Source organism: Peromyscus californicus, unplaced genomic scaffold (genome assembly GCF_007827085.1).
Source record: "Peromyscus californicus insignis strain IS unplaced genomic scaffold, ASM782708v3 Scaffold_19__1_contigs__length_69161282, whole genome shotgun sequence".
Lineage (NCBI taxonomy): Eukaryota > Metazoa > Chordata > Mammalia > Rodentia > Cricetidae > Peromyscus > Peromyscus californicus.
This window is the reverse complement of record NW_026294491.1, coordinates 49,160,087-49,281,982: the sequence shown is the minus strand read 5'-3', so window position 1 is coordinate 49,281,982 and position 121,896 is coordinate 49,160,087. Positions and strand designations below refer to the sequence as shown.

Genomic DNA, 121,896 nt, shown 5'->3' with positions numbered 1-121,896 from the left:
CATCGCAGACTTCAGGTCGCTTATTCAGGTGCCACTTATGTACCACTCTAGAGGCAGCGGGACCTGGGAGGATGTAGCCAATGACTGAGGCAGACTAAAGTCTCTTGCAATAGCCAACTTTATTCAACGCATCAGACAATTTATGCTCTGAGGGTTAAGGAGAGTCACCTGAGTAAAGTGTACAGTCACATGGTTTTTTCCATAGAGGCATATAAAGGCTAGTTTAAAGATTTAATTGAATAACATCAGCAAGCAATAATGAGTAATCTGAAGTAAACCCACTTCTAACCGATAAACCTAGGAGGAGCACAGAAACACGTTCCAAGAACAATTCTGTTTTGAAGAAGCTGAGGTCACAAGACCTTGGTCTGGTTTTGTTTTTGTTTTTGTCTGTTTGTTTTCTCACAAGCAGTTAGAATTCTCCTCATGTGACTCCATTCTTGGACTGTGTTCAGATGGCCTGCTCTATGGATTTTGGATTTACATAGCCAGCCCGTCTCCCACAAATCCCTGAGCTAAGCCAATTCTGCTTGTTCCCACTCTCTCTCGTCTACATTGCCTGCCGCCTATCTATGTTCTCTATCATCTAGTAACTTATCTTCTTCATGTTCTTCCTCATTCTTTTCACCTATCTCCGTGTCTTTATCCTACTAGTTCCGTTTCTTTGTTGGTCCCTAATACAGCACCCTTCTTCACTCCTCTTCACCCTTCACACCTAGATACCAGAGCTTGAAAGTTCATCTTTATTATCATTTCATAAATTTATACTCCTCTCTTATAGTAACAGACTTGATGGAGTTTCATCATCTCTTACATTGACTGTAGCACAGCAGCTTGGTAGAACTAAATCCATGATTCAAGCTTCCCTACACGCAACCAAGAATTCATATTACTCTAAAGGGAACTTTCTAAAATGCAAGGCCTGCTTAAAACATATGTTTCTCATTATCTACAATGTGGAGGTTGAGTTTCTTAGTTGTATACATAGATCCATTTGCAATCTAGTCTTGAACTGGCAAATTCTAATTGACTAAAGTCATACTGATTTTGTCCAGTACCAAATGTGGTATTTCAGGAGTTTGTGCTGTTGTGTATGCTATTGCCTTGATGGGATGTTTATTCACTCTCTGATATGTCTGCTAAACCATTCTTTGCAACCTTTAAAACATTTCTCAATGTTTCCTACACCTAACCCCAATAGATATGTTTCATATTTTTAATTTAAACGTTTTAAGCAAAGACTCGGATATATAAGTTGAAATCCAGTTTCTATCATAGAAAGATTAATTATAGAAAGATCTAATTATAGAAAAACTAGAGATCAGAAAATTTTACAAAATTTGGTCGTCACAAACCATAAGAATGACAATGTCAATCATTTGTCTATCAATTTTTAAACTACTCCACATGCTACAGGTATGATTATATATGAGATTCTGTAGCTCAGTGGTTCTCAACCTTCCTAATGCTGGACCCTTTCATAAAATTCTTCATGTTGTGGTGACTTCCAACCATAAAATAATTTTGTTGCTACTTCATAACTTTGTTTGCTACTGTTATGAATCATAACGTAAATATTTATGTTTCCTGATGGTCTTAGGAGACCCCTGGGAAAGGGACCTACAAGTTGAGAACGACTGCTTTAGCTTCATATATTCTGATAAGGTTTTAGAAAACTGTGTGATCTATAAATCATTAGCATGCAGGAATTGAATACAGAAGGTTACAATTTGAATTCAAATTTAAGGTAACAAGTTCCACAAAAATGAAGCAAACAAAAGTACATTATAAAAAGAACAGATGTTTGCATCAGGAGAGGAACCCTATTGTTAGGAAAAAGAGCAACATATGCTACCAAATATATAAATAAATCAAAAACATCTTTTGTTAAAATCATTGAGTGTACTATGGATAATTTTAAATATCATGAGTTAAAATCAGTTTTTAAAAAATCATTTCTACTTATAAACTGACATTATAAGGTATACATCCCAGTTTTTTTCATCTTAATGCACACAAGTACCAATTTTGAGAATTGATAATTAAAAATATTTGGAGGCATTAAATTATTTTAACATGTATGAACTATAAATAAATCATTTCGTTTTTAGCCAGAAGAAAAATCTTAAGGAGACTACCAAGCATTGCCTGTCCATACAGAAATGCTTGTTCCATTAGAAGTGTATGAACAGCATCCCCTAAGAGCTCATCACTGTAGAAACATGGAAATGTGAATGTCACAATTCATATCACCATACTGTGTGCAATCTAATTTTAGGATGGTAAGTTGGGAAGTTGCCTGCACATTTTTAAATAAAAAAAACCCAGGTATTAACATTTTAGTGGCATTTTCTTCTTGGCATGTTTTTTTTCTCTCTCTCTCTCCAGTGAAATAGATGTGCTATGTTTGAAATGTACCTTATATATTGATGTGAAAAAATTCTTGAGTATGAAAGGAAATCTAGACATAAGTATAATTTTTCATGAATTGGCTCTTGTGCAAAATTCTCTGGCTCCCCACTGAGTTATATATAAATGAGCAAACTGGCTCCTAGAACCAAATGGGCCTCACAATCATATGTGCCAAGGACCTTTTAAACACAATCAAGCCCCTTTCTCGAGGAAAAGAAGAAGCTTTATAGGGCTGTGATGAGCAATTTAAGGGGGAATAGCTGTGAGATAAAAGAGCTAATATAATATTGGAAAGAAAAGGCTGGCATGCTTATAGTCCCTCAGTCTCACATCAGTCTTCACCCTAGATCACTCTAAATCCTTTTGACAGAAGATTAAGTATAAGGGAAACCAGGAGCACGGAGAACTAAATACTATATAAACACATTATGAATCAAGACAGACATGTGCAAAGTCACCAGACAGCAAAGCTTCAGTGTAACCTGCCTGAAGGAATTAAAATAGCTAAAGAAAGAATTTGTCATTCAAAAGGAGGATTATCTTTGAGACAAAAATGACAGAAATACAAACTTTAATGCTTATTTCGACTTAGTCTAGTGTTTTCAGTTGCCACAAAAGTAATGCCTTTCAAAAATTTGACTTCAATGCTTCGCTTCCTAAGAATATGAAAGTGTCAGCATCCAAATATACTATCAACAGTTAATTTGGACATATAACTCTATACAGTCAATTTGGAGACCGAGCTGAACTTCACTGTGACCTAAATGTAATTTTAGGTGCAAACCATATACATGCATGTTTCAGTTTTCTTGGTGCAGTTATCAGGGCTCAAGGCAGAGCTAAGATCTTGCTCAATTCTGTGAGACCTTTTTAGGTTGCAGACCCCTCCCCCAGGGGCTTTTAGTCAGCCTACTTCCACTCTGCAGGTGCAGGCCCAGAAGACTTCTCTGTCCCATTTCTTGATTTTGAAGAGATCAGATCCTTTCTTCTATTTCCTACCTTATATCCTAATGACATAACCTCTTCTTCTAGCTTGTTCATCTTTCCTCTTCATTAATACAATGTCTTTTGCTCTTTCTATTAATTCTTATATCAGTATTCTTTTGAATTTTGTCTTCTAGTTTATGTCGGTTAATCAGAATCTTACCTTGGTTTTCCAAAAGTACTTCATAAAAGGATGGTGACCACATACTTATACCCGCTGGGCCCCAAACACACTCAACTGCTCAGCTCAAGAAGGAAGCAAACTTTGAGCACTTTGGGGAGCAAAAATAATTGTCTTTACTCGTCTTCCAATTTAGGCCACGAGAATTTTCAGTAAGACCTACTTCAGCAGAAGTTGCATTCTCTTGGCACCTTGTGTTAGGAAATCTCAGTTGTCAATCTGCTGAAGTATACAATCACTTGGGAGACAGGCACACACATCCCCATCTACCTACCTCCATTTTAATTTAAACAGAATTACATCAATTTTCCTCCCCGACTCCCTTTCCGCTTGTCTTGAGCTGTAAAGAATCTCCCACTTTGGCTAGCCATAGTGATACATTTTTATGAAAATATCTCTTGCATTCAAAGAAATTGAACTTTGGGGGCGGGGGACTGACCTGATAGCCAACCTAGTAAAATATACCTTGAGATCACTTAAGATTTAACCTGCTGTCCTACTATGTAATCAGTCTGTTTAAGTTTAACCTGCCTTTAAAGAGAACAATGTACAAACCAACCTTATTTGTCTTGTCTTTCCCATGCAATTAGCTTCACAACCAGAGGCTAATGTACAGCATTAATATTAAACTATGTACTCTTCCATGCTGCTGACTCAGAACAAGGTATGTGTATTTGTGTGTTATAGTAATTGTTGTGGGATAATCTTTTTGTACACTGTGAAGATGTGTCTTTGCCAAGATGCCTTCTGACTGGTTTAATAAAAGAGCTGACTGGCCAGTCGCTAGGCAAGAGGTGTAGGCAGGACAGCCAGAGGACGCTGGGAGGAAGAAGGGTGGAGTCTCAGGAGTTTCCAGAGATACAGAGAGAGGGAAGATGAAAATGCTGTGTTGAAAAAAGGTACAGCCAGCCGGGCAGTGGTGGCGCACGCCTTTAATCCCAGCACTCAGGAGGCAGAGGCAGGCAGATCTCTGTGAGTTTGAGGCCAGCCTGGGCTACAGAGTGAGTTCCAGGAAAGGTGTAAAGCTACACAGAGAAACCCTGTCTCAAAAAAAAAAAAAAAAGAAAAAAAAAGAATAAGAAAAAAGGTACAGCCATGTGGCAAAGATATAAGAAATATGGGCTAATTTAAAATGTAAGAGTTAGCCAGTAACCAGCCTGAGCTATCAGCTGATCATTTATAATTAGTAATAAGTCTCTGGATGGTTATTTGGGATCAGCTGATGAGACATGGAGAAACTCCACCTACACACAATCATTTGCTGAAAATAACCACCAGATTGGAAGCAACCTTATACAACAAATATCCATAAAAATTGGATTTAGAACATCAGACAAATGCATGAGTGCTGAAGGAGATTATATTCCCCAGTCTATGGTGCTGTTTGGACGGTGGGAGAACATATAGCAGGTGAAAATTAGGCCACTGAGAGCATGTCTTCTGAGGGGACTCAGTTCTCTTCCTCTTTCTTTGCTTCTCAGTCACGATGAGGTAAAGTTCTTCTCTACTATGCCTTCTTATATAATATACTGTGACAGGAGACAAAGCAACAGGATCAGGTAACTATAGGTTGAAACCTCTGAAACTATGAACCAGAACAAGACTTTCCCTTTATAAACTGATTACCCCAAGTACTTTTTCTTTGTAATAGGAAACTGATTGATGCAAGAGGACTTAAGGAACCTATTTAGAGAATTTGAAAATGAACACAAGACTGAGATATACAGAAAGCTGTTGTCTGATTTAGGCCTGAACAAATATACCGACTGTGGATTGGGAACTGAATCCAATAGAAATATGCAAAAAAGGGGTGGGGGTAGTTTATTCGATGGTAGAACTAGGGAAATGCAGCTTCAGTGGGCATTGTTAGAGTCCTGGAGAAGTCCCACAAAAGACCACCATCTATGCAATCAGCAAGAGCATTCTTTATTCCAGCATGTGGAATGGTCGACCATTCCACACAAAGGCAAAACGACGATGACCCGGAGAGGAGCTTGCAGGCTCCTTAAGCACACCAAGGGGAGGTCCTAAGGCAGTTAGGTCATTTTATCTACAATTGGCTTAAGTAAGTGGTGATCATATTAGTATGTTCTAATTGGCTAGGGCTGGCAGGAGCTGGTTAAGGCTACAGCTTTTCCGTTTTAAGGCTGGCCTGGACAAGTCCCAGGCTTTGTCCTTATTTGGTTATCTGCTGACTGTGACTCAGGCCTGGCCTGGCCTGGTACTGCATCTTGTCAGGGGTGTTGGAGATTGATTGTTCTTTGTTTGTGGCTCTCTCAGAAACGGCTTGTTCAATCTCAGGAAACTGAAATTGAGGCCTGATCTCTGTCAGAAAACTGAGTAGCCTATTCTGGCATCTGCTTAGTCCTTTCAGGCATCATCTTGTGCTCACAAAATTTGATTATTTGTTTCCAGAAGAGGATTTGGGCTATGTGAAGAGAATGGGCATGACTGGTCCTGAATTGTTTTAGATATCTCTTCTAACCAGGAGGCCTACTAGGAAAGAGTTAAAGAACTTGGCTGAAGAAAAAAAGGCTCACATATGACCTGCAGCTGATGGAGAAATTCTAAGTGCCTCTGCTTGCTTTAAGGAAAATACAAGAGATCTCCACACATGTGTACGTATTTCCACCAGACAGCCAAGCTCTACACGGAAGCCAGTTTGCAAAGATACCAGTTTACATAAAACTCATTCTCTCTTAATTTCTTCTTCTTTCTCTTCTGATAGGTAGCACCACCCACCCCTTAACTTCTAAAGACTTCCAGCCAGAAGCAAGTCTGGGGTGAGTAATAGTATCACCATGTAATAAACTGTAGAGATGGTGACCTTCATTCATAAACTTTGTTTGGACTGCATCCTAGGTGTCTTAGTGTCCTTTGCTAGTGCAGTGATAAAATAACTTGACAAATGCAACTTAAGTGTGGAAGAGATTATTGGGCTCACAATTCAAGGTTGCCGTCCATCATTGTGGGGAAAGATAGTAGAAAATTGAAGGGGCTAATCACATCCACAGTCAAGAACAGACAGCAATAAATTCATGCATGTATGCTAAGTGCTCAGCTAAGCTCAGGTCTTGTCCAGGAACATGAAATAGTACCATCCACACCTCAGTTAACCCAGTAAGAAAATCATATGCCCACTGGCCAACCTAGTCTAGACAGTTCTTCATTGAGACTCTCTTCCCGTTGGTTCTGCATTGTATCAAATCTACAGTCAAAAGTAAACATCACACCAGGATTTATTTATTTTCTTTAAATATGCACTAATACACCATGGGACCCAGGCAATCCATCCCAGGATTTCCCTCTGCTTCACTGAAAGTTTATGACAATGTCTGTTTTGTTCGCTTGGGAACATTATAAGCACCGACAATTATCATTATCAGTATGTTTATAGACTCGGATATCTTGTGTGAAACCATCATGGAAATTCACAGGTATGCTCCGATGAAAACATCACGTGGTGGTAACTCAGTGCCCAGGCAAACAATGACGTGGCCTGGTCACCAGCAAATTAATCAAGTCACTTGGGCAGCTAGCATTCTTTTATTCTGAGTCATTCCTGCACCATGACGAGCTGTGCATGGATACTGGGAACAGAACCTCTCTTTGGGAAGTCGTGGAAGCCCCTAAACCTCACTTGGACCTTCAGAGAGGCACAGGGTCCAGCATCTTCCCACCAACCCGGTCCAGCCGAACGCAGCGGGCGCGTGGGCGGGCAGCGTGGTGACGTCACCGCCCGTCGGGTGCGCCCCGCCCCGGGTTCGGATGGTCGCCAGGGGACGCTCGCGGGTCGGGTCTCCCTGGCAACCCGCCGCTCCGCCCCTCCACCCCTTTAACCTTTAGGCTGCGCGGTTCCGGGTCCCTCTCCGTCCCTGTCCCTTCCCTCCCCTCCCCTTTGGGCCTGTCGGGACCGGAAGCGAAGATGGCGGCGGCCGCGGCCGAGCTGGTGATCGGCTGGTGCATCTTCGGCCTCTTGCTCCTGGTAGGGGAGGCGCTCCGAGTTCTCCCGGGGTGCGGAGGTGGGAGGTGGAGGAGGGCGGGCCAGCGCCGGCCTTGCCAGCCGGGAGACCTTCCTCGCCTGTCCTGCCGCTCTCTGCTGGGTCCGCGAGGATCCCCCAGAGGAAGGTGGGGGAGGCGCTGACGCCCGAGGTCTTCTTCCCAACTTCAGCCTCTAGCTCTTGTCTGAGGACGTGGCTGGAGGGTCGGTTTGGGGACGAGCGACCCTCGGGGTGGAGAAAGGCGTGATGGCTTTGATCGCAGTCCGCGCCGCCTCTGTGCCAGCCTCCTGGGCGCTGGCTGGCCTGGTCACTTGCTTGTTTTTCTAAATGCCCCATTTCCCCCGTGTGCTCCAGCCCTTGGCGTGGTAAGCCCCCAGACTTCCTCAGGCTCATTGTGCCTTGATTCTGCCTTGATGACGTGAGTGTCACGTTCTAGGTGTCACATTCCACCTAGAACAGTGTTGAGCAGGTGTGTGGCCAGGCGGCAGCCCTCCTGTCAGCCAGTGTTAGGGTGTACTACTACCTGTCTGACCTCAGGTGCCTTCTTTCCAACCATCTCACCTCTGATTGTCCAGTGCACAAAACCCAACTGTCATGGCCCAGAATACTCTGGTTATTGCTCTGCTACCCAAAGGCAACAGACACAGCTTGTTTAGTTTGCTTTGGACCTTTCACGTTGTCAGACCCTTCCCCTACTCTTCAAGGACTTCTGTCCTGTGGTTACTCAGTGTTTGCATTTTTGAAACTCGTATGATGTAGTTTGTCAGATGCCCTAGACTGACACTTGTGTAGTATGTTCCGCTAGTAAAGTGTTTCACGAAGAACCACACACACAACAGCACTTGCGCAGCATGTTCAGAGATCCTAAATTGAATCCTCAGTACAAATCCCATTGCTCTGGGCCATTCTCGGGGGGGGGGGGGTGGTGGTGGTGGCGGGGATTGGAAACCCCAAAGGTTAGTGGTGTGCTCTCCAGAGCCACCCAGTCCTGTACTTGGAGAATTCACCGGCTTTTCCAGTCCATTTATTTAGAAGAAGGTAAACATGTAACCAGTATGAAAGTATAGTGCGACTTTTCTGATTAATGAAAAAACATTTAAATCATGGTAGATTTATAGACAAAGGGAATAAGAATATGGCTTTTATAAAAGGCTGGTAAGTGGGAAACATGGATTTTAAATATTGAAGGACAAAACACGGTTTGTAAGTGGAATAGGACTTGAGAGGGGACATTGTTGGAAGAAAGTGCAGGTGGAAGTAGACTTTGGAAAGTCAATGAAATTGCATCAGGAACAACGCGAGAATGACAGAAGAATGCGTGCATGAGGTGCAGAAACGGTGATTTATTAAACATTAATGTCAGTTTGTTCAGTGCTTGCCTTATTAGAATGGATCTGTGTTCGTGTCTGCTTTTCATGCAGTTGTGAAGTAAGTTAGATTGGAATGTATGAACAAAATCTAGTCTGAGCGATGTGTAGGCAGAAGTAGAGGACTATTTTTGATAGCTGGAGATGTTCTTTGTGACTGCACCAAAAGTCAGCAAGTGCCAGCTTCTTCAGGTTCTGTGGCAACGTGCAACCTAAAACAGTGGACGTTGTCTTCGCTTACATTCAAGGCCATTAGTCCAACTTGTACTTTGAGTGAATCTTTTACCCACTCCTGTGTTTTTTTGTTTGTTTGTTTTGTTTTTGTTTTTTAGTGTGATCTTTATTTGCTACTCAGAAGCTACCAAGTGAGGAGCATCTTCAAAACATGAATACATTGCATTATGTAATATGAGATGTTACATTTATTAAATCAACACAGAACTTGTCAGAAATGTCCTGAGAAGTTCTAAGTATTGACAAGTTGTCAAACTCACAGTACGGTATACAAGTTTTGCAAAATTCTCATTGTCACTTGAAAGCTTGAGATTTTAAATTAAATTTTACTTACTCATTTGTGTGGTGTATATGTGCTGGTCTGAGGGGACAGCGCAGGAGTGTGTGTGTGTGTGTGTGTGTGTGTGTGTGTGTGTGTGTGTGTAGTGAAGAATGCAGCCTCCAGGGCAGTTTGGTTCCATTGTCTTGTTTCATAGTAATACACCATCAGTTTAACCTGCAATGGTTTATAAATCATGCATCGAATGTCAGAACTGGTTTTTAAAATGGCAAATGATATATTATTGTGAGAGTAGTTTTCGGTTTTTGAATCTCCAGAAAAACAGGGTCTGGAGACTTCACACTTGAGAATGAATGCCAATCGTATAAAAAGGATCAAGTAATGAGTGTTCCCTTTTTATGATCTTCCACAAACAAAATGGACTTCAGTTTCTTGTGCCACATGCAGAGGAATTACGTTTGGTCCCTTGTGCTCTTAATCTGTTAACGCTGCTGAATGTAAGCACTTCCACTGAGCTCCCCATGTCCTCAGTAATTTGGCCTACCCTACCATTCAATTGCTCTTCCCATTAGCACAAAGGCAAACTCCATATCTGTAAAGCAAATTTACCTGTGTTCCTTAAGGTGTGGGCATCACTCTACGGCTCTGTTACCACTGCGCAATCCGTGGGTCCACCTCATTGAAGTCGTTTGCCATTGAATACGCTCCCTGGAAACATCTCTGCTTCTTAGTCTGACAAAACTCTTAAGTATTCTCATTCCTTCCCATACCCCGTTGGTTCCCAACCTTGGCCACTCGTTAAAACCATCTAGGGAGTTTTTAAAATCCCAATGCCCAGAACAATTAAATCCAAATTGGGAAGAATTGGAGAACTATTTAAAACTCTTTCCTCAGTTTTGATAATAGCTTTTTAAAAGAAAATAAAACGCTCTGAGGTGTTTCTTTATGTGCCATTAACTTCAGTGCTATTTGTTAAGCAGTTACTATGGCTGTGCAGTATGCTACACAATAGCTCATTTAATCTTGAAAACCCATTAGAAGTTCTTATTCTCGTCTTATAGGTCAGGAGAATTAGTTCACTTGATGATACACTTACTATTGTCATCTGTCATAACCTAAAGAAAAAATGGGGGTTCTCTTAAAATAGTGGAAGTCAAAACCCCTTGCTCGGCGATTCTGCCTGGCAGCTCTTCTGTGACTTGTCTCTCTGAGGTTAGTATATGTTTCCTGTGTGCTTCTAGTCAGTTTCAGCGTGTTAGAACCGCAAGTGTTTCTTTCCTGAAGTCTGTGTAGAATGTACTGAGCCCTGAGTTAAGTGTTGTTAAGTGTAGAAAGATAAGACCCAGCTTCCAGTGAGTTCCAAACAAACTTGAGGAATGTTTACAAGAATTCTGAATTCACTTTAAAACACTCATTACATGTTAATATAGCATTTTATGGAAAGTAACTTTCTGAAAACAAAAAAAAATTTAACCAGAATTTGAGCTTAGGTCATTTTTGTTGTGGTTGTATTTGTTTGTTTACTTACTTATTATGTTTTTGTCGTAACATCTAGCTTCTTTTCACTTATTTTTTTTCCTTCTTTCTGTAAATGACAGTGTTGAAATGACAGCAATACGAATGCCATGCAACTTTGATGGATTTCAAATGCATTGGGCCAAGTGAGAAACTAGGCCCTAAAGATGAGCTGTTACATGAGTACACAATGGCGTTTGAGAACTGATGGAGACTGTAGGGACAGATCACGGGTAGTGGTGGGTAGGGCGGAGGATGCAGAGTGGGGTTATCTACGACAAATCACAATGTTCGGTTGTAGTGGAACCATTCTTGGTATCTTAATTGTGGTAGAACTTGGATACCATAGAACTAGTTAGGTGGTACAAAATAAGTTTTTAATCTCAGCACTCCAACAGATCTTGTTTAGAACAATGGTTCTTACTGCTGACTTATAAATTGGTTGACTTGATATGGCTTAGGAGATGCATACAGGTATTTAAAAACTATGTAGATAACTCTACCTCCCAGTCAGGGCTGAGGACACTGACTTAGTATGCGTCAGCAACCTTCTATTACAGAGTAGAATATAGGAGCTCCCAGTGCAGTACCTGACCACTACTGCCATGATTGTGTCCATTAACATGGAGACGTTCAGAGCCCACCTCTAATTATGAACCTCTGGGAGGTAGGCCAGCACCCCCCCTCAGCAAGCCCCCTGTATGATCTCAATGCTGCCTAATGATGTAGAATCCCTGGACCTATGTGTGCTCTTTGCTAGCTCCTAGAGAGGTCCTAAGAGTGCCACTCAGCTAGAGATGTCAGCCTCATTACCTCTGGGCACAGTCTTCACGGGAAAACTTGTTAGGCACATGTGTAGCTAGAGTTTTCCTGCCTGGCCCACAGTCAGGACAAATCTCTCTCACCTGCCAGTCCCACAGCCGCTCAGACCCGACCAAGTAAATACAGAGACTTATATTGGTTACAAACTGTATGGCCATGGCAGGCTTCTTGCTAACTGTTCTTACAGCTTAAATTAATCCATTTCCATTAATCTATACCTTGCCACATGGCTCGTGGCTTACCGGCATCTTCACATGCTGTTTCTCATCATGGCGGCTGGCAGTGTCTCTCTGACTCAGCCTTCCACTTCCCAGCTTTATTCTCCTCCTTGTCCCGCCTACACTTCCTGCCTAGCCAATGGCCAATCAGTGTTTTATTTATTGACTAATTAGCAACACATTTGCCATACAGAACATCCCACAGCACACATGAATCCATTCTCATTATTGACTTTTCTTAAATGCCCTTTAAAGTTTGAATTATAGCTTTTGTGTGGTGATTAGCAGTTAACCTCTAGGTGGATGGCATCTGTGGGCTGTCATTTCTGGTACATTTCCTTTAGATTGAAGAGATATATTGGGGCATGACATTGTGTGTAACTATTAATAATGTCTGGTGAGGATGTATGCAGTTGTGCACTGTTATTCATAAGGTGTGTAGACTTAAGTAAAATTGTACTGCATTTTCATTCATAAGTAGGCCTTAACGTCCTATCTTGTGCAGGCTAATAAAAGTTTTCCTTACACATGTAAAAGAACGTTTGGCCAAATAAACTTCAAATATGTGCTGATGTTAGTGTTAAAGGATGTATATGGTAACAATAGGCATTTCTTTTTGCTGTGTTTCAGGCTATTTTGGCGTTTTGCTGGATCTACGTCCGCAAATACCAGAGTCGGCGGGAAAGTGAAGTTGTCTCCACTGTGACGGCCATTTTTTCACTGGCAGTTGCACTCATCACGTCAGCACTTCTGCCAGTGGATATATTTTTGGTTTCTTACATGAAAAATCAAAATGGTACATTTAAGGTAAGTATCGTGCTCTCTGATTATTTTTTTTCCTTGTGGGTACTTAGTTGTTTCATTTAGCAAACCAGTGTCTTTTTTTTTCCCCTTTCTCTCTCTTTCTCTCTGTCTCTCTGTCTCCCCACCCCCTGTGTGCCTAGGCATGTAGAATCCAGAGTGTGTGTGTGTGTGTGTGTGTGTGTGTGTGTGTGTGTGTGTGTGTGTGCCTTTGCATAGACATGTAGAGTCCAGAGTGGACATCAGACATCTTCCTCTGTCCCTGAACCCGAAGCACAGTGGTTAGGTTAGGCTGGTCTCACAGGCCTTCCAGCATCCCATCTCTGCCCCCACCTGCCCAGTGCTGAGGATATAGGCATGGGTGGCCATGTGTGGCTTGCATGTGGGTGCTGAGGATCTAAACTTAGTTTCTGCTGCTTCCACAGCTAAGTAGCATTCGTTACCACTGAACGATCCCTCCAGTCCTGTTTTCTTGTGTGGGAATAGATAAGTATAGAAATGAATTGTCGAGGATGAGAACACAAAAGTGGTAGACTAGATGCAGAAAACCACGTTCTATGAGAATCATCAGTTCAACAACCCACTCAGTATCGGAAATCATTTTTTTATGTGAAAATATTTCATTAAAATTGGTTTTATTTTAGTGCTTATAATTCCTTTGCAGCATATTTGATTTTATTGACATTAATGCCACGAAGAAATGATTTAGGAGGTCTTTCAGTAGTGGTAGAATGCATTTGCTTCCTAGAATCTTACAGGACAGAGAATAGTTTGCTGTGCTGGCTGCTAGACTTGGCTGAGGAAATTTGGCCAAGTTACTTAGCTAACTTTTCTCTACTTTCGGTTCCTCATTTTAAAAAGGAAGCGCGTGAATGAGAGGAAGTTCTTTTTCAGTTACGCAAATTTCTTTTGTTTCTTACTAGCTTAATTAAGCCTCTGTGAAGTGGGTATTGTATGTCAGTGTCTGGCACATGGTACTTGAATAAAGCAGTAATTTTGAATTTCAGTAATTCGCAATGCTTTAATAACTCTGATTTTGGTCTAAATGACTTCAATAATTGATAACATTTTTTGTAGCTATGTTTGGAGGTATTCTGACTGTTGCAGAGACTAAAATTCCTTTTTCTCCTGTAAGGCAGACTCCCAGTTAGTATTAATGAAGTCTTAGTGCGTGCCAAAAGTAGTTTTGTGAAGAGGAATGTTGGCATTTGCTGCGTTGTGTCTATATATTAAGTGTTTACATACATTGCCTTCCTTTGACCTCCCAAGCAACCCTGTGAGGTAGTAGATTATCTGTGGCTTTATGGGCAAAAAAGCCTGAAAATATAGAAGAATTTGAAGCCCCCAAAGGTCTTCTTCATTTATTTTGTTTTTATGGAGGGAAGTGCCCCTTTAAGAAATATACTTCTCAGTAGTGTAGAAAATAGTCTCTTACTGTCTTCATTTATTTTCATTTAATTTACATTTTGTGTTTTGCACTGAGACATTTTAGGAGGAAATTACTATTTTCAGTGGTTTCATTAGATTTTCTGGGTTTTTTTTTAATTGTTTGTCAAGAAGTAAATACCTTTAATAATTTTGGATACAGATAATTAATTTATCTGAGCATTATGAAGTCATTTTCTCTGATGTCATTTTATTATTAAATTACATGAAAGTGTCTAATTTCTTGTGATTGGGGTTGGGTACACAGCTGTGTTTCTTAGATAAATGATTCTGACATTGTAAGAATGTGGGAGTGTTTTTATTTTTAAGTAGTATAGTGAAATCCAGGAAGTAGATAATTATAAACTTCTGGGATGTTTTTCTCCTTACAATCTGGGAAATTAATGCATATGTGTATGTATATGCAAAACTATTCTGATATAGTATAAGCAGTGTAATTATCCCTCGTATAATTACTGTTTGAACTGAGATTGGTTTTAGTTTTTAATTTAGAAGATTTATTTATACATTATAGGGAACTGTTTTCATCTTGGAATTTCTAAAGTAAATATTTCTATGAGCATATAAACTTTGTTTTATTTTGTTGATTTTTGGTACCCATGCCTAAATGAGTAGTCTTTTTCTGGATCGCAGTTATTTTCGTTTTTAAAAATTTAGTCTGGATTCATTAATTTTTTTTCTTTTCTTGGTGCAGTGGTGATATTTTATCTGTGTACCCCCAGTAAACTTTATCTGAGGATCAGAGGAAAAAGCCAGCCACTATAGTAAACATAGAGGTCAGGCATTGGTAGCACACGCCTTTAATCCTATCACTTGGAGGGCAGAGATCTGTCTGGATCTCTGTGAGTTCAAGGCCACACTGGGAACAGAGCCAGGCATGGTGGCACATGCCTTAAATTCTAATGCTAGTTAACCATAGAGGTCTGGAGGTCTGTACAGACAAACAGGAAGTGACACAGCTGGGCAGGGAGAGGAAGTGATGTAGCTGGACAGGAGACCAAATGAGATAGCAGAATAGAAAGGCATATAGGCATGGGTATACAGGAAGTAGGTTGCTTTAGAGACTGAGGTGTTGGTGAGGTGAGGTTAGCTTGTGGCTTTTCCTATTTCCCTGATTTCTCAGGTTTTCACCCCTATATCTGGCTCCAGGTTTTTATTTAACCAAACTGTTTAGTACTTTGTCCTACGCAGTGCTAGGGATTGGACTCAGGGTTTAGTACGAGCAGGCAGGTGCTTCACCAGCGAGCTGCTTTCCTAGCCTTTGTGTTAGTTTAACTGGGGAGAGTTTATTATACCTAGAACAATAGTTTAAGTGTTTTCCTTCTGGTTGGGGATGTGGTTCAGTAGCAGAACACTTGCCAAGCATATCTGTGACCTTGGACTCTGGTTTCCTTATCTTATTGTCTCTAATTTGTTTGTATTTATATAACAATATGTATAAATAAAAAGCAAAATATAATTTATATTTATAAAGCTCCTATAATGTAAATAATGTGGTAGTATCTTTTTCTTGGTACGCTTTTATTTGATTTTAAATTTTATTATTATTGTTATCATCATCATCTCAGTGTGTAACCCTGGCTGGCCAGAAGATCTCCATCCTCCCGTTTGGGTCTCTTGAGCACAGGGATTACAGACAGACATCATCATCCTTATCACCCCCAGCCCCACGCTTGTTGTCGAGTGCACGCCTGCACTGTGTCTTTTATTTCTGGAATTTTGTTTTCACTGGACGCCTCATATTTGCTACTCACAAAAGTAAAAACTGAAAAGATGGACAAAAGTTGTTCCTAACTCAGTCTTTTCTCCAAGTTCTTGGTGAGTTCTGTTTGATGCTTAGTGAAAGTCAAGTCCAAGTATGGACCGGTTATTTCTGTAGACTTTATGCTGCCATTGTAAGTTGTCATGTTGAGTAAAGGTGAGCTGCTGGCTTCAAATTTCCTAGTTGTTTTCCACACTGGACGATACAATATCCTAGTATGCATTTTTGTTCCTTCACGAATATGTCCTGTATACAGTAGCTTTTGCCATTCCCACCTCATATATTCTGAATCTTCCAAACTCACGGGTTCGCTTTCAGAGTTTAATTATTTGTGGTGATTGCTAGCTCTGTTTAAGTACGGGTGCTGCTTCTCCCTGGGTGGGAGTCCACACTGTTTTCCCTGGTTCTGTCTAGTAACCTGGGATTCTCATCATTCTAAGCCAGGTGTGTGCAGTAATGCCGGAATTGTTTCTGTTGACTTTTTTTTTTTTCAAATGTGATAATATGAATGAGTTTAGCATAATAATTTGTTTCTAGCTTTAATGAAACAGCTTTGCAGGTAAAAGTTTTGTGGTATAGGTCTAACAGTCCTATTAAACACTCAGTTAGCCTTTATCCTTGGATAAAGATATACATAAAGTATACTGATAAGAGTTATAATTCGACACCAATGTGAACAATGTTGTTTTTATAACACGTGTGGATTTTAAAAAGGATCTAAGCTGCAGCCTCAGAATGTTTGGGGTTTTGGCACTTGCCATGTCTTCCCTCCCCTCCTATCCAGTCACCTCACAGCTCATTGTTTTCATGTGTCGGGTTTAACTCTACTCTTGTTCCTATTTTAATATTATTTTATAATGACATCCTGGAGCTTGTTTTCTCCCTGGAACCTTAAGAGTCAGTTCAGTGTGGGCGGCGAGGTGAGGAAGTTGGGCTAGAGAAGCTGATAGTGTTTCAGGAACTTTGGTTTACAGCAGTGGTTCTCAACCTGTGGGTTGCGACCCCTTTGGCAAACCTCTGTCTCCAGAAATACTTACATTATGATTCATAACAGTAGCAAAATTACAGTTATGAAGTAGAAACAAAAATAATGTTAAGGTAGGGGGTCACCGCAACATGAGGAACTGTATTAAAGGGTCACAGTGTTCGAAAGGTTGAGAACCACTGCTTTATAGGGAAGTGGAATTGCTGCTTTCACTGTAGTGGTTATGTGCTCATCTCTGTGTGTTTAGTGAAAGGTATTGGAGTTGTGTATGTTATGAATCAGAGAGGCAAGGTTTTTTGAGACAAGAAAGGATAGCGTTGCAAGTGTAATTTCCTGAAGAAGGGAAGGGGCTAGAACTCTCCATCCGAATGTGATGGAGGAAATCGGGATCCCCTCTAAGGGTTCTTGGTTTCACTAATACGAGAATTTAAGAATAGACTCAAATGGAAACTCAGGGATAATTTTATTAGCATTTAAAAGAAAAACTCCAAGTCTGACCAGCTGTAAACTTCAGCTGCTGCACTGAAGGTTAAAAGCCATGCCATTTAAGCTGGCATGGAGGGCAGACACATGGAGATGGGGGGACGGGGATTAAAAAAAATGTTGGGGGAACCCAAAGTCATAGGGAAAGCATGCTTAGAGACAAGAAGGAAATAAGTCACTCTAACTTGGAAAAGCAGGCTGACTTACAGAATATACGGCTGTGGCCTTGTAAGCTCCACTAGGAAAATACAGTATTCCAACAAGAACTCAAGATTCTGCCTATATCTTTAGTATGGCGTACAGTGAGCCCACTGTCTTTGGGATGGTCCCCTGCCTAACTAGAATGTTAGCTCTCCATCTAGGCCACAGACCCTATTCTCTTGACCAGAAGGAGTTTTTCCTTAGTGGGGTTTTATTGCTACTCTAACAAAAGGCTTGACAATAAAGTAGCATGGACACCTTGAAGGAAGATAGGCCTAAAATTTGAGTACAAATAGAGGTCAGTTTTAGATCTGTTAATAAGTTGAGTCAGTGTCTATATTTTAGATTCAAACTTTGAGACTTACCTCTAAGTGACTTTTTCCCCATGGTTGGTGTTATACCCTGGGTAATCATTGTTGAAGGTTCTCCTACACTAGATGTCTGTGGCACCATCCTCCCCTCCCCCTCCCCCAGCTTCTGGTGGCTCAGGACATTGCCAGATGCCAAGAGAGAAAGAAATCGCTCCTGACTTAGAATCACTTTCCCAAGGTGAGGTAATTATATGAGAGTGGGGAGGCTTGGGTTGGAGCTCAAGTGGGACAGAGAGGTTCCAAAGTCATTTTGAAGAGTAGCAAAGGAAATGTATGGACATACCAACTGTGCCTTTCATCTGTGGAATCCATAACCTTTCTGAAATATCCCAGTTTGTTAGTCTCTAGTCCGGCTTCTTGATTGTTGCCCATCCCTCTGGCTTTTAGTAACTGAAGTCCCCACTAGTTTCTACACTGGAAGACAAGACTTTATAAAACATATCAAGGGCATAGCAGTTCTCAAAGTGTGCTAGAAGGAAGGCTGTTAAAGTCAGCTCTCCTGACAATACATCAGGTACTTGGGAGGTTGAGAAGTGTATAAAGCAAATACACTAATAGCCCTTGAGCTCTGTTGTCTATTTTATATACTATATTTGTAGCTTTAAAATAATGACAATTAGACTGGTCTATTGTCTTAAAAATTGGTTAGACAGAAGAGCCCTCTAAATTAAAAGATGTTCAATTTCAATGAATATTGGCCTTTGAATTACTTGTACACTTTCTCTTCTTAATTTATGTTTTGAAATTGGAATTTCAGTATATTTTGTGGAATTTCCAGGTTTTAACTTGAAGTGGTTTTCAGGGAGGACAGCACTTCTCCCTCGGATTGTCTGGGAAACGTGTTGGGGCTTTGTAAATGTGTAACAAATAAAAAAGAGAGAAATACAGCTATCCTCTAGTTCACTGATTTGATCATCTTAATTGAAAATTCTGTTTATTCTTCTTTGATGTATAAGGAGTCACCAGGGAGGCCTGTCTCTGGGGAGCTGACACTCCGATTGTGTCCATTCTCATCTGGGTACTGAGGACAGTGGGACAAACCTGTTCTCCTTGTCATAGATGTCTCCGTGGTAGGCAGTGGGCCTGTTTACAGTTTCAGCCTCTCTGTGTTTGGATGCCTTCCTTTTTTAAAGATAGAAGTTAAGTGCATTTAAGCTGTTGCTTCTAGCTTGTTCTGTTTCCTTACTCTAAAGTACTCTATGGCATTTTTTTCTTAAATAGCCTTCCTTTTTAGTATCTACATGATATTTTAAGGTAAGAACTTACGATAATACATTTTCTCATCTTTCCCCTGGACAATGATGTCTCCAGCTTTTTTTTTAAACACACTACACTGAATATTTTTTGGTAAAGAGCTCTTAATCAAAATCAAAGGTGCAGACTGGAGTTTACTGGGATATAGGTTCATCTATATCTCAACTTTCTTTCTTATGTCTTGCTCTAAGGCAAGCAGAATAGTCTTGTCAGTAGATAAACTCGGTATCAACTAGGTGTAAGCAGTTCATGGGGTGCTAGAATATTCTGACTGCTGAACACCTTAAGACTGGGTTCCTAGGTCCGAGGAGAAATTGAAACTTCCTACCCAGCTCCTGGCTGGGAAAATGAGGCCCAATTTGGGCTTCTTGGTTGCCAAAGAACTCAGTAAGACTCCTGAAGTCATCCAGTCATTTGTTGGACAGTACTATTTGAATACTTTATGTGCTGTTTTGTGTCTTGATTTGTCAGATTATTTTTATGTTGGATTTAACTCAGAATGTGTAGGTCATAGCTCATCTTGCTCTTAGTATTTAAGAGATGGTTTTTCCACCACAGTTTTGAACTACCTGATAGTATCAGAGTGTTAAGTTGTGGAAAGTGGTGGAAGGCTCCTATTGTAATAACATTGTGATGTTTCATCTGTATAGTAATTCAGAAATTTCTTACTGTTGATCCCCTTCATTTTTTTTTCTTGCCATTTGTCTCTTGTCAAATGACTTAATTTAGAATGTCTTCTTTCCATTATACCTGAGTTCTGTCTCAACGGGGTACCGGTTTTATTCTATGCAAATGATGAGTTTGAATTATGTTTTCTAAGCTAAGCAGTTTAAATAGCAGCCATGAAGGATGACTGCAAAGGAGTTTCAATTAGCTTTTAGGTATTTTTTTAAAAGGTGTGGTACATTGGTATCAGTGACTGGGCTGGCTAGCTTTTGTCAGCTTGACACAAGCTAGGGTCACCTGGGAAGAGGGGCCCTCAGCTGAGAAATTGCCTCCATCAGATTGCCCTGCAGGCAAGTCCAGAGATCATTTTCTTATTGATTGAGGTGGGGCCAGGGGGGGGGGGCAGCCCTTGTGGGCAGTGTTACTCCTGAGTAGGTAGTCCCGGGGTATATAAGGAAGCAAGCTGAGTGAGGCATGAGAGCAAGCCCGTTAGCCTTGTTCCTCCATGGTCTCAGCTTCAGTTCCTGCCTGGAGTTCCTGCCCTGACTCCCTTTATGATGGACTGTAACCCGTGAAGGGAAATAAACCCTTTTCTCCTCTGGTTTACGACAAGTGTTTCAGCCCAGCAACCAAAACTGAAACACAACAGTTAGCTTGTGTCGGAAACAGTTGAAGGGAGAATGGGCTGATTTTAGTCACGTTTCAGTGGGTTAGTCACGGACTTGGACAGACATCCTGGTGTGGGCAAATGCAGCAGAGAGAATGCAAGCACTCCTTTCTTTCTTAATCTGGGGCAGGGCTCCCAGCCCATGGGATGGTGCTGTCTTCTTTCAAGGTGTCTTACTCCCTCCTTAATTCTCTCTGGAAACACTGTCACAACATACCTCAGCAATCTGTAAGTTCTAAGACCCAATTCTAAATATAGCCAAGTTGGTAAGGAAGACTACCATGATGCCCAGATCTTCCTACAGCACAGACCAGAGCTGTTATTCTGCACGAGTTCCTCACTCTTTTCTGTTGCTCTTAGGACAAAATGCAAAATACTTCCACTGACCCACAGGGCCCTCCAAGGTTAGCCCTTCCTTTCCCTGCATTTACTTGTGCTAACTTTCCACAGCTCTGGTGAGTCTGTCTTGAGCTGCTTGTGGGGTTTTTCTTTACCCCAAGCCTGCTCTATATATTCTGTTCTCTTTTCCCTCCCTGTATCTTCTTTCCAGTTTTCCAAGACTGTCCTTTCTTCCTTGAGTCACCTTTTAGGACAGTTTTGGGAAATCACTCCTGATTGTCTGGTTTTCCCCCACAACTCTGTTGCCATCTCAGATTTATGTATTGACGCGTATTTGTTCATTTGCTCTCATTTCTTGTAGAGACCGTACTTTATTTGAGCCAATGACAGACCCCGGAGATGATACTCAGGCATACCAAATCTTAACTTTGCGTGTTAGACAAAATTGTTGTCAAAGGCAATACACTTACTGTTTCCTTTTACCCTAGGAGTGGGCTAATGCCAATGTCAGCGTGCAGATCGAGGACACCGTCCTGTATGGCTACTATAGTAAGTACCGTTCAGTGTCGTTTTTCTCTTCCACCAGCCGATCAAATTTAGAGTCAGACTACATGAAGACTTAGTTTGATATCAGTTATGAGAGTATAGCGTTGAACACGAGGAATAAATAATGTGCGTTTGTTCTTAATATTCTAAGACATTTTAAATCTACTCTGCGTTTATTAATTTCACTTGTAACTCCTCTTCAGCGTCATTTCATCAAGTTACTTCAAATCTCCTGTGTTGTGTTAAATTAGCCATATTTCACGTGTGCTCTGTGTTTGATACTTGTGTTTTCTAGCATTCCTTCACAAGCCTTGAGGGTAGTGAAGTGCACTCTGGGAGTCTCTTTTTCTACTCTGTGGAGCTCCTCTAATCCAGGGGCCATGGCTGCTTGGCCTCTTTCTGTCTCTTCCTCTTCTCGTCCTGGTATTAGACTGGAAAAGGTATAAATAGCCGCCTAAGTGCTTTCTTTTATTTGAATAGTTCCAGAGTCAGGCTTTCATAAAAAGATTTAAATATATATTCCAGAAAGGGATGAAGGGATGCCGTTTTTTAAAATCAGTAAATCAAGATGTCAAATAAGATTTTAATAGGACATTATATTGGAAACTGAAGGAATAGTTAAGAAAATTTTACTGCATGGACTTATTTGCATGTGTGTGTGTGTGCTTAGGCACATGAGTGCTACTGTGTGCATGTCAGGTCGGAAAATAACTAGTGGGATTTGGTTCACTCCTCCCATCATAGGAATCCTGGGTATTGAACTATTGAACGCAGGTCGACGGAGTTGGGGCCACACCCCTTTACTCACAGAACTATCTTGCTGGTCCTAAGCCAATGATTTTTTTTTTTCAAGAGGCTTACTTGATTTTAATTTAGCAGTTTTGGTTCTAACCTATGTCTTTTCTCCTGCTCCATAAGAACCATGAAATCCCTTTGGTTTAGATTTTTAAAGTCTTTATATATAATGTATTTATTTATTTATTTCTATTTTTTTTATTTACTTGTTTATTTTTAGTTTTAAAGCTTTTTGAACATTTCACAAGCGTTTAAGAGGAAAACATGGGGCAGGTTAGGGGAAAATCCCAGCAGCTGCCGGGAGAGAGGAAGAAATAGTTGTGCCTTTTAAGAAATGATAAAGCCCCCCCCCCCCCCCCCCCCCCCCCCCCCCCCCAGGAATAGAGGTGTGCTGCTAGCCAGCTGAGCAAAGAGCCCGCAGCCCCAGTGCATGGTTTAATACTTCTGGTTAATCCATTAAGTGTAGACTATAAAATATAAATAGTTCCGTGTGAAGTTTTGAGATGACACGAAGGACCTCGTTAAACATTCTGTGAAGGGACTGGGTCTGCCTCCTGTTACAGTAGTCACCACCCCGTAGATCATGTGACAAGATAACCAAAGTTGCTAGTCAAGTCTGACTCGAGGAACCATATCTTATCATCGAACTTGGAGGCTGCTGCAATGACCTTTTGCTGCCAAGGTCACAAGACACTTGTCAACCAGGTTATTGCTTTAGGCAGACGTGTAACTTTGATTCCATCTACCTGCAGAGAAGGATTTTAGCATTTTTCTGAATCTTTCCGAGGATATTATCTGTGTTCTGTAGGATAAATTGTCCTGGTCTCCTTTTAAATGCAGAGGAAAAAAGCTAATTGTTACTGTGATGATATGGCGCTTGGGAAGCCTTGGCGGGCTGGAGTGAGGTGCACCGTGGCAGGCATGCAGATGCAGTGGTGGGTGGCATAGCACATTGGAAAGTCACACCCCAGACACAGCATCCATGTGGAAAGGGTTTATATATATATATATATATATGGAGAGAGAGAGAGAGAGAGAGAGAGAGAGAGAGGAAGAAACAGAAAGGGAGGGAAAGAGGGGAAGAGAAGATGTGCACACCTCATGGTAGGGAAGGGAAGAAGGGTGGGGGAGAGGAAGAAGAAGGGACGGATTTTTCCTTAAAAGAGGATTTATATCAGGGCACAGGGCAGGTCCCCAAGGGGCAGGCCAGAATGCCAAGTGTTACTAAGAGTGGGATGCCTTAGGTGTTGAGGGCTGAATTCCCAGCAGAAGATGGGGTGTGCTGAAAAATCAATTGTCTTGGTGACTGAAGTTCTGCATCAGATTGCTTGTTGGATTGCCAGATCTTAAGTTCAATCCCTAGTGTGTATACACACGAGCGCGCACACACACACACACACACACACACACTGTTAGGACAGATGAGTCAGTCATTTGCGAAAACAATTTTGAATGACAGTGTGGATAATGGTGATGATTGTTGTCTTCTCTCTTGTGACTGTGGCTAGCCTTGACTCAGTTTGGCTCTAACTATGAGCATGACAGGATTGTGCAGCATCTAATGTAGTTACTGTCCCCAAGCCCAGCTGTTTCTTCTGAAATTTTAGGTCCAGTGGAATTGCCTATTAGATTTGCTTATGGATCTTAAGATTCAAAACTCCAAGGCATGGTTTAGTCATAGCCCTTGTTAGAGTTTGCTGTTCAGAATCTCATCTCTGTTGGTGTGTCAACACATTTTTATTGTTAGCCTTGCTAGACATTGAAGACTGTCACACTTAGGATCTCAGTGAATTTTCCTGACCACCTCTTTTCCACATTACTTTTGTACTGTGTTACAAATGAAGAAATTGGTGTTAGTAGTCATCATGTTGGTGAGTGGCAATGCCCAAAATGGATGTTACAACCTTAGCTTGGGCTGTTTGCTCTTAAGGGAACTAGGTACTTCTTAGTAATGGTTCTGGGAGTATGACCTATGGGAATAATTAGTAGTATTAAAACCCTAGCACAACTTCAAGATCATCTGGGACCTTTTAAATAATTTAGAATTGTTCCAGAGAGATTCTGATTTAGTGTGAATGTCTTAGAGTTTCTGTTTTGAGGAGACACCATGACCACAGCAACTCTTTTAAAGGAAAACATTTAATTGGGGCTGGCTTACAGTTCAGAGGTTTAGTCTGTTATGTTCATGGTGGGAAGTATGGTAGCCTGTAAGAAGACATGGTGCTGGAGAAGGAGCTGAGAGCTCTACATCTGGAACCACTGGCAACAGAAAAGACTGCCACACTGGCCAGGTTTGACCATCTGAGACCTTAAAGCTCTTTCTCAGTGACACACTTCCTCCAACAATACCATATCTACTCTAATAAGGCCATACTTCCTAATAGTGCCACTCCCTATGAGCAAGCATTTAAACACATGAATCTATGGGGGCCATTCCTATTCAGACTACCACAGGGTGTGGTAGACAGCTTGGTAATCCATTAGTAAAAAGTAATGATTCTCACTTAGCACTCAGGTTGAGAAACCATGGTATAAGTGAGTGGCTCTTCATGTGACATCTTGTGTGCTTGTGTGGAGAGAGATTTGGAGGCTGCACACAATAATACTGAATTACTGAGATCTAGTTTACCTTCACTTGTCTTGGAGTTTTCAACACACACACACACACACAAATCTACTTGCAAATTATTTGACAGCCATTTTTCCTAGACTACTGTGTTGATATATGTTCTCTAAGCCGAGCCCAGCTTTTAGGCTCGAACCAGTTCTTCTGCCTTAGCCTGTGGATGAGCTGGACTACAGCTACACACAACTGTGCCCAGTGTCTATTCCCATGTCTGATAATCTGCCTAATGTACTCGAGCCTGGATAACCATTGTTTATCTCTCAATTGTTTTCTCAAATTTAAAAAGGGGTGGGTGGGATTAAAATTTTGGATAGCGAAGTTCACAATCACAGTAGCACACATAGTGCTGAGCTGTTGTGAGATGTGAGTGTCTTTTACCGTCCTTTACAGAGCATTGAAGGATCCATCCTCAAAGGCGGGTATTTAACAGGCATTTACTGCTTCCAGGGGGAGACTGAGGTCTCCACCCTTGTCTCTCTCTGAAGGATACAGTGGTTATAATATAGTTTGGACTCACTGTTGTCATCCCTTCTAAAAGCCAGGGTTATCCACCATTGTTCTGCATCATGCCTCAATTCCAGTGTAAGCACAACAGAAAGGCAAATAGCATCCAAGTGTCGGGATAACCAGTGCCCATGCCGCAGGAGAAATGGTCCCTGTGGGGACATTGACGAACTTTCATGTCTAGAAACCACATTCTTACAGATCTTCTCTTAAGTTAATGGAATTGTGTTTTTCTTTTTCATAGATAGTTTCTACAAGTAGGGCTGACTACAGGTGGATAGTCAGTAACAGGATAGCTCCCAGCACTGACTGGTTCCTACCACTCACTTCCTCTGATGACTGAGGCTGTCTACAAAGATGTCTCCTAGAACATGATGGAGACAGAAGGGAACCCTGCTGGTCCCTGCCCCTTTGCTCTCTAGTCCCAGGGTCTTTAATCCAGAAGCTCCACCTAGGGGTGTTTTCTTACCCAAGAAACTTGAAGGATTCTTTTACCCCCTTCTTGATGTTTACATATTTTCTTCATTGTTTTCATACTTCTTTGCAGTAGAACGGACTGCTGTTACGGGACACTTTCATTTTCAGTTCTGCTTGATTTTTCTGTTAGGTCTGGTATGGAGTCCCCCTTGTCCCTGTCTTAGTCCCTGTTCTATTGCTATGAAGAGACACCATGACCAAGGCAACTCTTATAACAGAAAGCATTTTACTGGGGACTTGCATACAGTTTCAGAGGGTTAATCCGTGATCATCATGGTGGGTAGTATGGCTGCATGCAGGCAGGCGCTAGAGCAGTAGCTGAGGACTTTATATCCTTATCCACAGGCAGAGAGAGAGAGGGAGAGAGAGACAGACAGACAGAGAGACAGAGAGAGACAGAGGCACACCCACTGACCCTGGGGCCTGGCTTAGGGTTTTGAAACCTCAAAGCCCACCCCTACTGACACATCTCCTCCAACAAGGCCACACCTCCTAATCTTTTTTTTTTTTTTTCAACTGGTGACTAAGTGTTCAGATATATAAGCCTATGTGGGCCATTCTTATTCAAACTACTGCAGTCCCTCAGGTCTCAGTCTTTCTCTAACTCAATTGTTCCAGTGTTTCAAATTGACTGGAATCTTTATCTTTCCACCTTTTCTCACTGTAGCTTTTTGTACTGTTCCCTTTATTCTCATGGTTGCTTTAACCATACTTGAAAATCGACTATGACAAAGCCAATCATTTTACTACCTACCTTTGTAGAATTTCATTTAAATGAATTTCCCTTGCTTGGGGGTGTGTGTGTGTGTGTGTGTGTGTGTGTGTGTGTGTGTGTGTGTGTGTGTGTGTGTGTGTATTTATTTATTTTTATTTTTTTATTTTTTTCCAAGCTGTTTGTTTCAGGTTTTGGACACCTGTAAAGGTTGTAGAAGTGAGGAATACCCAAATCCTAAATGGGAATTTATAGAATGATTTTTTATTCTGTTCATCTGTCATTTTCCTCTTGGTGACCTCCAAATACTTTCTCCTTGGCACTGGTTAGTTCAAGTGACAGTGTTCTGTTGATTTTTACTGTTATATTAATATGCTATAGTTTATTAACCATGTTAACGGTGACCACAGGGTTGTTCTTAGTTTCAGTTTACTGAAACACATCTTCCAAAAAGATCTATGTATTCATTAAATAATTTGGTCAAATTGTTTTGCATTCTATGGATGCTCTTATGGTGTAAACAATTCCAGATTATTAGCAAGTCTGTAGTGAAAATAGGAGTATGAAAATGTCCACATATGTAGGTAAGTTATCAAAATGTACTCATATGTATAAGTTATCAAAATGTACACATATGTATAAGTTATCAAAATATATACATATGTAGGTAAGTTATCAAAATGTTCACATATGTAGGTGAGTCATGGAACTAAGGGAAGATAAAGTAGACCAGGAAGCTTTCAACTTCTGTTTCATTATGTTTCAAACATAATAATTTGTTTCTAGCTTTAATGGAACAACTTTGCAGGTTTTGTGATATAGATGTAACAGTTCTATTAAACACTCATTTAGCCTTTATCCTTGGATAAAGATATACATAAAGTATACTGATAAAAGCTTTAATTCGACACTAATGTGAACAATGTTGTTTTTACAGCAGGTGTGGATTTTAAAAAGGATCTAAGCTGCAGCCTCAGAATGTTTGGTGTTTTGGCACTTGCCATGTCTTCCCTCCCCTCCTGTCCAGTCACCTCACAGCTCATTGTTTTCATATGTCCGGTTTAACTCTACTCTTGTTCCTATTTTAATATTATTTTATAATGACATCCTGGAGCTCGTTTTCTCCCTGGAACCTTGAGAGTCAGTTCAGTGTGGGCGATAAAGTGAGGAAGTTGGGCTAGAGAAGCTGATAGTGTTTCAGGAACTTTGGTTTACAGCAGTGGTTCTCAACCTGTGGATTGCTACCCCTGTGGCCCATAATGCTCTCTGCTTCTTCATATCTGTGCCCTTTGTTGCCCATTCCTCTTGTGCGCTGGGCCTAGTAATTTGCTTTTAACAAAGAAAATGAAGCAAACAATGTGGAGTATCACCTCTGAGGTGGGGCTTTAAGAGAGGGGGTTTTTCCTTGCTTGTGCGCCCTGGCTCTTTTCTCTTGCTTGCTTTGATTAAACATGTTGCCTTGCAGTCTCCTGCCTTGTAGAGTGGCTCACATAATAAGGGAATGAAGCAGCTTCCAGCCACAGCCAATAAGGAATAGAACAGACTAGACAACATTGAGTGAGCTCAGAGGCAGATCCACCCTTAATTGAGCCTTGCAATAAGTGCTAGTTGGCCAGTTGTAGCCGTGGGAGAAATTCTGAGTGAGACCACTTGGTTAGACCTCGCTCGTATTTGTGGCCCATAGGATTGATGACAGTACATGTTCTTCATTTACTTTCTGTATTTTTTCGGTTGATCCTGTTTTTTCCTGGATCTCATTGTGTAGTCCAGGCTTGCTTTAGAGTCAGAAGCCTATGTGTTGGAATTACAGATGTGTACCATTGTGCTGGGTTCCACATGCCCTTTTCAGCCACAAAGTTTATGCATTGCCATCAGTATCTAGTATTTTCATCAGTATTTGTTGCTGTGATGAAATATGTATATAAAAACCTTGCAGGATGACTTCAGCTCAGGCTTCAGAGGCCTCCGTCCAGGGTCGAATTGACTGCTGTGGGCTTGAAGTCAGGCAGAACACCATGATGGCGGGAGTGCAGTGCAGCCACTCACCCCACGCTGGCTTGGATGCAGATGAATAACAGGAATGGCCCAGGACTAAACATACCCTCTTCAAGACATGCATCCTCCAGTGGGGGCCACTCTCAAAGTCTCACCTCCTCCTGACAGTCCCCTCAGATTTAAAATAACCATCGGGTTACACTATTAATTAGGGCAGAGCCTCCATGATCGGCTTCTGGAAATTCCTCATGGACATACCCAGAAGTGTGCTTTACATCTCAATAGCTATAGAATAGGATGCAGATATTTGTGAATAAATATTTTACTCTGTAACCTAGGGCAGCCCATTGAGTTTTCCACTTGTAAATGGAAGAAGAGACTATTTGTATTATCACATAAGTGAGTCCAGGATAGGGTTTTGGCCATGGTCAGGTAAGAAGATTAGCAGATCACTCCCCCCCCCCAAAGAAAAATAGAAAATTGGACTAAAGTTGAGTAAAACCCCACTACTGAAGTACTTTGGATGTAAGTGTAATGTCAGTAACAGTTGGGAGACTTTAAGAATTGCTGCAGACAGTATTGGAGTTGTATTTTGTCCTTGGCTATTAGCCCCCCCCCCCCCCCCCCCCCCCCCCCCCCCGTCTGCCCTGCCCTTGATCCCCTGGTTGATTACTGGTGATCTGCCAGGCAGGCCAGGCCACAAAGACAGGCAGCTCTAGAAGGTGCCCCATTCAACTGCTGGGTACTCATTTTGAGTAGTACTTTCCAGTCTTTGGCTCATCATTGAATTGCTCAAACATGAAGACAGACACAAGAAAGACAGGCTTAGACAGGAACAAAACAAAACAAGAACCAAACAGTTGAATGAAGACACTGAGTGGGAACTAGATTTGACAGATTTAACACAGACAGTGATGGATCAAAGAAACAAAACAGAAACAGCATCCTTTTAGGCAAAGCAGTACCCCAGGGTGAGCGCTACCCAAAACATACCTCAAATGATAGTGTGTCTGTCAAATGTCGGTTTCGATGCAGTTGTAAAGAGTTCAGAGGACCTTCCATGGTAACAAGTACACAGTTCATCAAACAGTATTTCTAAATGTTAAATTTAGGTGGCCAACTTCAAAGAAGCCACGGTGAACTGCTTCAGAGCATAAGAAATTTAAAGCATTAGAGGGAAGTGAGACAAATGAAAATTTTTCTATAAGGAGCTAGAAACGATTTTTAAAAAAACCGAATAGAAATTCTGAGGTTGAGGAGTTACAACAGAGAAAGGAAACCTCTGTTAGAAGGTCCCATTGGTAGGTTTGACATGGCAGTAGAAAAGCCTCAGTGAACTTGAGGACAGATGACCTAATCTGAAGATCCAAGGAAAGGGAAGGTTGAAGAGAAATCAATAGAGCTTCAAAGTACTGTGTTATGACAGACTGTTCCAAAGGAAAGGAGAAAGGAGAAGGAAAAAACTGTAAGAAGAAATTATAACCATAACCCGGCCCACACATTTAAGAGCCTCAGTGCAGCTCATATAGGAAGAATAGAGAACCATTGAAATGTCATTCGAAAATGTAGCACAAAGGTGAGAAAAATCTTGAAAGTTGGGAAATTCCTGGGAACATTTGTGTGATTCATAGCTAGTTCCCAATGTGAAACTGGGCAGCAGAAGGCACTAGATTTCAGTAGTCCAGGTCCTGAAAGAAAATGTACCGCCGAATTAAGAATCCTGTAAGCACCAACATTACCCTTCAAGAAGTGAAGACGAAGTAGACATTCTAAGGCAAACCTTGAGAGAATTTATTGCTAGCAGGCCTTCCTCACAAAAGAAAGTGAAGGAGGCCCTTCAGGTGACAAGGATCGACACTAGACTGTAGGCCGAATTCACACACGCATCCACACACACGTCACCAGAAAGCATTGGTAAGGTAAATGTCTGGTAGTTCATATGAAGATAAGTTTCTCTTTTCATCTTTATGAAAGGTGCCATGCTGTATAAAACAGCAATTATAACACTGCAGTGTTGGATGTCCTTCATAGATAGATAAGTAGGTAGGCAGGCCGGCCAACTACTTAATGGTAATAGTGCAAAGTAAAAGAGGAAAAAATGGAACTGTACAAGAGACTAGCTGTTTTAAACAACTATATTGCCCTGGGACTCTTCGTTGGAATTAAATTATGATAAATTGAGGGAATGTGTGCAATTCCTATAGCAACCACCAAGAGCATCCTTCTAAAAATATACAGTGAGATAAATCAGAAATCAAGATGCTCCACTAGGAAACAGTTCTTTAATACAAACTAAGGGAGTAAAGGAGGGAGGCTGGGGCTCGGAGGCAGGGAGAGAAAGGCAGGAGTAATGGTGAGATGCAAATGGAAAATGTCAACTCATCTTTATCAAATCATTTTAAATGTAAATGAAGAAAGTACTCCATCCACATTAGCCATTGATTGGCATAGAGGATTTAAAAAATCACTTCTGAACAGTTTACTCTCAGAGAGCTTCTACTCAGGGGCACAAAGAATAGGAAAATCAAAGACTGGGAAAAGATGCCATACAAACAGTAATTATAGCAGTTGGAATAAGTATTAATATCAGACAAGATGAACTTTAAGATGAGTATTACCTGAGATGAAGAAGGGGTTTTCATAGTGGTTAAACAGCTAATACACTAAAAGATATAGTAAGAAAAATAATTATTATTGATATATTATTAATGTTAGGACTATAATTAGATAATATGCCCTAACCTATAAAAGTATCAAATGTTTAAAATAAATGAAAGAATAGAATCTGGTAATCTTTGGTTAGACATAGTGTACTTGGGTCTGATTCATTGGGAGGGGGAAATCTTTAATACATGGGACTTTATGTATAATAATTGACCTCAGAACACAAGATACAAACAAATAATGATTGGCTGGTTGTGGTGGTGTATACCTTTAGTCCTATCTATTTGGGAAACTGAGGTAGGTGGATCACTTGAACCCCTGAGTTTTAAACACTAATTTGGATACTTAGAGAAATTCCATTAAAGGAAAAAAGATAATTGCCAGACAGGAAGAATATAGTTGTAAATCATATGACAGGGAGTGTATATTGATACTATAGCTTATTAATCATTAGTAACACAAACTAATCAGAAATGAGCAAAATATTTGAATAGGCATTCTTACCAATGGAGATAAATGAATGGCTAATGAATACATACAAATGCCAGCATTATTAATCACTTGAGAAATATAAATTATATGCCTCAACTGAGAGGGCTGCTTAGCTGAGGCTGTTTACTAAAATGCAGCTGACCTGGTGGTTTAAACAAGCAACTTCCTCATGAGGACCTGAATGATCTAGTCCTGTAGGAGATAAGTCTGTCAAGTCTACCTTAATGTCATCCTACCTTCATCCCCATCACTTCACATTGGAGGTATTTCTGCTGGGGTGGCTTATTAGGTTCATGGTTTCTAACTAATCATCAAATACTATTTTGAATTTGGGGGACACTAGCGGTTTAAGTCCTTAGCGGGTTATAATACATATAGTGTCGAGTATAGAGAAAGTCTTCAAATGCTGCCCGTGGGAATGTAAAATGGTACATTGCTTTGGAAAACAGCCTGTCATTTTCTCAAAAGGTTAATCTGTTATGTGACCCCATAGTTCCACTTCTTGAATCTACCTAACAGAAGCAAACAGTGCGCACAAGCCACGTGTGTTCCCAGTAGCCTCAAGCCGTGAATCTGAAAGCCCAAAAGCTGGTGACTGCTTAAATAAAATGCATGCCTGTAAAGTGGACTGTACATTCAGAAATCTAAGTTAGAGATCAGCAAGACCCCAGGACTGATCTGCACCTGGCAGGTGGTCACTTGCCTGCAGTGGCCGCTCGCAATGCTACAAATGCACAGTTGAATACCTGCAACAGAGATGGATGTACAGACTTGGAGGCATACTACTTTTTATGTCAGCATTTGCAAAACAAAAAACTCCTGAGCTTAGTGAAGAAATCAGATGAAAAAGATTATTTTGAATAATTCCATGTGTGTGAAGTATCCCCAAAAGCCAAATTTCTAGATCCGTGGTTGCCTCAGATTGGCAGACTCAGATTGCAGACTGGCACAGGCAGCCTCTTATAGAAATGCTCTAAATGTGGACTGCGGTAATAGTCACACAACTCTTTAAATTTACTAACTTTTTCTGTTCGATTTCTGTTCGACATGTAAAATGTACGAGTTTTGTCATAGTAAATCCCTTGTTGACATTAGAGATAAGTATGGTGAACAGTCTGTATAGTAGCTAAGTAGTTGGAAATTTGAGGGCACTCATCCAGGTGGCATTAGTTGGAGGCACCATGGGTTTAGGAGAAAGGTCACTGGGGTGTGCCCTCCTAGGGTACCTGGCATCCTGGTCCGTCCCCCCCCCCCCACCTGCAAAACACACACTTCCTTTGCCCTTTGCCCATGAAGTGAGCACCGCAATTTACCATGCTCTCTATCACTACCATCTGGCAAGCTTACAATTGACTCACATGGTTGCTCCACCTTCTTTGACTGACTTCTCCAAACTGTGACCCATATTAGCCTTTCAGGTATTCATGATAACGTGAAGCTTAACAGCTTAACTTTTGTTTTTTTATCATTTTATGTGATTTTCTATAGTTGGAATCCTATCCCTAATTTGCAGATGAAAGAAGGAGAATGAGGCTAAGTTATGAAGACAAAGGCTTATGAACTGGAATGTGGTTCTTTGACTTGTATGAAACATGGCCCCTGGAGTAAGCAGTTTGTGATGTTAATTGCCTTGTTTCTGCCTCCTGCTGTTTCATGTCTGTAGCTTTGAAGCGAACATTCTAGTCCTCAGTTACTGGACAATTGGGAGTAACATCAGAAATTGCCTAATCTTTTTTTTCCTGGTTATTTTATTATCAATTATTCCTATTAAAAATGGCCTTGTAGTGTGATCTGTGGAATAAATACTATAAAGAGGGAAACAACAAAACCATGAACAAAATGACTGTTGTTCGAGATACCAGTTCTAAGCGAATGCTCACCAGCCATTTTAGTTCCCGTTCTGTATTCTCAGTGCATATATGAGAGAATGCCTGAGTGGCTGTGCTTTCCTCTCTCTGAGTTTGTCTCAGTTATCTCTTACCATTTAACAAAGTTTCTGAAAAATTAGCAGTGTGGAAAAATAGACTTTATGTTACAATTTCTGTGCATCAGGGATCTGAGTGCATCTCCGCTGGGTCTTCCCGCGAAGCTAGCTACAGGGGAGGTGTTTGTTGATGCTGTAGTCCTCCCGAGGCTCTGCTAGGGAAGTATTAGCTCCTCCAGTTCTCACTTGCCTGTTGACCAGCACCCCTTTTCTGTAGGCCCTAGTACAGCATGGGAGCTGGGACCTCTAGGACAAAGAGGGACCGTGACAAAAGCCAGAGTCTTTCTGTAATGTAATCTCAGAGTGACTTTAATTACTTCCTGTGTTCTCCTAATAAAAATGACTAGTGTGTCCCAAGAGGTGAGATGTTGCATCTTTTCTTTTTTACAGTCTGATCTCATGAGATAGGGCTCTGCAGTTTGACTTAGGTATATGCCTACCTCTGGAATGAAGGCTGAAACATATTCAAGGTGCTTATTAACTGAATACATATTATCTGGAGCCCTTTTGTCTGTATGAAGAGGATCATTCCACTTAGGGGCTTTATAAGTCTTTTAAAAATAATACGTACTACATAGGTTAATTATTATTAGACCAACTTTGCATGTCTTGGGAAATCAGAATGGGTGAAGGTAGTGGTATTTTAGAAAGTCCTTTGCTGTGTTTGATTTGTTCTCATTTAGAACTCTTGAGTCAACTGCATTGATACAGGCCTGTGATTTTTCTTTATTTTATTCTCGTCAGGTTTAAGTATGAAGACTCGGGTAGCTTTATAAAATGAACTGAGAAATCTTTCTTTTGGAGAATGCCACGGACCACAGAGCACAGCATGGCTTCTCCCATCCATAGCCTGTGGGTTGCCCAGTGCCAAGGGAACAAGACAGTTTACACCACCATTCCTGGTCCCTTAGCAAGTAGTCCATTATGAGCAGTTAAGTTTCCAAGTAGTTCATTATGAAACTTTCTTAACTGAACTGTGCGATGGTTGTTAAAGCTTCGAAGCTGTTTGGGAATGCTTCCAGCCAAGAGCGAAGCAGCAGCGGTTTGACCGACTCACTTTCTCCGGGAGGAAAGAATGATTCCTCCCTGGTCATTTTGGTCTCATTCTGCAGCACCAGCAGGAAATAGCAGCTATCACACCAGCTGGAGGGATAGGCTGGCCAGGGCTGAGCGTATGTCCTATCAGAAGGATCCGAAGTTCATTTCTTCTCTGGTCTTCATGCTCAGCACATAGTCTCTTAAGAGCATAACAAGTCCAAATGGCATTGGAGTTATTTTAAGCCATTGTGTATCAATTTCAAACAGGAAGCAGTAGAAAGGGGGAAGGTCAAAAGGAAATGGAGGCTGAAAGAAGGTGGGTGTTGGGTGTTGCAGCTCGCAGTCTTGACCCCGGGTTTCTTCAGCAGGATAAATGTTAAAGAAATTTGAAAACGTTCTTATTCCCAGAGTATAGTATCCTTATACTTTGAACCCTCCAAGATTAAAAGTTTCGTAATGACTAATTTTTCTTAGTGTTGGAGACTGGACCTTGGCAGGCCAGGCAAGCATATCACTGAACTAAATCCCTATCCTTTTTTACTTTAATTTTGAGACAGGCTTTCAGTAAGTTGTCTAAGGTGGCCTTGAACTTGCTTTACAGCCCGGGGGACAGAGAGGGAGGGAGGGGGCTTGAATTTATAATCTTGGTACTTCAGCCTCCCAAGTTAGCTGGGATTACAGGTCTATGCCACAAAGACTATCTGTTTTTCTTTATCATAGTGCGTTGAGTTAAAGATTAACCATTTTTACTGGTAATCAGGAGACAAACACTCTTGAATTTTAATCCTTCAGAAGCCTAGTCTATTTAAGTTCATTTTACATGTATTATCCTTTAGTGACACAAAGCATTCACAAGGTGGTTTCTCGCTTTTTGTGTATCTAAAGAAAAACAGTGTGGGGGGATTAGCATGTGGTCTTTGCCAGTAGCTCTCGGTTCACTTGTTTTGCTGGTTTATATATATTAAACTTATTTAAATTTTCTAAAGAAACCATGAGTTGAATTTGTGTCAATTTCTGTGCATATGAGATCTTTTGTTAATGTGATCTTTGATATTAATGGGCCTGTTAGCCCACCTGCTTACGGTAATTTGCGAATGGCAGTCTTTAATCAAAGCACAAGTATAAGTGCTCTTTATTAAGTGTCAGGATTGATAGTGTCTGACTGGTGGAGTTAAGAAGGACTTCCGGTGAGGATAGGTCTGAGGCACATCTTTAAAGGAAACAGTTCTGTTTCATGACAGTACAGAAGCTTTTTTGCTTTTCTCTTTGTGGATGTAGAAGGATGAGCGGGTGATAGAAATAACCCAGCAATAAATGTTAATTTAGTTCTCCCTTAGAGTTTAGCATTTACGGACTAAAGGCAGAAATCTTGATGAAGGGCACCGAGGAAAAATAACCAGGCGGAGAAGACAGTTTAGCCTGGGCTGTCAGGAAACCAGCCCTGGGGCTGCTGCCTGGAGACTGTCGAGTCTCTTCTGCGGTTTCTTCGGTTTCACGCTGCCTTGAAGAAGTGTTCCCTGTCGGAAAATCGTCTTTTCTGAGTTTTCCTACCAGTCAGTCACTGCCCTAGCCAGTGTTTTGGCTTCCCATGAGACTAGTTTGGCTAGTTTGGAGAATTTCTTTCTCAGTCATAAAAACTGTACCTCTGTGTCCGGGGCTTGTTTGATTGAGCATAAGGTCTGTGAGCTGCTTTTGTGTCACACCTACTTACTGCTGTGTGTCTTCTGTGTGAATGTACACTCAGACCTCTTGGTGGACAGGTGATCTTTTCCATTATTTTCAGTCATTACAGATGATTTAGCTTGATTAGTTTGAGTTCATCGTTGGTTTCCTTCCCATTTTCCTGATGGCCAGGACAATGAGCGTCTTTAAATGTGATTTTGGTCTCTGTGTGTATGTTCTGCTGCAGAGTATCTGTTTTAGGTTTTCCTCTGCTTTTAACTTTTGAAAATGAAGTCTTCCTTTTGGATGAAGATGTGTGTTCCCTGATCTGCTGGTTCTTCATAGTCTAGCATGAAGCCGGGAAACAGATTCCCAGGCAGTAGCCACAGTGGACAGCGTGGCTGTAGGATGAGCTGTAGGATTTGCCTTGTACCTTGTTATGCTAATGAGCCTGACAGCAGTCACAGGTCATTGCTTTACAGATAGGATCACTCACGTGTGGCCAGGATTAGGACCGTGGTTAAATGTTCTGTAGCTGTGTGCAGTCACATCTTTCTCCTAAGTTACGGAGGTTTGGACAACCCCCCTTCTACTTTTTGTCTTCATGGGTTTTACTTAAGTGTCTCCTGTAGGTTTAGTTATATAGGTCTTCTTTCTTTGTGAATGGTGTGTTTCAGTGAATGCAGTGGTTTTAGACTTCATATTATAGTGTATGCCTGAATTTGTTTGTTAAGTTTGAGTAATAGTCATTTCACATACATGCTATATTGTACTTCACTGTTTGTCTGTCAGTGGACCCTCAGTTGCATCTATGTTTTTGCTATTATAAATAATGAAGCTTTGAACATGGGATGTGGGTATGGGAATAAATCAGACACCATTTTTCGTTCTTTTGGATGCATACACAGAAGTATAATCATTCACTGATGGGAGTTGTAACTTTCAGTGTTTGAGAAAGCATCATACTGTTTCCCATGGCTGTACCATTTCACATTCCTACAGGACTACACAGGGCTCTCTGTGTCCTTGCCAAATTTCTCATGTGCAATCGCCATTCTGAGTGTGTGAGCAGGTAGCTTTGCTTCCTTGTACAGAGGAATGTGACAGCTGCTACATGGTAACTGGTTTATGAGGCTGTACTGCTATTATTTTTCCTGAATTTATGTATATGAGAGATAAATGCTGATATACAGCTTTAAAAACAGGTTTTGTGGGTTTTAAAATCTCTCAAAGTTACTTACATTGTTTTCTTTAATTCATAAATATACTGGATCTTTGCTCATGGTTTAAGCTTTGTATTGAATTAAAAATATTTTACTATCTGAAAATATCTCAAATCTAATTATTTTAAAGCAGAGAGATAATTCCTGCCGAATAACTCTGAGTCTAGTTTTACTGATTTGTTGCTCTTCTTACCTTTTCTTTACCTTGTTTTATTTAAGACCAATGTTCTAATTTTGTGTGTTTGTATTTAGCATAGGGCAGTTATTTCTATAAAAATTACAGTATCATTTTAGCTTGTTCTTCAACTTGCGAGAGTGGCTGGTACATGTTGGGCAGGAATGAGTGTAAAATGATTTGAAATGAGACAGTGTACAGGTTTGCGTACTGGAAACATAATAAGAACCTGGACATTGGCTTCCACAGTTACTTCGTCAGTTTTGTTCTGCACTGTCTGAAAGTTGACTTGTGTTGTTATATATTATTCTACTCTATCGTTGATTTCTGGGATGAGAAGTGGAAAGGCTGTTTGAATACTGTATGTACTAACAGAGTCGGGATTACAGGCTGTCAGTCTGGTCGTCTTATCGTGCCATTTGTTATCCGTTCCCACAGCTTTGTACTCCATCATACTCTTCTGTGTGTTCTTCTGGATCCCCTTTGTCTACTTCTACTATGAGGAGAAGGATGACGACGACACCAGTAAATGCACTGTGAGTTGGCTCAGTCTGGGGTGCTCGGCTCAGTTCAGAAGGTCACTTCTTCAGTGTGAAAAACGGCCTGACTCCACTTGACTTGGTTCTAGCCCTGATTTAGAGCCTGGTGACTTAGGTGACTTAGGAAAAACTATTCACTCTCTTTGGGACTCGGCTCCCTGCCTCTAAAATAGAGGAGAGAGTACCTACCTTACACTTGGTGTGAGAATTAGGTAAATTTACTTGCATAAAATGCTTAGAATAGTGCCTGGCATGATAAATGTGGTACATGGATTTAAACCACACATACGAGCTAGGTGGGGCGGTGCACACTTGTAATCCCAGCACTTGTGAGAAGGAGGCAGGAGGATTGCCGAGTTGAGCACCAATCTGGCTACATAGTGATTTATATGTGTGTATCTATACTTATGTTGACAAATGTAGCAAAACATATAGATGTTTATGTAGTTGTTATGTATTGATATTTTATGGACATAAACATGTACAATCATAAGACTATTACTTATTCTTAGCCGGGCATGGTGGCACACACCTCTAATCCCAGTACTGGGGAGACAGGGAGACAGACACAGACAGATCTCTGCGTTCGAGGCCAGCCTGGTCTACAGAATGAGTTCCAGGATAGCCGGGGCTACACAAAGAAACCCTGTCTCAAAAAAATAAACACAAGCAAACAAATAAAAAGAATATTGCTTATTCTTATAACTGCTTTTGGTGATTGCATTAAGGGTATATTGTAGGTGCTGAATGTTCATTTGGGGAATATTTTTCTATTTTGACAGTTTCATCTAATTATGCTTTCAGTGTGGTGCCTTTCTAAAGGGTCTAACCATTCCAGATTTTAGAATCTTGCAAAGACACTTAAGATGCAGAATACTGATTATAGTTTTCTTTAAATTTGTTTGTTGTTGTTTTGGTGTCTGTCCTGGATCTCACTCTGTAGACCAGGCTGGCCTTGAACTCACAGAGATCCCCCTGACTCTGCCTCCCGAGTGCTGGGACTAAAGGTGTGCGCCACCACCGACCAGCCATTTTCTTTAAATTTGAAGGCTTTTCTGTCCAACAATTGAAATCTTGCACTCTAGACTTGAAATGTGTATTTGATATCAAAGAGAGCGTTATTATGCTGTCACAGTACCTTTTTATGTAAAGGCTTGCTAACTGATATGTTTCCCCCTTGGCCTCTAGCAAATTAAAACAGCGCTGAAGTACACTTTGGGATTCGTTGTGATTTGCGCACTTCTTCTTCTCGTTGGGTAAGTCTTGATTTTTCATTGTGCCAATGGAAAAAAATATTTGAGTAATAATAACTGAAGGTTCATTCAGAAAAATTTAGACAAGGAAAGCAAAACAAAATGTGAAAAAAAAAAAAAAACCCAAACAAATGGCCTTTTATGTCCCATTGTATGGAGACACAGTGAACACTGGTAGTTGCTGCTAGCCACTTTGCAAATCTCTGTGTCGTGTACCCTCTGTTATTACTGGTTTTACAAAAATACATTTGTTTTTTTTGTCTTTTGTTTGTTTGTTTGGTTTGGTTTTTCAAGACAGGTTTCTCCGTGTAGTTTTGGTGCCTGTCCTGCCTGGATCTCATTCTGTAGACCAGGCTGGCCTTGAACTCACAGAGATCCACCTGCCTCTGCCTCCCGAGTGCTGGGATTAAAGGTGTGCGCCATTGCCACCCGGCCTACATTTGTATTTTGTCCAATTCTTGGTGATGTTCCAGTATTGACACTATTGCCATAGTGTTTTGGGCGGCTGTAAGTGTGAATTCATCAGTTGATGGTGGTAGCGACTTCTTAGGGGACAGCGGTTCGTGTGAGTGGGCTCCCAGGGCTCCTGACATGATCGTCACATGTTAAAAACGGAAGTCCGTGTCTGTACAGCCCCTGTGTTTGCCCCCCTGTCAGATCTCTGTCAGTGAGCTCCAGTCAGTGAGCTCCCTCAGTGAAGCTTTACACATTGATTCATGCATCTGATTTCTGTCCTTGTTCCTTGGAGATTTTTGCCTTTGTTAAAATAGATCTTATCCTTTCACATTTTTTTTATAGCAAAAAGGTGAACAAAATGATCCTTATTTGCAATGTCATGGTTTTTAAAATTTTTAATTAAAATTCTTTTGATATTATGATACAATTACATCATTTCCTTTTCCCTTTCATCCCTCCAAACCCATGTGCTCACATCCCCTTGAGGACATACATTAGGTGGCAATATGCTTTTAATAATTTTTGTTTATAATTAATTTGGTGGGTTTTTAAAAAAATAAATTTTATTCTATGTATAGGGTTTGCCTGCATAAATATCTGTGCATCACCTGTGTGCCTGGTGCCTGGTTCCTGGTGCCTGCAGAGGTCAGAGAGGGCATGGACCCCCTGGAACTGGAATTACAGACAATTGTGAGCTTTTATATGGGTGCTGGTAATTGAACCCAGATCCTCTGGAAGTGCTCTTAACCACTAACCAGCCTTCCTGCCCATAATTTGGTGTTTACAATTTCAGTAAATAACTTAGAATACTGTAAACATTCATTAGATGTAATTGTGATGGGAATGACATCTGCCAGTGGCCTCTGTGGGTCCCGAGGACCATGGAGTATATGCTTCCCATTCAGTTATTTTCCTGTTTCTTTTGCCTGTCTTGCTGGGTCATAAAAGGGGTGCATTGAAAGAGCATACGTTTAGGGTTTTGTTATTTGTTGAGCTACTGAATATACTTTTACAAACCCCCTTTCCTACTAAAACTCAGAGGTATTTAAGCGAATTTCCCTGATGACATGGAAATCTTGTTAGCCTGTTACTTAGAACGGGGGTCAGCAAGCTTAAGGGACTGATATGAAGCAAATACTTTAGGTTTGCAGTGCATTTAGTTTGTGTGGTTTGTGAGTCCTTTTGTAGCTCTGGGGTAATCATAGACTCGTAAACAAAAAATGACAGTAAAACTTATATTTTCATAAATACAATCACTAACGTGGCAGATCTCCGATTTAGAACGTGACTGAGAACTGCCAATAAAATCACTTATCTCTACAGAAGCCAGAGTAAAAGGATCATGGTATCTGGGACAGTGCTCTTCTCATTACCATATGTAAAGATTTGAATGAGGCATACCTTTCAGTTAAGTGAATTATTGAATTTCTTGAGAAATTTTTTTAAATTTAGTTTTTGTTTTTAATATATTCCCACTGCAGTTTCCCCTCCTCTACTCCTTGCAGTCGCTACCCCCCACCTCTCCTCTTCCCTGCACCCCCCCCCTTCCTCTCCCTCCTCTGTTTCCCTTCAGAAAAGAGCAGGGGCCTCCCAGGGATAACTGCTGAACACAGTGTAACAAGATACAACCCCTCATAGCAAAGCTGGGTGAGACAACTCAGTAGGAAGAAAAGGGTCCCAAGAGCAGACAGAAGAGTCCTAGACACCCCCACTCCCACTGATAGGAGTCCCACAAAACCACCAAGCTAACAACTATCGTGTGTGTGTATGTGTGTGTGTGTGTGTGTGTGTGTGTGTGTGTGTGTGTGTGTGTGTGTGTGTGTATGCAGAGGACCTAGCTCAGACCCATGTAGGCTATGATTGCCAGCTCAGTCTTGGTGAGCCCTTGTGAGCCCTGCTTAGTTAGTTGATGTCTGCGGGCCATGTGCTCCTGGTGTCCTCAACCCCTCTGGCTCCTACAATAATACCCCAGTTTCTTTGAAAGGTTTTCTTGCTGATAAATCTGTGGATAATTTATATGGCCAGGGTGTAGTCTAGATTTTTTTGTAGCACTTGTGGTTTGTGTTCGTGCTAGATCTTAGGACCAGAAATGGAAGCTGATGGTCTCTGTTCTCAAGGTTCACATCCAGGATTCATGTAAGTAGATTAATTAGTGTTTAAGCCTCCAGTGAGAGATGCACACGAGCTGTAGGTGCTGAGGAGCAAAAGTTTTCTCATCCTTGCAGAATCAGAAGACTAGGAACGAGTAGCAGTGGAGCTGACATGTGAGTTGATGGGTCAGTTAGCTATGTGAAGAGAAAAGGCGAACGGCATGTAGACGGCAATAGTTTGCTTGTGCTGCCATAACGGAGTGCCACAGACCAGAAGCCTTAAACAGTGGACATTTAATTTTCACGGTTCTTGAAGTAAGAAGTCTGTGATCAAGATGTTGGCAGGTTTGGCCTCTGGAAAGAGTTCTGCCTAGCTCACAGATGGCCGCCCCTTACTGTCATTTTTTTCTGTGCTATGTGGAGGAAACTGTTGGGTCTCTCTACCTCTTTCAAGGACAACAATCTCGTGGGACAGGGGCTCCACTCAGCTGAAGAATGACATAAAAAGTATGTGACTTTAAACCACTTTCCCCCTCAAACTAACAAGCAAACAACCAACAGACTACAATGTGATGTTTCAAATGATCACATAGACCGTGGGCACATGATATAGACAGGTATATAGGCTCTGAATCTGGTGTGCAATGTTTAAGAAATGGTGAGTTCCATCCTACTAAGCAATGAGAAGATGTGTAATTAGCACATAGAGATGTGTGATTGTGATTCCAGGGAAGTTAATATATATGACTGATTAAAAGTCACAGCCCTATAAAGGATGCCTGGACAGGGCTCTTAGGAATTGTGTTTGTGAAGTGATGTGTTAAAAAAGTAGCAAGATCAGCTAGGTAAGCCACTAGTGAGAGGTGAGAGGTGAGGGTCTGATAGACTCAAGAGAGCAGGAAGGAACAAGGAACAGATGAACATTAAGAAGAGAGATAGGATGTGATGTGGTGGTTGAGGGTAGGAGGTGAAAATCTTGTGTTTGCGCTAAATTCATCCTTTCAATTTCATATCCCCAAAAGTCATTAATTAGCCTCTTCTTTGCCTCTTCCCAGTGATACACTGAATTAAGCTAATTGTTTTTCCTAATCAGCTTTTCAGGTTTATTATTTTCAATGATGAGAGGGAGAATTCTAATCTTACTATGTTCCCATTCTGTTTGCTACGGTGGCTATGGAAACTGGGGTGATCTGTATTTGCTGTTTTTGAGAAAGAGAAATTAAGAAGGTATTGATTTGATTTGGCTGTATCTATCCCATTAAACTACAACTCTTGATTGCCATAAATCATTTTACTAAATGCCCGATAGTCTTAACTGCTTTTGCCTCCTCAAGACTGATGTATCACATCATTATTTGATTTCAGTTGTCTCTTTAAATAAATATTGTTAATAATTTTTGAGAGTTTCACTCAATATATTTGATCAAATTCACCCCACAATCTTCCCCTTAACTGCCCAGATCTATCCCCACTTCCCTCCCCCTCCCAACTTCCTGTTTCCCCCTTTTAAAACATGTAATAACTTATGGACTCCAGTTTGTGCCCTTCATATACTTCTGCATGTGGAGCCACCCACTGGAGCATGGTCAGCCTACCGGGAGCTCAGCTGGAAGGCACACGGACTCGCCCTCACCCTCACCCGGAGGCCATCAGCTGTCCATCCATACCCAGTTCCGTGTGTGCTCAGGAATCCTTTCCTATGCCGTGTTCAAATCCTGGCTGGCTTTACCATGTGCAGGGTGTGTGCAGCTACCCCAGCTTCTGTGCGTTCATGAGTGCAGTGCTCCTGTCATTTCCAGAAGGCAGTGGATGGTTGTATCTGTTTTCTCCAGTCTTCCTTCCTTAGCCTAGCACCATTTAAGAGTCAAACTTACACCGGTGCACATTGATCATTATTACCTTTATTTGAGTACTGTTATTTAGAATTTAGGACTTAGTTATAGAATTCTTTTTTATTCTGCCTATTGATATTTCTCTTTACATACATTTATTTTGGTTCTGTTTCTTAATGATTAAATCCCAGCGGTGATGTGGTTGGGGAAGGGCTTTGAGTCTCTGCTCTAGTTTCTGCCTGAACTAATGAGTGCTAAGTCTCTGATGGATTTCATCGAAATAATTAACTTTTCCAAGTCACCCTGACTTATAGTTTATATCATTTTTTAAAGTTTAGTTTAACAATTCAAGTCATTGGGCACTTCCTCTGGGGTTACTCTGTTGCTTTTGTATTGTTGAACAGCCAAACTCAGAAGCTGGAGTATGAGGGTCCTTGAAGCTAAGACTAGTTGTTTATTCTGCCAGTGCACAATACTTTTAATTATCAAATGAAATTTTTGAGAATGAGTACTGCTTTTAAGTCTTTGAAATATATGTCCTTCCTTATTGTAGTTAAATGAATTTTTTTGTAAAATATTTTTTTCTATGCTCACAGAGTGATTATTCCCAACTAAAATTTTCAAAATACACTTCGTGGGCTGTCAAGAAAAAGTTATGCTTAATTAGGTTATTACATAAGTAGTCTTTCCTTGCTTATTCTTCTGTTAATTAAATCTTAGTAGTTAAATTAATGATTAACACTATTGACATATAACGTATAGAAGTTATTTTTAAAAGCTTATTCTACTTGGCTGCTTCTGTTTGGTTTTCTTGCCGAACAATAAATGAACTTTTTACATTTATGCTTGTGCTTTTGAGTCGATACTTTTCTTTCTAAACGTGATAAGAATTAAAGAAGACTCAAAGCAATGTGAGTTGTTAGAGTTGCCTTCCATGAGGTGGGGATTGAGCTCGGGGCCTTGGTGTGCTAGACAAACCTTGAGAGACACTGTGCCACTGACCTCATCTGCAGCTGACCTCTGAGGAGTTAAATAACCTGACCTATGTATCCCATTCATCTTTTTATACAAGTAAAGGTTTTTAAAACTAACGTTTCGGCCGGGCGGTGGTGGCGCACGCCTTTAATCCCAGCACTCGGGAGACAGAGGCAGGTGGATCTCTGTGAGTTCGAGGCCAGCCTGGTCTCCAAAGCGAGTACCAGGAAAGGCGCAAAGCTACACAGAGAAACCCTGTCTTGAAAACAAACAAACAAAAAAAAAACAACTAAAGTTTCAAAATAATTGCTGTTTTTGGAAAATATATTCAAAACGATTTTCAATATGTTAAGATACCTTAACATAACAACATATATTCACTTATATATATTCAATTCAACATATTCATTATTTCTTTTTTTAAACAAATTGGATACGTCCTATTGCTTTTCTTATAATTAAATTAGTTTAGGAAGGAAGTATGAACGTTATTTTTACCCTTTAGAGTGATTTCTCAGGAACATCTGCTTTTTACCTTAATGTCTTGATGTCTTGGTTTATTGTTCCGGCCTAGAAAATAAATTGACTATTGTGTTTCCCATTTTTTTCTTAGTGTAAGCTCTTGTAGCTGTGATTCTGTTTCAAGGCTCCTCTCACTTGTAGATTATGAAATAAAAGAGAAACGTGTATATTATTTGTATTGGGTAGGATCTTGATAGATATTGAAAAGAAGAAAAACAAAAAGCCATTTCAAGTTTCACTGTATGATATTTACTATTTATTATGGTGCATTTTATTTCAGTTTGACATATAAATATATTGAAATAATTGTATGTTACACGAATCTTAAAAGGTCTTATTAATAAAAACAAACCCAGAGACAGGTATTGGGGTGAACACTGAAAGATCAGAGAAATAGAACAAACCACAGCCACCTCACCTTGTCAATTCCTCAGCTGATCCTGTTCCCTCAGACTGGAAGCCTCTGAGTCCTCATCCAGAATGAATCTCAGCTGAACTGCTGCTCAAAAGCCTAAAAGCTTAACCAGCTCTAGTTCCTGGTCCTCACACCTTATATACCTTTCTGCTTCCTGAGATTAAAGGCGTGTGTCACCATACCTGGCTGTTTCCAGTGTGGCTTTGAACTCACAGAGATCCAGACAGATCTCTGCCTCTGGAATGCTAGGATTAAAGGCATGTGCTACCACTGCCTAACCCCTATGTTTAATATTATGGCTGTTCTGTTCTCTGACCCCCAAATAAGTTTATTGGGGTACACAATATATTAACCACAATTGTATATATTTATTTTCTGCTAATTCAACATAGAATTTTCTTATATCATGGGTCAGAATGAATATGGGATACAGTTAGTACATAGATGAGAAACCCCTCATACCTCTCTGTGTCTGGTACAGATTTAATATTTGGAAGAATTAATTTTTCTTTTAAAAACTTCTTGAAACTTGAGTTTCAGACCATTTTCTTTTATTTAACTTATTTATTTTCACCTTTGTAGTGCTTTTGTGCCACTGAATCTTCCTAGCAATAAAAATTCTACCGAGTGGGAAAAGGTGAAGTTCCTGTTTGAAGAACTTGGAAGTAGTCGTAAGTATTGAAAACATTTTTTCAAGTAACTCATATTTTGTGTTGTATGGGAACTTATGAAAATTAGCAAGTTTTTCTTTTCCTAAGAACCATTCTTTCCTTCAATGAGGAGGTTTACATCATTCAGGCTGCCTTCCAGCTAGTGTATAGGTAGCTTCCTCACTTCTGCATAAAGCTGCCATGTTATAAAGAAACTAATGTACAAAGTATTTCAATGGGATCATTATTTTAATGTGATCTTTAATTCTTTTATATAACATAAAATAATATGTTAAAGAAATGTGCTGGCATAGTGATTTTTATTTTAAATTTTTGGTAGAATGTGCTATGATGCTACTAAAGACGGAGTAATATTTCATTGAGAATGTAAATTATGGTTCATGTGAATTAAGTAATGTTTTCCTGTAGATTTAATGTCACCAAAACATGTCAGGATTGCTTTTCTTGAAATTGTAACAAGACAAAGCCTAGGTCATACTGCTTAGGTTAATAATTAAAGATTTCTTTAAAATTGTTTTAGTTGTGTGCATATGAGGAGAGGGCATGGGTATGTGCACATGGATATGGGGGGAGGGCAGAGGTGTTGGATCCCCCGGATCTGCTGTTACAGGTGGTTGTGTGCCCATACCCCCACCCCTGTGTGGGTGCTGGGAACTGAACATCAGTCCTCACCAAGAGCTGTAAGAGCTAGGAACTGCTGAGACATCTCACCAGCCTATGAACTAGGATTCTTAAAGGGAAGAAATAGATAAGTTCAGCTGGTTGCATTTACAAAGTTCCTTAGTCTTTGAAAAACAGATCAGGTAAAAGAGTTAAAATATTACTCAAAACTTTATGTGTGTTTGAACATAGCACCGAATTCCAAACACATGTAGACCCCTAACTTTCATAAACACTGTACCAAAGTGTTCTTACTTTGTATTTGCTCTCTCACAGCCCTGTACATCCTTTGATCAGCCTCCTTGTTTATACCCAGAGGGCACATAACTAATGATTATGTTGTGCAGTGGAATCTGCCATGCAGCTCTTAATTTTCTCATCTTTCTCTTGATACTTCCTCTCATCCACCACAGTCCTTAGTGTCCCCCAGCAGCAGCAAGAGTGAGCACTGCAGTCACTGCGGGGGTGGGGGTAGGGGGGTGGGGACTGCTGCAGTCACTGCAGGGCTGTGGATTTGACCTCACTGCTGCAGTCACTGCAGGGCTGTGACCTTGACCTCACTGCTGCAGTCACTGCAGGGCTATGGATTTGACCTCACTGCTGCAGTCACTGCAGGGCTGTGACCTTGATCTTACTGCTGCAGTCACTGCAGGGCTGTGACCTTGACCTCACTGCTGCAGTCACTGCAGGGCTGTGGCCTTGACCTCACTGCTGCAGTCACTGCAGGGCTGTGGCCTTGACCTCACTGCTGCAGTCACTGCAGGGCTGTGGCCTTGACCTCACTGCTGCAGTCACTGCAGGGCTGTGGCCTTGACCTCACTGCTGCAGTCACTGCAGGGCTGTGACCTTGACCTCACTGCTGCAGTCACTGCAGGGCTGTGGCCTTGACCTCACTGCTGCAGTCACTGCAGGGCTGTGGATTTGACCTCACTGCTTCAGTCACTGCAGGGCTGTGGCCTTGACCCCACTGCTGCACTGACCACTGCTCTTCTTACTGCTCACTCCTTTACTGTTTTGGATCACTTTCCTGCCCTAAGCATCAGTGCTTAGATGGCAGCGTTATTGATTTTTGTCATTCTCTTGAAATTCTGTCTCTCTTTAGTCTCGGTTTTATTTTGTGTTAAATCTAAAATGACACATTTTACATAATCTAGGTATAGTATCTTTTGAAGAATAGTTTAGTTCTCCAGCTGTATTTGTGTGTGTGTGTGGGGGGGGGGTATTTTGCATGTCTGTGTGTCTGTGCATCACATACATGTCTGGTAGCATGGAGGCCAGAGAGGAAATCTTTCCCCCTGGAACTGGCATTGCATATGCTTGTGAGCTGCTGTGTGGGTGCTGGGGATTGAACCCGGGTCCTCAGAAGGAATAAAAATGCTCTTAATTGCTGAGCCATTTCTTTTGTTTCTACTCAAGAGTTCCTAATTTCTAGTCTCATTTCCCCCCATCCCACTTCCTGTATGTGTTAGGCATCAAGTATATTTAACTGTTTTAAAATTTGTACTTAGTGTGTTCTGAAACAAACATGTTATGCACGTGCATATTCATATTATGTAAATGTGTGTGCATATCTGAGTTCAGTCAACGTGTAGAACAAGTCAACACTAAAAATTTGCTTAGTGTACTATTCAGTTACTATCACCTCCCATGTTATATAAACTATATATTACTTTACCTGTTTAAAAGTATTATCAGTATATTGTGATTTTCATATATATCTGGCTTCTTTCACCTAACAGTGTTTTAAAGTTAGTTTGTGTAAGTAATTGGTTCTTTTTTTGTAGCAAAGTAATAGATTGCATAAATATACCGTAACTCCTCAGTTAATAGACTCTGTTTATGTCCATGCCCAGATCACTGATATTATTTTATCAAGGAAATATCTTCAGCATCTTCAACAAACTTAGTTATCCTTTACCCAAGATTGAATGATTCTTTTTCTTTTCCAAATAATTATTAATGTGTGTGTGTGTGTGTGTGTGTGTGTGTGTGTGTGTGTGTGTGTGTCTGTGTGTGTGTGTGTGAATGATGTGTGCGAGTGTGTATGGATACCATGGCACAAGTGTGGAGGTCAGAGGACAACTTTACAGAATTTTTTCCTTCTACTTTTATGTGGGCCCTGGGGATTGAACTCAGGTCATCAGATTTATGTGCCAAGTTCTTTAACATCCTGAGCCATCTTTCTGGCCTAAATATATAGGAATAACTCTTAACAATTAACTGAATTCTTTGGGTCAAACCATTTTGATTATTAGTAATGCTAATTTTTTGCTAGTCTAAATATGTTAGTGGAATACTTCATTTTATTGATTCTAAGTTGTGTTTTTTCATGTTGTTTGTGTGTGTGGTAAATGCACCTGTGTGGAGGACTGGGGCACTTGCTCATGTGTGTGCATGTGGAGGCCAGCGGTTGGCAGGAGATGTTTCCTTCACTTGTTCTTCTCATTGTTTGAGATACGGTTTCTCCTTAAACCTGGAGCACACTGGTTCAGCTAGACTGCCTGGCCATCAAGTCCCTGTGATCTGCCTGTCTCTGCTGCCTAGCTAGGGCTTAGGGTGGCATACCACCACATCCACCTTTTACATGAGTGCAGCAGATCCAAGTGTAGCTGGAGTTTTCTCCAGTCCTGCCTGGCCCACGGTCAGGACAAATCTCTCTCACCCGCCAGTCCCGCAGCCACTCAGACCCAACCAAGTAAACACAGAGACTTATATTGCTTACAAACTGTATGGCTGTGGCAGGCTTCTAGCTAGCTGTTCTTATATCTTAAATTAACCCATTTCCATTAATCTATAAGTTGCCACGTAGCTCGTGGCTTACCGGTATCTTAACATCTGCTTCTCAGCAGCATCTCTCTGCCTCAGCCTTCCACTTCCCAGAATTCTCCTCTCTCCTTGTCCCGCCTATACTTCCTGCCTGGCTTCTGTCCAGTCAGCTTTATTTATCAATCAGTCATCCACAGCATCCAAGTTCGGGTCCTTATGTTTGCACACCGGATAATTTACCCCCTCAGCCATAACCTCAGACTGTTGTTCACATGTTTCAGTCTCAGATTTCAGTGTGCATCTTAGAAGTAATGGCTCCTTAAAATAGCCGGGAGCTGGGTGCCAGACCTACCTTGGTATTATAAACATTTTCTGTTGTTTCTTCTGTGACAGTCAAAAAAAGTTGACATATCTTTGATTTGATAAAATATAGTTTTTAAAAGATTTATTTGCTTATGTGTGCTCGTGTGTGTGTGTGTGTGTGTGTGTGTGTGTGTGTGTGTGTGTGTGTGTGTAAGAGAGAGAGACAGAGACAGAGAGAATTTATGTGTGCTGGCCATATCTGCCAGTGCCATGTGTGAGTAGGTACCTGGGGCAGCCAGGGAAGAAGTCAGTTCCTGGAGCTGGAGTTTCAGGCAGTTGTAAGCCGCTTGATGTGGGTGGTGGGAACCAAACTAGGCCCTCTGGATGCCAGGATGCTCTTAGCTCCAACCCTGAAATGCAGTTTAAAAAAACTAAAGGTTAAGGATTTGCCCTGACTCATGAATTTGTTAAATGTTCTTTTTATGTGTTAAATAAAACTAAGATGAGTTAAAAGATACATCATTTTAGTTCATTAACCTTCATGAACATGTTACTGTTTAAAATCTTATTAATAAAAACATTGCAGTTGGTTTCACAAGACCTGCTTTTAAGCCAGATACATCTAAACTAAATAGGACCCATATTAATAATGTGGAAAAGTTACTATTCTCAGTTAATAATAGCTGTGTTTTCATAGTATTTCTTTATGTGACCTGATACAGTTTTGTTTTACTGACCTTCCTAACTTGTTGACATAGCATTCCTAATTTCGTTTGGTCGGTACGGTTTTTGTTGCTGTTGTTGTTTGGAATATTTGATTATTGTCACTTGCTGATTTTTTGATATAGACTCTGTTCTAGTTTGATTTTTATTGCTGTGATAAAGACCATGGCCAAAAGCCACTATGGTGGAAAGGGTTGATTTCATTTTCCAGCTTGTAGGCCATCATCCAGGGAACTCAAGGCAGGAACTCAAGGCAGGAAGTAGAACAGAAACCATGGAGGATCGCTGCTTACTGGCTTGTTCACCATGGCTTGCTCAATTTGCTTCACCCAGGATCACCTGCCCAGGGGTGCCATCACTCATGGTAGCCAGGGCCCTCTAACATCAATCCTTAATGAAGAAAATGCAAAATGCCCTACAGACTTGTCTACAAGGCAGGCTGGTAGAGGCATTTTCTCAGTTGAGGTTCCTTCTTCCCAGATAGCTCTAGCTTGAGTGAAGCTGACAAAAGAACCAATCAGCACATTCTCTTGCCTCCCCATGTAGCCCAGAATGGCCTCCAGCTCTCTATTCCATGCTTCTCCCCAGTACTGAGGATATAGGTGCGCACCACCACCACCAGATAGTACAGATACTGTTCCCAATTTTCATGTCAAATTTCAATATAGTTTTGGCTCGCATTTGCTTTGCTTTTCCTGCCTAGTGGGCAAATTGATCCTCTCAAGTTAAAAAGTGAAATATGCTTCATGTTATTTCTCTGTCCTTCCGTCCTCTCCCTCTGTGTTACTCTCCTTCCCCCTCCCCAGTTAGAGGGTCACCCCTATACCTAAGGCTCAGAGAATATCACTGAAGAAGGATGGAAAGTTGTAAGAGCCAGAGGACCAGACAACTTGCTGTAGATAGGACAGGGATACCGCATACATGAACTCTCAACAACATGGTTGCCAAAACAAAACCTACACAGTGACGACACCAGTTGATGTGACATTTGGGGAGTTTCACGAGGCCCACCCCTAGAGGAAGAGCTGGGTAATGAGTGGCTGCTGAGAGAAGAAGAATCATTCTCCAGGAATGAGCCCCCCTCCTAGGTAATCCAGTTCCAAGAGGTCATCCCTAAATCCGTGTACATAAGGGCCACACTAATGGAACTTAGTAGCCCATATATGTGTAAGGATAGAAGAGATCAGAACTTGAGCGGGCTTTGAGGCTGGAGCCATGCCCAGAATTGGAGGGACAGATGGAAATGACGTAAGTACAGTACTCACATGAAACTCTCAAACAGTAAATTTAAATAAAATTTAAAAATCTTGAAAAAAGTGAAATAAACTCTAAAGATTTTAGGCTGCATATAAAACAATATTTTCAAATTAAGGGAAAAATTAACCCAAATTATCAAGACTAAGGGAAGGCAGGAAAAAAGAGAAGGGCAGGGTGCTCCTATGTCGTTTTACGACGAAGTCCAGGCATGGACTGGGGAGATGATACCCCGGTGGGCAAAGTGCTTACTGTGCACCATGAGGACCTGAGCATGGACCCAACCACCAGCATGAAAGGTCTGTAACCTCACCACAAATAGCTGGAGACAGGTGGAGGAGCCCCCAAGCTTGCTGGCTAGTAGATCTAGATGAATCAGTGAGCTTCAGATTCGATGAAATACCAAAATGGAGAGCAGCAGAGAAAGACACACAGTGTTGATATTATAACTCCACCTTCACACACACATGTTCACACATGCACATATACTCCACACACCCCAGCACACACATGTGGGCACAAACGAAAAGGTCCAAGCAATCTTTTCGTCATCTTTTTATGCATCTAATAATTTACTGATTTCTTTTTAAGTCCAACAATTAAACTGATTTTTATTCCTAATTTTTAAAAGGTGAAGGAAAGGCAATCTTAGCTGATCTAAAGGATTGTGTGAAGATCAATTTATAAAGAACTCTTTAGAAATTCCTCTCTCTCTCTTTGTTGTTGTTGTTGTTCTGTTTTTTTTTCGAGACAGGGTTTCTCTGTGTGGTTTTGGTGCCTGTTCTGGATCTCGCTCTGTAGACCAGGCTGGCCTCGAACTCACAGAGATCCGCCTGGCTCTGCCTCTCCTGAGTGCTGGGATTGAAGGCGTGCACCACCACCACCCAGCTGAAATTCCTCTCTTGAATAGGATCAGCACTGAGGGACACAGTAATATATATATATATATATAGTTCTATTCCTTCCTAATGCCTAAAGGAGCCTGACCTCTATGTTTTATATTGCTATAATGAATATAAACATTGCAGCAGTAAAAATGGCCGTTAACAGTGTTTCTTCCTCCTCCACAGATGGCTTAGCTGCGCTGTCATTTTCCATTAGCTCCCTGACCTTGATTGGAATGCTGGCAGCCATCACATACACAGTAAGTGCAATGGGACCGTCCGAGCTCGTTACAGCATCCCCTGTGCAGCCCTTTCGTACTTCAGTCATCTCTTCCCATCCTGTCCTCTTCAACTTCTCGGTTCTCTCTTGATTTCCATACTTGAGAGGATGATCAGTTTTCAGTGGTCACAGTCATCTGTTTGCAAAATTAATACTGAGAAAGGAATCTTATAACTTGTAATTACAACTAATTTTATCCTGCACAGTAGTGGAATTAGAGTTGGTACGTGCCAGATCCCTGAACCATAGGCCAGTATGTTACTAGCTCATAGACTGGTTCTGTCTGGGTGTGTACTTTTACAATCAGACACTGACACTCCTCTAGTACATAGAGCCTGGTGCTGGATTTTCTAACTTTCTGATTTTGTTCAAGTTTTTCTGGAAATAGCAAGGCATGGTAAATGACTGCTACACATACAGACTGCTCTTTGGTTTGGTCAAATAAAAAGGAAGGGGCCATAGTCAATGCTCTTTCTTACCCCTTCCCCACTGAGCTATATAAGCAGCATTTAACTTATCTGTAAGCTTTTGAGATCAGTGCAGTTATGCATAGAGCATTCTTCATTCTTGTAAAGATGGGAAATACTGTTCTTTTGGAAATATTTTTGGATGTTTTTCTTTAGGCATAAAAGAAATGGGCTGTTGCTCTGGTAGCAGAATTAAGTTATGCTACATGATCATTCATGTTTTACATAATTAAAAGACCTTGGGCTGGCAAGATTGCTTAGGGTAAAGGTATCTGCCACCAAGACTAACATTCTGAGTTTGATTTCTGGAACACGTATGATGGAGAGAACCAACTCTCACTAATTATCCACCCACATGTCCAGATACACAAACACAAACAAATAAATGTATAAAGATAATTTTAAAAAGTAGCCTAACAAACATACATTTTAATATCTTGAGGTGCTTATGTAGGTACTTAGTTTTATTACTCATTTTCAATTTTCTATGTTTTAATGTATTATAGATAAGGAGTTTGCCATCTGCTAGTAGTAGGTGGTTATCTGTCTGCTTCACAGAGTATGTTTACAGCATGGTAGTTACTGTCTTTTATAAAGGAGTCGCATGTTATAAACCAATCAGCAGTTAGACCTGGGGCTCTAGTCACTGTTCTGGCTGGTCTGTCATACTGATTATGAGTTTGTGTCTTAAGTTTCTTGAGTCTATGTCTTCTAGATTAGATGGGAATAGAAAAGGTTTCACAGGTGTTTGTGAAGTTCAAGAGGTATTGTTTATAGAAGTGCTTTGGTAATGACAAGGAAATGAGATAAGCAGTGGATGAAAGATGAGTCAGGAGAAATAAATGGGTAAAATAGAAAACATATAATGCCATTGTCCAGAACTATGAAACACCCTGCTCAGATTCTGCTACAGTTTTGTGGATTCTTAAGAAATGCAAGATTTCTGAGTCTGAGACAAGACTTTGATAATCCATCAGCAGCACTCCGTGACTTGATGTTGTCTTGTTCAGGTTTCCTGGGTTTCAGTTTCCACCAGCAAGTGTGAGTAGAATTAAAGGAAGCATGAGGTGAGGTGCATTGCAGAAAAGGAGTTCTGGCTCAGGGAAGCTGAATCATTTATGTGGACAGTAAACATGGCTGCCCCTTGCTCCAAAGGAACACTGCCTGTATCTGCCAAGGCTGTTTGCGCCACAGATGTCCTTAAAATGAGACTACTGGGGCGTGTGTGGGAGGGAGGGGTCAGGTGATACCTGACTTCCAATTGAGTGAGGAGGAAAATGAGTGAAGTCACTAAGGCCATTTGCAAGACAGCCGCCTGCAGCCACAGTGTTACGATGTTGAGAAATATGTGTTTTTAGTTAATTAACTAACTTTATTTTGTGCATGGGTGCTTTGCCTGCATGTATGTGCACCACTTGTTTGCTGGTGCCTGTAGATGCCAGAAGAAGGAACCAGATCAGGAACTGGAGTTGTAGATAATTGTGAGCTGCTTTTTGGATGCTGCGATTTAGACATGGGTCCTCTGCAAGAGCAGCCAATGTTCTTTACTATTGAGCCATCTCTACAGTCCATAGAGAAAGATGTTTAATGTTTCATGTTGTTCAAATTGAAACTTTGAAATTTTTCATTTAATCATTTAAACCGAATGATCATGTTGAATTGAGATATTCTTAAAGCACTTTTTCTCAAATACGGAAGAGTGACCTTAAAGGTAGTGATAAAATAAATGGAGGAACTTATCCTAGGGTTGGAACCAAAGGCACAGAGGCGTCGCTGAAAAGGAAGTAAGGACTGCTGAGTCCCAAGGCCAAGGAAGAGGATTCTGGGAGTAGCGTGGGTTCAGACTACCTCGGAGTTACAGCTTTTCTTTAGGCTGAACGTACAGTAAAATGGAGATTCTTACTGTGGATCTCACGTTCAAGAATCTCCTAACCTACTTTATCATCTCAGTTTCTTCATGATCGAGGTGGAGTAATGTTTCAGAAATTCGATGTGATGGTTTAACTAAACAACGTAGTAAGTCTTAAAATATGCTGACCACCCGGGAAGTAGTTGTTGTTAACTTTGCTAAATATTTATTTTATAAAAACCAAACTGCAATTTCTACTTGTTTCTTCTCCGTGTGACAGTAAAAACATGCACAAAGCAATCATATCATGAAGAGTGAGGAAGGGAATTATTCAAAGACGTGCAAGTCAGAGATGTATTCATAATTGATGGTTAGCTGGAATTGGGAGGATGTGGAAAGGGAATAAATATCATTTAAATAGCACCAAAACTGTGCTTGAAGCACAGTGAGAGAATATTTCACACGTAACCCAGGGCTTGGCTCATTTTATTACAGATACTGATGGTGGAAAGAAGGAGAGCGTGTATAGCTGAGTTAGTGTGTCTGGGTGTTATTTGACAGCTGCTGACTGATCACGTGCTGCCCTGGTAGAAAGGGGCCAGTAATCTTAACTTTATTAACATCTAATCAGAAAGCAACACCAATTCCTTTTAAAATTAATTTAAAAAAAACCAACTATTTGTAGATGGCTGCCTTTAGTGTAAATACATAATTAATATACTAGTTATTGTATTTTCACAATTGAGCTACAGAGTTTTTCCAACCTCATTATGGAAAGGCCTGATTGGTCTTTTGTGAAGTATAGTGTGAAAGAAGGCATGGTAGATATTCATAAAGGTGGAAGGGATTTAATTTTCACTTAAGTATCAAAGTGGGAAATTAAGATGTAGAGTACTTTGACCCTGAATATAAAGTCAACTAAATGGAAAATTATGTCTGTTCCAGAATTTATAGATAATTTTTAACATTGAATTTACAGTCATTTTATACCAACCAAGTGTGGATTTCATATATATGTTTTATATATATGAATTGCATATATATTATGTATTTAATTTAGTTTAGAGACTAGTTGATTATTTAACTTTCACTTAGCTTCTGACATTGTACTGTATCTTAAGGATTAGCTATGTAATCGCACACTCAGTTTTAGGAGAATGACATACTATTTTAATCTACTTATTATTTTAAGCTTAAGTTGAAAAGGGATCTGATACCACTCAGATTTAACAAATGAAACCTCTGGGGATAAATATCTATGTAGATACTGTAAATTTTCTTGGTGCCACCAAGTGGGGAAATGTTGAATGAAGATATTTCCATACAAATTATGGCCAGTGGTGTGTGCAGAGAGAGACAAGATTGCTAACTGCATGCTCATCAGCAAGATTGAAGAATGTCCTCTAAGGTGCTCATAACTAATAAGCATATATTATCCTACTCTATGTACATTTACTATAGGTTGATTATTAGTGGCATGTGTAGTAGCAAGTGTGATACAATATTTTCCTTATGCTGTTGAGAACTAATAACGTGTCTGTTTTGGAGTAGTCGACTCTGGTGTTTGGAATCTGCTTTGAAGCTAAGGTGCCATTCTGTGAATTCGCATTTTTTGTTGCTTTTTTGTCTCATCATTTGAAAGGAGAAAAATATATACCTCTATGTACCTCAGTAAAAGAATGCAGAACAGCTTCTAACTGAGGCTCTCCCCTTCTAAGAACACAGAACACCTCACCGTTGCTCCGCCAAAAGCTGTGCGGTTGTGTTTGTTCTAGTGAATGAATGTTCGTTTGCTCTGTGCTGCTTTCTTCTCCTCCGGTCTGGGTGGACTCCTTCTGTGTCATCCCTGAGACTATCTTATAAGACTATCGTAGACATGCAGGTGGCAGTTAAACTCAGTATTGTATATCAGCGATGCAGGTAACTCGGGGAAGGTGACTGTCCCTAACTAGGACTGGGTTTGCGGTGTCCTAGGGAGTGCCGTGTCTTGACTTGTGTCCCAGCAGCAGCTGTAAGATCATTAGTGTCAGGACAGAGGCAGACTTCACTGACGGCAGGTGTGAGACCCGCGTGTGTCCTTCCTTATGAGGAAGGCCTGAGGAACAACACTGTGACATTAAATCATGGGTTTACAGTGCATGAAGAGTGTTTGTTATTCTATGTGTGCGTGTTGTTGTTGAACCTTAGCAAAAATCCAGGAGTTTTGAGTTGGAAACATCATTCTAAATAAGGGAGTAACATATAAACGTTTCCATTCTAAGCTGAGCAGTGAAATAAGATGGAAGAAATGTTTGAACTTTATATATAATATTTTTGAACACTTTAGTTGTTGATTTATTCTTGGAAGCAAAACAAAACAACAAAAATTGGAGGCAATTCGGGCTAACCTAGAGGCGCTTTAAACTCTAATCCTGTTAGACTTGTCAGTTTCCTAGAAATCCACTGGAGGGCAGTAGTAAGCAATAAAAATGCTTTTGTACATTCCTCCCCCCCCCCATATGAAGATAAATTCAAAAGATTATTTAGAAACCTTAATAGTTTAAAATGTTTATTTCAAGTTTACTAAAATCTAAACATTCTAGTTAAATTTTTGGTAATCATTGAAACGTAAACGTGCAATTCAGAAGCAGGCCAAAGCTGGGTAGCCACGCCAGTGGTTACTCTCTTGTATTTGCTCCCTTCAGTGAGACTTCAAAGAGAGGTGGAGTGTCCTGGTGTCCTCTTAAAACAGGTTGTCACCGCAGGAGTATTTTTATTTTCTAAAGTACTTTACACGACGCAACTGAGTCGTTCACATCAGCTCTTCTAGTAAGTACATCAGTGTGTGTAGGAAAATAACTGTGAGTGAAGAGGTCTCTTCTTAAAGGTTTTTAATCAAGTACAATCCTCATAGGCAAATTATTTTATCTGCTTAGTAAATGTTTTAGAATAAAGACAGGAGGGGAAAGAATTGCGAGCTCATCTGAACATGTCCAATAGTCTCTGCTCCTGTTACTCAGCTCTAGCTTAGAAGCCTGATTAGCCAAGTTTGGCAGACCAATAATGTTAACTACACATTGTTATTTATTATAAGCAAGGCACATGGGCAAATCAGGGCAAGTTCCTCAGACGTGGTGTAATTAAGCTGACTTGAAATGCACTGAAATTTTCTAGTGAGGCAGGGTGGTAATGGCATTCCAGGGAGGGCACTGCCTGTATTAAAGGGGGATAAAGCATAGTGGAATTTGAAGTGGGTCGCTGGAGTGTTTTGACAGTGGTGAACGATTCGGGGAGAGAGCAGGTTAACACGATGATAGAAATTTCAAGATTACTACAAGAACTCTAATTCATGTTAAAAAAGTAATAAAACTCCTTTTTAATGCAATCTTAAGTGAGATTTGAAGAAGATATATATATGTTAAAAATGGATAGATGAGGAGAACTGCTCTGGCTACAGCAGTTGAGGATACCGCTCTTTCGCTCCCTATTTTCTGCATTGACCCTAGAAGCACTCTCCCAGAATCCTCTGCTGTGAGAAGATTTTGAATGATATCCTTGTGAGTCCTGGAGACTCTTAAAGGTTGTTAATTAGAACACAGTCTGGTGTGGGTGGAGCGTGATCACTTTGAAGCAGTATAGAAGATGGACTTGACCAAGTCAGACCAGCAGAACTGTCAGGCAAAGGTGCACTGCCTGGGCTTTGACGGCAGTGAATTGTGAATTGGGAGCATGTTGTAAATAATGACTAAAACAATAAACTCCTAGTGAAACAGTACTGGAGTTAACATGTTAAAGAATTCAGCCCTGTTCAGCACAGGATGAGCAACTCAATTCATGCTCCCTCCTAACTACAGGGGAGAATGAGTACTGTGGTTGTGTGCTTAGAAGAAATATGAAAAAGGTTTTAGATGACAAGTTTGCCTCTGGTTCAGAGTCTGTTGGTGCAACCACAAGGTAATGGTTGTCAATGTTTCTTAAGTACAATGTTTCTTAAGTAAATGTGTCTGCATGATGACCACATAGTGAATGAAACAAAGAAAAAAGGAAAGAAAAGGAACAGGACTGCTCTTAGCTATGGTGGAGGAGAAGGTTCATTGTAGACATGTCAGAGCATAGCAGCAGCAGAGACCTCTGGGAGAGTCCAGAGTAGACATGACCCTGAGCAGGCTGTGTGAGGAGAGGGGGGAGGGGAAGAGGAGAGTGGGGAACCAGGGGCAGCAGCCAGGAGGCCCAAAGGTACTAGGAGAATGGGTAACCAAAATGGTTGGATTATATAGGGAAGAGCAGCCCAGCCTCCCGAGCTGGAGAGTTTTAGGGTAGAGGTCTGGATATGCCAGCGAGGAGGGACCTGTAACAGGCGGGGACTGAAGGATGCAGGGAGAACCTGGTGGCCAGATTTGCTTTGATGTGATAAGTAGGCACCTCAGCCATTTGTCCCAGTTTGTAACCTAAGTAACATATAGCAAATGCCATTGAGTTTTATGTTGATGGGTGTAATAAAAATATCATTTGGGAATGGAATATGGAACTGAGTAGTATGTTATTTTTAATGTTGGAAATTAATTGTTGAAATGTATTTGAAGATTAGTAAAAAGTTTGGTTATTTGTACATAGAATATTAAGTTGTATATAAATAATTAGTCTATTCATCAATTATCAGGGATATATTCTAAAGTTTACTTTATGTAACTGGAGTAAATTATTTTTATACTAATAAAAATTTATACTAGTAAAAATAACTTTCTTGGCTTTTGTATGAACTCATACTATGTTAACATGATTAGTCTGAAGTTATAACTTATCACTCTGATAAAGTCTGACTAATTTGTTTTAGAAACATAACTGCATACGTGTAACTGAAGTAAATAAAAGAATTCTGAGATGAGGAGTGTGATCAGGGCCGTACGGACATATTGCTTTGTGACCAACTTTACTTGTTCACTCCTGCTCACTTTCAAGTTACTACTCTGAAGGACATCGTTTTTGAAACTGAAAATGGCTTATCAAATGTTTTGAGTAGCTTTATTAAAACATGTTCATGTTGTTCCTTTCAGGCATATGGCATGTCAGCATTACCTTTAAACCTGATAAAAGGCACTAGAAATGCTGCTTATGAACGCCTGGAAAACACTGAAGACATTGAGGAGGTGGAGCAGCACATTCAAGCCATTCGATCAAAAGTGAGTTCCTGGCTTGTCATTGGAAGCACAGAGTTACCTTGTCTTTGCGATCCTTCATGAGGAGTTTGCCGTTGACAAGCTCAGAATTCTGTTTGAATTCTGTGCAACAAATACTTCAAGGATTATGTCCCTTTGCTATCTTTTTATTTTCGATGTAATATATAGGATACTGGCAATTTGAGAATTTCTGTTGGTGTTTTAACAAATTTCTGTTGGTGTTTTAACAACTAAAAAGAGCCTGCTGCTTGCTTATGATCCAGACTTCTGTTCTCAGTCACCCCGATTTTATGTGTAATGTGTTGCTTTGCCTCTCTAAGGTTCAAATTTGGGGTATTTGTTGAGCAGTTTAAGGTTACTTTTAATTTTGTGTGATGTAAATGTATTTCTAAGAACACGATAACAATTTTTCCTCTGTTCTTTTCAAATACCACATACACACTTTTTTTTTTCAACAAGAAGGGCATACTTAAGTACTCACCTTAAAGGTACAGCACATCAGGTTAGCATATTGTGTTAGCCAAGCAACTCTTTTGTTTTGTTTTCATCTGTTTATCTGGGCGGGCTGGGGGTGATGGGCACGTGCCATCGCACATGTGTAGAAGTCAAATGACAGCTGGGGAGTCAGTTATCTTCTTTGACCATGTGAGTTTTGGGGACTGAAGTCAGGTCGTCAGGCTTGGCAGCAAGCATCCTTCCTCACTGAACCGTCTGGCAGGTCCTGGAGCAGTTGCTGATTCACGGATGTGAGTCTGCATCTCTAACCTGGGTGGGTCACAACACAGAGAAATGAGCATGCTGATACCTAGCTGGCTTTCTTTTTTCCTTGTTTATCAAGTCTGAGGACCCCAGCCCATGGGGTGGTGCTGCCTGTATTTAAGGGTAACCTTTATTTCCTCAGTCCATCCTCTCTAGAGTAGTTCTCAAAGACATCCAAAAGTGTGTCTCATCCAGGCTGTACATGTTTGCCCAAGTCAATAAATTCACAATGAAACTAAACCATCAAAAGTTCATCCTTTTTAAACATGATGCCCCAAAAGATCTACCTCCATCTCATACTATGAAACGCAGCTAGTCTGTTTTTAAGAGTCCCTGACATCTTAACAGTCCTAATGCTGCTACAGTGTCTCAGTCCTGAGGAAGGAGGATACAATCTCTTCACTATGAGACCTTGTAAAATAAGAGTCAGGTCAGTACCAGCATATAATGGCATAGGGCAAACATTCCCATTGCAACAAGAAAGAACAGGAAGATAGCAAGGAAAGTGGGCAGACATCAACCCGAAGTTCCAGGCCTGGCATCTAGGGCTCACGGTGGCATCATCTCTTAGAATGAGCTTGGGTGGCTCTGCTCCTCCTACTCTGTTACTGGTAGCTCATGTCACATGTGGGCTCTTTCGCTTTGCTTCTACTCAGAGTCTACAGCTTTCCCCAGCAGATGTCTCACGTTTCTGGCAGCTCCAGTATCGTGGGGTTTCCATTCCAATTTAAGCTTTCCCTTCACACCTCCATGAACAGTCTGCTCAGGAGCTCTCTGCAGAAATACCAACCCTGCTACATATTGCCAGGTCTCCTTGACTCTCTGAACCTTGCTGCAAGCCTAATAATCTACTCTTGCAACCTATGTGCTTGCAAAACCGTCATTGTGAGTGCAATGCTACCTTCTGATGCCAGCTCAAGATATAGCCTGGTCCCCTGAACCACATATGCAGTGGCCTCTGTGTATCTATGGCAACCTAGGAAAGCACTTCCTTTGATGTCCATTTCCCGGCAGAGTGCCCTGAAGGAACTATTTTTTCAGGCATCATCTTTCAGACAGATTTGAAGTATTACTTCTTGGGATTCTCAATGGGCAGAGAGTTGCCTTCCAGCCCCTATCCCACCAGCCAGTGCGAGCCTGTGATTGCTCTACAGTGGTGCTCTTCACAAACACTTCCGGACGTTTGTCTGTGTCTGTCTTGGTCAACTTTGAGCTCCTCATGCTCCCTTCCTCCTCAGACTCTTCATTTTTCATATCTTTATGCTCCGTGTGCTCAGCATAAATCTGAGAAGACTGAGCAGTAGTCCTGTCACAGCCTGAAGGATATGCTGTCTTCAGACTGTCTTCACGACACCATGCAGTCCTTTACTTTGGAACTTAAGCTTCCTGAAGTTTTAAGCACCTGGGCAGATTACTGCCAGATTCTTTGCCAAAATGGAACCCGAATGGGCTCTTGCTGGGTTCCTGTTGGAGGCACTGTTGCCCTCTGGAAACTCTTGAGCCCGGCTTTCACTGTCCAACCTTCTGGCCTTCAGAACTCCAACTGGAATGGCTCATTAAGATAAGCTATGAAGGAGGTTGGTTGGTTTCAGGAGGGCCGGCACAACCATGGAGAGATGTTTATAGCTGCGGGAGGCTCCTCTGAAAGGTGGTCCAGGCACCGTCTTCAGTAGTTCTTTCAAATCGAGGCTGCAGTAGCATGTGCTGGTGAGCGAATGTTTTGTACTGTAATAGGAACATATTATGAACATAATAAGAACAGTATGGCTACCCCCCTGTTCTTAGTGTCTTTGCATGTTTAAAGTAGAACTCCCAGCAAATATGTGTCCTTCTAATAAAAGCAGGTGTGTTCTGCATCCTTTCTGGGTTTGTTTTTATGGAATGCTTTTATGAATCATTATGCTCACATATCTTTAGCACGTAGTAGGAATCCTGCAGAAGCACACATCAGGCAGCTCCTTTTCAGCACAGGCCTTGGTCGGGCTGTGCCCGTTACATGGTTGTGTACATTGTTTGAGTTGTGCATTTGCCTGTGTGGAGTGTCCAGCCTTAGAAAAGCTGCTTGATTATTTTGTTAAGACTTTAATGATTTGAAAGGAAAAGCCCTTGATTTTGTTCTATTATTTGTAGAGCAAAGATGGTCGGCCTTTGCCTGCGAGGGATAGACGTACCTTAAAGCAGTGTGAAGAAAGATTACGGACGCTTAGGAAAAGAGACCGGCACTTAGAATTCATTGAAAACAGCTGGTGGACGAAATTTTGTGGTGCCCTGCGCCCCCTGAAGGTAAATGGAAATTTAAAAAACTTATTATCCTGTCAGTATTTTGCAGGCTTATGTAGTACCTCTTAGAGAGGTTGAGTCCTCCCTTGGCAGTATTCCACCACAGAAACTTAAGAGCATGGACTCTGGAGTTGAAATAATCAAGTTTGAGTCACTGCTGTGTGATTTGGTGGTTTGAATAAGGCATGTAACCATCAGAGATCCACTCACTCCTTGTAACGTATCATTAGGAAATTCAAATGAAAGTAAAGAGAAGTAGTATAATAAGCTCGGAGCGTATTTTGTGGGTCAGTACTGTACTGCACATGGGAGAGTGGGGACACATACTAGGACTCAGGAACCCTGCCTTAAGGTGACAGCTTGCCTGTTAGATGAGCGTCGAGAAGTGTGTAAAACGCTGCTAATGAACTGGAAACCATGACTTTCTCCCTTTCGGAATTCATCATTTGCCAGAGATCTGTTTTTAAATCTACTTTGTCTCCTGTTCCCTGCAGCTCCAACCAGGTGTAGTGGTCTTTCACAGTTTAGTTTAAGCTTTCAAGAGAAGTGAAACACAAAAATCCTGCTTCACCACAGCACAGTGTTTGTTATGTGATTTTTAAGATTTATTTTTATTTATGTTATCTCTTTTCGTGTGAGCATATGCCATGGGTGTACAAGCACCCCTGGAAACCAGAGGAGGCCTTTATGTCTCTGGGCAGGTATGGGTGCTGGGAGTTGTCCTCTGAAAGTCCAGAGGCCATCCGTCTCTCCAGCCCCAGAGCCGTGTTTCTGTATTCCGCCATGTTGCTTCATCTTCTGTCCTTTACTCTGTTGAGTAGTCATCTGATGTATCCATATTACAGTTGGCTTATCTTGCTTATTTCCTTTTTTGAGACTAAATCTTTGTGCAAGCATGGGCTTTCATTGATTTTTCGTGGATAGATACCTTGCAGCAGAGATTTTCTGTCTGAAGTTTAATGTCTAACTTTGTGAGAAACTGCCCAAGTTCTTTTTGTCCCCCCCTCAATGGTTAGACTGTTGTTGTTTTGTTTTTTTTTTCATTTAATAGTGAGATCTTAGTTGTTCCATATCCCTGTTCCTCTTATGTAGTATTTTTGAGGGTTGCTCTACTAAGGAATATAACAGTTCATGATTTTTTCCATTTATAACTAGGTAATATTATTTTATGTAGTTGTTTATAGATCTATATAATATGTATATAAATCTTTTGACCATTTTCTAAATCAGGGTTTTCTTCTTAAAAATTTGTTTTAATTAATATATTAAACTTTCTTGTGGTGACATCTCAGTACATATTGCAATATGTAATCATCATACTGGATTTTTCTACTATGATGTTTTATAAATTTATTAAGCATTCTATGTCAAGAATATTATCAAATATATTCACTACTAATATCTTTTCCCAATTTTTGGCATTTTTTTTTTTAGTCTTAACACTGTTGTGCAAATACTTCTTGTATTTTGGTGAAATCCAATTTATTTATTTCCTATTTGTTCTATGTTCCCAGAAATCTTTGTCTCTCTCAAGGTAGTTTTCTCCTACATTTTATTGTAAAAATTCTATAATTTAACCCCAAGTTCAGATTTGTGGTCAGGGTAGAGTTAATTTTGTTTATTTTTGTATTGGTACCCATCTGTTCCAGCACCGTTTGCGGAGAGGTTATCCTTCCCTCCTTGAACTTGGGCAGTAAAGTACTTCTGAGCTCTGCCCACTGATCTGTGTGTCCTTGTGCTGAAGCTTCATTCATGGAACTTTATAGTCAGTCCTGAAGCCAGGCAGAAGTTCTTTCAATTTCATCTTCCTTTTTCAGAGTTATTTTGACACTGGTACATCATTCCCATCTCCATCTAGATTTTAGAATAAATTCATAATTCTGTGAAACACCAGTTGAAATGTCTACTAGTATTATTTTGAATTTACAAGATCTAAAAGTAATTTGTGGAGAAGTGATGTTTTAGCATTAAAAAATTTCTAGCTTGTGAACTATTTATGTCTCTCTGTCAATGTTTATTATATTCACTATACTATCTTAAAAATAACTTGAAAAAATGCTTCCACTTCTTTTTTATATTCTGTTGAAAATTGTGTTATTGATTTTCAGTTTTTAATATTTATTACTCATTTGTAAAATTTAAGAACTTACCTTTTATCATACAGCCTGGCTGAACTGTCAGTTCTAGTAACTTTATTGTAGATTCCTTAGAACATTTTTGTTCTTAGTTGTGTTATCTACTAAAAGACAGCTTTACCTGTTCCCTCCTAGTCTGAGGACTGTGATTTGGATAAGTGTCCCCAGGAGATAGTTATTAGAGGCTTATGTCCAACTCTGGCACTTCTGGGAGACTGTGAAACCTTTCAGAACTAGAAGGAGTCTTACCACCAGAAGTGTGCCCTGTGGGGGAGATTAGGACTCAGCACTGTCCACTTCCTGACGGCCGTGAGGTGATCAGCTTGCTTCACTACATGCCTGCGATACACTGCCTTGTCATAGTCCAAAAAGCATGAGGCCAGCTGACCATGAACCAAAACTCTTATTAAAACTGTGAACCAAAATAAACCATTCTTCCTTAGAAATTGATTATGTCAAGGATTTTTTCACAGTGATAGATGATGGGCTGAAAGATTTCCAGCTGCTAGTTTTCACCCTTTTCCAATTTTCCTATCTGAGACCTCTAACACAGTTGACTTGACATTTATTCCTATTTGTTATATAAATGTTCCTGAATAGTGATCTGAATTCTTACCAGTATTTTGCTCTTTAGCTGGAAATAAGGCAGGAATGTCTGAAGGAAACACCTGGGAGATAGACTGATTTTTCAGACAATTTAACATATATGCAAGGAGAGAAACACTTTACTTTTTCTTTAAATGAGATATTAAAATCATTACTTTTTACTTCAGTATTTGTCTGTAGTTGGTATAATTCGGAAATAGAAAACTGCTTTTTGTTTAGTGGTTTTTAAATATTAAGCATCCAGGTCAGCCTTGTTGATGAAGGTCTAGATAGGTTGGTTCGTTCACACATATGTACTGCTCATTATGTGCTGAAATTGACTTTAAAAGTTTCTGATGTTTTACTTATTAGGTTAATTATTTATTTTGGGATAGGTACTCATTATACAGTCCTGGCTGACACTGAACTCACTATGTAGACCAGTCTTTCTTTGAACTCTTAGGAATCCGCCTGCCTCTGCTTCCTTAGTTATGAGATTGTATGCACAAGCCATCATGATCAAATTATGTTCTATCTCAAAATTTGGTACTAACTAGTATTGCCTTTTTGCTCTATTCTATAAATCCATTTGTTTTAATCATAAAATACATATTCAAAAATTCAAAGATAGTTTTCTGTCCCCCCCACACACAAACATTGCTTTTCTCCCATGAAGATGCCCATTGATCTTGTGACTTCGCATATCCATCCTCTCCCCAGGATATGAAAACCTCAACTCAAAGTGTGATGACTCCGAGCTTGGGCTTTACATTTCGTGCTGGGTTCCACTCTTGCTGTGCACCTCCTGAGCTATGTAACTGCTTGTTCTTCATCTTTCTGAGCCTGTTTTTCCTCTTTCGACTGGAACCTACATTTGTTTTTATCTGAGAATTAAATGAAGTAACTGATGCCACAAACCCTTTGTTTCTGATGCTCTTGCTACAGTTATATATACAAGCTTTTCAACTGTTAAAATACAACAGTGTAACTAAAGACAGTTATTCTGTTATTGAGACAAATTATAAATGTGAACACTTAATTCAAATAAGTTAGAAGCTCCTTTAGTCAGAATCTATATATAGTAGTAAAACATTTTTCTAGGCATACAATCTAATGTTCATCAATACTTAGATAAACTCTTTCTGGAAAAAAAAACAAACAAACCAAAGCAAAACAAAAAAGCACACTTAAAGCTCTAACAGAATCACTGGCCTGAGTAATCTAGGTCTGTTTGTTTAAATATAATTTGAAGTTCTTGTTATTTCTGCACATAGTTATAATATTGCCAGTGATATCACATATTTTTAGCCTTTAGTTGCGATTACTTTCTGTACTTTAAAGTTTACCATTTTAAGCCTATATCGAATGACTTTAGCACATTCCTCATTCTGTACGACCATCACCACTGCTCTTCCCCCCGTCTTATTTCCCCAACAAACACCCTGCCCAGTAAAAGTAATTCCATTTCTTCATGACCACTATTCTCATTTTTCTCTTAGAGTTTACCTATTCTAGACACATAAAGCAGAGAGAATAAGAAATGCATACAACTGCCTATAATGTATGAATAATACCAACAAATGTGAATAGGCCTGAAGCACCATTAGAACAATTTTCACATTTTTACCACAAAGCAAGGTCCAGCTATATGCTGTGTAAAAGAAAGACACTTAAAACAGCAGCTCAAGAAGACTAAACAAAAGGGGGTATTTTAAAACAGACAAGCATAAGCCATGGAAAACAGACAGTGATCCTGATGTTTGACAGTGAGACTCAATAAAAAATATTAAATGGAAGAAAACAATACACTTTTTTTCAGTAAGCAGGATGATGTATTGATGACCTCTTCCCTGGGACTGTGAATATCTTACCTTAAGTAGCAAAAAGGACTTTACAGATGTGATTGCGATTATAGACCTCGAAAGGCAGAGATTATCTGGGACTTTGGTGGTAGTCTCAGTGTAACAACTTGAAACTTAAAAGCAGAATGTTTTTGACAAGAGACAGAAAGAAATCATCCAAATAACATGTATCATCAACATGTAAGAATGACTTGCTGTGGTATCATTAGTTAGAGAAATGATATGATAAAGAGATAAAGGCCTTACTGCCCTGGGGAGAGAGTGGGAAGTGTTTCCCTCCCACAGTCTCCAGAAGGGGCCATGGCTCTGTTGAGAGCTTGGTTTTGGCCTTGTGAGATCTTAAGGTATGAGGCAGATGAGAGCCACACCCTGTCTAGATGTACCACCCACAGCTGCTAACAGGGAAAAAAGAATAAACTGGGTATTGGTTTTGCCAACAGAGTTTAGGAAAATTTACTATAGCTGAAATAGAAAATGAACAAATTTTTAATCTGAAAAGTTCCAATTTATAATGAAAATGTAGCAGTTATGAATATTTGTTGTGGAAATCAAACAACTATGTTTTATGAAGCAAAAGTCATTGAAAAATCCAAGAAATAGACTGAAACATGGTACTATGCGGTTAAGAAACATCAACCATGTCCACGTTAAGGTATCATATAAACGGCATTGAAAAGGAATATGGAGAAGGGCTGGAGAGTTGGTTCAAGGTTAAAAGAACTGGCTGTTCTCCCAGAAGCACCTGATTTTTTTCCCCAGCACCCATAGGATGGCTCACAATCGGGACTGGAGAATCCCAGGAAATCTTACATGGCCTTCTGACCCCCGTGGGTACTGCATGAACATGGTGCACAGTCATACATGCAGGCAAAACACCCATCCATAAAAATATATGTAGAGAGAGAGGACCCAAATATAATCAGTATAAATCTTAGAACTTTACATCTGGATAATAGGGAATATGCCTTTTCTCCAAGTACACGTGGAAATCAATTTATCATGTTAATTGGATCATAAAGAAGAGTACCAGTAAATTCTATAAAGTAGATATATTATATACATTACTCTAAATACAATTATAGAAACTAGAAATTTAAACAAAATCAATCAACTAATGCCCCTTTCACTTGAAAATTAACCTTTTAGTCAGCACCTCTTGAGTGAGTGGACAGCAGAAATAAAACCAACTACAGAATTTCTAAAACTTGATGGTGCAGGCTGAGCATCCCCCAATCCAGATGTTGCAGATCTACTATTTAGCACTCTGTGGTACTCAAAACAGTTCAGTTTGTAGGATTTCCATTTTCTATTTTTCAGTTAAGGATGTTCAGTGGTAAACTTTATATAATTATGCCAAAGTCTGGAAAACGTAAAATTTGAAACACTTCCAGCCCCGTGCATTTGATATAGAGTAGAAATGTCTCAACAGGACTGGGCCCTTTCTGGATAATGTGGGAGGAAACACTTCCTGTTCATTCCGATTGTTGAACTAATGCTGTTTCTTGAGGTTGTGGGGCTGATGCTTCATGTCTTTGTCTGTACTAGAAGATAAACTTAAAATGGTGATCAGAGAAATACATAGCCCCAAACACAGTTATCAGTAAAAATGGAAGTGAAAAAGTATTTCACTCCAACACAACATTTCAAGCTACCAAAAAGCTGACAAAAGATAAAAGACCCAAGAAAATAAAGATGAGAGCAAAGGAGAAGAGACAGGTCAATTAGGAGCTCCTGTCTAGAGTATTTGTTTTCTAATGGACAATCCCTGACTGATTCCATGAAATGGAATGAGGACCAGAGGACTGTGACTAGGAGAGCCAATGATGTTCCAGACAGAAAGAAGAACTGCTCAGAGGACAGTCAAGGCATGCTGAGAGGAGCCAGCTTTTTGGGGTCTGCCACTGCATAACTGTAGGACCATTTAGGGACAGAATAGTGGTATTAGCAGTATACACAGTAACAGTAATAAAATACAAATCTGTGAGTCTGAATTGATGGAAGTAAATAAGTCAAATAGAATAAAGCTCATTAAAGGCAAAAAAATGGCTGAGAATAAAATTTTGCCTATTCTCAAGTATGACACCACAAAACTTATTAGTTATAGAAGGAGAAATGGTACTTTACAATGGAGAAGCCTCATTAGTTGTGGGACAAATAGACTTGATTGTGCCTCCTGATATGATATATTCAAAGGACTCAGTAACATTTCTCTGCCATTTCTAAAAAAAAAAAAAGAAAGAAAGAAAGAAAGATACTCATGAGAAATAGACCATTTAACTTGAAGGACATTCTATAAAATAATTGCCCTGGACTCAAAATGTCAAGGTTATGGAGAAAAAAGTAATTAGGACTTGATCCAAACTGAAGGTTACTAAAATGACATGAGCAGCGTGAGATGCTGGGTTGCATTTTAGACTAGAAAAGACTGCTTTTCTCTGAATGACATGAATGCCTCGTTTCAAATTTGGCGAAGGTCATATCAATATTAATTTCCGGATTTTTATGGTTGAATTGTGATTATATTAAAAACATTACTGCTTTTTAGACACAGGTACTACAAAGCACTTTATCTATCACTAATCCTCAAACTGTTCCATATGTATATACAGCAAAAATAATAAAGCAAGGTAAGCTGCGACCCTTGGAGAATCAGGTTGAAGGATATATTAGGATTCTTTGTACTGTCTTTGAGCAGGGCTGAGATGAAAAATAAGAAAATGTGTATGTCTCTTGCTGGATACTTCTTCCTCCCCAGGGTTACCTTTATCTTTACCAACCCTCTTTCTTCCAGCTATACAAAAGTCTCTTTTTTAGAGTGATAGTGTACTAAATAAATTGCTTCTCGTAGATAACAAGGAAAAATAGATACCTTCAAGAGCTGAGGGATGCTGCATTGACATATCACCATGAAAATCTTTGCAACTTTGAAATAATACACGTGGTGGAGCTGAAAGCTTTTTATCTTTCAGCATTTAAAATAATATTAGTGGGGCCACTCGGAACACGTAAAGAACATCATTCTGTACACATAATCATTGTTCCCATTGATATGTCCTGTCCTGACTGGACAGTAGAAACCATGCGATTTGATCACTTTGATCTGTGAGGAAAGTCTTGATGACTGATAAATATAGTAAATATAATATCAATTAGAGGACTGGGACCATTGGCCATCCAGAATGCCTACTGCCCAGTGGTTGCTAGAGAGAACAAAGTTTAGTTACCATTCTTTTCAAACTCTTTGAATGAATTGACTTGGCATTATGTGGGTTAATAAGCACTTTTAAACACACCTAGTGTTAAGAGAATGATAAAGAGCTTATATTTGAAGAAACGGTAACATACTCATTCAGTTGTCCTGCACTACACAGTCTTATTTATAGTAGAGTTCTTGTCTCCACACACGTTTGATACCCGAGGTCTAGTCACTTGCTTCGGAAGAGCCAACGTGCGTGCATTAGGGCAGTCAGCAGTGCCACATCTTTCTACCAACGTGATGCCTGTGTGCACCATACCTTTTCCCAAAATTGTGACCATGTGCGTGCAGTGCCTGCAGAGGCCAGAAGAGGGCGTTTCATCCCCTGGGGCTGAGTTACAGGCTCTTTTGTAAGCCAATTAGGGTACTTGGAATTGAACCTGGGTCTTCTGGAAGAACAGCCAGTGCTCTTAAAGACTGAGCTGTCTTTCATTCATAGTGTGTGTGAACCACCTGCACAGGCACACTAGCAGACTTTATTTCATAAGGAAGACTGAGAGGAAACTACCGATGATTGTTAGCACTGAGGAGAGAAACTGGAGACTCAGGCAGATGTGGAACTTCTATATGTTTTTGTTTTTAGCCAAACTTTTCTTAAATTTACATGTTCCTTTTTAAAATGGTATCTTCTTCCTCTGCTCCTCAACACTGTACTTGTACTATATTGAGGTCTGAACTTCAGTTTCTCATATTTTCCATTTCTGTTACCTCCCTTTTTAGAAAAAAAAATGCCAGTTTAATCTCTCTCTCTCTCTCTCTCTCTCTCTCTCTCTCTCTCTCTCTCTCTCTCTCTCACACACACACACACACACACACACACACACACACCACCACCACCAACAACAACAACAACAACTACTACTACTACTACTACTACTACAACTTTAATGCTTTTTCTAACACAGATCATTATGTTCCATCTAAACTGTTTTTTTTTTTCCTTTCTGGTTTTGTGTGCATGTTCAGTGTATTTGTCTAAGCTTAAGCAAGTATTAAAAATAGTCTGCAATGCTTGAGCAAAAGTCATTTCTTAGAGTTCTGGAAGCTGGTGGATCCAGTCCCCCTGAGTTGTCTCTTCCTGGATGAACATGACTGCCTTTTTCCTTTGTCCTTCCCCAGTACAAAGAGCAAATCTTTGGTCTCTCACTCTTACATGGAAACAGTTCCATCGTGAGAACTCCATCCATATAACCCCATCTATGCTCATACCTCCTAAAGGCTTCACCTCCCAAAGTGTGGAGTTTGGAGTAAGGGCTTCAACATACAAATCCATAAAGTGCACATGCATTTATAACGTAACAGCAGTATGAATCTAAATAGCCCAAATCCTTAGGTCAAGTATACTATAAAGTTCAGAAGTTTCATTTTTTACAAAATAGGCACATATACACATACCTCTTATGAGCCCTTTACCTGTTTGAGATCCCCGTTGATTTATTTTCTTCAAGTCAGTTTTATAGTGGGAATCATATATATCATATATATATAATTCTATATATGTAGTTTTAATTTAAGTATATGTATGTTTTTCCTGCACCATTAGCATGTTTGGTCCATGAAGGCCATAAGAGAGCATTAAATCCCCTGGAACTGGAGATGTAGATGGTTATAAGCCACCATATGGGTGCTGGACTCAAACCCTGGTCTTCTAGAAGAACATCCGGTGCTCTTAACTGCTGAGCCATCTCTCTAGTCCCGGAACATGTAAATTTTAAGCAGTTATATGTTTCTTTTGGTTTTGGGCGTTGAACAAGGGTCTTGTGCATGGTTGTCACATTCCTTACCACTGAACTGAGTTATGTGTTTCTTTTGGTTTTGAGTGTAGAACAAGGGTCTTATGTGTGGCTATCACATTCCTTACCACTGAACTGAGTTATGTGTTTCTTTTGGATTTGGGTGTTGACAGGGGTCTTGTGCATGGCTGTCACATTCCTTACCACTGAACTGAGCTACGTCCTCGCTTCACTTGGCTTTGTCTAGTTTGTCTTTAGTCTTCAATCCACGGAACCTGAAGGGAACAACTTCCCATGAGTCTCTCTCTCCTTTCTCAGGAGCTCCCTTTGGGGTGTGCCCCCCCACACACTCACTTATTTTTAATGGGGGGCGTATGGGAATTTGACTCATTCTACTCAAAGTTTCTTGAGTGTATGGATTAATAGTTTTCATGTTTAGGAACGTTTTTGGCTAGTATTTCTTCAACTATTTTCCCTCTTTTCTTTAAATCCCGTTGTTTTGATCAGTCCACTTAATAGTTTCCATGTCTTTAAAACTGTTCACCCCTCCTCACTGTTTCTTCTTTTTTTGTGTGCCTCAGTTTTCTCACCTCAGTTGATGTACTTTCTCTTTAACTCCTCTGCTGCTCACGACTGCCAGTGCGTCCTCCTAATGAACTTTTTATTTCAGTTTTTCTATTTTTCACCTTTAAAATTTAGTTCACTTTTTAATAGCACTTGTACCTTCGTTGATATTATTTGCTGAAACATTTTAAGGTATTGATTTTAATTTTTTAAATTTTTAATCAAATCTAAAGTCTTTGTCTACTAATTTCAAAGTCTGGGTTTCCCAAAATGCTTATTAATTCTTTTATCTTCTTTGTATTTACCATATTTCTTGGCTTGGTTTTATTCATGATTCTATTTATTTATTTATTTATTTATTTATTTATTTATTTATTTATTTGTCAGATTCTTGGGTGTTTGAATTATCTTTGTTGGCATTTGTTTTAGTAATTCTTATGAATTAATTCCACAAGGTCTTTATTCTTTACTGTGTGTTCACTCTGGCACCTACCAGTTTGTGTGTTGATTAATAGAGAGATTTTCTCAGATTCCTGCCACCCGTAAGTCACAGGCTGTGCCTGAGCATCTCTGTGGGCGGTGTAGGGCAGCACACGCAGCTATTTCTCAGCCCAGCTTCAGCTTTGACTCCCTTCCTGTGCAGTCTCAGGCTGGGGTTTGGGTCTTGGATGGTTCCTGGGCATGTGTGTAGCCTTGAGCAGACACAGTTCCTTCCAGACTGCTAGGAAAATAGGAGAACTTGAGAACTTCAGACTCCCAGTGGACGTCTCATTGCCCAGACCTTTTTTTTAAAGCTTTTTGGTTGGTGTATTTTTGTCCACTGTCCACTGGCCCTCGAGGCCATGCAGTTCATAGATTTCGTGTCACTGTTTGCAATCATCACTCCTCCGCAAAGGCTTTTAGCACCGTGTGAACACCAATCCAGGTCAAGTACAGGCCACTTTATAAGTAGTTTTCTTGAGAGCCACAGGCAGGTTAAGTGATGACATTTTTTTCTGGGAATGATGCTTTAAAACAGCTTCATCCCACTTCTGTGTGCTGTGTTACCTCCAGATTGCTGCCTGTGTGCTGTGTTACCTCCAGATTGCTGCCTGTGTGCTGTGTTACCTCCAGATTGCTGCCTGTGTGCTGTGTTAGCTCTAGACTGCTGCTCTGTGTGCTGTGACCTCCAGACCGCTGCCTGTGTGCCATGACCTCCAGACTGCTGGCCTGTGTGCTGTGACCTCCAGACTGCTGGCCTGTGTGCTGTGTGACCTCCAGACTGCTGGCCTGTGTGCTGTGACCTCCAGACTGCTGGCCTGTGTGCTGTGACCTCCAGACTGCTGGCCTGTGTGCTGTGACCTCCAGACTGCTGGCCTGTGTGCTGTGACCTCCAGACCGCTGCCCTGTGTGCTGTGTGACCTCCAGACTGCTGCCTGTGTGCTGTGTGACCTCCAGACTGCTGGCCTGTGTGCTGTGACCTCCAGACTGCTGGCCTGTGTGCTGTGACCTCCAGACTGCTGGCCTGTGTGCTGTGACCTCCAGACCGCTGCCCTGTGTGCTGTGTGACCTCCAGACTGCTGCCTGTGTGCTGTGACCTCCAGACTGCTGGTCTATGTGCTGTGTGACCTCCAGACTGCTGGCCTGTGTGCTGTGTGACCTCCAGACCGCTGCCTGTGTGCTGTGACCTCCAGACTGCTGGCCTGTGTGCTGTGACCTCCAGACTGCTGGCCTGTGTGCTGTGACCTCCAGACTGCTGGCCCCTCTGGCTGTTTTCAGGATGACCATAGCATTAGAGTGGGAGGTTTCGCGCCGTGACAAGGGCAAGTTTGCTCTGCCCTGCCCAGGTTCAGCCACATTATCATGAATTCACAGCCACAGATTGCTCTCTACTTTCGGTTAATGTCCGCAGTGTGGAAAAGGTTGATTCCGACCCTTTGTGCTAACTCCTTTTCTGCTTTTATGGAGAATAAATGCTTCATAGGTTCTTGGTCCATGACTTTTACTGGCACCACCTCTACAGCTTCTTTTCTTTTTCTTTTTCTTTCTTTTTTTTTTTTTTTTTTTTTGAATTTTCAAGACAGGGTTTCTCTGTGTAGCTTGCACCTTTCCTGGATCTCGCTCTGTAGACCAGGCTGGCCTCGAACTCACAACGATCTGCCTGCCTCTGCTTTCCAAGTGCTGGGATTAAAGGCGTGCGCCACCACCGCCCGGCTAACAGCTTCATTTTCCTTTAGAAATTGGCATCTTGGCTAAAGCATAATCTATGGCTTCTAGGTCAACTCGATATTCTCATCACTGGTGAGATATTTAATTGCTAATTTAACTTTTTGTATACATGCAGGTTAGAGGATCATAAAGAATTTAGATTCTTTGTTTACTCTGTGATCTCAAATAGCTAATTAAATAGTCTAACTCATATTTAGACTGGTAAGACAGCTAAGAATTTTTGTATTTAACATTTTTGCCAAAATGTAACAAAAGAGAATCTTTGTATCTTCAAGGTCTGCAATTTCTGTGTCATGTTCCAGTACCTCTAATTGGAAGCTGGCAGCTATAAAAGCCATTTCTTGTTAACAGTTAGGAAGAGTTGATGCTCTGGCCCTCCCCCTTACATAGGCAGCAAGTACTGGTGTCTGAATCAAGTACTAAGGAAGATCTAACTTTTTTATGCCCTTTATAGTCAACAGTTGGTAGCACAAAGGAACTATTTCAGGGTTCCTTGTCAATAAAACCCTTTTTCAATAATGAGTTCCCAATGAAGTCCTGTCATCTAAGAGAGGTCCATGTAGTGTTACTGTCCTTCCTACTCATTAAGACCCAAGGACAATGTTCGAACTGGAGAATTCACAAAAGGCAAGCCTGAACCTCTTTCTCAACTTACTCTCTCATAAGCTCGTCTTGATATGGTGGATAGAATAATATGAACCTCTTTCTCATAAGCTCATCTTGATATGGCAGATAGAATAATATGTTAGTGTTTACTTCTTTGATCCCCTCAGCATTCCGAAACACACTTCAATGTTGTGTGAAAGAAATGAAACTTCACCTTTATCTCTTCCTATCAGTTCCAAAGAAAAAGCCCAGCAGATCGGGCCTGTACTTAGAAGGGAGCCTTCAAAAAAAAAAGCACTCAAGCTTTTGCTGCTAGAGAATCTCTCTCTTTTCCATTCTGAAACAGTTATTTAGAAACTCACTTCCAATATTTTCTTTCCCTGTTTATGTCCGTTCCTAACACAGAATTCATATTGTAGGGGATGAGAATTAAAATACATACGTGATGTATTTACTAGAGAAACCTAAGACAGCTCTTCCAGGTGGTGCTATTCTTGAAGAATTTCACTTACATAGACCTCTCTGGCTTGTGATCTGTTTAACACTGTGTGTGTGTGTGTGTGTGTACGAATTTCTAAATGGTCTTATTAAATAAAAAACATGAAGCCAAATATAGGAATGAACGCCTTAGATCAGGGAAATAGTGATAGCCATCAGCTAACCTTATCTCACCAGCTCTGCAGTTTCCAAGTGCAACGACTTCCTGTCTACCCAGGCCTTTATTGCCTTGCTGTTCTGCCCTCTCATTGGTTGTCTTAACCCCACTACCTCACTTCCTCTTCCTACACAGCTCTGTCACTTTCTGTCTGTCTGCACAGATCTCCAGATCCCTACGGTTGGTACTGGGATTAAAGGCGTGTGTCATCATGCTTGGCTCTGTTCCCTAGTATGGCCTTGAACACAGAGAGACCCTGCCTGCTAAGTGATAGGATCAAGGGCATGTGCTACCACTACCTGACTTTTGTGTTTACTTAAAATGGCTTGCTATTTCCTCTGATCTCCAGGCAAACTTTATTTATTAACATACAAATAAAATATCACCGTGTGTGTATAAGTGTGTGTACATGCACGTATATGTGAGTAAAGTTACCTTTCTCTTTAATGTACTTTTCAGTAATAGAACAAAATGTTCTTGATCAAACCAAAGTTTTCTTGTTTACTTGTTAGTCAAGACTTTTTAAATGTTTAGCCTCTTTGCATGCACATTATTGACCAAATAGTCTTATGATGAGAATTTTGGTACAGATGCTGGGATCATGTACTAAATTAAATTGTACCTTGCATTAGATCATTGCTGTGTGGTAGACACTTATGTCAGCTTAATGATTTTATGCTTTCAGTATCAATGTTTAGAACTGTATTGTAATAAATGTATTTTTCATTTTAGATCATTTGGGGAATATTTTTCATCTTAGTTGCATTGCTGTTTGTAATTTCTCTCTTCCTGTCAAAGTAAGTACAATAGACATATTTTCTAAAGCACTTACACAAATTCTTTGATGACATCCATTTTGGTGCTGAATTCCATTAGTGGAGCCTGTTCTACCTGAAGGGTTGTACAGCATTAACCCAAAGAGTCTCTAAAAGGTCTTGTAATAGACAGCATTTCCTTTTACTTACTGACAGTTTCTCTGGGACATTCAAGCAAAGTTGAGTTTGTTTTCTGTGGCCCAACAGAGGTGGCATGCTTACATTGTGATGCTGTTCTTTCTGGCTGGGCTGGAAATGTGATGCTATAATGTAAACTCCTTCTTCACCATGTTTTATTTTAGTTTAGATAAAGCTCTTCATTCAGCTGGAATAGATTCTGGTTTCATCATCTTTGGAACTAACCTGAGTAATCCATTGAACATGCTTTTGCCTTTGTTACAAACAGTAAGTAACATGTCAGTCATTTTTCACTCCAGCAAAACACTGTGTCATTCTGTCCCATTAAAATCATTATTATGGAGACTTAACAAAAGTCAGACATGTGCTGGAGCTCTGCGCTAATTTTTTATTTGCAGATGCTTCCTAAATTGACATTGGTTTGTAGAAAACTGTATCTGTGTATTGGCTGACTTTTGATATGGGGTGCTTAGTATTACCAAAGATGAACCAAACAGTATTTGGTTTTTAATTTTTAATTAAGTACTTTATTTCACATATAAAAATACAACATAATTTTTTTAGAACTTTTCCCTTAGGATATTGTTACTAGTAACATAATGGTAGTTTGGATTTTATGAAAATATTTTACTTTTTATGGTATTCTCATATTAGCCTAATCTGAAAGGAGATTAATATTGTAATTATCTAGTATAAATAATTGTTTCCAGCTATTTTGTTTTAACTTCTAGAGCTTTCCTAGCTTGGCTGTTAAACTTGATTTTCTTTTTTTTCCCCCAGGTGTTCCCTCTTGATTATATTCTTATAACAATTATTATTATGTACTTTATTTTTACTTCGATGGCAGGAATTCGAAATATTGGCATATGGTTCTTTTGGATTAGAGTAAGTATATGATATCTTCTGGCTTTTATATTTATTACTTTGTACATTATTTCCATTGTGGCAATCTGTCCTCTTTGTTAGTTTGTGTGTTATTTGAGAAAAAGTCTTTGTAGCCCAGATTGGCCTCAAGTTGGTGATTTTCCTGCCTTTGCCATCTTTGTGCTAGGATGATAGTATGCGCAGCCACAGCCCACTCTCATATTTAGAATATATTATGTATAGATATAGTATGTACAGCCACAGCCCACTCTCATATTTAGAATATATTATGTATAGATATAGTATGCACAGCCCACTCTCATATTTAGAATATATTATGTATAGATATAGTATGTACAGCCACAGCCCACTCTCATATTTAGAATATATTATGTATAGATATAGTATGCACTGCCACAGCCCACTCTCATATTTAGAATCTGTTATGTATAGATATAGTATGTACTGCCATAGCCCACTCTCATATTTAGAATATATTATGTATAGATATAGTATGTACAGCCACAGCCCACTCTCATATTTAGAATATATTATGTATAGATATAGTATGTACAGCCACAGCCCACTCTCATATTTAGAATATATTATGTATAGATATAGTATGTACAGCCACAGCCCACTCTCATATTTAGAATATATTATGTATAGATATAGTATGCACAGTCACAGCCCACTCTCATATTTAGAATATATTATGTATAGATATAGTATGTACTGCCACAGCCCACTCTCATATTTAGACTATGTTATGATCTTAAAAGTGATAGAAATACTAACATTATGTTTCATGTTAACAGAAAAGTGCTTTCTCTAGAGCAGGAGGTTGTTTTGTGCATACACACACACACACACACACACACACACACACACACATGCACACACTCAGATATTTAGCAATGTTTGGAAACATTTTTTAGTTACGATTACTAGGGACTACTGTGGAAATCTAAGGGACAGGGATCGGTGATGCTGCTAATTAAACATTATCTGCTGAGGTTGAAAAATCTCAATCTAGAAGGCATGTTGTTTGTCTTAGCGTTTGATTGCATGGACATACAAACTAACACAGTGGATACACTGACCTTCAACGCTTTCCTTCCCTGTTAGATGTCAGGGATTGCTACTGTCCGCCCTCTGTCTTCATGACTTCCCCAACCAAATAGACTAAATAGGACTGACTTTTTCCCTTTCATTATTCCTTGAACAACGTAACTATTGACACTACACTTAGGTTAGTTATAAGTAACTTAGGCATGATTTAGAGTATACAGGAGAGTCTGCATAGGCTATATGTAAATTCTACACCCTTTCACATGATGGAGATGGAGTTGAGTATATGCAGATTTTAGTGCCATACCAAAGACAACTGTGAATATTGCTTATTTTTTTATATTCATCCTGAGATAATTATTATGAATTGTAAATTGATGCTGAATCAGATAGACATTACTTCTAGATACAAATAAAAGAAAACCTAGTAAATATGCATATGAACTGAAGAGAAACTTCTTTCTATGGGGGGAAAGGCTTTAGGGTGAGATCCAATAGTGCTGTGGTCCTTTCTGTTTTTTATTTGGAATATTCTCTTATGTGACCACTCCTGAGCACAAGGGATCTGGGAAATGCACATTTCTAAGTGACTGTGTTGTCATCTCATCCAGAACAGAAATCCTGTTCGCCTGTAATATGCTGTTATCTGGTAAAACAGCAGCAGGATGATACTTCAATTACTAGAGTAAAGTGGGGCTCACCTTTAAAATGGAACAAGTCGTATAATTCCTTAAATTACAGTTAACACTTTAATTCCCCTTTAGCACAGATAAAAATATCTTATCTATAATCAGATTATCATAAATTATCGTAAGCTGATTTTTAAAACAGACTATAGTATGAAGTTATCATGACTATTTTATAAAAATTAGTAAGCCAGGCGGTGGTGGCACACACCTTTAATCCCAGCACTTGGGAGGCAGAGCCAGGTGGATCTCTGTGAGTTCGAGGCCAGCCTGGGCTACCAAGTGAGTTCCAGGAAAGGAGCAAAGCTACACAGAGAAACCCTGTCTCAAAAAACAAAAAACAAAATAGAAAGAAAGAAAAATAGAAAAATTAGTACTTATAAGCACGTAACATCTGTTCTTTTTTTTGTCACATCTGTTCTTATATGCTAATATTGTATAACACCAGAACTATAAAACCATAAACACGTTTCTAATACTTATGTTTAAATTCATGCTCTGAACCTGTAGATAGAACATGGGGTAGTTCAAGCTCTTACTTCTATAAACAAGCTGGAAGGAACTGTGGAAGAAACTCAGAAACCCTGCCTGGAAGCCAGTGATGTATAAATAAGCTCGTGATCACTAATGAACCATGTTTATTTTATTATTTTCTGAAATATTTTAATAAGATCCTTGGGACGTAGGTTCTCTGACATTATTGTCAAGTACACATAAGGTTAACACTAAAGTTTTCTAGGAAAAAAATGGTCTTTTTTGTTCTTTTGTTCTTAAGTTATTGGGGTTTACTTCAGAGCAATGGAACTGTATCAGTGTGTCCTCATAATATAATAAATAGCCTGACTTCAAGTTTCAAAATAACCTTGGTGAAACTTGTCGCTTTTTGTTTTTTTATTTTCCCCAGTTATATAAGATCAGAAGAGGACGAACCAGGCCTCAGGCACTCTTATTTCTGTGCATGATACTTCTGCTAATTGTCCTTCATACCAGCTACATGATCTATAGTCTTGCTCCTCAGTACGTTATGTATGGAAGCCAAAATTACTTAATAGAGGTAAGTGCAGTATTTAAAATTCTATTACTTCTATAGTTTAGAAACACTGATGAAAACTAAAAGAAATAAAAATAAACTTAAGAAAACAAATTTAGAGACATTTAAAAGCAAATTCTATTTATTATTTATTAAATTTATTATTGACAAAACTGGTTTTTCAATATCTGTGAACATATTTATGTTTGTTTCATACTTTTTAAAATAACATAATTTCGTTATAAATATACATTAAATGGATCCTGTGACACAAAGCTATTGTGCTTTTCCTCAGCACTTCATTAACTAATACTCCTAATGCTTCTACAAAAATAGTGCTTTTAAGTGATTCTAATAACATGTTTCCAAAAGTTCTGGAGAGTACATCATGTTTGTGCATTGTTACTGTAACTCAATGAGAGAGGTTTCCTGAATATTTTATCTGTGAATAATTGGGCTTCATTTAAACACCATGAGTTCCTTGGTGCTATTTTTCTGTTTTCTTGATATGGTTGACTAATAAAAACCAACAATGTTTTTTAGGTTTAATTGAATGTAGCAAGTTTGGATTTTTGACAATTTAAAATATTTTGCCATATTGGATTCAACATTTGTCTAGTATGTTATTTACTTTACTTTTCTGTTGCTGTGATAAAACACCATGACCAAGGCAATGTATAGAAGGGAGTTTATTTTAGCTTATGGTTCCAAAGGGTTAGTGTATAATGGCAAGGAGTAGGCAGCCGCAGGCATTGGGGCTGGAGCAGGATGCTGAGAGCTCACGGTTTAACTACAAGCACAAAGCAGAGAGAGTAGCTGGAAGCTTTTTTCCTCTCAAATCCCTCCTCCCCCACCCCCCAGTGACGTACTTCCTCAGGCAAGGCCACACCTCTTCAACCTCCCCATAGTGGAGCACCAGCAAAGGACCAAGTGTTCAAATACTCAGGACTGGGGCAAGGGGACTTTCTCATTCAAAACACCAGGTTTAGTTTATTTCCTTTTCCTAAAGGCGTCTTGCAGTGCTTCCCAACAGTGTACATTGTATCCATGTGTTGCCCATTGCTTCAATGGGGTCTTCATTATCCATCTGTCCTCCGGATCTCTTTTCTCTTGTACTGCCTCCATTTTCTTGTTTATTTTTACATGAAATAAATAAATAAATGCACATCAGTTCTTGCATCAATAACATCTCTAGTTTTGTAAAGTATTAAAAGGAAGATACTTCAAAGAGAATATGAGTTGATTAATAATGTAGATGGAGCACTTAAGTCTGATCATGTGGGACATGAGTCTGGGAACGCCAGGCTAGATCACCAGATCCCATACGCCGACTCTGCTATTCGCCTCATCACTTACCTGCTTTACAGATACTGATACTCAGTATGTTCTTGTGGAACTGACGATTATGCCTTTGTATTGAGAAAAGATAGTTTTCCCTATTTCCTTTTTCTTTCCTTCCTTTCCACTTTGCTTCTCACCATCCACTCTTCTCCCCACCCCTCCCTTCTCTGCTTCTTTTTGTGTAGTAGGGAAGGCTGCTTTTTGAATAGGGCTCTTTTTTCACAATCGTTCTGCATTGGACTCCCAACTGCTGCAATTTCAAGTGGAATCCACGGTCCAGGCTTTTGCCTTTTTCTTTTTTGATATCTTGCTACTTCTGAAAAGAGTCCTATTGTTTAATATATAAGACCTAAATTAGTTGCAAAAGCACTTTAATATTGAATTTATCATAACTTCTTGTCTTATAATTTACATTAAAGTAATACTTTAGAATATTAGATGCCATTAGTAGAAAGAATATGAAAGTTTGTAATATGATTAATCCAAATACATTCATGACTACAGTATTTTTATTTTAATCTTATTTTCATCTTTCAGAGCAATATAACTTCTGATGTCCATAAAGGCAATTCAACCCTTCCTGTGCCAAAAAGATGTGATGCAGATGCCCCTGAAGGTAAAGCAGCTGTTGTTAGACTGTCTTAGGATTTTTAATTTGTAAGAACTTCATTAGGCAGCCTACCGGAAGGTGTGGTTAACTCTACGTAGTGGAGACTCGGAGAATGATAGCCAGAGAGACGTTTTTGGACTAGAGATACTGAAGCAGCATTTCAAGGTCAAGCTGTCCCCTGCCAAAGAACAAGGCATGCAGACAATGATTGGGAAGTTACACAGTTGTGTGCTCAAGAGTTTAAAGCATTGTTACTCTAACATTTCATTTTTTGTTTATGGGGATGAGTGTTTGACGACTGAAGGAAACTGCAGAATTAGGAATGAGATCCTAAAAGGTCTGTGGAAGTGACAAAAAGAAAGTTTTAAGTAAGGACATAGAAGTTATTTTGTAATTTATTTTTCTAAAAGTTAAATCTGATAGTTAATATAGAAAAGGGATTTGAGATCAGAGCATGTAAGTAAATTAGGGAAGGAAGAATTCTAGAGTGACCCAAGACAGATGGGAAAACTTGAGTAAACTGTAAAGTGTGAGATGAAAGACATTGGTACAATTAGACAGAGGGTAAGGGGTGTTGAGGTGCCTGGAGGTATCTTAAGGGACATTCAGAGAGCTCATGACATTTGGACACGTGTGCTAAGAACTGAAGAGAGGGGCTGACAGCGGAATGAAGACTGGAACAGAGAGCAGAAAACGAGAACACAGAGAGGAATGAAAAGCAGAAAATTTTAACGATGCTCAGAAAACTAGCTGAGTAAAGAGGAGTATGAAGTAAGGAAGATATTTACCTAAGTCATTTCTGAAATTCACGGTAGAGACTGGAAGAGACGTAGATAAAAACTAGAAAAGGCATGCATGCAGAAAGAAGGGTTTTGTTGCCTAGATTACAAGAGGCTTTAGGAGTTAATGAGATAGAATTAGGAAAAAAGAGGTTGAAGAAAAATGTTAGAAAGGATGAATGATGGTCCTGTGTCACCCAGTTCTGGATATGGCACTAAAGACATTCAAGACAGAACACTTGAAACAGAATGTGACTACCACTTTTCCTAGATTACAGAGCTGGATAAGTAACTACTGTGATCTAAGTGTTAGCAGGAAGTGCCATTAATATCTCATTATCTCAGTTTTCCATGAAGTATAAGTTCAAACTGTCCACCAGGATTTATTGGACCATGAAGTAAACAATGGAAAAACATGGCAATAGTTTCTGATAGTTCATGACAGAGACCAGAAGAATTTGTTTAAAAATAAGCTAATGAAAAAAAAATAAAATAAGCTAATGATGGAGATAAGTATGTATAGGGAAAGAGAAGAAATTATCAGTCTGTGCTTTTCTTGAATCAGTCAACAGAACTGATATGATTGACTTCAAACAGTAATTGGGTGGACTGGAAGCATGTGACCTAGAGGCTCGAATTTAAGATGGAAAATAAGGTACAGGTTCAGGTTTAGAGAATACCATGTTCCCAGATGTTAACATTAGAAATCCCTAGACCCAAAATCTTATTCTGCTGTCACATTCAATTATTTGGAGCTTTCTTGAAGTAAATTCATTGTCTTATTTGGATGTTAGAGTAACTGAACATGTAATCATCTCTGTAAAGCATACCTCATTTTTGTGTGTTCATTTTGTTTAGTGTATTTGCTCACATAACAGAGCAGAGCCTTAAAAGAAATCAGATAATCTGTAGGGTTATACACTCAGATACTAAAGTATAAATTGATATGCTATCCCAACTAGATGAATTATTAAATAGCCAAATAGACAGAATTTTAAAACATGATAATATACATAGGAGATATAAAAGAAAAAAATGGGAAATATTTGCATGACTAATACTAATGTTAAAAGAAGTTAGTAGAGTAGTTGTACATTGATATCTTACTATAGAAAGAGTTGATCACTATGATCATAAGCCTATCATCCAGGGATGATTCACAGATCCAGACTGCATAGATAAAATCTGATTGCAAGTCATTTTTTCTGCCAGCAGATACAAGGTGACCTGTGGCCCTGAAACCATTTATCTAAGCTGCTACATAGGTTAGGGTTAGAGAATTTATCCGCACTCATACATTTTTTGCATGGAAATCATAACAATGGGAAGAAAGCCAAAAAGAGCCACACAAATTATAAACAGTTCTAAAAGTATAAGCCATAATATAATGAAGAAAACATCTAGAAATGCCACGTGAACAATCACTTCCTCCTTGTGGCAGATGCAGACTGGATTCTGAGAGAGAAGGCCTGAAGAGCTGGGCAGACAGGATGAGCTTTAAGCTTTCATCTGAGGAACCAGATTCCAAGTCTTCTTTTTGCCTCTACATTTAATATGTTTTTCTGTTTCATTTAAGAGAGAGGAAATCTAACAGTATTACATTATTTGTCCTTTAAATTTTAAAAATAAAGTTTTGCTACTTCTTTCTAAATAAAATAGAATACTTATTCCAACCAATGATGTAATGGAAGTCACAGACAATATAAAGAGACTGACAGAAACAGACAGGTGACCCTAGGTCATTAGAGAGACACAGTATGGAAAATGAGAGAGGAAACAGAAGACTAGGATTTTAGTACCCAAGAAAATGCCCTGTTCAGTGATTAGTGGTGTAGATGCTTGAAGCAAAGTTCTTAGTGATGAGAAAGCCTTGGGACTTTGAGAATGCAGTTTTCATAGAATATACTAAGCTATGGTACTAGAGAATAAAGGAAAGAAAGTGTAAAATGAAGGAAATTCCCTATTGTAATGTAGCTTTGAAGTACTCTTAATAATTGTATGGAAATCTAATTTTTGGGTTTTTTTTTGGTTTTTTTTTGTTGTTGTTGTTTTGTTTTGTTTTGTTTTTTCGAGACAGGGTTTCTCTGTGTAGCTTTGCGCCTTTTCCTGGAACTCACTTGGTAGCCCAGGCTGGCCTCGAACTCACAGAGATCCGCCTGGCTCTGCCTCCCGAGTGCTGGGATTAAAGGCGCGCGCCACCACCGCCCGGCGGAAATCTAATTTTTAATACAGACTCATACTAAAAGACATTTCGGAGCCTGCTATTTAACCAATTCTTATCAAGGTGTTTTGAGTTTGTTTGTTTGTTTGTTTGTTTGTTTTTCAAAAATGAATGTATTCTTAATTCTCTCTGTGTGTTAGTGTTCACTGTCAACTTGACACAGTCTGGAAGCACCAGGAAAGACAGTGCTAATGGGAGGTTCCAGGAAAGTGAGTATAGAAAGAGACTTGCACAGACTTAATGTTGGAATTGTTGACACATAATGGAGGGGCTAACTGGAGGGAAGGAATAAAACAAGCTCAAAATTCCAGCAGGCAACAAGCTAAAACTGAATAAATAAATCCCTAGCAGATTTATAAATGATCCTAATCAAATATTTAGAGATAAGTATAACAGGAGTGACTGAAATTAAACCCAGTGTAGAAATCTTAAGATGAAAGCAACATGGAGTGAGTTGTAAAGAAGAAGGAAATAATAGCTGTACCTCAGAGGAACTGGACAAAATCTCCATCAGGCAATCACAATCAGCATCACTGAGGAGCAAAGGTGCTGTGTGCACCTCATGAAATGACAGCCTCACAACACTTTAGAACGTGACTCAGTGGATTAATATCAGACAAAGCCAGACTGAAGAGCAAACTACAGTAATTAGCCTGGTGCTTCAAAATGCTAGTGTCCTAAAAGGTAACGGGAGAAATTGTTACAAAAGTAAGAACATTAAAGAGATATGCTCAAATGTGGTCCATGGTCCTGAATTGGACCCTATAGTGGAGACGAAAGTCCTAAAGGATATTAATGAGATAAGGGACAGGTGGAAAACACACAAAATAAAACATGTCCTATCAATGGTAAATTTCTGGACTTTTGTACCTGTACTATAGTTACATAGAAAATATCCTGCTTTTAAAATGCTGACATGTAGCTGGGTGTAGTAGTGCACACCTTTAATCCCAGAACTTTGGAGGAAGAGGCAGGCGGATCTCTGTGAGTTTGAGACTAGCCTGATCTACAGAGTGAGTTCCAGGACAGCCAGAGCTACATAGTGAGACCCTGTCTCAGAAAAACAAAAACAAAATAATCAACAGCAGCAAAATGCTGCAATATTGGGCAGGCACACCTAATATTTCCTGTTGAGGAAACAAGAAAAGCCAATCTATATCCTCAAGGGCTGCTGTTTTTAAAAATGTACCAATAGTATACCAAGATTGCAAAAGTTGGCATTTCTGAGTATCATTTGGGGGTTAATTATACACCTATGTATTCATATTTTATCTCTTTTCCAATAATGAGTTAACATGTCCCACCAACTTTAGCTAAGAAACATCACAACAATAAAACAAACTCATCATTGAGAACTTAAAACAGCAGTACATGAAATGCAGTACTGTGGCTTTTCATGCCTTCACATAAAAAGCAAGTACCATATAATGGTAGGTGGAAGAGTCCAGACATACGTAAATACTCTGACTTGTCAATACCTGTCTGACTTGTCAATATACATAAGCAAAGTATAAAATTCTAGTTTTACCTCCTGCAAGAGTTGAATATTTACTTTGTGCCTCTTAAGCTAAATACCTCTTGTTACTTACAATTAAAGGAAAAAGAAGCACCAGTGAATGTTTTTAAGGGTAAAATCAGTGAAACATCTGCCAGGTAGGAAGTTATATTAGAGAAGATTGCTCCTTTCCATTTATTGAAAAATAGACAGCTGAGAAAGATGTTCTGAAGGTTGTGTTATTAAATTCCTTTCACCATCTTTTCCCCAAACAGTGAGTGCTTAGGCATTATTGAATATCTAAAGTTTCAGGGAATTTTATTTTGAAATCTCAGCACCTAAACAATACTGTTTAAGCAGATTCATTGTTTTGTGGATCTGTATGATTTAAAAATTTTTAAAAAAACTTCTCAGACATTAAATGTAGTTGCATATTTAATTCTTTTAGAAGCAAATGTAATTAGAAGTGTAGCTGAAAGTTTTCCTGTGTCCCTCCCAGTCCACAACTGCTCAGACCCAAATAAACACACAGAGGCTTATATTTTAAACTATATGGCCTAATGGCTCAGGCTTCTCGCTAGCTAGCTCTCACATCTTAAATTAACTCATTTCTATAAATCTCTACTTTGCCACTTGGCTTGTGGCTTACTGGTACTTTACATCTTGCTTCTTCTGGCAGTGGCTAGCAGCGTCTCCCCAGCTCTATTTTTCTCCTTCCTCTCTCTCTCGTTAGAATGTCCTGCCTAACCTTATTCTGCCTCACCATTGGCCAAACAGCTTTATTTATCCACCAATCAGAGCAACATATATTCACAGCATACAGAATGACATCACCCATCATAGAAGAGTTGCTACACTAGTTAATATTTGGCATTTGATGTTAAGGATTATTTTAAGCAGTGTCAGTTTTACAGGGCTTGGTATGGTCAGTAGGTTTCTTTAGAACCCAAAACCTAAAAACTAATGTCCTGATTTGAAGGTCAGGTTTAAATGTGAACTATCAGCTTAACCCCTCTTGCCCCATATTAAGTGAAGATAACACATTTTAGTTTCTTGAACTCTTAAAACAAGATGATCCTCTTCAGGAAATTAGAAGTCATCCAGTTCACCGGACTCAAGGATATGAGACATTGTTTTTTGTTGTTATTATTATTTTTAAAAGGATATATGGTCCTTTTGTCCAATAATCTATACATTTAGAGGTGATGATTAGAATATTAAAAAATTAGTCAGATTTAGTCTGTAAGGTGAAAATAAGTCAACCCCAGTTGTTATTTACTGTGATAATTTACTTGAAGGATACAACATTAACTAGTGCATGTGTTGCAACTTAAGTGTGTTGGAAGATAAAATCATTTCATATTCAGTAGTGCTGAAAACCACACTCCTAAGTGTTTCACTTTTGAGTATCCCACATGATCTCTTATTTCTGGTTATTTAGCATTCCTGTGCATTTTCATTTAACAGATACATGATAGTATGTGTCAGTGTTCTTAATGCTGGGGTCTTGTAGTGAATAGTCAATAGTCTTGTCCTTGCCCAACTTCCTTTAAGTAGAAGGAGGGCACAAGTATTTAAGTAAATAGGGTGTGAGGATCATGGAGACCAGTGCTGGTTCTCAGGAGGGATGGATCAGATGTTGGGTATGATAGGAAGGAGTTGTTACTGATAAGATGACATTTGAAAACACCTTGAGATAAGGAATAAGCAAAGATAGCTGAGGAAGAGAATTCTAGGAATAGGAACAGCAAACAGATAGTTTTGAGGTCTTCAGCTTTTATATTCAGAGGAAAATATTTAGAAGATTGTGAGCAGAACGGTATAATGTGACTTAAGTTCTTAAGGATCACTCTAACAGCTGTGTTTCAGATAGCCTGGAACCTAGAAGACTTTCTGCAAAGAGCCAGGTTCTGGTAATCTTTTAGGTTTTGTGGAATATACTCTGCTCTCACCATTCAGTTTTGTCTTCGTATCATCAGAGCAACCCAGGCATAGTGATGTCTGGCTGTGTTCCCTAAACACAGAAACAGGTAGAGACCCTGACTGTGACTACAGCACAGGCACTGCCCCTGTGCCGTAGTCTGAGCCATATCCTGACCCCTGTACAGACAGATGAGCCAAGGGCAAAGGCAAGTTGCCAGACAGTTTACAGTAATCCAGGAAGCACTTACGGTTCTAGTGACAAGGGCAGCAAGTGGTCAGAATCTAGATAATTTTAAATGTAGAGACGATGGGGTTTGCTGAGGGGTCTAGATGATGACAGACGCACATGTACCAGGGGTGATACACACATTTAAATTTGGTTGTGTTGTTGCTGACTTGGTGGTGGGGGCAGAAGGCGGCTTTAAATTTTTGTTTTATTTTGAAACAGGGCCTTGCTATATAGCCCAGGCTGGCCTTAGATTCTCTCTGTGGCCCAGGCTAGCCTCAAACTCACAGTCATCCTGCTTCAGCCTCTAGAATAGTGAGGTTGTAAGGGTAACCACTGTTAGCTTGAGTCTTAATTAGAACATATTTAATTAGAACATGTTTAATTAGAACATATTTTTGAAAGTTTTGCATTGTTTTTGATAGTATGTAAAATATTCTCATTAACAACCTGTTTGCATTTACTAAAGTTATTACTGAGTCTGGTCAACTTGTGGTTTTTGGGGGGGGGGGGTCTTCCTTTATAGGTAGAGAATTAATAGTGTAACTTATTATTATACTTAATAATACAATGTAACTTATTATTACAACTAAATATATAATTTAATAGCTTCTAAAAGCCACAGTTGCATACTGTGTATTAACCCAATAGGTTTTCATCATGACCAGAAGTATTTGTGTAGTTTTAATATGATATATATGTTAGACTATTGTCTTATAGATATGGAAGAATGCTATTAGCCTATTTTCTACATGTGATCAGCTCTAACGAGACCCTATGTTTATGTGAATGTAATATGCTGTTTTATATGGTCAACTGGTGATACAAATGAAATTGGTAACATTCTTTCTTAAAGGAGCAGTACATATATTTTGATACCTTGTAAATATTTTAAACAACCTCTCCGTCCCCCACCCCCTTTTTTGAGATGGTTCCAAGTAGCATAGGCTGTCCTCACACTCTTTATGTAACATACCCTCCTGCCTCCACTCCTCAATGCTAAGATTACAGGTATGACCACCATGCTTAGCTTAAACATTCTTAAATATGTGGTGATATTTTATCTGTGTATCCCAATAAAATTTATCTGAGGATCAGAGGAAAAAGTCAGCCACTGTAGTAAATATAGAGGTCAGGCAATGGTAGCACACACCTTTAATCCTATCACTCAGAAGGCAGAGATCTGTCTGGATCTCTGTGAGTTCAAGGCCACACTGGGAACAGAGCCAGGCATGGTGATACATACCTATAATCCCAGCACTAGCCATAAAGGTCTGGAGGTCTGTACAGACAGACAGGAAGTGACAGAGCTTTGCAGGAAGAGGAATTGATGTAGCTGGGCGGAGACAGGAAATGAGATGGCAGAACAGAAAGGCATATAGGTGTAGTTATATAGGAAGTAGTTCTCTTTAGCTGAGCATCTCCAAGTGGTGAGAAATGTGCCTGGCTTTTTTCTGCTTTTCTGATCTCTTGGTTTTAACCCCAGTATCTAGCTCTGGGATTTTTATTAATAAGACAGTTTAGCACTTCATGTTACATAAATATAATCAGCTCTCAACACATATATTCTAAAAATTATATTCTTGAAAATGGTCACGATAAAACTTAACTCCTCAGTATAGAATATCTGACAAATTCTATCTTCTGTTAGCCTGGTCTAATTCATATAGTCCTAAAATGTAATAAAACTGTTTCCTTCTGACTTTCCATCATCTTCAGTGTTCAGCACTTTCCTTTCCCTTTACCCAGCTCTTCCAGTGAGATTGAACGAACTGTGGATTCAGCTGTGGGGCATTTGTTCAACTTTAAGTTAATTAGTACAACTTGGCTCTATAAAGAGCTTCTTTTCTTTTCTTTTTTTCCCCTGCCTTCTTGCTTATCTGGTTTTATATTGTTTCTCAAGTCATTTTAGATGTATGTATTTCACGTGTGCTATTAAGATACCTGGAGATAGAACGGTGGTTTAAGCGGGATTTCCTAACACCCTCCACTGGCCTCTGCTCAGCATCCCCATAGCTGTACTTTCCATGTGTGCTCACTTCCTTCCTTGGTGGCCTTCTCTCCTCACCCCTGCGCCAGGCCCTACTTCACATGTGGTGTTTTCTTGTGTCAGCCATTTAATAAGTAATTATATTTTTGATAGTAAAATTATTTGATAAATAATTACAGATTCTAAATATTTATACGTTAATTTTGGGTGATGGTTTAACATGATGGCTCAATTATGATTACACTTGCTCTTACCCAGAAACCCTGGAAATGCTCTTAGCTGTGCAGTACGTTGACACTGCTTATTAAAAGCGCATTTAAAATAAAAAGTGTTGCTATTACAGTTATTAATCAGCTATTTTACTGACAGTCAACATGCATTAGAAATGACTTAGCTAGTGGTCTAAAAAGAAATAAATGTATAATATTTAAATTATTAGGTAAAATAAAGCCTGCTCTGTGTGACACACAATGGTCTAGGTCTGTTTGCTGTTAGTTTTTCTCTGATGGCGTATGAGAAGCAGTGGGAGACGGTAGTAAACATCGGACTTAAAAATCTTCCCATTTCGCCGGGCGGTGGTGGCGCACGCCTTTAATCCCAGCACTCGGGAGGCAGAGGCAGGTGGATCTCTGTGAGTTCGAGGCCAGCCTGGTCTACCAAGTGAGTTCCAGGAAAGGTGCAAAGCTACACAGAGAAACCCTGTCTTGAAAAAAAAAAGAAAAAAAAAAAAATCTTCCCATTTCACTCATATACCTCTGGTACCCTTCTCAACTCTTAACTTACATACTCTCATCAGAAAGAAAAGCACGTTTTAAGTTTTCATGATAAACATTCGGTCTTTGGTGTAATTGGAACTTTATGTGCCATATTCCATGACAATCGTCACAGTCTCCTGAATGCTTCTGATTCTAAAACACAACCCCTCAGTGGTCATCCAGCAGCTCAGTCTCCCTCTCTCTCCCTCTCCCCCTCTCGTGTGTGTGTGTGTGTGTGTGTGTGTGTGTGTGTGTGTGTGTGTGTGTGTGTGTGCGCGCGCGCGTGTATGTGTAGACAACCTCAATGTTGCCCTTCACCTTCCACCTGGTTTGAGGTTTGAGACAGGGTCACTTATTCACGGCTGTGTGACTCAGGCTGGCTGACCTGAGTGTCACAGGATTCTCATATCGATATTCCCATCTGACCCTAAGAGTGCTGAAGTCACAGATGCATGCTGTTGCACCCTACTTTGAACAGAGTTTGGGGCTCCAAACTCAGCTCCTCACACTGAACAGCGTGCGCTTTACCCACAGAGCCATCTCTCCATCTTTAAATTGATTTGAAGGTCAAAGAAGGTTAAATTGTTTTACTGTCTTTTCCTCCGAAAACTTAGAAAGCTAGAGATGTGCAAGATGTCTGATTCAGGTGAGCAGCTGGTCACTGGCAGATGGTAAACAAGGATCTCCCTCCCTTTGTTCAATGAGGAATTATCCCTTGAGATGAAATATGAGCAAGGAGCTAATTTACAAGCATTATTCTCTGAGTACATGCCACTCTATGTACTAAACTAAACATAGCAGGCATGTAAAGATAACAAATGCTATTGCATGCTTGTGTATGGATTTTTCGGAAACTTCATTTTTTTTTTTTTTTTTTTTTTTTAGCAACAAAGCCAAGCACTGACATGTTTTTAACCTTAATTTTAGAAAGCTTGCATCAAATGCACACCTTTAAAAATGGAGAGCACGTAAACAATGTGGTTGGGAAAATATTGAAGCTCCAGCTTTGGTGGTGGGCCAAGTAATCTGGTCTAAGCTGGTTTCAAATGTCACTGAGTGGATTATTAGGCCTCTGGGGAAGCATGATTTGATTTCACTTGCACTGGCTTCTGCCGGCTCAGCTGCTGTCCTGTAATCCCTCTCCTGGCCCTGAGATTTCTAATTCAGTCAGGTTTCAACTCCCTAAGTGTCCTGTAGTGTGGAAATGAATAGAACTTCTTCTTTGTTAGTCTGCCATTCATGTTGAGACTTTTGAGTGACATTTTCTAGATAGTTTTATACTGTACGTAAGGCGCATGTAACACTTAGCCAGAGGAGATCCTGTCCTTGCTTTTAAATAATTTTGCGTTAGCTATGTTTCTCATTACAGTGATAAAGGCTGTGTAGGGGAAGGGTCGGTTTGGGCTTAGATCTAAGAAGTCGTGGTGGTGAAGTGTGCAGGCTGGTCACATTCTGTCCGCAGTCAGGAAACAGATAAGGGCGGTGCTCATCTGGACCCTCCTGTTTCCTTCTTCAGTCTCGGGCCAGCCCAGGGGAAGGTGATGCCCACCTTCAGTTAGCCCTCCCCTTCCTTCTCCCTGGAAACAAACTCAGAGATACATCCAGAGATTGTCTCCTGGAAGAGTCCAAATCCAGTCTAGTTGTCATGAAGAACAATCATTTCAGTTTTCAACAAATTTTCCTAAGTTCCAGCCCATATCTCGCTTCATTTATACACATTCTACTTGACTAATTTAAAGGGATTTTTACTTTTAAGTGGCATTTCTTGTTGCTGAAGTGTTCACCTTTGAATTTAGCTTAGCCCATTCTGTTTCAACTCTACGTAGAGCAAAAGCCATGAACATGTGCAAACTAGAGATGCTGCTCCTCAAGCCAGAGGAATTATCCTTCACCAGGGGTGTGAGAATAGCTGGTTACCTCACAGCCGTTTTGCAACTCCTGATAATTGTCGTCATGTTATTTTATGATATATTTCATGTTATATCATGGATTTCATTATATTTAACCAAAAAAAGGGGGAAGAATATTAGCTGTCACTTAGTGCAGGATTTTTGATATACCTCATTTAGTCTGTGTAGTGATCCTGGGAAGAGAGCATGATAGCCATTGGAATAACTATATAATTGAAGAGAGAGTAAAATGTTGTAGGAGCAGAGTGAATGATGAAGTAACTTCGTATTTAGTGTCTCCTCTGGTGCACTGACCCCCAACACCTAGTTGAAAACCGTGGTCTTGAGTGCTACAGGTAGGAGGGCAAAGAAGTATGTAGAGCCAGCTGTGGTGCACATCTGTAATCCCAGCGTCCAGGAGTCTGAGATGGGAGAATCCTGAGATCAGCCGAACCTGTCTAAAACTAAGCAAACCTAGTTCTCACAAAAGGCGAAGGAGTATGATGGGACCGTGGGGAGTCAGTGGTTCAGAATTTCACTGGTAAGCCCCCTGGGCTGATGCAGGAGATTGTGCCCCTACTGACTGCATATTTCCCTGTCAAAAGATTGGTATTGGGCAGTTCAGAAATGCATGTTGAGATACAGTGGAAAGGGTCAGAGTAAATGAGATTTGGGTTATTTAAATATTTGCATAACGTATCTCTAGGACAGGTCTTGTGTTCTCATACAATATAACCTAATTTCTACTTTTTCAGAAAACTGTGTGTCAGCCATAAAATTTAGAAAAGTCTTTTAAACCCTGTAAATAATATTAAATGGACAGCAGAACTCCCTGCTTAATTTTGTTTCAAGAAAAGAGTGGCATTTAGCATTATTAAAGCTGAGAAGACAGTTCATAAAATACAAATTAAAGGTCTATTTTCTTAATCAGCATGATTACATGATGATAACTCCTAATTGCATATAGGATGTTTGGCCCTTGCCCATTTCAGATAGAAGTATGTAGAAGTCATACTGTCTTTCTTGATGGATGGAGAAGAAGGTGCTTTGTAAGGCTGTTTTGTTCTGGGGAATAAAGGCCCCCTGAAGTGAGGGAGGTTGTTTGACCCTGTGAACAGCAGCAAACACGTGTCTCACACAGTTGTGTCCTGCTGCACTCCCATGCCTTTCTGGGTAGCTTGAAATTGTTCCTCAGCCTTTCCTTACGACGGATGCGTTTGTGTCTTGTAACTTCATGGCAATAATGAATATAATGTAGTGGGTAATGTGAGTGTAACATCCACCACAGTAACCAGTCTGCTTTCACATCTTATTTGAAGGAGACATATAAATGAATTGTTTTTTATTGAGGCTATAATTCTGTCTAAATTCCAACAGGAGCCATCTCTGTAAACAGTGATAACGGTATTTCTTTAGGAGACCTGACTACTTTTTCAGGAGAGTGCTCTGAGGGGGATGGGGAACGCAGGAAAATCCTCTCCAGTGTGAGCTGTCCTGAGAATGGGTTCCTTTAAAAAGTGCAGTGTCCGCTAAGTATCTGATTACTGTCATTGTTTTTCCTGATGAGAGAGCCTTTTTTGTTTTAAATGTCTGGCACTCCAAGTTGTACTTATTTCTCTATTTCAAATAAATTGAACTGGCCAATAAAACTTCTATTTTTAGGATCAAACTTACAATATTGATATTCATTTTTTTGTATATCGTAATAGCAGGCAGTTTAACACTGGCTGTGATTGAGAGTAGGTGTGGGAGAAAACCCCAACCTCTCTGGAACATTCACTGTCTATCCTTGTTTTAGCCGATAGTTTTGGTTAACAGTCCTTTAGATTCAAAATGAGTCATTGGTTTACAACTTTAACATAATCGTTTCTTTGCTTTTGTAGATCAATGTACTGTTACCCGCACTTACTTATTCCTCCACAAGTTCTGGTTCTTCAGTGCTGCATACTATTTTGGTAACTGGGCCTTTCTTGGGGTAAGTATTGGTAGCCCAAGCATGACTCGGCCTTCCTTTACACAGTTACATGTATAAGCTTGTGTGTATCTAGTAGTCTCTTTGAATCGCAATACTGCCATTGAGAGGTTTTTCAAGGTGTAATTTGTATGTGTGTGAGGGAATGCCACATGTGTGCGGGTAGCTGTGGAGCCCAGAAGAGGGTCACATCTCCAGGAGCTGGCATTATGGGAGGTTGTGAGTTGCTGCATGTGGGTGCTGCACACTGAACTCAGGCCCCTGGAAGAACAACTCAGCCTCTGAGCCATCCCTCTGACTCCAGCTACTGGGTTTTCAGTGCGTTGCTTAGGTGGTCAGATTTTCGTAACACCACGTGCTTGAATTTCCAGGTATTCTTGATTGGATTAATTGTCTCCTGCTGTAAAGGGAAGAAGTCAGTCATTGAAGGAGTGGATGACGATTCGGACATGAGTGATGACGAGCCATCTACCTACTCCGTGTGAACAGCCTTCTGCCCTAAGGGCTTCGTGAAGCTGGCTGAATATGTGTTATGCATTTTCAACGTTTTCAAGTAACATTAGGATGAACTGTCTAGCTTTCATCAAAAATGAGAGCATGGCCATTAAAAAGAACTATATTTTTTATGTCTTCTGAAGTAACATTATTGTATTATAGATTAACACAAAATTGCTATAATAATACTATGTAAATACCATATTTCCAGGTTTGTGAGGGAATGTTTGTGGAAATTTTCTTTATTGTATAATAGTGTTAAATTTATTAAAATCTTGCAGAATTTACATCCCCTTTGTTGCTTTTTAAGAACATAAGAAGTCACTTGTCTTGTGCCTTAGGGTCTCTGGAATAATGTGAAACTTTGAAGTGTCTTCCTCTGATAGGCTGAACAGTGTCATAATATTGCTCGTGGATAAGCGCAGCTCTCGTGGGCAGCTTGTTTTCAATATTGTCCATAAAATTATTAGTCTAACTCAAGTAGAGTTCGTGAAAAATTGTTAAACTGCTTAAGACCGTGGTATTCTAAGATGTGTTAGAGGTTTAATTGTTCAGATCTTAACGCATTGAGAGAGTTGCTACCTCCACAGGAATATTTAGGGCACATTTATCAATGTAGATAGTACTTGTTTTATAGACTTTGAAATTTGTATTATCGTAAATGGAAATATCAAGAATAATGAATGCAGAAAAATTGAGTTTACCAAGAGTTTTAAGATATATGATATCATTCTCACCTATTTTTTCATTTGCTGTTTGGAAAATTATAAAAGAAAATGAAAGATATGTGACATAATGGAATATTCTGAATGTGTTCTGGGTGGTGAAAAATAAAATATAACTTGCTAATGTCAATTAGAACTCATTGAACAGTGTTTACCATTCTGCTTGAAGTAAAATACCTTTATCTCCTGGAGAAGACGTAAGAGTTAACCAGTTAGCAGCTGAATCTTCTGTGCCTGAGTTTCGATAGCACTTTGTCCTGACTGATTCTCTGCTTCACCTGATGAGCTTCTAGAACCTTCATGTTGACCTTGGCTTCTGCTCCCACCCTCACCTTGCTCACTAGAGGCCAGTCTCTTCTGCTCCTCGTTTACAGTCTCAGGTGGACAGTCTCTTGGCCTCCATCTGATTACTGTTCCCTAAACTCTGGACTTTTACTTATGGGTAAGCTACATTACTGCTGTAATTGGGATGGGTTGAATTGAACCCCATTACTGGCGCACTAAGCCTCCCTTTGTTGGTTTTTATTTTGTTGGTGTGGTATTGGCAAATCAGGCTCCCTGATTACCCCACCCATCAGGACAGCTTTGTATAGCAAGCTCACCATAAAGTCCTGCTGCTTTTTACTGCCTGACTTTCCTTTCCTTTGTCTGTTCTCACTGCCACTTACCATGCTATCATTGAAGAGTGTCCTTCCCAAATTCAGATGTTGAAGTCCTCACCCCAGTTCCTTAGACTCCGGCTATGTAGAGGCCATTAAGGAAAGTAATTTAGGTACAATTAGGCAGTTGAATGGATCCCTCCTAGAGACATCTGGAATGTGCAGGAAGCACGGGGGGGGGGGGGGGGGGGGGGGGGGGGGGGGGGGGGGGGGGGGGGGGCATATAAGGACCAAAGGAGGCAATAAGCTATAAGCTAAGGAAAGAGACCTCAGGAGAACCTTGCTCTTCGACTTCTGGCTACCACATCTCAGAAAACACGTTTTCAGTTTACATCCATTGAGTCTGTGGTGTCCTCCAGCCAAGGCACACTCACACACCCTGGTTCCTGAACTTCCTCCTTGGGTGCTCTGCCAAGTCCTGACTCCCCTCAGCCTTTTCTTGACATTTAAAGAAAAAAGGGAATTAGTCCATTGCTTTGCTGTGAAAAGCTTTCACTTATTTTTAAATGAAACCTATAAGCCCTCGTGTGATATTTAAGGCCTTTCTAGTGTTTTTATTTGCTTCCGGACTTCTTTGCCATTCCCACAGCATTCGTATGAGTGATTCCTCACAGCCGTATTCCGTTGAACCTTTCCTTCTGCTTGTAATGCCCAGTCAGCCTTTCCTTGGTCTCCGAAGAAAATTCTTATTTTTCGGTCCTTGGGTTTAGTGTTATATTCCTCCTCTAAGGAACCCTCGAGGAGGTGAGATGCTCGCTCGTTGCTGTTCTGTGGACCTTGTACAGGGCAGCATAGCTTGACTACCTGCCTCTGTGTCCACCTTCTCCACACTGCAAGTCCATGTACAGAGCATCTAATTTTCTAACTTTGTTCCGGGGACCCAGAAAAACTCCTTACATGTGGAGAGTACATGTTTGATAGGTGAAATTTGCTAGTTTGAAGCTGTAAACATGTCTACATTGGTTAAGCCTACATAAACTGTATTTTTATCTAAGTGTCAGGAGGCATATATGCCTTTTTTGAGATTTTTTTTTTGCTATTTAATAAGTTTAGAAATATTTATCGTAATTATTCTATATACTTTTAGGATTTTTTGTTCAACTTCTTAGCTTACCATTTTACTTGTTTTATTATTTAAACAATGAAATTTAAGTATATATCTTCCTCCTCTCATCTCTTATGTGTTTAGAAGTCTACTTTATGCTAAAACTACTTTGCCCCTCTCCTAATGTAATGGAATGCATTGGACTTTATGTTTTCATAAAGCTGATTTCTAAGTGTTATGACTTCCACTAATGAACAATGTATTTCCTTTGAAGTCCTCCTTCAAAAATGCCTAAATTAGAGATTATCTAGAGCATTGAGTTTCCAAAAGACCAAGGGCTCTCATGTTCCATGCAAACTTCAAAGTGATTAATTTATTTAGCCATGTAGCAGGGCAATGAGAAACCTGGAACAGACTTGTAGCCAGCTCAGTGCTGCTGTACCAAAGAAGTGAAAAATCTTATTGCATAAGAAAAGAAAACCAGTTAGGAGCTCCAGGGAGAAAAAAGCAATACCAGAATGTTTTCATGAGCCTGCATGATGGCTCAGCAAGTAGATTACACACAGTCCTTACTACCTGAGTTCTATCCCAGGATCCCAAGGTGACTTGGAGAAACAGGCTCCTGAGACTTGTCCTGTGACCTCCGTATACCTGAACTCTCAAACACACATAGATTAAACTAATAGTGTTTTCTAGGATACTGCAAAGGTCCTCTCTGAATGTTAGATATTTAGAGTAACGTACTGCTTTAGAAATAGCCCACAGACACAGAACAGTAGGTGTTGCCTACAACACTGAACGGATGTATAGGGCTTGATCACTTTGTCATCTTTTGGTCACTGTGACAACCTGGAGCAGAATCACATTAAAAGGAAGAGAGATGTGCTTTGATTCCTAGTTCTGAAGGTTCCAGTCCGTGTTCCGCTTGCACCACGAGCTTTTGGAAAGACAGGATGGCATAATGGGGATCACACTGTGGATCAAATACCTTGTGGTGTTCAGGTAGCAGCGAGCGTGGGGCTGGACTTCCAATAGTCCATTCTAGAGCACACCTCAAGTGAACTGAATTCCTTCTACTGGGCCTATCCCCTGAAGGTTTCACCACCCTTAATAGTGCCACAGGCTAGCAACCGAAACTGTTGGAAGATTCTTAAGAGCTGAGCTGTAACAACCAGGTAAAATGACAGTTGGTAAAAAATATAAATTAAGTATATATTTTGAAAGTTAGTATATATATTTAAAAATATTAAATAAATGTATAAATATGATTATATATAATATATATAAAATTTTAAAATTTTTTAAAGGAGCGGGAAAGGAAAGATCTTAGAAGAAAGGATGCTAAAATCTTCCTATCAATGGGGTATGCTGGTTAAATTTTGTCAACTTGACACAAACTAGGATCATCTAGGAAGATGGAACCTCAGTTGAGAAAATGCCTCCATCAGACTGGCCTGTAAGCAAATCTGTAGGACATTGTTTTGATGAATGATCAGTGTGGGAGAGTCCAGCCCACTCTGAGTGGTGCCACCCTGGGGCGAGTGGTCCTGGGTTGTGTAAGAAAGCAGGCTGAGCCCGTGCAAGCCGTGAAGCAAGCCAGTAAGCAGCCCTCCTTCTTGGCTCTGATTCAGTTCCTGCCTCCAGGTCCCTGTTTCATTTCCTGCCCTGACTTCCTTCAGCGATGTAGTGTTACCAGGAAATGGAAGTGAAATAAATCATTTTTTTTCCCCAGGCTACTTTTGGTCATGGTGTTTATCTCAACTGTGGGAATCTAACTAGAAGAGAAAATGACCCAGGGAGTAAAATATTGCTGTGACTGACCTATGCTGTTTTTCTGAAACTTGTGCAAGTGTTTCGAATCTTGGCTGGAAGAGCCATTGAGTGCTCTTGTAGAAGTATCAGCAGAGAAACCCTTGTCTTGGTTTGGGTCAGAGTTTCATCCTTGCACCGTAGAAGCAAACTAGAAGAGGAAGAGAAATCAAAAGATTCTGTTCCTAGTCGAGGGAACGTAAGTACTCATGTGTGGCAAATTGTACCCCTCCCGAAAATATATTGGTACAAGGATTGTTTCGAGCTACAGGTATTTAGAAAATAGCAAATGCAAGGACACTGAGAACTTGTCTTTCTAAAAGAAGGAGATGTCCTTTTCATCCTGAAAGAAACTGACATCCCTGTCAGCAGCACCCTCTGAAAATTGTGTTCTATACAAATTGTTCACCAACCCTTAGCTTCCCAGCTACTCACGCACCATCAGTTGCCCGAGGCCAGCTTCTAGAGTCTAATATTCTCATGTCTGGTTCCATTTTTATGATCCACTGGTCTTTGCCCAGCATGGAAGCATTCAAGTATACTTATTCTTCGAGTCTTCATTTCCATATCACAGGTTCTGTGTTGCACAAAACTTAAGTGGACGTGTATGATTTTTCTCCTATTAATCTTGTCTTCTGTTACCAAGCCCTGGCTGGAATCCTAAGATGGATAGAGGAAAGATTACATTCTCTCACTGCAGTTTATTAGAATTGTGAAGGTAAATGTAATCAGTCAGGCTTCTGACTGATGATGCAGTGATGTGAGGGCATGGGAGGAGGAGGAGGAGGAGGAGGAGGGAGAGAGAAAAATAGCTTGAAGAGGAGGTGGAGGTGGGAGGAGCTGTCTCCAGCAAGCAAAATGCTTTTATTATAGCAACTCAGTAAGTGACACTTAAAATACATAAACATCGGAATAATAATGCTTTCAAGTCTATAACAAATATATTAAAGAGAAAAATCATACTATTTATGAGAAATTTCATTAGAAGATAAAATGTCCATTGCAATTATATATAAATCAGTCTTTGAATTTCCTGGCAGCCAAGACTAAAAGATGATAGATGAAGTCTTTCCACTTGGTAAGTAGCAGTGCTCAGTTTACTGCAGACACTTTCTTGTTTCTTCCCATTTTTCCCAGTGGCCTTGAACCTGAAAAGGAAGTTATAATAGGAATTCTTACATTAAAAATGAATAGTGAGCTAATGACTGCTAAAGCTTGAACAGAAAATCATACGAAGATGCAGAATGTTGGATCTTGAGGAAAATCTGGATGCCTATCAAGAATTCCTCAACATACATTGTGTCTATGATACTTCATTTATTTTATTCAGCAAACATAAGTCCCTACATATTCTGTATGACAGTGGCTACTAAGAAGTTTCTAAGAATCAAGATGATGGCCTCATCCTTTCAGAACATGGTCCAGGAACACATGGCATTTGGCAGTAAATGGGCTCGTTGATATATACTAAGATTATATGTGTCACATATCTTGAATTAATATATGAAAGTCATTTCATCAAAGTTGAATTACAATAAAGAGGTTACAGTATCAGAAAGCTTATGTCTCCAAAGCCTAACAATCCTCTTCTAATACCATACGTGTTTGTTGAGTATGGGATTAAAGATATGTGAGATACGCAGTTGGGAGGGCCATTGTAGTCTTGCCTAAATACTTCCTACATTATTTAGAGTTTTCTAGAGGAAAAGGCTGTATTTCTATACTTATAAAGACTGATTTACATAATCAGAAGATAGATCATCCAACACAGAACATGCAAGATGGAGAGGTAGAACCTGGTAGCAGCTGCTCAGTATGAGAAGTTTCAAGCTTCAGCAGAAGGGAGACCAGTGATGGTGGTCTGAGGGTGAAAACCTGGAAGCTCCCTGAGAGTTGCTGTTATGGTGTCTGCAAGCCCTGACACCAACAAGAATGGAACTTGTCCATGCTTCCTGGCTTTTCTTTCCTTCCACTTTTATCCCATCCTCAGCCTCAGCTTTTGTATGTTGCTGTCAACAGTGTGGGGCTTTCCCCTTTGGCTCTTGTCTCTACATATTCTCTCTGGAAATGCCACCACAGACACATAGGTATGTCTTAGTTATTCCCCCATATCTCTCTTGATCTAGTTGACAGTCACAGTAGCCTTCACATTCACTCTTCTTCAAGTAGCATCTTCTTCCAAGGTGAACAAATTTCTCAGCTTTACTAAACTGAGTTGTGTTGCCCTGAAGACATGAGCCGTGATTAATTAAGTAAATCCTAGAAGACGCATTTTCAAAATTTTATTCATAGAGATTAAGCTATACCATTTTTAGGAAAATTTCTCTCCTCACCCTCCTCGCATAAACTTTTATTGAGAGCCACCTTGTTCCACTCATTGGCAAGGTCTCATGAGGTACCTCTATAACTACTCGTAATTTTCAACGATGATTTGACAAGGAATGTGAAGCTTATAACAAAGCCAATAAATGAATATTAAGCCATAACTGTGGGGTAGCATTTTAACTGAGGCCCAAGATAAGATGACTTAATTTGTTTTCCACAGGATTCACAATGCATTTATTTCTACTTCAGGTCAATATTAAAGCCGCTGAACAGAAATGAGGTCAAGGTTGAGTACTACAACATATGTGTATAAAGCAACAACATCTGTTGTCCACAAAAGACGGATATTTTTTGGTCATAGATAAGCAGATGACCAGGTTACCACTTGGAGAAATTACGTGGCACAGGCAGCAGATTTCTTCCCACATTCAGCACAAGGGTGTCATCTGCATGATCGTGGAGCTCAGTACTGCAGTGCTTGCCTAGTGTGCACAAAGCCACAGGTTGATCTGTAGAACAAGACTAATATTATATCTAAAAACTTTATCTTTTTATTGGAACCCAAGTTCCTTTGATGAAGCAGTTTTAATACATTGATATTTTGGATTCTGCTGTGTGGTTTATTCTAATATTTAGTGGCAAGAACAATGTGATGGTTAATTTTCATTGTCAACGTAATAGGATTTAGGATCATCATGAAACACTTCTGAGTATGTCTGTAAGAGTGCTTTCGGGAAGATTTAGAGCAGGGAAGACCCATCCTGAATGTGAGTGGCTCTGTTGGGTCTACTAGAGGTGGGCTTGTGATAGTTAATCTTCGTTGTGAATTTCATTTTGAATCTCCATGGAAACAAGCCTCTGGGTGTCTCTGTGTGGTTGCAATTAGAAAGGTTTGACAGAGCAGAAAAGACCTACTTTGAATGTGAGTGGCACCGTGCCATACACAGGGATCCCAAGCTGAATTAAAAGGAGAAGGAGCTGACCAGCAGCATTCACTTTCTGCTGCTACCCAACTCTGGATGCAATGTGGCTAGCTTCCTCAAGCTGCTGCCAACTTGCCTTCCCTGCTGTGATGGGCTGTGTCCTCAAACCAGGAACCCAAATGAACCCTTACTTCTTTACATTGTATTGCTTTTCTCGGGGATGTTGTCACAGATATGAGAAAAGTAACCAATATAATTAATCTTGATAACAGTTTCACTATGTTTCCCTGAAGCTTTTTGAAAACCTCACATGGCCGTGTAAGTAAATGTTTATGTAAGATTTCAGTCTATGTAAGGAAAGAACAGTCTTCCTAATAAGAGTAATTTATGGGAAAAAGAAGTTGGTTCTTCATGTATACAAGAGCTCAAATGCTAGCATCAGTATAATCAAGCCTGAAAGCCTTTGGTAATGGATTTACTGATGCATTTGCTCAAACTGATATTTGAGTGCCTAGCGTGTATTAGAAACAGCCATAGACTAGAGACACAGAAATAAAATAGTGCCTTTATTCCAGGTGTTGGAAATCATGAGACATTAAAAACTAGACAGTTTGATGTCACAAATCCATCGAAAACATCATGTGACAAGGCTGAGAGTGGTGACTTCTTGAGCTCAAGGAGAGGCTGAGACTCCTAAGGTGACACATGCCAGCCCACTTAGAGGCAATCATTTGTCCAAGTGGAAGGAAAGTAGCTTCTTTTGAGTGAGTCTGTAAGAGAGACGGACACATAATAGTGGGGGAGTCCTGAGGAGGCTGTGTGCATGGGAAGCAAGCATGCTTCTTAAGAGTAAGACACATGGGTAACTCCAGAAGAGGAGGGACTGTCTAAGCAGTATTAACACATGGTCCTCATGAACCATATTTCAACTTCAAAATCAGGCAGGCCTGAGGAAATGGGGACCAGAAGTTGATGAGCATTAATCATCAGCTCAAGTGTGATAAGAACTGAAATCACTATGGATGCCTTTCTGATGCCAACATTGTGGAGATAATGTTGGTATGTGCCACAGTTGTGCCAATAAATATTCGTGCACTGTTAGTAACTCCACTAGTGAAGCAAAGACAAGAATTTCACATTTACAACGTGAAAGTGAACTTCCTTGTGCCTGATATTTGGGGATGTCCCTTCATTCTAAGCATTTGCGCCCTTTCTATAAAAAGGCAGAGTAGTTAGGAGTTTTGCACTGGGCAGGTAGGCTACACAGAGCTATCTTTTTGCCACATACTCTGTTTTCATTTCTGTTATTTTACAACCATTTCAAAAATTAAAAAAAATCTTCTAATTCAATTTGTTCTACTTATTATATAGCATGACAAACTCTAAACTTTCCCATTAATTGCATTGCTTAAAGTAGGTTTATTGCCAGTAGTACAGTCTAGATGGCCTAGCTAGATTTCTTCCCCCGCCCTAATCCTGTTCACGTTTGAGGACAAGATGTTTGTAGGCCAGGTTAATTCACCAATCAGATCTAGGATGATTTCAGTTATATATATATATGTATGTATATATATATATACACATATATATGTGTATGTATATGTATATATATATGCTTGGACAACTGAAATATATATACATATATATGTGCATATAGAGAGGGGGCAGGGGGAGGTTTAAATCAAGTTAGGCTATAGTGGGGCAACAATGTCCCACTAGACATCACAGGATAACAAAAATCCCAATGCCAGGAATGGGTCTCCTCTTTTTGGTTTGTTGATCAGTGAGTTAGCTGATCAACAGTGAGTTAACAGTGAGTTAGTTAGTTAGGATAGATCCCAAACAGCACAGGCTGTTGCCAAGCTCTTGGTTACACTCCAGAACTTTGTGGTGAGAACCAGTTGCTGAGGAAACCATGTACTCGAGTCATTGGAGTTGGAGAAATCAAGCTGGTACTGACCTGGAAGCTTCATCACTACCAGCTAGGTTGCACAGTTTGAAAGGTCCATGAACGCTACCAAAGGAGAAAAGTAATCATCAATCTTACCCAGTTGTGTAACCCTGGAAGCTACAACAATGGTCAGCTTGCTAAGACATGCCCACTAGTACAGTAGTGGTATAAATGTAATGAGAGTAACCTATTTGTTTTTTAAAAATAGGATTCAAGTCTGATCCACACAATGAAACCCATACTTGGCAGTGTTATTGGGGATAAGAAGCTGGATTTAAAGAGGTTCTAGGTCCTGGGGTGGGGGAACATACTGGTCTCTTTCTGCTAAATGGACCTGGTATTAAACCAGGTCTTGAGTCTTCACTATTAATATCTCCATTTTTTTATTGTTTAGGGATTTGATTTTCTTCAACTGGTTTTCAAAACTCTACATAATGAAATTCAAGAATAAAGCATCATCATAACTCAAGCACAGAGGCAGTCAGAACACTCGTTAGGAAACAGAAGGCACTGGACTCCACACCTTCCTCACATTGCTCTTGGGTTGGTTAGTGAGGACAACAGTGCAGTCTTTGTCTCCCAGGCTCTGTTTTTCTGCTTGCTTTATTGTATGGACTGAAAGATTTCTCTTCAGTTCTTCACAGAACATTGCGAGTTCAGAAACTAACATTTGTAAAGCATTCCTCCTCCCGCCACCCCACTTTCGGGACGAAGAGAAATTTGTACATGTCCCATCGCTACAGAGTATTAAAACAAAGTAAATTTAAATGAAACATTTGGTGTCACTTTGCAGGCTATGATTTGGGTTTAGTACATAGACTTTGGTTTTCTCATACCTCACAAGCTTGCGACCACTAACAGTATAGCATAAGGAGAAAGCAAAGACGTACCTTAGGTCAACATCCAACTTGAGTTGCTTAGTAACTGGGTCATTTGGGGGCAGCGATTTTTATTTCTACAACCTGTCTACAGACATTTCCTACTTTGTTAATTATCAAAAGAATTCACAGCATTCAGAACATATAAGGATCTCAGCTGACATTACCAATAACCACTGCATATGTACAGCCTTGGGAAAACATGATTCTAACCAAAAATGGATAGATGTACCATGGGATACGATATATATATATATATATATATATATATATATATATATATATATATATATATATATTATATATTATATATATATATAATCCCACATTTCCCACTTAGTAAAAGTACACACTGGCTGATAAATGCTCCAAGAAGGCTATTTATTTGATCCCTGGACCTTTGGCTCTATCACTGGAGTTCAAATAGATGACTACATGAAATGAGTAAACTATAAGACCCAAAGCACATATTGACATCTCATAAGGTGAAACCAAGCACATATATGTCCTCACCCTGGTCAGTTACTATTTCCTGTGGACTAACTGACCAGAAGAGAGGGCTACAAAGTTATCTAAAGCAAAGCGTGGCCTTGACCAAAAAATGCTTATCATTCAGTGATTATTTTTCTAAAACTTGAAATTAAATCCATAAAGTTGATAAAAATAAAGTAGATAGATGGTTACCAGGTACCAGGTGATGGAGGAGCTACTGATGAAGTATAGAAAGATTCAATTATAATCTGAACAATTTCTATAGACCAGTGATTATAATTAATAATAATTTTACTCAAATTTGTAAAGAGTAGAATATAACTATTTTTGTGACACACTAGTTGAAGTGAGAAATATGCTAATTATTTTGACGTCGGTAATCATTTCTTAATGTTTATGTATATCAAAACATTACATTGAACACTTGAAAAAAATAAAAATCTTTGCTAATTATGCCTCAATAAGGCTGTAAACAAGTTAATTTTTAAAATGACATTTCATGGCCAGTACAGATGTACCAGAAATTTTAAAGGCATAAGAATATTGTTATACGATGAATTGAATTTTGTCTTGGGATTTGTGTTTTCCTCTTCTCAGTTGGTTTGGCTTGGGGCGTAGGTCTTGCTGTGCTTCCCAAATAGGCCCCAAATTCCTGAGCTGGAGCAATCCCACAACCTCAACCTCCTGCTCCCAGAGTGCCCAGAAGCCCATCCTGCCCAGCTTCATTTCTGGCTTTAACTCTTGTCGGTCACAATCCTTTCACTCTTCCTCCCGACGCTTTGAAAGCCGAACCTCAGATGTTTCATCTCTGCTACTCTGAGTATCAGTTTTCCGTGAAAAAGATCCCGTTTCATGCATATCAAAGTTGGACGGCCTCCAGTAGCTTTCCCAACATGGTAGCTGTCTGTTATCTCAATCTTTCCCTATTTAGTTGAAGTAATTTCTCCGGGGGAATTTCATTTCTTTCAAAACGATCATTTCCCTTTGGTTGAGCAGAAAAAGGAAAATTTTCAACCAGGGAAGCCCCACAATTCCCAGCGTGATTCTTTTTCAATTTCTCGAGTTGACTAAGCCCCAGTCAGCTCATTTACTCTCATGGATTCCTTTATGACTGTTTGCAGAGTTTTTGCTTGATCCAGTTCGCTTGATATAAAAGGGTCTATGGCCCCTCTGATATACATCAAAATGATGTTGAGAAATGGATCTGACTCAGCGTATTTATACAGATATTTGAATTTGCTCTCTACCATAATTTTCAAGTAAAGCAACCCAAATCCAAAGACCAGTTTGCTTTCACTAGATAAAAATTATAACAACTTCAAAGTTGCACCTTCTGTACAGACTATCTTTTTGGAATTGATAAATAAATACTATGTTCAGTATTTAAACATTGGGCACTTTTACAAGCATGGGGTGGGGGGTAATCCAGGAACTTACTAGATTTTAATACCTGAGATAAGCAAACTTAACTGCTGTCAAGCTGAACTTAGTTCTCAACCTCAGTGTCTAATTTTCTACACACTGTCCACACTTAATACCCAACCCCTTTGTGTTTGCTGCAGCTCAGCAACCTCGGTCCACACTTCCACCCTGGAGAAGTCCATCAGCCTGGATGGCAGCAGGATCTGGCAGAATCTGATGCTGTATTAGGCTCAGTTGCCTGGATTGGACACACTCACTCTGAGAAGGAGCCACAAAAGCCCCGAGTGTGATGCTTTGGGTTTAGTAGTACTGCTATCTGTGGTGATACTGTGTTCCCCAATATATTGTGAACACTAATAAACTTATCTGGGGTCAGAGAACAGAACAGCCACTAGATACAGAAGCCAGAAAATGGTGGCACACATGCCTTTAATCCTAACATTCAAAGCCACACTGGAAACAGCCAGGCGTGGTGACACACACCTTTAATCCCAGGAAGTGATAGCTGGGAGCAGAAAGGTATATAAGGCATGAGGACCAGCAACTAGGCTGGTTAAACTTTTAGCTTTTAGCAGCAGTTCAGCTGAGATCCATTTGGATGAGGATTCAGAGGCTTCCAGTCTGAGGAAACTGGATCAGCTGAGGAACAGGCCAGATGAGGCAGCTGTGGTTTGTTCTGCTTCCCTGATCTTCCAGCATTCACCCCAATGCCTGGCTTCAGGTTTGATTTTATTAATAAGACCTTTTAAGATTCGTGCTACAGCTATCATTTTACACATTGGTGTTCCTGCTCACAAAACAAACTTTACTCACCCATCCCCCTGTCTTCACAATGGAATAATGGCTCGTTCTTTGATTTCACTGTTTTTTTTTTGGGGGGGGGGCTATTAAATTTAGTAGCTGCCCCTTAAGCAGCTGCTGTCCTAATCGGCAGTTGTAACTCTACAGCTACCAGCAGCAGGTTCAGCTGCACTGGCCATAGCTAGGTCGGCTGTTCCCTCAGGCACAGGCTCCATCACAGCTAAAGGGAACTTTATCTAGATCCTTATTCCTCTACAGAACTCAGGATTCAAAGGCTGAGGTGAAATTCTGCTCACTCAGAGGCTGAATAGCAAGTAACTAATCTTCTCTCCTAGCTCATGTCTCCCCCAAATCCAGCATCCTTCTGCTCCACCCCCACTTAAAAACCTTCCATTTCCTGTCAACAAGTTGCTGACTAAGCCTCCTGACCCCAGGATAATTTTATTTAATCAAACTAATGTAACACATCTCAGCATCATTAAAAAAAAATTGCATAGCATAAATGAATGTAACACATCTTAAATTAATATTGTACAACATTTCACCCTGTTTCCCCAACACAGAAACCACTATACCTATACCTGCATAATAATTGCCTTTATTGGGAAAATTTAAGCATTGAAGGTTAAGCAGATACTTTCTGTGAAAAGGAAAAGAAACTTAACAATTGTAATGAGAGTCTTATTTTTCATCTGTTTGTTTTTATTTTGTTTGTTTGTTTTGAGATAAGGCTTGTTTCTGTATCCTAGACTGGCCCATAACCCTAGGAGTCTACTGACTCCACTCACAAGTGCTGAGATAATTGGTGTGCTATGCCTACAAGTTATGCAGTTTTTGAGAGATCTTGCCTAGAAGATATCTTAGCCCATCTTCATGAGCAGATATTGGCAATGGTTTATCTAGATAAGTCTTTAATTGCAGCAGAATTCTTATGATACTTGCTTGAGAACAGCAGTCACTATAAGAGGTGACAGTTATATCCTCAATGTTGTAGCTGGAAGTTTTCCTATATCCAGCCTGGCCCACAGTCCCACAACCTTTTATAAAATAATTACACAGAGGCTTAATATTATTTATAACTGCTTGACCATTAGCTCAGGCTTATTACTGACTAGCTCTTACACTTAATTTAATCCATAATTCTTACCTATGTTTCGATACATGTCTTGGTACATTTTCTCAGTTCTGCCTTGTCATCTTGCTTCCTCTTTGTCTGGCTGGTGACTCCTGACTCAACCTTCCTCGTCCCAGAATTCTCCTTGTCTGCTTACCTCACCTATATTTCCTGCCTGGCTACTGGCCAATCAGCATTTTATTTATCAACCAATCAGAGCAACACATATTCACAACATACAGAACGACATCCCACAGCACAATGTTATGCCCAGATCATGGGGATCCCCAAAATATCACCACGGAGATTGAATCTCATATCTAAAAGCAAAGAGCCTGTATTTAAGCCTGAGCTTGGTTTCTGTCTGTCTGATACAGTGCTGAGAGCAGAGAACCCTGAGCCCAGGTTCTTCTGTTCAGCTCCCCCTTGCCCAATCCACTGTAGGACGTCTCAGCAAGGTTCTTCTGTGTGCCAGTGAATGAAAGTATTCACACCCAAAACTCTTTTGGGAAAGATATTTATTTGGGAAGGAGGAGTCCAGGAGAGTAGCTGCCTCTACCAAGGTAGAGAGAACAGCTCACAACTGACCAGGCAGGAAAGTTTATATAGGATGTCTTGGTGGTGGAATCAACCAGTGATTGGTTAGTTTTTTTTTTTTTTTTTCTGCCCAGGGATTGGCCAGTTTTGTGGGCTACAGACAGAGATGACCCTGATTTCAGAGCCAAACAGTGTTTCTTTCATTGGCCTTTCTTGGCTTTTTGACACTATCTCTAAGGCCAGGGCACATTTCTTTCACTGACTCTGATTCTAGGGACCAGGAGTGTTAGTTTGGCACTAGTTTCAGAGTCAGGGCATGTTTCCTGGGTTCTGGGTTTGGGGATAAAGTGTTCATTTCTCTGGCTCAGGTCCCAATCCCAGGCTGTGTTTATTTCCCTAGTCCTGGGCCCTAGGGCCAGGATTCTACTGTCCTGCTCTATGATTGGTTGGTCTCACGAGTCAGTTGGCCAGGGGCAGAGATGGTTCTGATTTGAGCCAAGCTGTGTTTCTTTCACTGGCCTTATTTAGCTTTTTGACCCATATTCTAAGGCCAGGGCACGTTTCTTTCACTGACTTCGATTCTAGGGGCCAAGAATGTTTCTTTGGTACTGGTTTCAGAGTCAGGGCATGTTTCCTTGGTTCATTTCTCTGCCTCAGGTCCCAAACCCAGGCTGTGTTTCTTTCCCTGGTCCTGGGCCCCAGGGCCAGGATTCTACTGTCCTGCTCTGTGATTGGTTTGTCTCACAAGTCAGTTGGCCAGGGGCAGAGATGGCTCTGATTTGAGCCAAACTATGTTTCTTTCACTGGCCTTTTCTGAGCCATCTTTCCTTGGTTCTTGACTCCAGGGTCAGGGTGGGTTTCTTTAGCCAGCTCCTTTTCCCTACACAGCTGCCTTTGGATCATATATTTCAATGCTTTGTCATCCAGGAGTGGCACTACTTGGAAAGATTAAGAGGTGTGGCCTTGTTGGAAGAAATACGACACTGGGGGGTGGGCTTTGAGGTTTCAGAAGCCCAAGACAGGACCAGTAACTCTCTTCTTCCTGCTGCCTGAGGATCTGGATGTAGAACTCTCAACTACTTCTCCAGCACCATGTCTGCCTGCATGCCACCATGCTATGCGCCATGATGACAACAGACTAAGCCTCTGAAACCTTATCAAGCCCCAACTCTTTATAAGCATGGCAATGGTCATGGTGTCTCTTTACAGCAATAGAACCCTGACTAAGTCACATACAAATACATACAAATTACATACTCTACTTTATGTACATGTGTGTATGATATGTATTTGTGGTGAGTGTGTGTGTGCTGTATATGTGTGTATGATGTGTATTTGTGGTAAATGTGTGTGCATGCAAGCATTTGGGCAAGTCTGAGTATGTATGTGCCATGGAGCACGCTGCTAGAGGTCAGAGGATGAGCTCAGTCAGCGGCCACATTGTTTGAGACATTGTCTCTTAGTTGCTCACCAATGCACATGTCAGGCAGGTTAGCCTATGGTTCCCAGGATTCTCCTGTCTCCACCTCTTACCTCACTATAGGAGCCCTAGGATTACAGAAACATGCTGCTGCGCCCAACTTTGTGTAGGTTCTGAGGAGGCAAGCATCAGTCTTCACACTCAGGCAGCTGAGCTCACTGCGTCATCTCTCCATCCCTATATAACCTACTTTACAATAATGGTTGGGGGGTGGGAATCAAGAAGTAAATTTCTGTGCTTTACATTTTTTTGTTCTTTGAGATAGTCTCACTGTGTAGGACAAGCTGGCCTTGAACTTACTTTGTAGCCCATGCTAGCCTCAAGCAATATCCCTGCCTCAGATGCCCTAGAGCAAGGATTACAGACACGTATCCCTGTGCCTGGCTTTGAAGCAGTAAATTAAATTTTTTTTTCTTGAAATAAATCAAAGTGGAGATGACATACCAAATCCTCTAAGACACAATATATGCAATACTTAGAGGTAAGTGTATAGCACTCAGTGTCCACATCAAAAAAGACATGACGATCTTGAATAATGACTTGTCTCTGCAGCTTAAAAAACTAGAATGGGAAAAAAAATAAACATGAAAGAAGAAACAAATGACTGCACATCACAAACCACAAACATCAGTGAAACCAAGAGCTGCTTCTATAAAAATACAAAATAGACAAATAGACTAAGAAAATGAGACAAGACTCAAAGAAAATATGTATGCAAAGGGAAAGATCCCATTGACATATCACAGAAACATGAAGGCTCTCTGGAATTTCTCAACCACAGTTCTATGCCAGAAAACTTGATCATCTGGAATAAAAGACAGATTTCTGGACGCATATGTCTTACCATCATTAAATTATGAACAAAAAGAAATTCTGGACTGAGAAATGATGTGTAACTAAACTTAATCATGGAGTCTCCAATCAAAGAAAAGTCCACAACCAGATGGTTTCACTGTTAAATTCTACCAAAGATTTAAAGAAGAATCGCCACAATTCTTGTTAAAATAGTTAAGAAAATAAGGACATTTTTTCTAAACAGCATTACCTTACGTGTTGGTTGGTTTGTGTCAATTTGACCCAAACCTAGACATATGTGGAAAGAAACAATCAATTTAGAAAATACCTCCATAAGATTGGCCCATAGCAGGGAAGAGCAATGGGAGACACAGTGGCCACGACTGAGCTCCTGAACCTTCAGTTTCCCGTCTCTGAGGAAAGTAGTCATATCCTATAAGTGAAAACTTAAGTGTGTCAATGTCAAGAAGGTTGTCAGACTATATATACATATATGCACATGTTTACATTTGTCTTCCAGTTTAGGTCACTTGTTTCCATTTTCAAATAATTTATTTGAAGATCCATTGCCCTATCTTTTTCATTGTTGATAAAGAAAAAAATTTTCATACTATGTATTTTATTCCAGTTTTCTGTTTTTCAGCTCCTCCACACCTCTTCACCTATCTAACGCCAAGCCCTTTCCTTCTCTCTCTCTCTCTTTGAAAAACAAGCAGGTAAATGAAAGAAGCAAGCAAACCATAATGAAAATAGAAACAAGGAGAAAACACACACACACACACACACACACACACACACACACACACACACACACAAACAAATCCACAAAATCTGAAAACATAATATCCAAGCAAGAGGCCATTAAGACACAAATTGCCCCCCAAAGCAATATGAGATGGAAAGTCTACAAAAATAAGTTTGTTTTGTGGTAACTATCTACTACTGGGGATAGGACCTATGTTGTATGATCTTTCGATCACATTCTGACAATAAAGCTTGCTTTGAATGAGAGGATGGAGCTAACTACCAGCTGACCAAACTTAACCTTTGAGGTTTTGGAGGACTGATGACAGATAGGTGACAGGAAGTAGTAAGGTGGGGCTAAGAGAAGATCTCAGGTTTTGGGAATTTCTTATTGATAAAGAATAATTAGATAAGTGCTTCACTTGGAACCCCACATTGGGCACCATTTGTAGGAGTACTTTCCCATCTACCAGTTCCAAAAACTGACACTGAGTCTTATATTAATTATATATGTCTTGTGGGCCACAAGAATATATCATAGAGATTCAGCTGTGTATTAAAGCTGAACTTTGACCGGCCAAGGGTCTGTCAAAAGGCAAAGCCATTTATTATGAATGTTTGGTGTTACCCAGCCTTTACTATTCCAGCTGTCTTCTGCTATGAAATCCTTGCATGCCCAGACCAATTGGTAAACAGTTCAGCTCCCCAGACCTGCTGAACCTACTAAGTTACTAACTGCCCTGCTGAGTTTAGGAGACAAGCTGGCAGGAGACGCCTAGCTTTGTTTCCTGTGCTAATGAAGCTCAGACCATCCCCCTAGCCTTGAGGAGGTCTAGTGGTTCTCCAGAGCACTTTGAGAACAAAAGGGATTTTTACATATCAAGGTGAGAGATAAAACAACATTCCTGAGGAGGCAGGGAACCACGTGCCCAGGGAAAGAAAGGATAGGCATTGTCTGTAGACATGAACAGAACAGCATGGCAAGAGAGAAGAGAGGATGACAGAGGTTCCATAGAGGGTAGGCAGATCTCGAGTAGCATTTTCTGAGTGCCAGGAGTAGAGAGCAGCAGAGATGGAGAAAGAGGATACAGAGGACGAAGATGAGGCTGAAAGTATAGGAGTTTAGTCATTAGCAGGACTATGAGCTGGGGAACTGGACTGAACTGTAATTATGGAGACAGGATTTCATCCCAGAGAAATAAAGTAGACAGATATAGAGCTTGGTATGTCTAGAGTTATTCCTGTCTTGAATGCCTGGTGGAACTATAGCTGAATTGAAGTAATTTTGTCTTAGAGGAATAAAGAAAACAGACATAAGAACATAGTGTACATAGATGTTTTTTCCCTGATATCCCATGCCATACATAGCAAAGCCCCCCTGGACCCTGGGGAATCAATATATATGTTTGTCCGATAGCTCAGGCTCATAACTAACTAGCTCTTAGAACTTAAATTAACCCATTTCTATTAATCTACATTATGCCACATGGTGTTACCTCTCTTTCACCTTGCACCTCCTGTTTCCTCTCCGTGTCTCTCTGGCAACCCCTCTGACTCTGCCCTTCTTCTTCCCAGTGTCCTTAGTCTGGTTCTTCAGCCTAACCTTATCCTGTCCAACTATTGGCCAGTCAGCTTCTTTATTAAACCAAATCACAAGGTGCCTTGGCAAAAAACACATCTTCACAGTGTACAAAAAAGATTATTCCATACCAGACCTACTCTTGGGTGTACACAGAAGTTTCTGTCCTGCCCAGTCCCAGAGCCATTCAGTCCCAAATAAACACACAGAGGCTTATATTAATTATAAACTATTTGGCCTGTTGCTGAGGCTTATAACTAGCTAGCTTCTACACTTAAATTAACCCATAATTCTTGTCTATGTTTAGCCACATGGCTTGGTACCTTTTCTCAATCTGGCATCCTCATCTTGCTTCCTTTGCATCTTGCTCGCAACTCCATCTCTACCTTTCCTCTTCCCAGCCTGCTCCTAGTCTGGTCACCCTGCCTACACTTCCTGCCTAGCTACTGACCAATCAGCACTTTATTAAACCAATAGGAGTGACAAATTTTTACAGTGTACAGGAGCATTATTCCACGGCACAGGTATGATTAATACATCCAGTGAGACTCCATTGGAGAGAATTTTTCCTTTTCAAGAGGTTATCAGTTGGAGATAGCTTCTTGGATAGGGGTGGGAGCCCATGTCCACTTCCTCCTCTCAGGAACGGAAGTCTGTGTGACTTGAACCTGTGCATGCTGACACAGTCTCTGTCAGTTCCTATGTGCATCAATCCCATTGTATCTTGAAGATACTATTTCCTTAGAGTCATCCACTACTTCAGGCTCTTACAATCTTTCTACTTCCTCTTCTGCATAACTCTATGATCCCTGAGAGAAGAGGCTTGATAAAGACATCCCATTTAAGACTGGCTGTCCCAGGGTCTCTCATTCTTTGCATATTGTGCAGTTGTGGGCCTCTGTGTTGGTTCCTCTCTATTGCAAGAGGAGGTTTCTCTGATGATGCTTGAATGAGGCACTGATTTTCGGGTTCGGCAGTGTCTTTGGTAATCATTTTGTTGCAGTGTTCCTTCAGCAGAACAATTGTGTTTGGTTTTCCCTTAGGCCCATGATCTGCTGAGTCTCAGGTTCTTAGCCACCAAGCGGTGTGAGGCATGGGTCCCATCTTGTGGAGTCAACCTTACATCCAGCTAAAATGTGGTTGGTTACTCCCAGCATGTTTGTGGCAATGTTGCACTAGCATATCATTCAGGCAGGGCACTGTGGTAGATTGCAGGATTTGTAGCTTTTCTCTTCTCCTCTGGTAGTGTACAGAGTACCTTCTGGTAGCATGAACATAATCAGGAGGGATTAAGGCTTTATGTAGTCACCAGCCTAACTTATCTATATGCTGTGGATATCACTCTGTATAAATAAAATGCTGACTGGCCAGTAGCCAGGCAGGAAGTATAGGCGGGACAAGCAGAGAAGAGAATTTTGGGAAGTGGAAGGCTGAGGCAGAGAGACGCTGCCAGCGATGAGAAGCAACATGTTAAGATACCGGTAAACCACGAGCCACATGGCAACTTATAGATTAATAGAAATGGGTTAATTTAAGATATAAGAACAGTTAGCAAGAAGTCTGCCATGGCCATACAGTTTGTAAGCAATATAAGTCTCTGTGTGTTTACTTGGTTGGGTCTGAGCGGCTGTGGGACTGGCGGGTGAGAGAGATTTGTCCTGACTCTGGGCCAGGCAGAAAAATTCTAGCTACATCTATGTTCAATGAGATAGGTACATGTTATATTCACCATTGCACTGTCTTAAAATATAGTGTGAGGGGTTTCAATTAAAAAAAAAAAAACTTATGTGCACTCTTACTCTTCAATAGTTTTAAAAAAAATTATACCCATCAAGAACAAAAATCCCACAAATATCTTGAATTAGTCGGCACTGGAAAAGAAAATGGAAACCACACATTGGCCAAGAATTTTGCTTCTCTGTTACTCATGTTGTGTTAGATCCTATCTAAAGAGGGAGTGTTTAATGGTTTTAAGTCTTGAACCAAAGAAATTGTCTATTCTGAAAATGTAGAAAAAGGTTAAAGGTATTTTGAAGAAATTTCTTGATTTTTAAAAATTCATATTATTAAAGGCAATGTTTAAATAATTTTTAAATAAAAATTCTGATTTACAATTGAATAAATTATTTTCATAGAAAAAAGTCCAGCCAATAGGCAAATCTATGGAATATTTTCATAATTAATTATTGATGTGGGAAGGTCCAGACCACTAGTGGTCAGTGTCACTCCCATAGAGGTGGTCCTGTGGTATTTAAGAAAGCAAACTGAGCAAGCCAGTGAGCATCACTCCTCTTCTGCTTCAGCTCCTGCCACCAGGTTCCTGGACTGGTTTCCCACAATGGGCTGTGATCTGGGATATGTAAGCCAAATGAAGCACCCTTTTCTCCCCAAGTTTCTTTTTGGTCATGGCCTTCTATCACAGCGATAGAAACCCTAAGACACGTTAGTATCAAAACCAAAATAAAAGGGGAGAAGACCAATATCCTCTATTAACATACATGGCAAAACTCCTCAACGAAATAACGGAATCCTACAGCATATTAAAAAAGACTAAGCACCTTGATTAAAGTTGGGCTAATTCCAGAAATGCAAGAAGTGTTTCAAACATATAAATACAATATACAAAGTCAAAGTTATAAATGTTAAAATTATATGATCGTATTTGACAAAATTCAACATCTACCTCCATGATAAAATTGCTGAATAAATTAGAAATGGAATGAATGTATCTCAATGTAATAAAGGCCAACAGCCAATATTTTGTTGTTGAACAGGAAAAAAACTAAAAGCTTTTGCATTAAGATCTAGAACAAAGCAACAATTTCAGCAGTTGAATGAACACAGTACTGAGAATCTTAAAGCAACTGGGCAAGAGAAAGAAATAGAAAACATCAAAATTCTAAACAAGTCAAATTGTCACTGTTGGCAGATGATGTAATATTACATATTAAAAGCCCTCGATGCTCCACCAAAACATAAGAAATGAATTATAATAAACTAAAAATTGGATATCTCAGGATACAATACCAGCATTCAAAATCTAATAACATTTCCATATATGTATTGTGAATTATGCAAAATAGAAATCAAGAAAAGATTCTCATTTCTTGCTGTTAAAAATAATAAAATATCTAGCAATAAATTTAGCCAAAGAGGGAAAAGTCTCTATAAAGGAAATTATAAAACATTTATGACAGATATTAAAAATAATACAGCATAACAAAAATGGAATAACAGCATGTATTCATAGGTTGGGAGAATAAATATTGTTAAAATGTTTTCAATATCCAAAGCACTCCACAGATTCAACAGAATCTCAATCATAATACCAATGGCATTCTATAGATAACTAGAAAAAAATCTCCCAAATTGTATTGAACCACAAAAGAACCGAACCATTGAAAGTCATATTGACCAAAAACAGCAAAGGAAGAAGGATCGTAATACTTATCTTCAAACATACTACAAACTGTAGTACACTGTCACAATACAGGCATGTAGCCAGTTGACCTTTGACAAAATGCTAAGCACATACATGGGAGAGAGTATGGTATTTTTGATGAATTTGTGTGGGGGTAAATTGGATATTCACATGCAAAAGAATGAAACAGAGCCGATCTCTCCCAAGTTACAAAACAAAACAGATGAAAGTCTTAAAATACAATTCCTGAAACTACTGGAAGAAAACTCTAGAGAGTTGTTTCATTACACTGGAATGGCCAAGTCTTCCTTTTATAGAACCCAAAGCACAAGAAAAAGAAACAAAAATAGATAAATGCATCAAATAAAAACCTTCTGAACTGCAAAGGAAATATCAATCAAAGTGAAGAGGCAACTTACAGAAATGAAGAAAATATTTATGACTACAAAATCTGACACAACTAGGTATATATACATATATGTGTGTGTGTGTGTGTGTGTGTGTGTGTGTGTGTGTGTGTGTGTGTATGTATATATGTATATGTCCAAAGCCTCAATAGCAAAAGAAAATTATATCTAGGTAAAAATGGACAATATACCTAAACATTTCTCAGAAGAACATATACAAATAGCCAACAAATATTAAAAAGTGTCAATATAACTAACCATGAAGGAAATGTAAACCAAAACTACATTGGTATAACACCTGTTGTGCTAGCTATTTTCAGAAAGAATTAAGGTAAGAAGGAGTGCACCTGGTGAGGATGTGAGAAGTGGGAACCATGTTCACTGTTGGAGAATAAATATCAGCACACCCCCTGTGAAAAACAGCGTGCAGCTTCCTCAAAAATAAAAAATACAGCTATCCTATGATCTAGCAATTCCACTCCTGAGTATTCACCTAAAAGATATGAAACACAACTTCAAAGGAACATCCACCACAGGCTCATATTTATTTGAAGCACTATTCATAATAACCAAGTTCTGGAAACAATTAAGTGTTCATCAACTGATAAATGGATGTAACCACCATCACAATACACAGAATAGAATATAATCCCATTGTTAAAAGGGAAAAACAACAATGGAAGCCTATTATTTGCATAACATGAATGGCACAGAAAGTCAGCCACCATATGACCTCATCCTGACGTGGGATCTAGAAATGTTGATCTTGTAGAAACTAAGAGTCAAAATAGTAGTTGTTACTGGGGCCGGTAGGAGTGGGAGGGAGGTAGGAGTGTAGAAATGCTGGTAAAAGGAGAATCAGTTACACT

General features: G+C 40.0%; 1 protein-coding gene across 1 annotated transcript; it reads left to right on the top strand.

The window, feature by feature from the left end:
• Positions 1–7,309: 7,309 nt before the first annotated feature.
• Positions 7,310–98,775, top strand: Lmbrd1 (LMBR1 domain containing 1). Its single transcript, XM_052745260.1, has 16 exons — positions 7,310–7,562; positions 12,645–12,821; positions 21,478–21,538; positions 38,321–38,418; positions 39,610–39,677; positions 46,547–46,635; positions 53,412–53,485; positions 60,855–60,980; positions 63,867–64,019; positions 78,353–78,417; positions 78,738–78,840; positions 79,354–79,458; positions 82,099–82,248; positions 84,103–84,181; positions 97,337–97,428; positions 97,797–98,775. Exons 1-16 carry the CDS (start codon positions 7,503–7,505, stop codon positions 97,908–97,910), a joined length of 1,614 nt encoding a protein of 537 aa, XP_052601220.1. The 5' UTR covers positions 7,310–7,502; the 3' UTR covers positions 97,911–98,775.
• Positions 98,776–121,896: the final 23,121 nt, after the last annotated feature.

Excerpts from the sequence above, each read along its gene's own strand:
- Lmbrd1 (XM_052745260.1), top strand. The coding sequence starts at position 7,503 with ATGGCGGCGGCCGCGGCCGAGCTGGTGATCGGCTGGTGCATCTTCGGC. Across the intron at positions 21,539-38,320 it reads CGTCCTGTATGGCTACTATA|CTTTGTACTCCATCATACTC; the intron begins GTAAGTACCGTT and ends CCGTTCCCACAG. Across the intron at positions 38,419-39,609 it reads ACGACACCAGTAAATGCACT|CAAATTAAAACAGCGCTGAA; the intron begins GTGAGTTGGCTC and ends CTTGGCCTCTAG.